Here is a 141,536-nt window from a genome sequence, read left to right as displayed (position 1 = left end):
CAATAAGGGATCATAGCTTTCACCTTGATTCACCTGGTCAGTGTATGTCATTGAAAGAGCAGGTGTACCTTGTGTTTTGTACATTGGTGGGGGTGAAGGAATGTGTTATTTTTGGACTAAACAGGTGAAACACAGATACTGGTCACCTGTTCAGCTTGTTCAACCTGGGATCTTCCAGCCCTACTCCCCAGTTTGTTTTAAACATTTGACACACTCATTAGCTGCATCTCAAAAACACTGTGGTCATGACTGAAACACATTTACACTCCGACTTCAATTATTAATCACCCTACATTCCATGGCAGTCAGTTGACACAACAGATTTAATGCAAATCAGAAATGTTGAAATAATCTGTGCTACACTGTAAAACTTTCTCCTGTAAGAGTTGCCAGGTAGATACTGTAATTTTGCTTTACAGCAGGGATGCTGTATAATGTTTTACATCAAGAAAAATAGTGCTGTATTATACAATTACAGCAATTTGTTGGCAACTCTGCTGCCACTATAATGCTATAAATTTACAGTACAGCATGTTACCATAATCAGTTTTACGGTACCGATACTATTACTGTAATATTTTATTCGGTAATTGTAATGAATAAATAAATGGATGAATTAGTAAAGGAATTAATTAAATTCATTGAGGGAAGGCAGGGTTTGTATTTTACAGTATTTTACTGTAATTGCATGGGATTGGTGCAAGAAGGTTGGTTGCCAGGTAATGTGTTTACATCAGAGATGTTCACAAGTCTTTGAGGTAGAGTCCAAGTCAAGTCTCAAGTCTTTTAGGGCCAAGTCTCAGTCAAATCTCAAGTCTTTTAGGCCCAAGTCTCAGTCAAATCTCAAGTCCCTTTTGGCAATGGCTTTCTGCCTGCTATGGGTTAGGTCTATAAACCCTGTAAATTATTTGAAGAGACTCCCTTGCTCATTAGTCCATACTTGTATGAAAGAAAGCACATCAGGCACTATTTAAATCAAAATAAATGTCATTTTAAAATGTAGACCGTTTATATTAATAAAAGTAATTGTACCGGATATGAAAAAAAGCAAACATAACATTTTAAAGTGCATGGTATTTTGTGGCAGACATTGTCTATATTTCACTTCATTCTGTCACACAAACAGAAAATCTGTAGGTGAGGGAAGATAAATGACAAGTATGAAAGTAAACCAAAATGACTGACAACTGTTCAATAACTGCACTACTAAAGTGTCCTATATATCAAACGTAATGAGGTTTATCCCTAAAATATACTTACAGACCTGGACACTTAAGAACAGAAATACAATTTCCTCTAACAAGTAACAAATGAAGTCCTGTGCCCTAAGACAGAGAACATTTCTGTTGCAGACAGGTTACATTTCAGAAAGACAAGTTTGTCAGCATTCTTGCACTGAGCCTGGCACGATGAGGCCTCCATGACTAAATACTCTCCTCAATGGGGCACTGGTGGCGGGCACAGCCAACACTGTCATTGCTACCTGCTTGAGCCTTGGAAAGTCTTTTGCATGTATTCTCCAAAAATCCAAGCAAGCAACTTAATTTTCATCAGAAGATGCTTGAATGTAGCGAATAATCTCTGCTCTGATCTTGTTGCAGTAGCCAGAGAACAGTCTGGAGGTTTTGGCAGGTGGTTGTTCTTCTTCTTCTCCGCTACTGCTCTCTGTAACGTTGACTTTCCGTGCCTCAGCCTAAACCAGGTCTGTATATGATGTATATGATCAAGAATATAACAGTGTACATTATACATTAAAAAATATATACTGCTCAAAAGAATAAAGGGAACACTTAAACAACACATCCTAGATCTGAATGAAATAAATAATTTTATTAAATACTTTTTTCTTTACATAGTTGAATGTGCTGACAACAAAATCACACAAAAATAATCAATGGAAATCCAATTTATCAACCCATGGAGGTCTGGATTTGGAGTCACACTCAAAATTAAAGTGGAAAACCACACTACAGGCTGATCCAAATTTGATGTAATGTCCTTAAACAAGTCAAAATGAGGCTCAGTAGTGTGTGTGGCCTCCACGTGCCTGTATGACCTCCCTACAACGCCTGGGCATGCTCCTGATGAGGTGGCGGATGGTCTCCTGAGGGATCTCCTCCCAGACCTGGACTAAAGCATCCGCCAACTCCTGGACAGTCTGTGGTGCAACGTGGCGTTGGTGGATGGAGTGAGACATGATGTCCCAGATGTACTCAATTGGATTCAGGTCTGGGGAACGGGCGGGCCAGTCCATAGCATCAATGCCTTCCTCTTGCAGGAACTGCTGACACACTCCAGCCACATGAGGTCTAGCATTGTCTTGCATTAGGAGGAACCCAGGGCCAACCGCACCAGCATATGGTCTCACAAGGGGTCTGAGGATCTCATCTCGGTACCTAATGGCAGTCAGGCTACCTCTGGCGAGGACATGGAGGGCTCCCCATGCGGCCCCCCAAAGAAATGCCACCCCACACCATGACTGACCCACCGCCAAACCGGTCATGCTGGAGGATGTTGCAGGCAGCATAACGATCTCCACGGCGTCTCCAGACTCTGTCACGTCTGTCACGTGCTCAGTGTGAACCTGCTTTCATCTGTGAAGAGCACAGGGCGCCAGTGGCGAATTTGCCAATCTTGGTGTTCTCTGGCAAATGCCAAACATCCTGCACGGTGTTGGGCTGTAAGCACAACCCCCACCTGTGGACGTCGGGCCCTCATACCACCCTCATGGAGTCTGTTTCTGACCGTTTGAGCAGACACATGCACATTTGTGGCCTGCTGGAGGTCATTTTGCAGGGCTCTGGCAGTGCTTCTCCTGCTCCTCCTTGCACAAAGGTGGAGGTAGCGGTCCTGCTGCTGGGTTGTTGCCCTCCTACGGCCTCCTCCACGTCTCCTGATGTACTGGCCTGTCTCCTGGTAGCGCCTCCATGCTCTGGACACTACGCTGACAGACACAGCAAACCTTCTTGCCACAGCTCGCATTGATGTGCCATCCTGGATGAGCTGCACTACCTGAGCCACTTGTGTGGGTTGTAGACTCCGTCCATGCTACCACTAGAGTGAAAACACCACCAGCATTCAAAAGTGACCAAAACATCAGCCAGGAAGCATAGGAACTGAGAAGTGGTCTGTGGTCCCCACCTGCAGAACCACTCCTTTATTGGGGGTGTCTTGCTAATTGGCTATAATTTCCACCTGTTGTCTATTCCATTTGCACAACAGCATGTGAAATTTATTGTCAATCAGTGTTGCTTCCTAAGTGGACAGTTTGATTTCACAGAAGTGTGATTGACACGGAGTTACATTGTGTTGTTTAAGTGTTCCCTTTATTTTTTTGAGCAGTGTATATTATTTGAATGCCAGTGACATAGAAAACGTTGCATGTTGCAATGTATTGTACCTACCAATCAGACTCTCCTTCAATTCAGCTTTATTTTCATGTGGTATGAGGACATAATGATCAAGCCAGAACAGGCAGAATGATGGGTCCAGAAGTGCAGCAATTTCCATTGTCACCAAATGGACATTTTGTTGCCTGTTCATCCGAGTGCTCCATCCTGACATTCACAAACACCCCCTGTGATAGCAGTCACACCGTCAGTGACTGCTGCAGTGAATTTACTAGACTGACTAGGTGACGGCTTGTGCTCAGTATACTTTGCATATGATAGTTGAGTGACAGTACACAAGGAAGGGCAGCACTGAGAGTCACCACTTTCTCCCCCTGAGTTAGGTTGGTGGCCTGGACAAAAGGGTCCAAAATGTCCACTAGATCCAATTGCTGGCTTCATTCCCTTGGTGACAAGCAGAGCTCCTTGTGTCCTTGGACCTCAAGTAGAGTATTGAGGCTTAGTTGATTCCGATTGGTGACTGCTTTAACAAGCCGGAGGATGGAATTCCATCTGGTAGACACAGCAGCAGGGAAACTACGATTGGCTCCGAACTCAGCTTCAAATGCTTCTTTCAGACCACAGGTAGTATGTAGTAAGCTGCAAAGTTTAGTTACCTTAGCCATCATACTGTGTATATATTTTTTTTCTTTAGTCCATCTCTAATCACCAGTTGTAATGAATGGGCAAAGCACTGTAAGATCTGTTGCCTCAGTTGGTTTGGATAGCTTCTACAGCACTGTACTCTTCACTAAATTCTTCCCATAGGCTGGGTTATCCACATCATCATCATGATCATTGCTTGCTTTGGGGAACAAACTGTGAAGGCCTTTTTCATATTTGCAGAATTATCACATATGATATTTAATTCATGTTTTATGCCAAAATTCTGACATATTACTTCAAATTTATCCCTGATTCTTTCCCCAGTGTGTGAACCTGTGAATCTATCACAGCTCAACAGAACTGAGTTTTTTTTGTCTTCTATGGCCATGTAATGGCCGTTACTCCCATGAAGCCCCTCATGGTCCTGTCAGTCAATTTATCTACAGGGACAGACACTGATTCTGTCTTCTCTAGGGCATTTTTGATTGTAGCCTCTTTGTTCAGTGTTAAGTCATGTAGGCGGCTGGTCAACGTGGGCCTACTTACTGGTCTATATTTGTCATCTACCACTGACATGAAATGCCTAAAATGAGAGTTGTCCACTAAGGACATAGGCAGGTTGCAGGAAATGATCACATCTTGCAGTATAGCCTCTGTTATGGTCTTCTGCCTAGGGTGGCCCTGGCTGTAAACATGGACACCTGTGGTGGTCAAGAATGAGTCAATGCTGCTCTGTCCTTCTGTCCCTGCGCCACCTTTGCTTTGCAGAATTCAGTGGAACTGCAGATGAACAACATGATGGATAGTTGTTGCCTACTTGAGATGGAAGTACAAGGACACAAACAAATATATATGGGATTTTTCAGCAGAAATGTCCAAGAAGTTGCATGCTTTGAACTCTCATTTTATACAAAGTTACTTCCTAGGACCAGGCTACAACAGTAAGTATATTACATCTCAAAGTGATATGCCTATCGCCGAGATGTAATTGAATAATCTCTGCTAACATGTAGGCCTAGCTATCTGACAACCCACCCCTTAACCTTTCAATAAATATTTGACAGTAATACATTTCCAGGTATCTAAAAGATGACACACAAGAAAGCTAGCTATATCAAGCTGGCATCTGCTAAACAGGCTATTATTAGTCTAACCACATTGTAACATTGTTAGCCAGCTAGCCTAACTGAACTTTCGGGGTAAGTTTTCAAATGTTGGATGAAGTTAGATGTAGTTGCGCCAGCATCTTTAATGTTAATTCCACAATTTTAGCAAACAGAATTTCGTTTTTTGCCACTGGCAATATACTGCAGGTTCTTGTAATCAAATGTAATAACGAAAGCCTCACCATCCGATGACATTGTTGCTGATTATGATCGTTTAGCTGTAGTACTACAGTGACGTACAAATGACAGCAAAAATTAAAATGAAAGACTCTTTAAGAGCATCTTGGAAGTTAACACCTCCAATTAATTTAAATGTAGCCAATGAAGGCGGAAACGTCATCTGACTTTTTTTCCCACATTTGACTTACATAACTCAAGATGTACATCATTAAGTCATTATATTAAGCGCGTACACATCAAAAACAGCTTAACTCCAATGATGTAGAAGAAGGTGAACGGCCTCAGCTAGAACGTCAGGCCAGGTAGGAAAACGCGGCTTCTGCTACAGAGTATTTATTCAGCTATCTAGTCATTAGATGTTAGTAAACGACTCCTAGACGTCTAGGTAGTTGGATCTATTTAGCTAATGTTAGGTCATTTAGCAACAGTCTGCACATAGGCTAAAGTTATAGTTCGTTACTGTACCTAGCTCGCAGTTAACATTATTCATTAACAGGCTCCCGAGTGACGCAGCGGTCTAATGTACTGCATCTCAGTGCTCGAGGCGTTACTACAGACACCCTGGTTCGAATCCAAGCTGTATCACAACCGGCCGTGACTGGGAGTCCCATAGGGCGGCGCACAATTGGCCCAGCATCGTCCGGGTTTGGCCGGTGTAGGCTGTCATGTAAATAAGAATTTACAGTAAATTACAATCAAGTCTAGAAAACTGGGACAAAATGTGAAATTTGCCCGATGATGGGTTCCAAGATTGGCTAACTTTAGCTGGTGGCAAACGAGCTAAACTTTCTTAACTACCAAGAAGGTTAGGTAGGTAGCACTGTACTCACTCACAGGCAATTTCACAACATACAGTCCTCATCTTGTAACGTTAGTTTTCGCACTGCTGGTTGAAGCGGCCTTTCATTCGATGGACAAGAGTGCAGACACAGCACCCTATCTTGAGGTAGCACCGATCCTTGGTCCTGGATCCTATTTTGTACTCAATCATCTCACTAGCCTCACGGAGTGTTTGGGCTGCACAGAGGCAGCAGTGAAGTCAAGCCTCTTCACCTGCACAAATCTCACCCAAGCCTGAAAAGTTGTGCTCTTTTTGCTTCGAAATCGAACCACTCTGTGTCCATACAATTTGGAGCAACCACCACACACAAAAAAGTTTGTTTTAGCTTGTTAATAACTGAAAGCTAAAGTTAACCGCTCTCTGACGTAAGATTTCCGTAGATTTCTTCAAGGCACTAGTCGGATGTCTACCTCCTCTTACGTCATAGGCACACAAAAATGTAACTGTCTTTTCATCATAGTGGCCAGAACATTTTTATAAATATTTGTTCATTTTTAATAATGCTCCCTAGACCAGTCCTATAACCTATTTAAAAAAAATAAAAAATGTAATAGTTGCTCTTTAAGTTTACTAAGACAGTTCACTAGGTCAACAGTCAATGTGAAACCATGTCTGCTTAGAAATAAAAAATAAAAATAAACAGACATTTCCTACATTCTTTTTTGGACAATTTCATAAATTTAAAGTTAGTTGCCAAACACTGTCATACCTATATAATTTACAGCATATTATTTAAATATGACATGATTTCACATACTATGATAAACAATAGCTTAACTTTTGCTTGCGTTTTAATGTTTCCGATCTATATAGCAATAGCATACACAATGTCCGCTCAATCAAATAATGACAAAGTGCAAATATGAGTAACCACTATCCTCCAATTGAAATAGACACGTCGTTGTCTGCATATTTTTTGCAGAACGCAGACATTCTAGAACGCTTTTCAGCCCTCTGTATTAAACTACTTTCTCTGTGTTACAGTGCCGCCTGCTCCCTGTTATCTGACAGAATGCACAACAAAAACTGACTTGCCCAGTACTGATTTGCATTGTTCACGAGTCTCTAATCTAGAGTCCAAGTCAAGTCTCAACTCAATTAATCACGAGTCTAAGTCAAGGCGCAAGTCATTTTCTTTGCGACTTAAGTGCGACTCGAGTCCGACTCTCAGACTTGAGTTTCCATCTCTGGTTTGCATATTACAGCATACCAAATATATATGAATACGTTTTCTTTAAAATCACTTGCACTTCTAGAGGCCTTAACAAAGGCTTCCAAACCTGCAGTGACTACAGGGTAAAACAGACCAAGGGTTGCTGCCCCTCCAATATGTCCCCTATACACATGTAATTGTTGGGACACTACTACCAAGTCTGGCTGCACAACCGATTGGCACAACCGATTGGCAAACGTACTGCAAATTGAGAAATCATGTGACTAACCTGAATAAAAAGAGGGAGAAACTACACTATGAAACAAAGATAAATGACATAAAGAATGATAGTAAAAAGCTTTGGAGGTTGTCTCCACCCCCCTCCAGGTGTCGCCAATCTTCCCCATTATCCCCAGTGTATTTATACCTGTGTTCTTTGTTTGTCTGTTGCCAGTTCGTTTTGTTTTGTGAAACCTACCAGCGTTTTTCCCCTTGCGCCTGTCTGTTCTAGTTCCTGTTTTGCCTGCCCTGACCCTGAGCCTGCCTGCCGCTCTGTACCTTGCCCCACCACAATGGATTATTGACCACTGCCTGCTCTGACCCTAAGACTGCCTGCCGTTCTGGACCTTTTGCACCCTATCTGGATTACTGACCTCTGCCTGCCCTTGACCTGTCATTTTGCCTGCCCCTGTATTAGTAATACACTTTTGTTACTTTGACACTGTCTGCATCTGAGTCTTACCTGAAACGTGATACATTCATTGAATCAGATGGCTCATTCATCACAAAACCCACTGATATTGCCAACTACTTTAATGATTTTTTCATTGGCAAGATGTGCAAACTTAGGCATGACATGCCAACAACAAACGTTGACACTACACATTCAAGTATATCTAACCAAAATATGAAAGACAAGCAGTATCTTGGGCTCCCGAGTGGCTCAGTGGTTTAAGGCGCTGCATCTCAGTGCTAGAGGTGTCACTACAGACCCTGGTTTGATTCCAGGCTGTCTCACAACTGGCTGTGATTGGGAGTCCCATAGGGTGGCGCACAATTAGCCCAGTGTTGTCCGGGTTAGATACAAGGGATGCATGTCTAGATACAATGCCATTTTACAATAAACAAATTGACAACAGGCTTTTAGCACACATAGGGAAGGACATTCAATAAGCACAGCACTTACACAAATGACTGATGATTGGCTGAGAGAAATTGATGATACAATTATTATGGTGGCTGTTTTGTTAGACTTCAGTGCGGCTTTTGACATTATCGATCAGTCTGCTGCTGCAAAAAAACATATGTGTTATGGCTTTATACCCCCTGCTATATTGTGGATAAAGAGTTACCTGTCTAACAGAACACAAAGGGTGTTCTTTAATGGAAGGCTATCCAACATAATCCAGGTAGAATCAGGAATTCCCCAGGGCAGCTATCTAGGCCCCTTACTTTTTTCAATCTTTACTAACGACTTGCCAGTGTCGTTAGTAAAGCCAGTAAAGCCAGTGTGTCTATGTATGCGGATGACTCAACACTATACACATCAGCTACTACAGCAACTGAAATAACTGCAAATCTTAACAAAGAGCTGCAGTTAGTTTCAGAATGGGTGGCAAGGAATAAGTCAATCCTAAATATTTCTAAAACTAAAAGCATTGTATTTGGGACAAATCATTCACTAAACCCTAAACCTCAACTACATATTGAAATGAATAATGTTGGGGGGACTAAGCTGCTTGGAGTAACCCTGGATTTTAAACTGTCATGGTCAAAACATATTGATACAACAGTTGCTAAGATAGGGAGAAGTATGTCCATAATAATGTGCTGCTCTGCCTTCTTAACAGCACTATCAACAAAGCAGGTCCTAAAGGCCCTAGTTTTGCCACACCTGGATTACTGTTCAGTCATGTGGTCAGGTGCCATCAAGAGGGATTTAGGCAAATTGCAATTGGCCCCTAACAGGGCAGCACATCTGGCGCTTAGATGTACACAGAGATCTAACATTAATAATGTCAATTGTTCCTGGCTCAAAGTGTAGGAGAGATTGAATTCATCACTACTTTTATTTCTGAGAGGTATTGACATGTTGAATGCTGTCTGGTTAAACTACTGGCACACAGCTCGGACACCCATGCAACCCCACAAGACATGCCACAAGAGGTCTCTTCACAGTCCAGAACAGACTATGGGAAGCACACAGTATTACATAGAGCTATGATTACATGGAACTCTATGTGACAACAAGTAACTCATGCAAGCAGCAGAATTTGATTTAAAAAACAGATAAAAATACACCTTATGGAATGGTGGGGACTGTGAAGCAACACAAACATAGGCACAGACACATGCATACAAACACACAATAACTATGCACACAGGTACATGTGGATTTTGTGTTGTAAATATGTGGTAGTAGTGTAGGGGGCACACACACTTAATGTGTTGTGAAATCTGTTGTGAATGTATTGTAATGTTTTAAAAATGGTATAACTGTTCCTCCTGGACCCCAGGAAGGGTAGCTGCTGCCTTGGTAGCAGCAAATGGGGATCCATAACAAATACAAATACAAATACCACCTTAATGGAGAATGTTTTATGTACGAACCGGTCTATGGGGGAAACTAGTGTATAACCAGCTGAATAGATTCCCTTTGGACAGTAAGATGTCACGACTTAATATCGTCATCTGCCGACCTTTGGGCTAAATCAACACTGACTCCTGTTACAGTGCAACGGTATCCCAGATTTTAGGGCTAGATTCAATCACTTCTGCCTTAACCCGCAATAACCGACAGTTGCATAGCCGTTTCATTGTTTTTATTTAGACGGTGTCAGAGGTGTAACTGTGTTGGACCTATCAAATCAGCAAACGCTCCCGGTGTTATAACTATACTGGAATGTGTATGGCTTAGTGACAACCACATGAGCAGCTGCTCACCGATTTGACAGCTCTAATGCAGTTACAACCCCGACACCGCCAAACCACCGGCTATGGAGATGTCGGCTACCGCCGGTTAACGCTTCATCTGATTGAATCTAGGCCTTAATAAGTTTGTGGTCTATGGTGAGACTAATAGACAGGGATCAATAAAAGAGATAAGCTCCATTTACACTCAGGGCAGCCGTTGATGACTATCCAGCAGTCTGGCCAAAATACATAAAAATAGCCCCAGGGACATCCTTTACCGAAACAAGGTTGCTTCTCAAATGGCACCCTATTCCATATTAAGTGCTCTACATTTGACCAGGACCGATAGGTCTCTGGTCAAAAATAGCACACTTTATAGGGAATAGGGTGCCATTTGAGTCGCACCCCCAGACTGATGAGCAGAGGTTTCACTGTCTGAAGGCAACTCCAATCTGCAATAAAAGTACTTTAGCATTTTAAGGGGTCCATTAATTATTGTCTAGCACCAGAGAGAGCCGTATATAAAGATTACTCTGACTGAGGCCCAAATGGCACCCTATTCCCTATACAGTGAGGGGGGAAAGTATTTGCTGATTTTGTACGTTTGCCCACTGACAAAGAAATTATCAGTCTATAATTTTAATGGTAGGTTTATTTGAACAGTGAGAGACAGAATAACAACAAAAAAATCCAGAAAAACGCATGTCAAAAATGTTATATATTGATTTGCATTTTAATGAGGGAAATAAGTATTTGACCCCGTCTCAATCAGAAAGATTTATAGCTCCCAGGTGTCTTTTCTACAGGTAACGAGCTGAGATTAGGAGCACACTCTTAATCACTGTCAAACTCCCTCGGCCTGGAGCTCCATGCATCTCACCTCGTGGAGTTGCAATGATCATGAGAACTGTGAGGAATCAGCCCAGAACTACACGGGAGGATCTTGTCAATAATCTCAAGGCAGCTGGGACCATAGTCACCAAGAAAACAATTGGTAACACACTACGCCGTGAAGAACTGAAATCCTGCAGCGCCCGCAAGGTACCCCTGCTCAAGAAAGAACATATACATGCCCGTCTGAAGTTTGCCAATGAACATCTGAATGATTCAGAGGACAACTGGGTGAAAGTGTTGTGGTCAGATGAGACGAAAATGAAGCTCTTTGGCATCAACTCAACTCGCCGTGTTTGGAGGAGGAGGAATTCTGCCTATGACCCCAAGAACATCATCCCCACCGTCAAACATGGAGGTGGAAACATTATGCTTTGGGGGTGTTTTTCTGCTAAGGGGACAGGACAACTTCACCGCATCAAAGGGATGATGGACGGGGCCATGTACCGTCAAATCTTGGGTGAGAACCTCCTTCCCTCAGCCAGGGCATTGAAAATGGGTTGTATATGGGTATTCCAGCATGACAATGACCCAAAACACACGGCCAAGGCAACAATGGAGTGGCTCAAGAAGAAGCACATTAAGGTCCTGGACTGGCCTAGCCAGTCTCCAGACCTTAATCCCATAGAAAATCTGTGGAGGGAGCTGAAGGTTTGAGTTGCCAAACGTCAGCCTCGAAACCTTAATGACTTGGAGAAGATCTGCAAAGAGGAGTGGGACAAAATCCCTCCTGAGATGTGTGCAAACCTGGTGCCCTACTACAAGAAACGTCTGACCTCTGTGATTGCCAACAAGGATTTTGCCACCAAGTACTAAGTCATGTTTTGCAGAGGGGTCAAATACTTATTTCCCTCATTAAAATGCAAATCATTTTATAACATTTTTGACATGCGTTTTTCTGGATTTTTTTTCGTGTTATTCTTTCTCTCACTGTTCAAATAAACCTACCATTAAAATTATAGACTGATCATTTCTTTGTCAGTGGGAAAACGTACAAAATCAGCAGGAGATCAAATACTTTTTCCCTCACTGTATAGTGCACTACAGACACCAGTCATACGTAAGGCGCAATCCATTCTGAGGAACTCCCAGCATCCCCTGTTTGATGAATATACGTTGCTTCCCCCAGAGCGCAGAAACAGTACACACTCCCCAAGTTTAAAATGGATCAAAACTCTCCTTTATGCCAGCTGCTATCAGCTTTCTCAATAAGCTGAAGGAGTACTGTTAGTTGTGTACATATTGCTGTATTTATTGTTTTGGGGTATATTTATTTTTTCTGTGTTCAATGTGTTTTTACTATGTGCTGCAAAATGAATTGCCCCTTTGGTTAATAAAGACTCTACGCTACTCTACACTACTTTACACTACTCTACACTTCTCTATTCTACTTTACTTTTGACCAGGGCCAATACGTCCCTCGTCAGAAGTAGTGGACTATGCAGGGAATAGGGTACCATTTGGGATGCAGCCTCTGTCTAGCACTCGGGTATGACAGGTGAAGTGGGTCATAAAGGGAACCAACATTAATAGCAACTCGTTTGGCAAGTTACAACATGATGTGCTTAGCGGAAACTGCTCAAATCTGTTCAGTCTGACAGGGAGAAGAGCCCATCTTCTAGGACACAACATGTGATACCATTAAATTATACTATTATAGGTCAAAGTCACAGCCAGAAAAACACCCTGACTGACAGAGAGGAGACCAGTAGTACCCCAGCTCATTATAAACTGTGAGGGAGAGGAGTGCAAGTTATTCCCACATCACTGAGAGGAAGGGGATTTGTGTCACCAGGCAAAGCCATGATAAATCCTGGGATATACAGCCATTTTCAGGACAGAGGAGCTGCAAGTCTCAGTGAGAGAAGAGTGGGTTTTACAACGGAACAGTTGTTCAATTTTTAATGCAACCAACACATACTTGTGAATAAAATACAATACCTATGGGAGTATTTTACATTACAGCACAGAAGAAAATGGTAATAACATGGTAATAGTATAGTAACAAGTGATAGTTACTCAAAAAGAAAGAAAGAAAGCCCATGAAGCGACAGGCACACTCACCTGCCTGCTGTCTGTGTGAATGTGAAGGAGTTCTGGTGATGCTCTGTGCTGCACGTTGCCCCCAGTCTAAATTATCTCCATGACTCACACAAGAGCAGATCCTTAGCTCTCAAAAAAGTTTGGTAAACACTAATTATAATGTCAGTCGTCTGGTGAGGCTAGTAGCCCCTCTCTCTGTGTCTCCATCTCTCTCTCTCTGATCTCAGTCTCTCTTTTCCAGCCCTCTTACTCTCTTTCCCTCTGCCTGCCTCACTCCCCCGCTCTGACTCTCCTCACCAAGGTGTCACTGTGTCTGCACATACACTGCTCCTCATTTGTTGTCAGTTTTTCCCTCTCCTGACTCTCCTCCCCTTTCCAGACGTTTGGTCTTAAAGTGACAACACATTGAAATGCATCCCTCAGCCTCAACCCGGTGGCTCGAGATACCCATCTGTCAGTTAGACTGAGAGATTTAAACCAATCCAAAAAAATACAGCCTAAGAGCATACTAAGGTCATTAGAGGCAATCAGCAGTTGTTACATCAATTTTTGGACTTAATGATTAATTAAATTAATGATATGTACCCATTTATTCTTGAAGAATATAACCTATTAATGCCTCATAAGCTCAGTTTAACTGTCGTATCCCATCAGAACCCCAAATATAAGCTTGTTCTACTCCAACGTTTGTAAACAAAGTGAATGTATAGCCTCAGAACATGGTTAAAACTATAATTTTGATATCGTGGATGGTCAGGCCTTGCATCAGTAGCTCTGTCTATGAATTTGAGAGTATTTACATTTCTCCAGCCCCGTTCCTCAGTTTTATACCGAACCAGTGGCGGGGAAGATGCTGTATTATTGTGTCAACTGCTGATTGGCCCTTTAATGGACAGATTTCAGTAAGTGTTAATCCTCTCTCAAAGAGAGCGGGTTACAAAGTGTACTGGCCCATTAGTGGAAAAAAGGGGGCCAAGAGTCATGCACCCCCCCATATTTATTTGCAATTAAATGAGACTTGCTGCACCTTAACATGTAGATACATACAGTACATAGTATACTGTGCCAACCATGGTGCTCTCTCTCATGCAATATTTCTAATGCCTAGACATGAATCATAGATTAATGAGGGAATAATAACATTGCCAGTGGTGAAGCTTTGTGGTGTGAAGCGCTTGGTGCCCTGCATACTCATGGTGTTAATAAGGCATTTCAAGGGTGGCTGCTGCAGTTTAAATGGAACACTCTAAATCATCTACACCAACACATCACCTCGTTTTGGTGTGTTCGGGTTCACTGTTGTAAGCATGAACTCAATTCAACTGTGCTCCATTTGATCTGCACAAGAGACCAATCGACCATTCCTACAACTAGGAACATGCCTTTCCCATCGTTCTGTAAAGAATATTCACTGATAAAATCCAACCCAGAGATGCACGACACAAGTTTGAAAACATCCTGTGTTAAAACACCAGGTTGAGCCCAGGGGAAACTCACGCTGGGGTGAAATTGCCAGCGGAGTCAAAAAAGTATACTTTGTCTGCACTTTGCAGCAATGTCACCCTCCTCTACAGTAGCAAACAAGCTCCAAACAATTCCCATCTCTGATTTTTAGAGACAGTCTGCTCTATAGTTAATCTGAAGTTAAATTGTAGTTAAATTGGTTAAACTGGGGGTCTATGTGTACTTTAGATATTCATGTGTACTGTACTTTGGAGGTGAGCTTGGCTAAATTAATGAATATTAATAAAAATGTATGTTGTGATATCAAGTGCTCTTCCATGGATAGCTTCTCCCTTATCTTTCACCAACAACATCATATGGCAAAGGATGGAGGAGGAGAGGAACACTGACAAGAAAGGATGGCTTGGCCAACAAATATGAAACGACTATTAAAAAATCTGTACTTCACTGACCTGTGAAGTGCCTTATTGTGAGGGTCATATATGATTTTGACAATTCTTACAATGCATTTATAACAGCATCATAATGCATTACACATGCAGCCTAAGCAAAGCCTTACCAAACACATTGCATTGGTTGCTTTACAGCACTGAGTGAACCTTAGCCTTCTTGGCAAACAGGTGGTAGATTACTAGTATAGAGGGTCAGACATTAAAAAGTTGGAGGTATTGGAGAGATTACAAATGCCTCAACTTCTCCATGACACCTGCCTCTGTTGTTCCTGGAATATATTAGTAATTCCTGGAATGTATTATTCATTCCTGGAATGCATGAATAATTCCTCAGTCAGACACAAGCAGTCTGACAACCTCTAGTCAGTCCAATCATTCTCATAGTGTGGAGGGATGTAAACTAATTTACATGCCATTCTCTCTGCCTGAAAGTCTTGCATATCAGCGTGTACAGCAATGTGATAACCATGGCCACTATCAAATGACGGGTAAGAGTCACTCCTAGAAGAAATTTGCCATGTAGAGAATCAGAGAACAGCTTCAGAGGGCACCCAGGTTGATAGAATAGATTGACAGGTCCTTAAATCTTACTGGCAGAATCATGTAGCATTGTAGGGCCATTCAACTTTTCAGAAAGAGACAAGTTTGTCAAATGAAATGTTGAAAAAAATCGTCCTGCTTCATCCATGTTTCATGAACTGAAATTAAAGATCCCCGAAATGTTCCATATGCACAACAAGCTTATTTCTCTCAAATGTTGTGCACAAATTTGTTTACATCCCTGTTAGTGAGCATTTTATCCTTTGTCAAGATAATCCATCCACCTGACAGGTGTAAACAAATTTGAAGCTGATTAAACAGCATTATCATTACACAGGTGCACCTTGTGCTGGGGGCAATGAAAGGCCCCTCTAAAATGTGCAGTTTTGTCACACAACATAATTCCACCGACATCTTAAGTTCTGAGGGAGCTAGCAACTGCCATGCTGACTGCAGCCAGAGCTGTTGCCAGGGAATTTAATGTTCATTTCTCTACCATAAGCCACCAATTGTATTTATATCTGTAATAATGCCCTTTTGTGGGTAAAAACTCATTCTGATTAGCTGGGACTGGCTCCCCAGTGGGTCACCGTTACCCCAGTGGGTCACCGTTACTCCCAAGCGTGTGGTTGATGGCTGCACTCCTGCCCAGTCATGTGAAATCCATAGATTAGGGCCTAATGAATTTATTTAAATTGACTGATTTCCTTATATACACTGTAATGTACACAAAGTCAAGGTTATGCTTCCCTGATGGTAATTACTGTCTATTTGCGTGCTCTGTGATTACATGCTTGGCTTGACAGGCATCAATGTTATCATTTAGTGAGGTTAGTTAAAGGTGAATGTGCGTGTGTGTGTGTGTGTGTGTGTGTGTGTGTGTGTGTGTGTGTGTGTGGTGTGTGTGTGTGTGTGTGTGTGTGTGTGTGTGTGTGTGTGTGTGTGTGTGTGTGTGTGTGCAATGCATTGAGAGCACATGACTTCTTCTTTCATAGGTCGTCACTCAAATCAGCCTGCCAACCTGCCATGTAGGCTCAGGCTGGCTATCCCTGTGGAGTTGGAAGAGTCTGAATTTTTCATATCCTCTAATTTGAGGTGTTGTGAGAAATCCCAGTTTCACTGAAAATTCAATGAAGCAGAGCGGCACCCAGATTCAGATTTCACCCAAGTGGAACAAGAAAGGCAGACAAGGAAGAGCAGATGCGAGGAGAAGGAGAAGGCATGAGCTGCATGATCCTCTCAACTGTTATCGCACAGATCAGATGCCCTCAGTGTGGGGGGTCTGATTCACAGAAATATGGTGAAATATACAATACATAGCACTGATGGGTTAAAACAGTGAGAGTGAATGGGGCACCATCCCAAATCACCGCAAAGTAACTGGCAGCAAACCAAGTCGTTAAGCAACACAAGCACCTTGGGACTTGATTGTGTGTGTAATAGGAAAGCATACAATTTCCTTTTCTTGAACCTCATTTCGAAGACACTATCAACAATACTGCCAAAACTAAATTACTTGGCTTGACTTTAGGTTATTTAGCAGGAATATGTACATTCGATTCAGAGCATGGCTGAACCATCTAGTTGTAGATGTGTGAAGTGTAGCTCAAAAAGTACTTGAGTACTTGAGGCACTATTCAATCAGAACCCCTTACCCAGTTTCAGCAGGGTTTTTTTCAATTATGCAAACCAACACGATGTGAACTTGCATCGACCATGAGTAGCTGTTTAAGAGGGAAATGCTGCTCCTAAAACTAAGTAATATAACTATATAAATAATACAACTGAGTAATAATCTGTATTTGAATGGAAGAAATAATTAATGGAATTATGCAACAGACAGATATTGCATAATTGGAAAAAAACCTGCTGAAACTGGGTTACTAAGTAATACAATTATATAAATAATAAAACTGAGTAATAATCTGCATTTGAAATAATGAATTTTCCAATCAGGCTTTGTTCAATAGAGCACGCTCCAACTGCAAGTGCTTCAACATAATTATGGTTGCATTACATTAAGTTGTTCCTCCTACCCATATTTTGGGTGTTGTTCTCACTGATGTATTCAAGTCCATCTACATCCAATTGCTGTGTTAATAATGAATAATAAGGGCAGAGCCCAGTGACAGGTTCATTCTGAAGTGGGGTCAGTAAATGCTCACGACTACAACTTATGTTATTACAGGGTCAGAATAACCTACATATCAAGACAACCATGACAATCACGTCTGACAGGGTGGGCTGCTATTGGCAACACAAAACATATTTTTGTTGTAACACATTGCCTTTTTCATGTATTACTATGGTACATGGTCCTACCATGTGCATGGTTTCGGAAAAATGTTATACTAAAGTAGGCTTACATACCTATTCTATATGTTCTGGTCTTAATAAAACTGACTCAACATCATCCTGCATTAGGTTCAAAATCAAGTAAAAAAAGGTAGACTTTGATTCATCAGAGCTATTCCGTATCACAAGAAGACTTCAGGGGCACTACAGTATGTGAACATCAGAGACGACTGACCTCCAGTAGAAAAACTCCTGGGGGCTTGACTGACTCCGTTGTCTTGGTGAATAACACAAAGAGACTCTGCCAGACATGAGTCCTGTCATGTGGAGCTTCTTCCACTCTCCTCCTACAGTAAAGTGATAGTCCATGCACTGAATTCAGCCTAACATGGCCTTCACAGAAAAGAGCAGTGGCGCAGTGGAAACTATGTACAATGTATGCAGTGGGCATTGCGTAGCCTACACTCACGTTCTTAAAGGCGCTGCATGGTCAATCCGTCCACTGCATTGGCAGTGCAGAATTTACGATCATACAACCTCTGCAGAAGTGAGGGCATTAGCAGCGCAGAGCTGTTGTGAATGAAGTTGTTAAGGAAGTGAGTTTGTGTTTATACAGCACCTCCCACCCTCACCTACCATCAACCAAATGTCAAAGCAGAGCTATACAAAGCCCTCCACATTGTTACAAAATTCAAGAGGTGCACAGCGATGCCGTACGTTGTTTGATTTGGCCTCTGCATGCCTCCAGAGGCTCCTCAATTAAGTCACACCCTCCATAGGAAACCTCCAACCACAATTTCGGATCAAGTATAAATTGGCTTTTATTCCCCACTGATGCATTTCAAAGTAGTGTAGTGGAGGTATACGCCATATCAATTATGTAGTATGATAGAGAAATCGTGCACAAATCAGACTACACAAACGCAAAGCAAATATTCAGCGGAATTTCATCTGCCAGGCATAAAGAGCATGCAGCTCTCAATGTTGTCATATGGAGCAGCTCACAGAAGAGCGACATCGGTAGCATAGGAAAGACGTTTCTTATATCTACCAGTAAATAATAACTTAGGTAACAATGGGTAGGCATGCCTACCAGATTTTGAAAGAGTATGGGCTGAATTCTTACTTGAATCTTAGCGATGCGCAATTCAGTCATCATGCGCAGTTTGAATGAACACTTCTAAAGGCTTTCCCAAAAAAACTTCCCAAATAAATGTTGATTGCAAAGTAGGCCTACCTGGCAGAATGATATACACTATATATACACGAGTATGTGGACACCCATACAAATTTGTGTATTTGGCTCTTTCAGCCACACCGGTTGCTGACAGGTGTATAAAATTGAACAGCCTTGCAATCTCCATAGACAAACATTGGCAGTAGAATGGCCTTACTGAAGAACTCAGTGACTTTCAACGTAGCACCATCATAGTATGCCACCTTTCCAACAAGTCAGTTCAAGTCAGTTCAAATTTCTGCCCTCCTAGAGCTGCCCCGGTCAACTGTAAGTGCTGTTATAGTGAAATGGAAACGTCAAGGAGCAACAACAGCTCAGCCAGGAAGTGGTAGGCCACACAAGCTCACAGAACGCTGAGTGCTGGAGTGTGTAACTTGTAAAAATGGTCTGCCCTTGGTTGCAACACTCACTACCGAGTTCCAAACTGCCTCTGGAAGCAACATCAACACAAGAACTGTTAGTCGGGATCTTCATGAAATGGGTTTCCATGGCAGAGCAGCCGCACACAAGCCTAAGATCACCATGCGCAATGCCAAGCGTCGGCTGGAGCGCTGTAAAGCTCACCGCCATTGGACTCCGGAGCAGTGGAAACGCATTCTCTGGAGTGATGAATCACCATCTGGCAGTCCAATGGACAAATCTGGGTTTTGGCGGATACCAGGAGAGTGCTACCTGCCCCAATGCATAGTGCCAACAGTAATGTTTGGTGGAGGAGGAATATTGGTCTGGGGCTGTTTTTCAAGGTTTGTTCCAGTGAAGGTAAATCTTAACACTACAGCATACAATGACATTCTAGACGATTCTGTGCTTCCAACTTTGTCGCAACAGTTTTTTTTATTTTACCTTTATTTAACTAGGCAAGTCAGTTAAGAACAAATTATTATTTATTCGATCTAGCAACCTTTCGGTTACTGGCCCAACGCTCTAACCACTAGGTTACCTGCAGCCTCAGTTTGGGGAAGGCCATTTCCACTTTCAGCATGACAATGCCCCTGTGCACAAAGCAAGGTCCATACAGAAATGGTTTGTCGAGATCGATGTGGAAGAACTTGACTGGCCTGCACAGAGCTCTGACCTCAACTCCATCAAACAACTTTGGGATGAATTGGAACTCGGACCGCGAGCCAGGCCTAATCGACCAACATCAGTGCCCGACCTCACTAATGCTCTTGTGGCTGAATTGAAGTAAGTCCCCGCAGCAATGTTCCAACATCTAATGGAAAGCCTTCCCGGAAGAGTGGAGGATGTTATAGCAGCAAAGGGGGATGAACTCCATATTAATGCACATGATTTTGGAATCAGATGTTTGACGAGCAGGTGTCCACATACTTTTGGTCATGTAGTGTACATCATGATGATTTGTATCAATCGGAAGTGCATTTGTTTTGCAAACTCTGCCATCACATGTAGAACATTGTACAGTACAGAAACACTGGTAGCCAAATGGTCTCTTGCTAGGTGTACAATTGTGTTTCTTTTAAAACACATGTAAAACACGGTCCTGGTGTGTTTTAAGCATTGTTGTGGACTTTAAAACATCAACTATGGAGAGTGAAAACCTGAAAATTCTATGGGAAAGCCCATAAAAAATACTTGTCCCGCTTTATTTGAAGTGCATCTTATGAAAACTTCATAAAGCATTCATATACAGTTGAAGTCTGAAGTTTACATACACCTTAGCCAAATACATTTAAACTCAGTTTTTCACAATTCCTGACATTTAATCCTAGTAAACAATCCCTGTCTTAGGTCAGTTAGGATCACCACTTTATTTTAGGAATGTGAAATAATAATAATAATAGTAGAGGGAATTATTTATTTCAGCATTTATTTATTTCATCACATTCCCAGTGGGTCATTCCTCTTGACAGAGCTTGTGTAACTGAGTCAGGTTGGTAGGCCTCCTTGCTCGCACACGCTTTTTCAGTTCTGCCGACAAATTTTCTATAGGATTGAGGTCAGGGCTTTCTGATGGTCACTCCAATACCTTGACTTTGTTGTCCTTAAGCCATTTTGCCACAACTTTGGAAGTATACTTGGGGTCATTGTCCATTTGGAAGACTCATTTGCAACCAAGCTTTAACTTCCCGACTGATGTCTTGAGATGTTGCTTCAATATATCCACATACTTTCCCTTCCTCATGATGCCATCAATTTTGTGAAGTGCACCAGTCCCTCCTGCAGCAAAGCACCCCCATAACATGATGCTGCCACCCCCATGCTTCACTATTGGGATGGTGTTCTTCGGCTTGCAAGCTTCCCCCTTTTTCCCATCCGGGGGTTTCAGGGGTTTCATCGGATGGGGCCACAGTGTCTCCTGACCCCTCCTGTCTCAGCCTCCAGTATTTATGCTGCAGTAGTTTATGTGTCAGGGGGCTAGGGTCAGTCTGTTATATCTGGAGTATTTCTCCTGTCTTATCCGGTGTCCTGTGTGAATTTAAGTATGCTCTCTCTAATTCTCTCTTTCTCTCTCTCAGAGGACCTGAGCCCTAGGACTGGCCACCCCTCATAGCCTGGTTCCTCTCTAGGTTTCTTCCTATGTTTTGGCCTTTCTAAGGAGTTTTTCCTATCCACCGTGCTTCTACACCTGCATTACTTGCTGTTTGGGGTTTTAGGCTGGGTTTCAGTCCAGCACTTTGATATATCAGTTGATGTAAGAAGGGCTATATAAATACATTTGATTTGATTTTTCCTCCAAACATAATGATGGTCATTATGGCCAAACAGTTCTATTTTTGTTTCATCAAACCAGAGGACATTTCTCCAGAAAGTAGGATCTCTGTCCCCATGTGCAGTTGCAAACCGTAGTCTGGCTGTTTTATGGCGGTTTTGGAGCAGTGGCTTCTTCCTTGCTGAGTGGCCTTTCAGGTTATGTCGATATAGGACTGGTTTTATTGTGGATATAGATACTTTTGTACCTGTTTCCTCCAGCATCTTCACAAGGTCCTTTGCTGTTGTTCTGGGATTGATTTGCACTTTTCGCACCAAAGTACATTCATCTCTAATGCATCTCCTTCCTGAGCGGTATGACGGCTGTGTGGTCCCATGGTGTTTATACTTGCGTACTATTGTTTGTACAGATGAACGTGGTACCTTCAGACATTTGGAAATTGCTCCCAAGGATGAACCAGACTTGTGGAGGTCTACAATTGTTTTTTGGGGGTCTTGGCTGATTTCTTTAGATTTTCCCATGATGTCAAGCAAAGAGGCACTGAGTTTGAAGGTAGGCCTTGAAATACATCCACAGGTACACCTCCAATTGACTCAAAGGATGTCAATTAGCCTAAGATAAGCTTCTACAGGCATGACATCATTTTCTGGAATTTTCCAAGCTATTTAAAGGCACTGTCAACTTAGTGTATGTAAACTTCTGACCCACTGGAATTGTGATACAGTGAATTATTAGTGAAATAATCAGCCTGTAAACAATTGTTGGAACAATTACTTGTGTCATGCACAAAGTAGATGTCCTAACCAACTCGCCAAAACTATAGTTAGTTAACAAGAAATTTGTGGAGTGCTTGAAATCGAGTTTTAATGACTCCAACCTAAGTGTATGTAAACTTCCAACTTCAACTGTAGGCTTAATAAGCACTAAATAAATTGGTCACAAATCATCTATAACTGTATTTTATTGCTCTATAAATGATTAACAAATGTGAACAAATAAATTGATGGTTATGTCACACAGTTATACAACATTATGTATAGGAAATAGGAAAACATAATTTTTCACACAGGGCGCCTTTCTTTTGCCTGGCAGGCCATTTGGGAATTTTTGGGAAAAATTAGAGTATACCCAATTTTCCAGGCACCACGACAACACTGAAAAAAAGAAGAAAAAAAGAACATTACAAAAGCAGACTGCCGAGCAGTAATTTATAAATATTTTGTGACTAAAAATAATCATTGAAGATTGGCCTACGCGGATGGTTCTTGTGACCTGGTATTACGACGATCCCACTTCAAATGTAAGAATTCTAGGAATTTTAACTGAATTTTAGTGAACATTAATAAATTAACTGCAAGATGGAAATTAGATTAATTTCCATTCTGGCCCATAATGTCACCTTGCTCTCCAACAGAATAAACACACAAAGCCGAGCAGAGCCCTAATGAGGTGCTGTTTGGGCCACATGCTTTTAGATGAGCAATGACGTTGTCACTCTGCCATCATGACAACTGCCCCGTGGCACTGAATCACTGAGTTGCCCTCAACGTCCTGTACGTTATTTAGGGCAAGGAAGAACTGCAGTGAGCTCAAAGTATTGGGACAGTGACAATTTAGTTTTTGTTTTGGCTCTGTACTCTAGCACTTTGGATTTGAAATGATACAGTAACTATGAGGTTAAAAAAGTGAAGACTGTAAGCTTTAATTTGAGGGTATTTACATCCATATAAGATGAACAGTTTAGAAATTGCAGCACTTTTAGTACATAGTCCTCCTATTTTAGGGGACCAAAAGTATTGGGACAAAATAATTCACTTATATATGTAGTAAAACATTAAGTATTCGGTCCCATACTCATAGCACTCAATGATTACATCAAACGTGTGGCTCTACAAATTGTTGTTGGATGCATTTGCTGTTTGTTTTGGTTGTTTCAGATTATTTTGTGCCAAATAGAAATTCTGGGGAAATAACATAGTGTGATTTTGGAGTCACTTATATTTTAAATAGGAATATAATATATGCTTATAAACACTTCTATATTAATGTGGATACTACCATGATAACGCATAATCCTGAATGGATTGTGTACGATGAGTGAGAAAGTTACAGAGGCATAAATATCATACCCCCCCAAAGAAATCATACCTCCCCTGTTATTGTAATAGTGAAAGGTTAGTATGTTGTCGTGACTTGACTCTAACATTCATATGAAGACTGTTATTTATCTAATTAACGATGTTTAATTGTTACCCGATTAAATTAATCATGTAACAATTAACTCATTAAGGGGCACCACGAGAGCCGTTCTTTAAAGACTTACCATCTCCCGAATTAAACTCTGAAAGGTCTTTACCTATCACATCTATAAACAATCAACTTACTAATCATAACCACATATCATATCATCATTTTGAACAGTCGTAAACTCCTTGCATCTGCAAAAGCTTGAGTCTTACTTATGATTCAGTACTCCACAAATTGGTTTAATTACTTATTTACTAGCTAATTAAATGGGAAAAACAGGATAAACATACACACTGCACCGGTTATTGACTGAAGACGTAATACGCTGAAAACAGGTCCCTAGCGGAATGACAACAACATTTATGCTTGTTAAAGAAGAGATAGAGAGGAACAGAGACACTTAATATTGGTACATTCAGAAACTACTCTCACCTTTAGTAACCATATACTTTGCACATGAACCGTCGCACACTTTGAATAAGAAATGATGAATGCCGGGGATCTCTCGGTGAACAGGGCAGCTTTGGAAAGGGGGGTGGGCCTTTTCGTGGCAGGGTTGGAAGGCTCTGATTGTCCAAAATGGTTCCAACAAGTATTCTACTGTTGTCCTTTGTAGTTGTCCGGTATCCTGTGACTTGTCGTGTAGTCCTGAACAGAAATACAGAGTTGATTTTCCTTCCATTCGCTCTTGAAGATGCTTCTTTGAAGATAGGCTAGCCAGCCGTATCGATGGTTTCCCAGTGGGATGATGAGAGTAGAGTAATACGATGGTTTGAGCAGAGTACCAGGATGGTCCTACTTAAATTAGCTTTCGAAGATACTTTACTTAGGACAGCTAATCAGCTGTACCAGTGATTGTCCGGAAGGTGAGTTTATTGTCTCCACCTCATGTTGAGATTCAAAGTTCAGCTTCACACTTTTCTAGTCCAATGTGTTTTTTTTCTTAACCCATCATTTATACAATTTGTTCGAAAGGGGCGGTTCCGGCAGGCTGGCACACTCCCTGCCCTCACTCCAGGGGAGCGGCGGCAGGTAGCCTAGTGGTTAGAGCATTGGGCCAGTAACCGGAAGGTTGCTGGTTCGAATCCCTGAACTGACAAGGTAAAAATCTGTCATTCTGCCTCTGAGCAAGGCAGTTAACCCACTGTTCTCTGGGCGCTGAAGACGTGGATGTCGATTATGGCAGCCCCCTGGACCTCTCTGATTCAGAGGGGTTGGGTTAAATGCGGAAGACACATTTCAGTTGAATACATTCAGTTAAACAACTGACTAGGTATCCCCCTTTCCCTAACTACTCACTGTGCAAAGTTAGGTAAAACAATTATCTCTTATAGCTTCTCAAATCACAGCCCTTTCTTAACAAAAACATGGAAACGTCATATATACAGTGGGTATACTTTCCAAGTTACAGTATTTCCTTTATAATTTTTTTTAATGACATCACAAATTAACAAACAAAATGACAGTGTTCTATAGATCGCCTCTGACCATTCCCCACGTTCTATGATAGAAATATTGAACGTGTTAGTTTCAGCGGGAAAAGGTCAGTTGAAACAAAGCACATTCCTTTGGTGAATCTTGAGAGCGCATGCCTGAATCTTCTCCCTTGATTTACAACAGAGCGTGAGTTGCTAACCCCAACTAGTTATTTCCTTCCCCCTCTAGAGTGAGAGGGGGTCTGATTGAAGTTATTCATTGCAAACCTGATCTGACCTATTTGGATTCTCGTGGACAGTCATGACAATGTCTTGGGGGTATGATATTTGTGACATAGTGACATGCTAGTAGAAATGAGGTAAAACGGATTTCAGTTTCCCTGCATTAAAATCACCAGCCACTAGTAGCGCCGCCTCTGGATGAGCATGTCCTTGTTTGCTTATGGCCCTGTACAGTTGGTTGAGTGTGGTCTTAGCGCCAGCACCAGTTTATGGTGGTAAATAGACAGCTACGAAAAATATATATGAAAACTCTCTTGGTAAATAGTATGATCTACAGTTTATCATGAGATATTCTAACTCTGGCAAGCAGAACCATGAGACTTCCTTAATATTAGAGATTGTGCACAATCTGTTGATAACAAAGAGACACCCCTCCTCCCTAACCTTACCCAATGCTGCCGTACGGTCTTGACGATGCATAGAAAAACCATCTAGATGTATATTTTCAATGTTCTTGTTCAGCCACGACTTTGAGAAACATAGAATATTACAGTTCTTCAGGTCCCGTTGATTGGATAATCTCAAAAAGACCTCGTCCAGTTTCCTCTCCAGTGATTGTACATTCACCAGCACAACAGAGGGTAGAGACTGATTATTTATTTGCCAGCATAGTTTTGTCAGGGTCAAGATATATACACCTTTGATTTAATAAAGCCGGATACAAACTTGGTCTCTTTTTTGCTTTCTTGAGTAAGGCAGCCCCAAAATGCAGGTGTTTCAGTCTAGCTCAGTGCTTTCTGTGGTGGTGGGGCAGCCAGTGGAAAATACAGTAGGGGTTGGTAATGTTCTCTAGTTGCGCAGTGATTGTCTCAGTGTTCTGTCACTCATGGGGACACTACATCACCGTCAAATCTCGAAAATTCAAGCCCCTTGGGTGCTGCCACAGAGTTACATTAGAAGTTACCATCCAAGAAGGCTCTAGGTCATTCGCCACATATAAAATTACATCAAATCATGTTATATCTACAGCAGCTTTGATTGGACTGATCATGTCAACATCATGCTTTCAAAATCTTAGCTTGCAAGCTAGCAGTCATCATCATAAATCAAGTCGACAATCTGCTGGCAAATCCTTTTAAATCCTTGTCATATGAAGAAAAATAATGAAGAAAAATTATAGATAAAACGTATCGGTGCTCATCAGCCATTGGACATAAACAGTACACAACATTGTGTGGTTTGGAAGGAATCAGTGGCTAACTGCAAGCATTGCAAAGCAATCACTAGCCTGCTATTCAGTGGAGTGGGTGTGTGGTCCCAAGTCTGGGTTTAAGGGTCTCTTTTCCAAGCTTAAAAGGATAAACATTCAACATTGGCCATGGTGTCAATCCAGCATGATTTCTGCCTCGCTCAAAACAACTGGGAGCTCTGAACTGGGAAATCTGATTTTAGTGAGTTCAAGACAACTGGGAACTCGGGAAAAAACGAGATCCAACTGGGAAAATACATTTTGAATGGTCATCCAACTCGGAATTGCAAATCGGGAACTCTGGCCTCTTTCTAAAGCTCCGACCTGAAGATTACTGACGTCATCATGAATCAACCTTGTTTTTTTCAGAGTTCCCAGTTGTCTTGAAAGCACCATAAATCCAGAGAATGCCAGACTTTGATGACAAAGTTTAATGAGAACATTTGCCCACAAAGGACCGCCGCACCATCTTCCTGTTCAAGTGAGAACAGCACAACAAGGTGAGTCCAAAAATGTCTTATATGCTGCTGCATAAACGATGTATATGCCTGGGAGATATGTATACTGTAGCTAAGAAAGTAATACTAAGTGTATGTTATGTAGAAAGCTGTTAGTAGCCCATGTGCCTCACCCTAATAATTTAGTCCCGTTTCCCCTCCTAAATTCAACTACTGTTCTGACTTGGTGGTGCACATGTAGCCTATAGCCTGTTTTAGAGAAATGTAATCGAATATTGTAAGAGCTTTCATTGTCTGCTTATATGACCCCTTTATTATCATATGGTTCTGACTTGGTGTGAAAATACTGTAAAAACGGCCCATGTTCTGTATTCTGTCGCTGTACATTTCAAAAGTGCTGAATAAGTAGTTATATTGACTACGTCCATCCTAGCTCGCTCATTAATGTCTTAATCGAAATTACACATTGTCTCTTATCCGCTCGTTGTCCCCTTATGCCATAGTTTGTACATCTCAATTGTCAGTAGAAACCACATTTGTTTAAACAAGTCAGCCATATCAGCAATGTTTTTTTAAAGGCAGTAAATGAGGCTGAATGAACTGTTTCGCTGCCAGACAAGGCTCCACTGATAGCCAGGTGTAGCAGTGGTAAGGTGTTGGGACTGATGTTGGGACTCTGCTGTAGGGACAGCTTTATGTAGGCCCTAATAGTGTGTGGGCATCGTTTGTCACTGTTATAGTGCAATTAATGTATTGTTTAGTGTTGTGTTTTTTTTTTTGCCCCACCAAGATATACATGCTAATATTGCCACTGGTCAGGGTGCCCGCACGTCGGCCTCTCTTACACCGTCTTTTCCTTTTCCTAACAACTTAGACAAAAAGTTAGATGGTATAACATCTTGGTCTACTTCTCTGCTATTCAAATCTGAAATAATAACAGAAATAGCCATTACGGATCTAACAACATGGCTGTTTTAGTTACCGCATCAACAACCTTTTCTGTAACTTGTTTTGCAAACAGCTCCAGTTTTGACCACTACCCCAACAAGTTAGACAAAAAAAGTTAGCGGGTATGAAATCTTCCTCTACTTTTCTGCTATTCATATGTTTGTGGAACCAACATTTTCACTTCAGATCTTACAGTACAGCTGTTTCAGTAACTGCATTCCCACATTTTCGACAAACTTTTTACAAACAACTGCCATTTTTACCACTAACCCAACAAGTCAGACAAAGACATAGAGGTTAATGAAATCTTCCCCTACTTCCCTGCTTGTCAAATTAGGAATAGCGTTTACCAATCCGTAGATGGAGCTGTTTTAGTAACCCATCAACTGCTCTCTTTCTTGATGCAGTAAATCATGTCAGAAGCTAGCAGATTCATTATTTACCAACAGCTGTAAATTCCAATAAAACTACATCACGTTTTGAAGTTCACTTTCCTTGCTTTGTCTAAAAACACTATCATGCATCTAGCAAATAAGTTTTGTGGGTCAGAGTGCAGTATTCAGTTAATATTAAAGCACAAACTTGCTGTATGTTACCATGCTTCTCACACTTGCTTTAGCCAAAAGGGAGCAGTGTTGCCAAGGCTACTGTTACCTAGCAACGCTTGACTCACAGGTATGAATGTCTTCATAGCTCTTCAAATTCCCATGATTTGTCAGTCTTTTTCACACCGAACAGCTAGTGCTAAGATTTAGACTACCTTCCCGGTCTGGATGACCTGGAATGAGAAAGATAAGATTTCTAATGCTTACTAGCTTCGTCCTCTTTTTCCAGGATCATGCTCCGTGCTCTAAATACCTTAACTGGCTAGTTTGCCTGTCTCTAAAGAGAAGGGTGGGTTGTACCCCACTGATTGGATAGAGCGGATTAGGAATAGCTTCTACCAATAAAACGTTTTGGCTGTTTGTTGAAGTTTAGAGTGACAACATGTGGCTACCTAACATCTACTAACAGCTCTCTGCGTCATCATTGAGCAGCCCAAACAAAGCAATTCTCAGGTCTAACCAGGCCACGTCTGTATCAAGCCATTGTTGTGACAGTGCTTCCTCTTATTTGACACACAGTCTTATTCTCCAACTGAAACCCAAACAGTTGATAGGCCTACTACGGGCACAGTTGTCTGATGTTTCATTCCTCTTCTAGAAATGAATTACAACCCAATAAATAATACAGAACATGAAGGTACAGCCTGTTCAGAGAAACATTTAATACTTATCCAGTCTGAAATTATAATCATATAACCACAAGGTTCTCTACAACAGCAGAGAGTTTTCAGGCAGCTAATAGCTCTGCTCATTAGTATGCACCTAGTCCAGCCTCAGAGAAAGAGAGAATCAGGGTTCTGTACTTTACAGCTGGACATTTCAACAGATGAGAATCTTCTCCCACTCATAGTCCTAGCTATGGATCAATTCGGAATACAGAAACAAAAAATAAGAAAAGTATAAAAACTGTCCCTTTGATTTATATTCAAATGAGCAGTAGGCCTATGTGTAGAAATTGGACTTCTCAGAAATGAATTTCCTGATGGCAAATTGTATTGGATCATCTTGCTGTATTAATATCCAAGCTATGAGGATCATCAGGCTAGGCCTATTCTTCATTTCACAGCACAAAGGTAGGTTGAATAGAACCCTCCAACCACAAAGGAGCTCTGCACAAGAATTAACATTAGCGCTCTGTCTGTGTGCAGACTGACTCACATTTCCATTCCAGTTTCCATGTTCAAACAATTCCCCTAAGCAATTTTGTGGATTTCGTCCTTGTTCATTTACATGTGAAAGGCGATCATATTTCAAAAGAGTCCCAACATTAGAATTCAAAGGAGCATACATTGAAAGTTACAGAGGCGAGGGAGAGAACTTTTCTCCACAATGCTAATGAAGTATTTACGCTAAGATTGAAATTCAACGGCCACATCCTCACTGAATAAGTGAAAACTAAAATGACTGGCACCCTTGATAAAGATGAGCAAAAAATACTAAAATAAATCATACAAATTCTGCACTATATTGTATGAAAATATATACAGTCCCAGTCAAAATTTTGGACACACCTACTCATTCCAAGGTTTTTTTTTTTTTTTTTTCAAAACTATGAAATAACCAGTGGTGTAAAGTACTTAACTAAAAATACTTTAAAGTACTCCTTTAGTCGTTTTTTGGGGTATCTGTACTTTACTATTTCCATTTTTGACAACTTTTACTTCACTACATTCCTAAAGAAAATAATGTACTTTTTACTCCATATATTTTCCACGACACCCAAAAGTACTTACATTTTGACAGGAAAATGGTCCAATTCACACAATTATCAAGAAAACATCCCTGGTCATCCCTACTGCCTCTGATCTGGTGGACTCACTAAACACATGCTTTGTTTGTAAATGAATGTCAGAGTGTTGTAGTGTAGCCCTGTCTCTCCATAAAAAAATAAAAATAAAAAAAAGATAATTGTGATGTCTGGTATAACTTTTGAGTACTTTTTCCAACACTGGAAATAGCACATATGGAATCATGTATTAAGCAACAAAGTGTTAAACAAAGTGAGACGTAGAGTAGGTAAACGGAGGATCTCCGCATGTGTGGTTCCCACCGTAAAGCATGGAGGAGGAGATGTGATGGAGTGGGAGTGCTTTGCTGGTGACACTGTCTGTGATTTCTTTAGAATTCAAGGCACACTTAACCAGCATGGCTTCCAGAGCATTCTGCAACAATACGCCATCCCATCTGGTTTGCACTTAGTGGGACTATCATTTGTTTTTCAACAGAACAATGACCTCCAGGCTATGTAAGGGCTATTTGATCAAGAAGGAGAGTGATAGAATGCTGCATCAGATGAACTGGCCTCCACAATCACCCGACCTCAACCCAATTGAGATGGTTTGGGATGAGTTGGACCACAGAGTGAAGGAAAAGCAGCCAACAAGTGCTCAGCATATGTGGGAACTCCTTCAAGACTGTTGGAAAAGCATTCCAGGTAAAGCTGGTTGAGAGAATGCCAAGAGTGTGCAAAGCTGTCACCAAGGCAAAGAGTGGCTACTTTGACGAATATAAATACATTTTGATTTGTTTAACACATTTTTGGTAACTACGTGATTCCATATGTGTTATTTCATAGTTTTGATTTCTTCACTATTATTCTACAATGTAGAAAATAGTAGAAAATAAAATAAAAACCCTGGAATGAGTAGGTGTGTCCAAACTTTTGACTGGTACTGTATATATTATTTTATACTTATAGGCTCAAACTTAGTTTATTCAGCTAGTTAACTTGGTACAGAATTCTTCCGTGAAACCCACCCAGTGCACTGTGTCTTATGACGCCGTAGCTAACTAGCATGCTAGTATCCAATAACACACGGTTAGCACCAATACTTGTTTACAACAAACTACCAATGGATCATTCGTGTCCGTGTCTAGTTCCTTTCATAAAGCAGAAGTAATTAAACGTTGGCTAGCTAACACAAAGTCAGTCCTGCTAGCTACACAAGTGGACTACACAACTCGAAAGCTTACGTTGCAAAAATCTTATTGACTAAAAATGATACAGCACTGCTAGCTGGTAGCTGGTAGAGTTGGCTAGCTAGCAGTGGCTGCGTTTAGCTCTATCTTTGATACAAAGACAACTATGTAGCTAGCTAACGTTACACTAATCAAATCATTCCGTTGTAATGTATTTAGTTTCTACAGTACTGCTAGTTGGTAAAGTTGGCTAGCTAGCAGTGGCTGTGGTGTTGTGATATTTAGCTACCTCGAACCAGCTAATCTGCCACTGCCATGATGGTTATCAGAAATTGGCTTCGCCAAAAGTAGCAAAACAAAGCCAAAAGGAGGAAAGCAATGAGCAACAGCATCAAACCATGAGACCGACGCCAAGCACAGCAGCGATGACGGATACTGACGGACTCCAGCTAGCTCCGAGTGCAGAGCCTACCCACCCTTCCACAAGCTCCGCCAGAATAATGACTCTACAGCCCCCTCCACCTCCGACTGTTCCTAACGAGGAGCCATCCCAGGTTAGCCTAGAATCCTACCCTTGCTGCAGGTTCTGTCCAAAAACATTAATTTAATAGCAACTGGTTCATAGGAAGAGTGGGTGGAATATTTGGTTACTGCAGAATTCAGTATAATTCCAATGCAGGAACCAAAATGACGCCCTCTGGGTGGGCGTCAGACGACTCTTCTTGTCGTTTACAGTAATGCCCAGCCCACCGATGTGGGTCAGGAGCATATCCCTGTCTGACAGGACTTGGGTCCTGGTCGTGGCACAAATCAGCCAATTGTCCAGGTAATTGAGGATCAACAATCCTCGGGGTGTGAGAGGTGCCAGGACAGAGTCCATGCTCTTTGTTAAAGTACGGGGTGGCAAGGAGAGGCCGAAGGGAAGAACCATGAATTCGTAAGCCGATCCTTCGAAAGCGAATCAAAGGTACTGCCAATAAGCTGGGTGAACAGGAACATGGAAGTACGCATCCCTCAGGTCCAGCGTCACAAACTACTGGTCCCTGGACATGGCCTGCAACACACAGGTTGGGGACAGCATGTGGAACATCAGTACCTTCAAGTACCCATTGAGGTTGCGGAGGTCCAGTATCGGTCGAAACCAACCGTCTCTTTTTGGAACCACAAAATAAGTGGAGTAGAACCCACCTAGCCATTCTGATGTCTCGATCCTGCGGATGGCACCCTTGTCCAGCAGTGAAGAGATCTCCAGCCGCAGGGTTTTCTTCGGGGGGGGTCTGCCACCGTGGTGGCAAAATGGACCCTGTAGGACGGGGGCCGGCACCGGAATTGGAGTCGATACCCCTCAAGCATTGTGGACAACACCCAGGGGGACTCCACCTGGGAAGGGTGTGTCAGGGGTCCTGCCGGGGTCCGCCTCCCCTATGGCGCCCCAAGTGCCTGGGTCCCCCAGGCATGTCCCTATGGTGGTGACGGTTGACTGGTTGTTGCTCCACTGCACGCTGTACCCCTTCCCGCTGTCGTCCCTCAGTACGAGGCGATGGGGCAGAGGCCCAGCTCCCCTGCAAGAACTCGCGGAACTCAGCAGAGATGGGGACAGATGGAGAGTCATCACTGTCCACCAGTTTGATGTACAGTGCAGTGGCTATCCGAGTGAGTAGGCTCCTCATAGCCTCTCGAGCCGCTGGGGGCGATGAAGCCCCTCTGCCGGCTTCTGATGGCCTGGTAGCCCCGCTCACGGTGATGAACAGTGCCAACATCGTCCCCCAGGAACAGTCTGTCGTCGCCATCGAAGCTATCACCCTCCTGACACAGTGCATGCGCCCTCCGTTCAAGGTGGTCCCAGCGGTCCGACTCCTGCCCCCGTCCAGGACTGGCAGCAGATGGTCTCTGCCTGGGGTGGCTCCGGCCATGCTTCCTGGGGGGGTACTGGGCCCAGTAGAGGGACTAACAGCTTGCTGGCGCACCACTGCTGAGGGAGGGAGCTCATCCCCAGTCTGAGCCCGAGCCTGGCCGACCCACTCGTGCATGGCCTCGAATCGCTGCCAGGCGTATTGAGTGCACCACACAAAACAGGCATCCAGTAGGGCACTCCACTGCCCTCTCAGTGTGGCTCAAACCCAGGCAGTGCATACACAAGGGTATGCAGATCCCCAGGGGGATGCCACCATCACACCTGTCACAAAGGGAAGCCATAAGTTCAGCCAAGCCAACAAGGCCACGAAGCAGGGGTCTGACTCCCTGGGAGAGCTTATATCGTGACCCGTTTGGAGGAATAGGAACCCGGTGAGGGATAAATTACTCAGTACCTCTGCAAAAAAACGGGGAAGACCCGGGTTGGAAACGCAGGCAGACAAAAAAACAACAACAGGTAATGGATTTGATTTATTAGATTTTTTTGTTTTACGCCAACTGCAATATTACCTAGCCGGTTTAATATCCAAGCAGTAAAAACAGCACCATATGATGGAGTAACTCCGTTAAGGAACTCCAAAGTTAATGTCTCAATGTAGTGGAAAGCCCACCACGGATACTCTTACACTCTGCAGGGGGAAAGAACAATAAAAAAAACCTGCAAGGTAATTAGCAGAGAAGAAGCATGTTAAAGCAGCATGTTAAAGCAATTCACAACACACACATAGAACAAGCCAGTCGGCAAGTTGTGTAAGGTAAATTACAGTTTGTGGCAGCAACAGCCACCATACTAATGGATGCACACAGAGTTGTAGTGTAACTCTAACGAAACACAAGTAAAACAAACCATGTGCAGTAGATACAGATCAACCGCGTGCAGCGAGTGGAGCACTCAAGACAAGGGGCTGGCCATGTGGCCAGCTGCAAACAGCCAGTGAGGATACTTCCACGCAAGATATTACACGTACCAATGACTTAGCAAGCGAACTTCAGAAAGTTTGTACCTCAAACCATAATGAAAGAGAACGTGTGTCGCGGCCATGGACCGCAGCCTTGACACAGGTGTACACGGGAGTAAATCTGTAAATCCTCACCTCCGCCGCGGAGTGACACCATTATATTGGAGTGATCCAATATAGTGAAACATAACTGCACATTTTAGAGTGGCCTTTTATTGTCCCCAGCACATCGTGTACCAATGTTATGATCATGCTGTTTAATAAGCTTATTGATATGCCACATGTCAGGAGGATGGATTATCTTGGCAAAGGAGAAATGTTCACTAACAGGGATGTAACCAAAGTTGTTCACAAAAGTTGAGAGAAATAAGGTTTTTGTGCATTTGGAAAAATTCTGGGATCTTTATTTCAGCTCATGAAACATGGGACAAACACTTTGCATGTTGCGTTTATATTTTTGTTCAGTATAGATACGTTCTATTATGGTTTTCGTGGTTGTAAATGGAACTGTACTTATTGGAAACATGTTTATGGTAGGCTGGCATTGCTTAATTGATTACGTGGGTCTGAATTTGATCCGTGTTGCTGTACTCATGGTACGCATGGTTTTTTATGTTTGAAGCAGGCCTATAGGCCTATTTGTTTGACAAGACAGCTGTGCATGGCTGCATCTCACTATAGAAACCGGTTTTGGTTATTTTTACTGCGTTTGTTTACTGTTATTGTAACGAGTTTAAATACAGATTGTATCATGCCGCTGGCTGCTTTGTTCTGTTCACATTCATTTGTTTCTTATTCACAGTTATTCACAGGTATTCTAAACCAAACTGCTATTCAGTATTTTTGTTTGCATGCATTAATTACTAGGCTACTACTTTCAGCATTTAGTTTGCATTATTTTGGTAAGACAGCTGTATTCACATAGGTTGTTTGTAATAGGTGAATAACACTATCTTGTGGCCTATATTCATTACCAACACAGCCTTGCTTTAATGTGTAGGGCGCTGTTCATTGTGCTGATACAGCAGAGCGCAGATTGCCTACTGATTTCGCACCAACCTGTCACTTCAAAAGCACTTATGGTATAGCGTGAAATAAGCAGAATTCAATATAACTCCAATGCAAGAACCCACCAAAAAATGTGCCCGCTCACCGATTTCAACCTCCCCCTTAGTCACTTTATCCTGGCGCCGGGTCTGCAATGGTTTGGCGTTGAAAAACGAAAGTATCCCATACCTACTGTAGAATATGGTGGTGGATCTTTGATGTTATGGGGCTATTTTGCTTCCACTGGTCCTATGGCCTTTGTTAAGGTCAACAGCATCATGAACTTTATCAAGTACAAGGACGTTTTTGTCAAAAACCTAGATGCCTCTGCCAGGAGGCTGAAACTTGACCGCAAATGGATCTTCCAGCCAGACAATAACCCCAAGCACACAACAAACCCCCCCCCCCCCCACCCACCCCACAAAAAAGTTAATTGAAAACAAAACTCTCAGTCTCCGGACTTTAACCCTATTGAAAATCTGTCGTTGAATTGAAGAGAGCAGTCCATAAGCGCAGATGAAGCATATCAAGGATCTGGAACAATTCTTTATGGAGGAAAGGTTTAAGATCCCTCCCAATGTGTTCTCCAATCTCATAAAACATTTGAGGAAAAGGCTCAGTGCCGTTATCCTCGCAAGGGGAGGGTGCTAGAGTACTGACTCTTTCTCTGAGCAATTGTATAGTATAAAATGATTGACCCCCATTTTTTTGCATACAATATAGCACAGTATTTGTATTATTTATTTGATAGACTTTTTTGCTCATCTTTATCAAGGGTGCCAATAAATTTGGACCTGACTATGTGATAACACCAAATGTCAATATCCTATAACCAAACATCACATCCAATTGAGAGGGTAAGTATCTGATTCTTTAGTAAACAGAACAGTATAAGCACCTTTATACATTGTGCAAGAAATTCAAATGATTCAAATTCCTAATTTGTTTATTTCTTTCCCAAATGCATCTAACACACATAACTTTCACAAAATTCACGCAGATTACTATCGATGGTTTGAAGTGATATCCATAAATTATCTTTCACAAAGCTGTAGCTATGTGTAGGCCTAATTAGCACAATATGACACATTTGAGACTACTAGGTTTCTCACATGCTGCACAGTACAACACAGAATCTATAGGTCAGTTGCAAGAGCTGAATAATAAGCTAAAGCTTATTAGCTAATAAGTTAGCTTCTTTTATGGGAGTCTTCTGAGCTCATCTTTGACCAATATTACTTCTGGAGATGAAGTCATTTTTGGAAGTAATTTTGTTGCCACACTCGTGTGGTGTCTTCAAAGTACCAGTAATCCAAGAAGATTCCCTTCAGTGCATCATCACGTAAACTTCTGTTTTGCAGTCTTCCAATTCCTTGACTGAAGGTGGTTAACACTCACTGACATGTAAACCCCAGTGTGGGGTGCAGCTGTCCCTGTACCCCACTGCTTCTGCTGGATGGGGTGGGAAGTGTGTATGGCTTATGGTGAGGGGCTGAGCTAAATGTCCAGGCCTGGTGGGATGGTGAGTTGTGGACGTGAGAGGTTCAGGATGGCTTGGGGAGCTGGTGGGGCAGCGTTCTCTTTCTTTTGCTCGCTCCCTCTCTCTTTCTCTAAATGGTTCAATAAAGAGCTTTCAGAAGTCTCTCTGGAGTGGTGATTGGCAGGGGCATGGGAGGTAAGACTAGAGGTCCATGACAGTGAGTGTATCAGCGTATCCAGGCAATGCTGCTGCTGCTACTACTACTACTATTACTTGGCTGCAGCGTCACCCTCCGGCCTCATGCTGAAGGGCTCCAGGCGTTCGCTCTCCGGCAGCAGGTTGTTGAGCCTCTCCATCAGAGGGATGGTCTGGTCGATGCCCATCTGGATACGCCGCAAGATCATGGACATCTCGTTCACCTTCTGGATCTGCTCAGCGTACTTGGCATAGCACTTCTGACGGTCCTGCATGATGCTGAACAAAGTCTCCACCGGTAGGTCCATCTGGGAGGAAGAGTAAGGCAAGAATATGCCTTTCTGGCTGTGGCACACAAGTGACAGACGTTCTGGTGATATGGCATGTATTTCAATAGCCTAAAGTGCCTTCCTCTCCTCCTTTCCTACATCTGTGAGTTCAGTGCAGATGAAGGAAAAGAGACAAGGAGAGGTCACTTTCGTCTATCTATAGGGATGCAGACAGTTAATTACGGCAGTTAATTAATAATTAATTATTATTAGTTACCTCTTTGATCCTCTTGACCAGGGCGTTCTGGTCGAAGGCCACGGCCTCAGAACACTGGTGTAGGTGGTCCTGGTAGCGGATGCAGAGCTGCAGCACCTGGGCATAGTCCAGCCGCTCCAGACACACACTGCTGGGGGATGTCTGGCCACTCAGCACACCTAGAGACATGGACAGACTGACCCTCAAAACACTGGACATTATCAGTCTTTCTGTAGACTTCATGGTCATAAAGGAATGTCTAGACCTATTCATACTTTTACACATTCTCACAATATGATTTTCCTGGACTATTATGTAGTGTATTCAAACTTGTGTCTACTTTGTCCTCCAAATCTTTGCAATACTGTAGTGGCAGAGAAGAGGTCTAGATCCAGGTTAGAGGCCATTGAGCTTACCTTTCAACAATGGCTGAAAAGTTGGTATTTCCTAAAGCTTGATGACATCAGGGTCATTGTGGATGTTGCGCAATGACTGTGTCCCCTGGGCCACCACCACAATGTCATCCATTTTAGCCTTCTGCTTTGCTGGTGAGGGCACCACTGCAACAACAAAGCAATAAATAAAAAAATGCCCAACTATAAGTAATACAAATAAAATAAAAAGTATTTGTCACATGCTCCGATTACAACAAGTACCGTGAAATGCTTCCTTTACGAGCCCTTTCCCAACAATGCTGAGTTAAAAGGTAAGAATATTTTGCAAATAAAAAAACGGAAATAGTAACACAATAAAACAACAATAACGGAGTTAGAAAGTTGGCTGTCAGAAGTTTTACAATGTAACTTAACTTTTAATCTACATACTGTATTTCAAAACACGACATATCAGGGTGCGGTGAGATACACAATGGGTTGGACCATACTTATCTGTCATTTAAAAAAAAAAAATTACTTACAAAATTGAAATCAAATGATCCTCCATCATTAAGACAGTGGATGAATCAAATACATTATTATTTAAATATTGGAAAAATGTTGGCTACAGAGAGAAACAAAATAGTGCAATTTGTGTTACAAGCACTGGATATATCCAAAAGATGAGAAAAGGAAAGGGATGTTATTGTGAGACGAACGGGATGGGTATGAATACGGTGTGAGCATGTGGGTCTAAGCAAGTGTGATGTCATTAATGTTTGTTGAAATTTATGTACGTCTGAGTTGGTGTTTTTTGTATTTTTACTTTATGTTGAAGGTTGCGCATTAAGTCCCAGTCAACGTCATGTCTATTTAGTGGATCTGTTTGTGAAATGTTAAATTGTCTATGTACACTGTGTTTCACGCTCAATAGTTTCCCGTGTGTATCAAGTATGGTCCACCACCCAAAGGACATCCAGCCAACTTGACACAACCGTAGGAAGCATTGGAGTCAACGTGTGCCAGCATCGCTGTGGAATGCTTTCGACACCTTGTAGAGTCCATGCCCCAATGAATTGAGACTGTTCTGAGGGCAAAAGGTGGTGCAACTCAACATTAAGAAGGTGTTCCTAATGTTTTATACACTCAGTGTATATGTATATTTGTGTATTGTCTAAAATCCAAAATAAATTACAGAAAAAAACATTTAAAAAAGAACGAGGCTATATACAAGGAGTACCGGTACCGAGTCAACGTGCAGGGGCACGAGGTAGAATGTACATGTAGCTAGGAGTAAAAGTGACTAGGCAATGAGGATTGTTTTATTATCTGAGTAGCAGAGTGTAAAATAGTGTGAAAGTGTTTATACAGTGTAAGTGTGTGTTTGTGTGGCGTCAATATGCATGTGTGTGTTTTGTGTGTTTGAGTGTATGTAGTGTGTTTGTGTTGGGAGTGTCAGTGTAGTATGTGTGAGTGTGTGGGTAGAGTCCAGTGAGTGAACATAGAGCCAGTGCAAGAGGGGGTCAATGTAAATAGTCTGGCTAGCCATGTGAATAACTAGAGGACCGAGTGGCACAGCGGTCTAAGGCACTGCATCGCAGTGCTAAAGGCATCACTACAGACCCGGGTTCGATCCCGGGCTGTATCACAACTGGTCGTGATCGGGAGTACCATAGGGCGACGCACAATTGGCCCAGGATCGTCCGGGTTAGGGGAGGGTTTGGCTGGGGTAGGCCATCATTGTAAATAAGAATTTGTTCTTAACTGACTTGCCTAGTAAACAAAGGTGACATTTTTAAAACAAATAAGTGTAGTTTTGGAGGGGGACTGTGGCGCCCATATCCAGCAACAAAGCTTTAAATGACTGGGAACTATCCATGGTCCTGAAATAAATACACAGTCATAAAAAAAAGAAACACAAAAGCTACAGCGAGGGAAAAAAGTATTTGATGCCCTGCTGGTTTTGTACGTTTGCCCACTGACAAAGAAATGATCAGTCTATAATTTTAATGGTAGGTTTATTTGAACAGTGAGAGACAGAATAACAAAAAAAAAATCCAGAAAAACGCATGTCAAAAATGTTATAAATTCATTTGCATTTTAATGAGGGAAATAAGTATTTGACCCCTCTGCAAAACATGATTTAGTACTTGGTGGCAAAATCCTTGTTGGTAAAATCCTTGATGGCAATCACAGAGGTCAGATGTTTCTTGTAGTTGGCCACCAGGCTTGCACACATCTCAGGGGGGATTTTGTCCCACTCCTCTTTGCAGATCTTCTCCAAGTCATTAAGGTTTCGAGGCTGACGTTGGGCAACTCGAACCTTCAGCTCCCTCCACAGATTTTCTATGGGATTAAGGTCTGGAGACTGGCTAGGCCACTCCAGGACCTTAATGTGCTTCTTCTTGAGCCACTCCTTTATTGCCTTGGCCGTGTGTTTTGGGTCATTGTCATGCTGGAATTACATTTACATTTAAGTCATTTAGCAGACGCTCTTATCCAGAGCGACTTACAAATTGGTGCATTCACCTTATGATATCCAGTGGAACAACCACTTTACAATAGTGCATCTAAATCTTTTAAGGGGGGGGGGGGGGGTAGAAGGATAACTTTATCCTATCCTAGGTATTCCTTAAAGAGGTGGGGTTTCAGGTGTCTCCGGAAGGTGGTGATTGACTCCGCTGTCCTGGCGTCGTGAGGGAGCATGTTCCACCATTGGGGTGCCAGAGCAGCGAACAGTTTTGACTGGGCTGAGCGGGAACTGTGCTTCCTCAGAGGTAGGGGGGCCAGCAAGGCCAGAGGTGGATGAACGCAGTGCCCTTGTTTGGGTGTAGGGCCTGATCAGAGCCTGAAGGTATGGAGGTGCCGTTCCCTTCACAGCTCCGTAGGCAATCAAAAAACATCTGACCTCTGTGACTGCCAACAAGGGTTTTGCCACCAAGTACTAAGTCATGTTTTGCTGAGGAGTCAAATACTTATTTCCCTCATTAAAATGCTAATCAATTTATAACATTTTTGACATGCGCTTTTCTGGATTTTTTTGTTGTTATTCTGTCTCTCACTGTTCAAATAAACATACCATTAAAATTATAGACTGATCATTTCTTTATCAGTGGGCAAACGTACAAAATCAGCAGGGGATCAAATACTTTTTTCCCTCACTGTAGGTGTTCCTTTTGTCCAGGTGGGAAAGGGCAGTGTGGAGTGCAATAGAGATTGCATCATCTGTGGATCTGTTGGGGCGGTATGCAAATTGGACTGGGTCTAGGGTTTCTGGGATAATGGTGTTGATGTGAGCCATGAGCAGCCTTTCAAAGGACTTCATGGCTACAGACGTGAGTGCTATGGGTCGGTAGTCATTTAGGCAGGTTACCTTTGTGTTCTTGGGCATAGGGACTATGGTAGTCTGCTTGAAACATGTTGTTATTACAGACTCTGAAATGTCAGTGAAGACACTTGCCAGTTGGTCAGCGCATGCTTGGAGTACACGTCCTGGTAATCCGTCTTGCCCTGCGGACTTGTGAAATGTTGACCTGTTTAAAGGTCTTACTCACATCGTCTATGGAGAGCGTGATCACACAGTCGTCCGGAACAGCTGATGCTCTCATGCATGCTTCGGTGTTGCATGCTTCGAAGCGAGCATAGAAGTTATTTAGCTCGTCTGGTAGGCTCGTGTCACTTGGCAGCTCGCGACTGTGCTTCTCTTTGTAGTCTGTAATAGTTTGCAAGCCCTGCCACATCCGACGAGCATCAGAGCCGGTGTAGTACGATTCAATCTTAGTCCCGAATTGACGCTTTGCCTGTTTGATGGTTCGTCGGAGGGTATAGCGGGACTTCTTATAAGTGTCCAGGTAAGAGTCCCGCTTTAGCTCAGTGCAGATGCTGTCTGTAATCCATGGCTTCTGGTTGGGGTATGTACGTACAGTCACTGTGGGGACGACGTCATCAATGTACTTATTGATGAAGCAAGTGATTGATGTGGTGAAAGATCCCAGAACTTATTCCAGTCTGTGCTAGCAAAACAGTCCTGTAGCTTAGCATCTGCGTCATCTGACCACTTCCTTGTTGAGCGAGTCACTGGTACTTCCTGCTTTAGTTTTTGCTTGTAAGCATGAATCAGGAGGATAGAATTATGGTCAGATTTGCCAAATGGGAGAAGGAGACCTTTGTACGCTTCTCTGTGTGTGGAGTAAAGGTGGTCTAGTGTTTTTTGTTTTTGCACATTTAACATACTGGTAGAAATTAGGTAAAACGGATTTAAGTTTCCCCGCATTAAAGTCCCCGGTCACTAGGAGCGCCGCCTCTGGATGAACATTTTCTTCTTTGCTTATGGCCTTATACAGGTCGTTGAGTGCCGTCTTAGTGCCAGCATCGTTTTGTGGTGGTTAATAGACAGCTACGAAAAATATAGATGAAAACTCTCTTGGTAAATAGTGTGGTCTACAGCTTACCATGAGATACTCTACCCCAGGCGCGCAAAAACACCAGCTGTTATTTACAAATAGACCCAGACTGCCACCCCTTGTCTTACCGGAGGCAGCTGTTCTATCTTGCTGATGGACCGAAAACCCAGCCAGCTGTATCTTATCCATGTCGTTGTTCAGCCACGACTCGGTGAAACACAAGATATTATCGTTTTTAATGTCCCGTTGGTAGGATAGTCTTGATGGGAGCTCATCAATTTTGTTATCCAATGATTGTGATGGGGGGTCACCTTGGGGTCATGATAGGGGTTGCACCAAATTATTGATGTATTATAATAATTGATTATGCTTATGTTGTATTAATAGAAGGGGAAGGGCTATAAGATCCCTCCCCCACTACATTTATAGGATCCTGGACTACAGATTAGCTATATATATATATATATATATATATATATAAAAAATTCTAAATATTCCTTTACCGTACTTCGAAGCATGTCAACCGCTGTTTAAAATCAATTTTTATGCCATTTTTCTCGTAAAAAAGCGATAATATTCCGACCGGGAGTGGTGGTTTTTGTTCAAAGATAAAACATGGAGTCAACTCGTGCACGAGCCTGTGTCTCACAGTACTGTGACCAGCCACTATCCAAACGCGCTACTTTTTTTCAGCCAGAGCCTGCAAAGCCACGATTCAGCTTTTTGCCGCCTTCTGAGAGCCCATGGGAGCCGTAGGAAGTGTCACGTAACAGCAGAGATCCCCTGTATTGGATAGAGATAATCAAGAAGGGCAAGAAATTGTCAGACAGGGCACTTCCTGCATGGAATCTTCTCAGGTTTTGGCCTGCCAAATGAGTTCTGTTATACTCACAGACACCATTCAAACAGTTTTAGAAACTTTGGAGTGTTTTATATCCAAAGCTAATAATTATATGCATATTCTAGTTTCTGGGCAGGAGTAATAATCTGATTAAATCGGGTACATTTTTTATCCGGCCGTGAAAATACTGCCTCCTAGCCATAACAGGATATTGAAGAACATGTATTTCCATTGTTAGAGCGGTCACTCGAATTTCTTGTCAATATATTCTTTGAGAAAACGCAGGCCGATAGGAAGTAAAACGGAAGCGCGTCAGTGCTGAGCTTCTTCTTCTTCGGGGGGGTTCAACGACGGTTGGCATCCAATGTTAATAGTGCATTACTGCCACCAATTGGACGGGTTACTGCTGATCTGACCAATCGACAAGGAGTTATACATTTGGTAGCCAATCACACACGACAACACAGTGTCTTTAAAAGATTGGCGGTCTAAGTAGACAACAGTGTAACGTTTGCTTTCAGAATTATCGTAATAACGTTTTGTTTTATGTCACATACATCAGTATGATGCAGGTAAGAGTTTAATTGTTCATTTATCAAGGTTCTTCCCACATTGCTGTTGTCTCTAGCTAAAGCGTTACTAGCTATCCAGCGTTGTTTGAAAATGGCGTTGGCTAGCTAAAATTAGCTCAATGGTGGAGCTAACTTGAAGTACTTAATAAACTATTCCATCTCTTTGCAGAATAAGGAGAATTGTGATCCTAAAGGGCTACATAGACCGGTAGGTTTCGCCAGAAATATTTTCTCTATTTTTGCTTCCATCCTTTCCATCTGAAATTTGAGCGCGTTGTGTCTAACGTTAACGTAACTAGCAAATAACGTTGGCTAGTTAAGGCTAGATGTCCAACTTAGCTGTCCAGCTAGTTAGGTACCATTTGAATGAATTTATTACGTTCAAATGACAATTCAGAACGTTGTACTGGGAGCTGGAGGCAATTGGGTTTAATCCAGGATATTCTTTCTACACGATAGATGGCAACTCCAATGGTTTCTTTGGGTCCTCAGCGAGTTCAAATGCCCTCTGCACCAGACGCTACAGACAAAAAAGCAATTACAGGTACATTTCTGTAGCTACTATTTTTGCCTGCGGTGTTTCTATAACTTTTCAGATGCCACATCACACCACCACTTCTGTTGCAAAATTCTGTATCCCTATCTCCTTAAGGTCCTGGGAGAGAGCTTGCCAAGTCTTCATCCAGTGCAGCTCTAGCAAAGTAAATAATACATCACCTGACACTAAATGTGTTTAATCTAAAATACCCATTTTCTTGTGTAAAATATTTGTACATTCAAGTTGTGGCTTAGCAACATCTGCTTTCTTTATGCAGGAAATTCACCATCGATGACTTTGACATTGGGCGGCCACTCGGAAAAGGCAAGTTTGGGAACGTTTACCTGGCCCGGGATAAGAAGCTGGACTTCATCGTGGCGTTGAAGGTGCTCTTCAAGTCTCAGATGGAGAAAGAGGGCGTGGAGCACCAGCTCAGGAGGGAGATCGAGATTCAGTCCCACCTTAGGTCAATAGTTTTGCTTCAGACTTTTATCCCATTTTTAAAGGGGTGGTTTCTCAGACACAGATTGAAACATAATACTGGAATGAAATGTATTTTCAATGGATATTTTGTGTCTGGAAAACCAGCCCTTTTGAATGTAGTGGTATGGGTTGATGTTGCCTTACTATGGTGTTTCTGCAGGCAATGTTGTGGCATGTTGATTAACACCAACATTATGTCGAACAATACCAGTATTGTGGCAAGGAAACAAAACAAGGGGATTTAACTTCTTTAGGAAAACAGCCCTGATGTTGGAAACAAACATTATGTTGTCATCCAGAGTCACATTTATTTTCTGAGCTATAGCACAAAATATTTTACCTAGTGTGGTCTGCTTTGTTTTAATTTTTGCCATGGAAAAAAAATAGTGCGTCCAAGCCCTAACCAATATCATGCAATGTACTTCATTCAGTTCGCTTTTGAAACTGACCATGAATTCCTTTAGGTCATTGTGTTAATTTCTCAGATTATGGAAAACTCTGAGATTAAATCCTTGTTCTCTCCTCCCTCCTTTAGACACCCCAACATCCTGCACTTCTACAACTACTTTCATGACCGCACCAGGGTCTTCCTAATCCTGGAGTACGCACCGCGGGGGGAGATGTACAAAGAGCTGCAGAAATGTGGTCGCTTTGATGACCAGCGCACTGCTACAGTAAGACAGGCATCAGTGTTGCAGGCTATTTATTTATAATGGTCGACAAGATAATTAACCTATTCTTACTAATCGTTTGTTTTGTTTCACTCTGTATTTTCCCAAGAACACCTCCAATCATAACGTTTTGTAACTGAAAGGTGTTTTTTGGTTTATAGATGCTAAAATAATTAACTTGATATGAATATTCCCTCTATGGACTAGTTTTAGCAGGTAGATTCATGAGGCTGACATGACTGACTTAGCATTTTAAATGCATCACATGTAGTGGTCTGTCGTAATGAATATTTGTAAAATGTTCTTTGTCAGTACATGGAGGAGTTGTCTGATGCGCTGCTGTACTGCCATGAGAGAAAGGTGATCCATCGGGACATCAAGCCTGAGAACCTGCTGCTGGGATTCCGAGGGGAGCTGAAGATAGCAGACTTTGGCTGGTCTGTCCACGCACCATCCCTAAGGTGAGGGAACCCTGAACAGAACCCTCTCCAGCCTGTTTGCCTTCACAGCATTTATTTTTGTTACAATAGCAATTCTGCGCTAATCTACAAATCACCTTGAGTTCCAAATACCTACTCATTATGTGATCAAGCGATTAGTGACGTGATTCTTAGCCTCGACTTGCTCAAATGGATCCCAGCAAAATAAACTGAATGTGACCGTACTCAATATGGCTGTCCCCGACAAATCTTGGTCAACTGAAAGTCGTCTGTTCTTCCGACCAATTGATTTGTCAATTTTAAAATGTTTATTTTTTTTCATAGACAAACTGTTTTTAATAAAATCAACTAAACTCAGCGAAAAAAATAAGTCAACTGCGTTTATTTTCAGCAAACTTAACGTGTAAATATTTGTATGAACAGATTCAACAACTGAGACACGAACTGAACAAGTTCCACAGACGTGACTAACAGAAATTGAATAATGTGTCCCTGAATGGGGGGGGGTCAAAATCTGTCGTTATCTGGTGTGGCCACCAGCTGCTTTAAGTACTGCAGTGCATCTCCTCATGGACTGCACCAGATTTGCCAGTTCTTGCTGTGAGATGTTACCCCACTCTTCCACCAAGGCACCTGCAAGTTCCCTGACATTTCTGGGGGGAATGGCCCTAGCCCTCACCCTCCGATCCAACAGGTCCCAGACGTGCTCAATGGGATTGAGATCTGGTCTTCGCTGGCCATGGCAGAACACTGACGTTCCTGTCCTGCAGGAGATCACGCACAGAATCAGCAGTATGGCTGGTGGCATTGTCATGCTGGAGGGTCATGTCAGGATGAGCCTGCAGGAAGGGTACCACATGAGGGAGGAAATTGTCTTCTCTGTAACGCACAGCATTGAGATTACCTGCAAAGACAACAAGCTCAGTCCGATGACACTGTGACGGACCCTCCACCTCCAAATCGATCCCGCTCCAGTGTACAGGCCTCGGTGTAACGCTCATTCCTTCGATAAACGCGAATCCGACCATCACCCCTGGCTAGACAACCTTGACTTGTCAGTGAAGAGCACTTTTTGCCAGTCCTGTCTGGTCATGTGACGGTGGGTTTGTGCCCATAGGCGACATTGTTGCCGGTGCTGTCTGGTGAGGACCTGCCAAAACCATGACTCGTCAGTGAAGAGCACTTTTTGCCAGTCCTGTCTGGTCCAGCGACAGTGGGTTTGTGCACGTTGTTGCTGGTGATATCTGGTGAGGACCTGCCTTACAACAGGCCTACAAGCCCTCAGTCCAGCCTCTCTCAGCCTATTGCGGACAGTCTGAGCACTGATGGAGGGATTGTGCGTTCCTGGTGTAACTCGGGCAGTTGTTGTTGCCATCCTGTACCTGTCCCGCAGGTGTGATGTTCGAATGTACCAATCCTGTGTTGTTGCACGTGGTCTGCCACTGCGAGGACGATCAGCTGTCCGTCCTGTCTATCTGTAGCGCTGTCTTAGGCGTCTCACAGTACGGACATTGCAATTTATTGCCCTGGCCACATCTGCAGTCCTCATGCCTCTTGCAGCTTGCCTAAGGCATGTTCATGCAGATGAGCAAGGACCCTGGGCATCTTTCCTTTGGTGTTTTTCAGAGTCAGTAGAAAGGCCTCTTTAGTGTTCTAAGTTTTCATAGTTGTGACCTTAATTGCCTACCGTCTGTAAGCTGTTAGTGTCTTAACGACCGTTCCAAAGGTACATAGTCATTAATTGTTTATGGTTCATTGAACAAGCATGGGAAACAGTGTTTAAACCATTTACAATGAAGATCTGTGAAGTTATTTTGATTTTTACGAATTATCTTTGAAAGACAGGGTCCTGAAAAAGGGACTTATCATCTTTTGCTGAGTTTATATATTTGCAACTGCCCGACCAAAAAAAATCTTGCTCCACCAACATTAACCAGTCACATAATTGGGGTCAGCCCTAGTATTCAGTCATTAATTCACTGTGAGGCATGTTTTTCCTTCCTCTTCATCTTGACGGTCTATTTTGTACATATGGGTCAGTCTAAAAACCCTATCACATATGTATTTGTTGACTTGCCCCTCTAGGCGCCATACAATGTGTGGAACACTGGACTACCTGCCCCCAGAGATGATTGAGGGAAAACCCCATGATGAGAAGGTGGACCTATGGTGCATTGGGGTGCTCTGCTATGAGTGCCTAGTTGGAAAACCCCCGTTTGAAACCGCCAGCAACTCTGAAACGTACAAGCGCATCACAAAGGTTTGCATTTTTAGATTGTCATTAACTTGTTGGCAGAAGCTGCGGATCTGACTTTTCTGGACCCCCCTCTTCCTAACAGCTAAAGATCCCGAAGCTTCTGTGCATGTGCGGGATTCTCTACTTTACACACAATCTCTGCTCTACTCTATCAAGAACCTGCCTTCACATTTCTCACTGTCAATCGTGAACGCTAATTCCGGTGACTCGTTTTACCGGTGACTCGTCCATGCAGCATCTGCATACCAACCATTTGATCTTAATCAATTTCGTGGGGATATGCATTTAGAACTTGAGTTATACAGTGTTTTTGAAGTAGCCTACAGTGTTTTGAATGATGTACAGTGAGCAACCATAGAGTAGCCTGTTCTCTACAAGTAGAGCAGAGACTGCGTAAAGAATCATGCACAGAAGCTTCAGGGCCTTTTTTAGCTGTCTAAATCACTGTGACCATGTATTTTCAATAACAAAAAATATAGTTTTTACTGCTGTTTTCAAAGCTGGTGGACCAAAAACGCTACTTTAAGCTGGACCAAAATGAAAGTATCCACCAGCTTCAAACAGCTGTGAAAATACTTCACAAAAGTTATGGGTGGAGTTAAAAAGTTAAAGTGTTTTTTTAATCTGTCTGCATATTTCAATAATTGGGATATGAGGCTACATTGAGATACCTGATGGGTTGGATGATACTTTTCTCATATATCATCTTGAAAAAATGTTATACTTAACTGGAAATCAACCAATCTGCCATTGTTAACATGATGGAAAGGTAAAATCTCCAAATGCAGGTGTGCCAAGAAGACTCAATGCTCTAATTGCTGCCAAAGGTGCTTCAACAAAGTACTGAGTAAAGGGTCTGAATATTTAAGTAAATGTGAAGTTTTTATTTTTAATACATTTAGCCAACATTTCTAAACCTGGTTTTGCTTTGTCATTATGGGGTATTGTGTGTATATTAATGAGGGGAAACGATTTAATCACGTTTAGAATAAGGCTGTAACGTAACAAGGTGTAAAAAGTCAAGGGTTCTGAATAATATACAGTTCTGTACAAAGGTTTTAGGCAGGTGTGGAAAAAAATGCTGTAAAGTAAGAATGCTTTCAAAAATAGACATAGATGATATTAATTAAATGCATTGAGTGAACAAATCTAAATCAAATCCATATTTGGTGTGACCACCCTTTGTCTTCAAAACAGCAAAAAGGTACACTTGCACAAAGTCGGGGATTTTGTAGGCATATAGTCAGGTGCGATTTAAACCATTATATCAAACCGGTGCTAATGATCATCAATATGTAGGTTGAAACACAATCATTAACTGAAACGGCTGTGTAGGAGGACTAAAACAGGTTGAGGAACAGCCAAACAAGGTGAGGCAAGCTCTTTTAAAGAAGCACAAAGAAACAGGCAGCGTTGAGGGCCATAGACAGTGGTCGGCCAAGGAAACTTACTGCAGCAGATGAGACATCATGCTTGCTTCCCTTCGCAATTGGAAGATGTCCAGCAGTGCCATCAGCTCAGAATTGCCAGAAAACAGTGGGACCCTACTGTCCAGAGGAGTCTGGTCAGAAGTGGTCTTCATGGAAGACATGCAGCCAAAAAGCCATATCACCAATGTGGAAACAAGGCCAAGCGACTCAACTATGCACGAAAACACAGGAACTGGGATGCAGAAAAATGGCAGCAGGTGCTCTGGCCTGATGAGTCAATTTGAAATAGTTCGGCAAACAAACTGCCTTCTGCTACAGCCAAAGGGCTAGAGAGTGGTACACGAATAAGTGTCTGCCGGCAACAGTGAAGCATGGTGGAGGTTCTTTGCAAGTTTGGGGCTGCATTTCTGTTTACATACACCTTAGCCAAATACATTTAAACTCAGTTTTTCACAATTCCTGACATTTAATCCTAGTAAACAATCCCTGTCTTAGGTCAGTTAGGATCACCACTTTATTTTAGGAATGTGAAATGTCAGAATGGAGATTTTATTTCAGCTTTTGTTTCTTTCATCACATTCCCAGTGGGTCAGAAGTTTACATACACTCAATTAGTATTTGGTAGCATTGCCTTTAAATTGTTTAACCTGGGTCAAACTATTTCGGGTAGCCTTCCACAAGCTTCCCACAATAAGTTGGGTGAATTTTGGCCCATTCCTCCTGACAGAGCTGGTGTAACTGAGACAGGTTTGTAGGCCTCCATGCCCGCACACGCTTTTTCAGTTCTGCCCACATTTTCTATGGGCTTGAGGTCAGGGCTTTGTGGTGGCCACTCCAATACCTTGACTTTGTTGTCCTTAAGTCATTTTGCCACAACTTTGGAAGTATGCTTGGGGTCATTGTCCATTTGGAAGACCCATTTGCGACCAAGCTTTAACGTCCTGACTGATGTCTTGATGTTTCTTCAATATATCCACATCATTTTACTTCCTCATGATGCCATCTATTTTGTGAAGTGCACCAGTCCCTCCTGCAGCAAAGCACCCCCACAACATGCTGCTGCCACCCCCGTGCTTCAGGGTTGGGATGGTGTTCTTCGGCTTGCAAGTTTCCTCCAAACATAACGATGGTCATTATGGCTGACCAGTTCTATTTTTGTTTCATCAGACTAGAGGACATTTCTCCAAAAAGTACGATCTTTGACCCCATGTGCAGTTGCAAACCGTAGTCTGGCTTTTTTTTATGGCGGTTTTGGAGCAGTAGCTTCTTCCTTGCTGAGCGGCCTTTCAGGTTGTCGATATAGGACTCCTTTTACTGTGGATACAGATACTTTTGTACCTGTTTCCTCCAGCATCTTCACAAGGTCCTTTGCTGTTCTGGGATTGATTTGCACTTTTTGCACCAAGTACGTTCATCTGTAGGAGACAGAACGTGTCTCCTTCCTGAGCGGTATGACAACTGCGTGGTCCCATGGTGTTTATACCTGCGTACTATTGTTTGTACAGCTGAACATGGTACCTTCAGGCGTTTGGAAATTGCTCCCAAGGATGAACCAGACTTATGGAGGTCTACAATTGTTTTTCTGAGGTCTTGGCTGATTTCTTTTGATTTTCCCATGATGTCAAGCGAAGAGGCACTGAGTTTGAAGGTAGGCCTTGAAATACAGGTACACCTCCAATTGACTCAAATGATGTCAATTAGCCTATCAGAAGCTTCTAAAGCCATGACACAATTTTCTGGAATTTTCCAAGCTGTTCAAACGCACAGTCAACTTAGTGTGTGTAAACTTCTGACCCACTGGAATTGTGACAGATTATTTCACTGTGTCTGAACAATTACGTGTCATGCACAAAGTAGATGTCTTAACCGACTTGCTAAAGCTATAGTTTAACAAATGTGTGGAGTGGTTGGAAAAACGAGTTTTAATGACTCCAACCTATAAACTTCTGACTTCAACTGTATGTATGAAAGATATTTAATGGTACAATGATTCCTACACTAGCAACCAGGAAATTACTGATTTCCACTAGGGGAAACAACCACAAAGTCAACAGCTTTCCCAGTTTGACCACTGATACCTTGAGAGAAATCAATAGGCGAATATCACCGCCAATCACAACACTGGAGGATAAGTTGTACTCTGAAACGCCATCATTCCACTATTAGTGCCAGAGATATTGACATTTTCTGAAATTGCAATGCAAAAATTCAATGTGTAGCACTTAAGTATCTGCTAGATAGAAAATGCTTTTATGCAACCTAGTTGTAATTTATTCAGAGAATGATTGATCAATTCATCCAGAAACCAATGCATAGGTATGAACAGTGATTAATGACATCTCCTTCCTCCATGTCTCAGGTGGACCTGCAGTTCCCCAAAGTGGTGTCTGACGGGGCTCGGGACCTGATCTCTAAGCTGCTCCGCCACAGCCCCACCAAGCGGCTGCCGCTGCGGAATGTAATTGCCCACCCATGGGTGAAAAACAACTCACGGCGGGTCCTACCTCCTGCCTTTCCGCTCAAGAAACCCTAAAGTCAGTTGTTCCAGCCTGTTACAAACTGCCAATTAACTGTAAAAGCACCATAGAGACAAATATATTCACGGTTCCAGTCTGCCTTCTACCTGAGTGGGGGACTGTCTTGCACTGCTGATTGGGAGGGACTATGGTGATGGATGTTTTTTTGGTCTTTTTTTCCTTCTCCACTTTCAAGGGTTTCATACTTTTTGTTTGCCCGGACAGTCTTCAACCATGAGGTTTAAAGGGGTCTTTTAACTTCTAATTTCATTAATTTATAAGATCTGTCAAATCTGAGGTTTGGGGGGGAGAGTTTGGGAAAACCTGAACTAGATTACTGTCATTTATATTATAAGGCTGCCCTCTACTGGTAGAAATGAGGAAGGCCATTGAGAATAAGGATGATGCCTTTTAGAATTCTTAAATGGATTTCAAGAAGAGTATGTCTGTTTACTAACTGAAGTCTTCTCAGTTTTTGTACAGCATGTATGTAACGTCCTCTACAAACAAAGTTTATGTATCTGAAATTTCCATGTGCAACTGTTTTGAAATAAAAAAATCATCCAAAATGTGAGTACCTTGAACTCTCCAGCCTAATGTTTGACTTCACAGCATTTATTTGTGGCGCAATATGTGTTTGAGATGGTACAAAAGTGTGGCAAGGATTAATTGAAGTTATGAATTTTAGCAGGTAAAATTGCATATCTTACCACCTTGGAAAGGCTGGTCATGGATCACATCAACAGCATCCCCCCCGGATACCCTAGACCCACTCCAATTCGCATACCGCCCCAACAGATCCAAAGATGACACAATCTCAATCGCACTCCACACTGCCCTTCCCCACCTGGACAAAAGGAACAATGTGAGAACCTCCTCTGCAACTGGGTCCTGGACTTCCTGATGGGACCGCCCCGAGGTGGTAAGGGTAGGCATCAACACGTCTGCCACGCTTTACTCCCTGTTCACCCACGACTGTCTAAACACAACTCCCAACACCATAACGTTTGCTGACGACAATTATTTGCATTGCCCCCCCCCCCCCCTCACGCTGCCGCTGCTCTTATCTATGTATAGTCACTTTAACTACCTACATGTATATATTACGTCAATTACCTCCACCGGTGCCCCCTGTATATAGCCCCGTTATTTTACTGCTGCTCTTTAATTTTTGTATTTTATTTAAACATTCTTTTTATATATAGGTACACCTGTTTTTTGTATACGATTAGATTTTTTTAAAATAGTGAACGGGAACATTACATTGCAGCTTTTCAAAGCACCCATACGTGTGGCTCAGTTGGTAGAGCATGGTGTTTGCAATGCCAGGGTTGTGGGTTCGATTCCCACGGGGGACCAGTATGGAGAAAAAAATGTGTGAAATGTATGCATTCACTACTGTAAGTCGCTCTGGATAAGAGCGTCTGCTAAATGACTAAAATGTAAATGTATTGCGGACAAGTTTGATACTGGTGTGCAGATCAGTAGATTGACTGCAGTTTGTAGGATGGTCGAGGAACCCCAGGATTTTGTGGGTCATGTTAGCAATAAACAATGAAGCGCAGCTCTGTCACTGCTTTAAATAAGCCTGTGGCCTCAAATCTCACATCTGTGCCATATGCACGAGAAGACTCGATTTCACGACTGACAGTGGCGAGGTGGCCAGTCCATTGCTGGTCAAGAAGTATTTTAAGTTTTTCCCCAGTGTACTGTGCAGCCACCATGGGCTTCCTAAAGAAATTATACAGAGCTACACGCACTGAAAAAGTCCTCTATCGCCTTCTCAGTTCCTCAGACATAGCGTGCACCCCAACCAAATGCAGACCTTCAACCAGGCGCTACAAAAGGCCTGCTTTCTCCCACTTAAAATGAGGCTCAGGAAAATGTTCTTGCCTGCTGAAATCCCCCCCCCCCCCCCAAAGATAACATTGAAAGATCCATATAAATGTTTTTATCTACAATTAAATTAGAAACTGAACATAGCAGTCACTCTCCTCCAAAAAACTGGTATTTCTTTTCTCATGATAACATCTTTGTATTTGAAAAGACAATCGACTCCTCCTTCAGAACAAACACATTCAGCAAACTGGGAAAACATTTTGATGGGCATTTCAGTCTTCCCCAACAAAATGATGTTACACTTAAGATTCTAATTCGCAAGTATACAACGTCACAGCTATAATATAATTTGACAGTTCTGTTTTGCCATTTAGTCAGTATACTTTCAGTAGGTTAATTGTGCATTACTTATACTCTCATACTTACTTTCAAGGCAAAGATCCCACAAGAAGTAACAGCTTGTTGGCATGGGTGAGAAAGGATACCACAAGCCCATCTGGAGATATTACACCCCTTCTCTCTCAGGAATGATCTGAACATTATGTTAATAAAAGTACAGCATTTTGAAACACTTTATTGATTACAATATAGAGATTAATAACAGTATAGCATTTCAAAGACTTTGATTCCATTGTAAAAAATCATATTAAAAGCAGTTTTACCTTGTCACCTCCCGGCATCCTCTTATCTTTCTGGCACTTTCCCCCATTGGGTCCAGGAACAGAGCCCTCTTTTGGGATGGCAGCATAGCCTTTCAAGTTTAGACAGATACACACATTCACACATAAATATATACATATTTTACACACGTGTATTATATTCTGTATTAGGTATGTATTTCTTAGTTCTTAGTACTGCCTTAGCGGCTCTTACCGTCACAGTCCAGTGGTTGTGTTCATTGATGATGCCAATAATGTACTTGTACATCATTGGATCAATCTGAATTTTAAAAGAGCAGTTGCTTGAGTTCAAAATCTGTCAAATATAATATTATGAGAATAATCCAACCAACCTTAAGTTTTGATTTCTTGCTCCCCTAAATGCCAGTCATTTCAAAGGTGTCAGTGTAGAAAGCTTGCTCGGTTGACTGCCTGTTAAAATTCCGCACCAGATGGAACATGTAGGCATTGATGGTCTGACAGAAAAAAAGAAAGACGATGAAGGTAAATCTGTTGCATAGAAAAACAACAATTTAGGTTTTCCTTATACAGAGATTAATCACACACACAGTGTTTACATATACTGTATGTGCAATACAGTCTTACCTCACTTTCCAGATCCATATTTGGACCAGTTCTGTGAAGATCCTGATAAAAGATTTATATGGGCCGATTCTAGACAACAGCACATATACATATTTTCCTCCCCAAGCCTCTGCAACACCTGGACAAATTTACCTGTAAGTGTACTGAGATATATAAATGGATCAACCTGACAAGATTACATACATGCATTTGTTTATATCAGTAGCTGCTGCTGGTGTGGTGGCTGAGGAGGTGGAGGCCGCTGGTGTGGTGGTTGTGGAAGCAGCACCTGCTGGTGTGGTGGTTGTGGAGGCTGCACCTGCTGGTGTGGTGGCTGTGGAGGTGTAGTGGCGGTGGAGGCTGCACCTGCTGGTGTGGTGGTTGTGGAGGCTGCACCTGCTGGTGTGGTGGCTGTGGAGGCTGCACCTGCTGGTGTGGTGGCTGTGGAGGTGTAGGCTGTTGGTGTTGTGGCTGTGGAGGCTGCACCTGCTGGTGTAGTGGTTGTTGAGGTGGAGGCCACTGGTGTGGTGGCTGTGGAGGCTGCACCTGCTGGTATGTTTTGCTCGATAAAGTTCATATTTATATCCAAAAACCCCATTTTACATTGGCGTGTAATGTTCAGAAATGTTTTGCCTCCCAAAACTTCCGGTGCATGAGCACATCAATTTACAGAAATACTCATCATAAACGTTGATAAAATATTCAACTGTTATTCAAAGAATTATAGATGCAACCGCTGTCAGATTTCAAAAAAACTTTACAGCAAAAGCACATTTTGCATCAATCTGAGTACAGCGTTCAGACACAAAACCAAACCTGCCATTTTGTGGAGTCAACAAAACTCAGAAATAATATAAATATTCACTTACCTTTGATGATCTTCATCGGAATGCACTCCCAGGAATCCCAGTTCCCCAATAAATGTTCATTTGTTTCGGTAAAGTCCATATATATGTCCAATACCTCCTTTTTGTTCGCACATTCGGTCAAGTACTCCAAATGTGCTGTGCATGCGCATTAAGTTCAGACGAAAAGTCAAAAAAGTTATATTACAGTTCGTAGAAACATGTCAAACGATGTATAGAATCAATCTTTAGGATGTTTTTATCATAAATCTTCCATAATATTCCAACCGGACAAGACCTTTGTCTTCAAAAAAGAAAAGGAACATCGCTAACTCTCATGTGAGCGCGCGCCACTGAGCTCGTCATTTTCTCACTCATCTACTTCCAGGGGCTCTTATTCTCTCCCTATTCACAGTAGAAGCATGAAACAACGTTCTAAAGACTTGACATCTAGTGGAAGCCTTAGGGTTCATTTTGCACTTCCTAAGTCATTGTACACTGGATAGGGAATCACTTGAAAAACTACAAACCTCAGATTTCCACACTTCCTGGTTGGATTTTTCTCAGGTGTTTGCCTGCCATATGAGTTCTGTTATACTCACAGACATCATTCAAACAGTTTTAGAAACTTCAGTGTTTTCTATCCAAATCTACTAATAATATGCATATCCTACCTTCTGAGCCTGAGTAGCAGGCAGTTTACTACGGGCACGCCTTTCATCCGGACGTCAAAATACTGCCCGCTACCCTAGATAAGTTAAATGTTCAATTTGATCCATGTTTTCCTGCATGTGTATGCCACATCTTCCATTATCAATTGGCCTTTTTAGAATACTTTATGGAGTAGAAAAATAGCTTGTCAGATGTCTAAAATGGTTTGTGTCCTGTCGGCAGTTTATCATCTTGAGACACTACCACAGATTGTATATTTATGTACACAAATGCAATTTATGTATTTGCCTTTGTAACCAATGAACTGAAGTTCTGAAATGCCTTAATATAAATGTACCGTAATTTCCGGACTATTAAGCGCACCTGAATATAAGCCGCACCCACTGAATTAAAAAAAATATATTATTTTGAACATAAATAAGCCACACGTCTATAAGCCGCAGGTGCGCCTACCGGTACATTGAAACAAATGAACTTTACACAGGCTTTAACGAAACACGGCTTGTCGTAGGCACGAAACACGGCGACTAAATAGGCTTTAACGAAACACGGCTTGTAACAAAAAATACAAAATTAGCAGTAAACAGTAGCCTACCAAGAAAGTCATTGGTCACCATCTTCCTTCTCCTGTGCACTGAAACCCGACCTCTCCTTCGGTGTCGGAGTTGAATAGCCTCAGAATTGCTTCATCTGATATTGGATCGTTTTCATTGTCGCCCGCACTTTCATCCGGAGGCAAATCCCCGCTGAGCCCTCTCCAACACGCAGCAGTTCAGCCTTTCGAAACCCGTTGATGATAGTGGATTTTTTGACAATGCTCCACGCTGTCTGGACCCACTGGTAGACTTGACCATAAGTTGCTCTTCGCATGCAGCCCGTTTTAGTGAAGGATTTCTCCCCACTTGTCATCCAAGCCTCCCGCTGAACACGGAGCGCCACCTTAAATGCACAATTTACACTGATGTCGAGTGGCTGCAAATGCTTTGTTGTACCCCCAGGAATCAGGGTGACAAAATGACTACCGTAATCAGAATGATGGGAAGTTTGAGAGCGCTCGATTTAATCTAAACAGTAAACAAAAATAGTTGTTCGGCAATTTTATTGGTCTACTGAAAGCTTCATGCCGCCCAAAAACTGAGCACGTCACAGAATGTGTTTTTTTGGAGAAAAAAAATTTGAAAGCGGGAAAAATCCATATATTAGCCGCGTCATTGTTTAAGCCGCGAGGTTCAAAGCCTGGGAAAAAAGTTGCAGTTTATAGTCTGGAAATTACAGTATATCACTCAACATGTGGTGCAGTGATGTGTTCAATCAAGCAAGAATAAAATGCAGAACGTATCAACATTAGTTTGTTAAAAAAACAACTTTATTGCCATTTCACTATCGATTATACACTTAAAACCCATAAGGGCAACAATTTAAGACTACTTCCATTTGAATTAAATACAAAAACAATGCATCAGAATTAGCGACATTCTGCTACAGTATGCAAGATGGGAGTATTATTAAACCAATGACTTAAGCATATTTTAGTAATGCAAACTTTATTACAAAAACAATTACTTCATGCCATGCTCTTTGCTTTACTTTGAGAACAGAATCAAGCCTTCAAGTTTTACAAGTCTTAACTTCATAGATGGAAAAGCAAAATAGCAAGTTTAGCAAACAGTGGTATGAACTGACACGGCCTGGAAACAGGTTTGGGGTCAATTCCAGAAAACTGACATTCCAATTCCTACTCAGATTTTCCTAAATGCTTCTCTATGAGGAAACATTTGTTTTTTTGTTTACTTCTAGAAATAACTGAATTAAAATGGAATTCACCCCAACCCTGCTTGGAGGCCCAGAGAAGAGACATGTTATGGTTTGACTATGAAATTCAAAACCTTAAAAAAGAAAAAAAAGGCTAGATTAAGTTACACATATTACAGCATTCTGCACATGGAAACTGTACACTATAACCCTAACTTGACACTTAAAGCGTTGAGTGGTTAGCATCCATGAGTATATACACACACAATTGTGCCACGATACTCAACAAAAAAATTGTCCACTTGCAGAATATTATACAATGAGACAGGTGCTTTTTAAATTTACACGAAGAGGGGGTTAACCAGAAAAAGAAAGCCAGGATAAGAGCAGGGTTTTGGGGTGGGTAAAGCCAAGGCTTGGTGGGTATTGGGTCGAGGGTTGGGGCTGGCTAACACATTGGATAGACTGGGTATAGAGATGGGGTCAGGGGTCGTTTATTGGCGGTTGCTCTTTATCCGTTCCAGCCTCTTCTTGAGGTCGTCGAGGTTGGCGGAGGGGGACGAGCATCGAGTGGGGCTGTGGGAGTGGGACTGCTCCTGCTGGAAGTGGGACTCTCGGGACTCTTTGAGCTGAGACAGTTTGCTTTGGAGCATGTCTGTGGAGGAGGCCACCGAGGGCTTGGACAGAAGGGACGTGATGGGACGCATCAGTCCACTGTCCCCCTCCTCCTGCTGCAACAGCTGAGCCTGCTATTAGGATGGAGAAGAGAAGAGAAGAAAGGAGAAGGAGGAGAAAATGAGGGACGGGAAAGAGAACAGGCGATCAGCTTTCAAATTAATTTAAAGTAAGTAAGCCAAGAAACGATGCTACATCACTGTGGGTATGACAAGCTATAATATAATGGGGACACTCATTAATACAGCAAGTATTGAAATTCTACATCAACATCATAATATGAATGTGAAATTGTAAGCCAAGTGGCACCAATGTGATCAACATTAAACTAACCCTGGAGTTGTTTTCCAGTCCTTGTCTCTGTCTCAGAATCTTCAGTCTCTCGTAGTACACTGCAGGTTTCATCTCCTCTCCATTCAGAGGCACTGAGCCAGAGTCAAGGCCATGTTGGGGAATCACTGTAACAGAGAAACATTTAACTTCAACAGAACTCTTCACAGCAACTGAAGCGCTTTTCAAATCAGTCCAGCACATGCATATACAGTAATATCAATGAATGCATTCGTCAAGTATTCAAACCCCTTGACTTTTTCCACTTCAATCAAATCAAATTTTATTGGTCACATACACATGGTTAGCAGATGTTAATGTGAGTGTAGCAAAATGCTTGTGCTTCTAGTTCTGACAGTGAAGTAACATCTAACAAGTAATCTAACAATTTCCCAACAACTACCTAATACACACAAATCTAAAGGGGTGAATGAGAATATGTACATATAAGTATTAGGATGAGCGATGGCCAAGTAGCATAAGCCAGGTGCAATGGATGGTATAAAATACAGTATATACATGTGATATGAGTAGTGTAAGATATGTAAACATTACAGTGGCATTATTTAAAGTGGCATTGCTTAAAGTGACTAGTGATCCATATTTGTAATTTTTTGTACCTTTTATTTAACGAGGCAAGTCAGTTAAGAAGAAATTCTTATTTACAATGACGGCCTACCGGGGAACAATGGGTCAACTGCCTTGTTCAGGGACAGAATGACAGATTTTTTACCTTTAGGTTATTGGCCCAACGCTCTAACCACTAGGTTACCTGCCGCCCATATATTAAAGTTATTAGTGATTGGGTCTCAATGTAGGCAGCAGCCTCTCTGAGTTAGTCATTGCTGTTTAGCAGTTTGATGGTCTTGAGATGAGAAGCTGTTTTTCAATCTCTCGGTCCCAGCTTTGATGCACCTGTACTGACCTCGCCTTCTGGATGATAGTGGTGTGAACAGGCAGTGGCTCTGGTGGTTGTTGTCCTTTATGATCTTTTTGGCCTTCCTATGACATTAAGTGCTGTAGGTGTCATGGAGGGCAGGTAATTTGCTCCCGGTGATGCATTGTGCAGACCACACCGCCCTCCGGAGAGCCTTGCGGTTGAGGGCGGTGCAGTTGCCATACCAGGCTGTGATACAGCCCGACAGGATGCTCTCGATTGTGCATCTGTAAAAGTTTGTCAGGGTTTTGGGTGACAAGCCAAATTTCTTCAGCCTCCTGAGGTTGAAGAGGCGCTATTGCGCCTTCACCACACTGTCTGTGTGGGTGGACCATTTCAGATTGTCTGATGTGTACGCCCAAGAACTTTCACCTTCTCCACTGCTGTCCCTTTGATGTGGATAGGGGGGGTGCTCTCTCTGCTCTTTCCTGAAGTCCACGATCATCTCCTTTGTTTTGTTGACATTGAGTGAAAGGTTGTTTTCCTGATACCACACTCCGAGTGCCCTCACCTCCTCCCTGTAGGCTGTCTCGTCGTTGTTGGTGATCAAGCCAACTACTGCTGTGTCGTCTGCAAACTTGATGATTGAGTTGGAGGCGTGCATGGCCACGCAGTTGTGGGTGAACAGGGAGTACAGGAGAGGGCTGAGCACACAGCCTTGTGGGGCCCCAGTGTTGAGGGTCAGCGAAGTGGAGATGTTTCCTACCTTCACCACTTGGGGGTGGTCCGTCAGAAAGTCCAGGACTCAGTTGCACAGGGTGGGGTTGAGACCCAGGGCCTCCAGCTTGATGATGAGCTTGGAGGGTACTAAGGTGTTGAATGCTGAGCTGTAGTCAATGAACAGCATTCTTACATAGGTATTATTTTTGTCCAGATGGGATAGGGCAGTATGCAGTGTGATGCGATTATGTCGTCTGTAGACCTGTTGGGGCAGTATGCAAACTGAAGTGGGTCTAGGGTGGCCGGTAAGGTGGCGGTGATGTGATCCTTGACTAGCCGCTCAAAGTTATCTTTGCCTTCTTGGGTACAGGAACAATGGTAGCGATCTTGAAGCATGTGGGGACAACAGACTGGGATAGGGAGCGATTGAATATATCCGTAAACACACCAGCCAGCTGGTCTGCACATGCTCTGAGGACATGGTTAGGGTTGCTGTCTGGGTTAACAAGTTTAAAATGTTTTACTCACGCCAGCCACGGAGAAGGAGAGGAGGCGCAGTCTTTGTTAGCGAGCCGCGACGGTGGCACTGTATTATCCTCAAAGCGAGCAAAGAAGGTGTTTAGTCTGTCTGGAAGCGTGACGTAGCTGTTTTTGTAGTCCGTGATTTCCTGTAGACCCTGCCACATACGTCTCGTGTCTGAGCCGTTGAATTGCGACCACACCTTGTCCCTGTACTGGCATTTCGCTTGTTTGATTGCATTGCGGAGGGAACAACTACACTGTTCATATCCAGCCATATTTCCAGACCTCTTTCTATGGTTAAATGCAGTGGATCGCGCTTTCAGTTTTGCGCAAATGCCGCCATCCATCAACGGTTTCTGGTTAGGGTAGGTTTTAATTGTCACATCTCCAACGCACTTCTTTATAAACGCACTCACCGAGTCAGTGTATAGGTCAATGTTGTTCTCTGATGCTGACCGGAACTTAATCCAATCCGTGTGATCAAAACAATCTTGAAGCGTGGCTTCCGATTGGTCAGACCAGCGTCACTGGTACATCCTGCTTGAGTTTCTGCCTATAAGACGGAACAAGCAAGATGGCGTTGTGGTTGGATTTGTCGAAGGGAGGGCTTTGTATGCATCGCGGAAGTTAGAGTCGCAGTGATCGAGAGTATTAGCCCTGCTAGTCATGCAATCAATATGCTGATAGAATTTAGGTAGCCTTGTTCTCAAATTTGCTTTGTTAAAATCCCCAGCTTCAATAAATGCAGCCTCTAGATATATGGTTTCCAGTTTACAGAGTCCATTGAAGTTCCTTGAGGGCCGTCTTGGTGTTCACTTGAGGGGGAATGTACACAGCTGTGACTATAACTGACGAGAATTCTCTTGGTAGGTAAAATGGCCAGCATTTGATTGTAAGGAATTCTAGGTCGGGTGAGCAGAAGGACTTGAGTTCCTGTATGTTGTCATGATTACACCATGGGTTTTTAATCATGAAGCATACACCCCCGCCCTTCCTCTTCCCTGAGAGGTGTTTATCCCCGTCGGCGCGATGCATGGAGAAGCCCCGATGGCTGAACCGATTCCGACAACATATCCCGAAAGAGCCATGTTTCCGTGAAACAGAGAACGTTACAATCTCTGATGTCTCTCTGGAAGGCAACCCATGCTCGAATTTCGTCTACCTTGTTGTCGAGTAGTATACTCGGGAGCGGTGAGCTATGTGCACATCTACGGAGTCTGACCAGGAGGCCGCTCTGTCTGCGGCGGAGTTTTGTTGGGTGCCAAGAGAGAGAATGCCAAGAGTATGCAAAGCTGTCATCAAGGCAAAGGGTGGCTACTTTGAAGAATCTAAAAGATTTTGATTTGTTTAACACTTTTTTGGTTACTACATGATTCCATGTGTTATTTCAGTTTGTCTTCACTATTATGTTACAATGTAGAAAATAGTAAAAATAAAGAAAAACCCTTGAATGACTTCCTTTAAAAAGTTGACCTCATGCCACGACCGTTAGTGGTAGATGGTGGCATTCTGTCATTAATTTTCGTAAATTAATTGAGGTGTTTTCAGTCTGAGAGTCTTCTCTGGCACTAGAGTCCTGCATCAGGCAACAGCAGCAAACTGTTGGTGGTCCTGGAGTTAAGCGAGAACTTGGGAAAATACAATGAGGGAGTTACACTTGACATGTGGACTGACGATTTTCGAAAAATAGGCATGGTAGGCTTTTGGTTTCTCTCCCTCTAAAAACAGAAATAAGTTAGTCTAAATAACAAACTGGCTTCATTTACAAATTAGTAAGAATGTCTCACCCCATGTTCAAAAATGGCCCTTTCCCCTTAATTTCAGATTACAACTGCTCTCTTTCGGTTATTTGAAAAAAAATGTCCAAAATATCGTTATTTTTTAAACAATCCATAGAAAGTTGGTTGCAATTTGAGTTTAATCCATCAGACAATACAGAACAAATAATTCAACAAATATTGTGGTTAAACTCAAATATACTAATTGATTAAAAAAATAACTATCAATTGGATCCTTTAACAAGTGGAAGGGGGAAAAAGTAAGGAATTAAAGACCAAAATTGGTTAAAGAAAATTGTGATACATAAAAATGTATTCCAGTTTCATTAAAGGACAAAAAAACAGACAGCTGTGCCATATAGGATTGCAAAATAGTTATAGATTTGATGTACCGATTCCATGGCACACGGTTCATGAATTGACACGCAATTGTCCGTTTATTATAACCTACTGCAAGCCTAAAACCTTTGGGTTTAACCTGTTAGGGCTAGGGGGCAGTATTGACACGGCTGGATAAAAAAACATACCCGATTTAATCTGGTTACCACTCCTACCCAGTAACTAGAATATGCATATACTTATTACATATGGATAGAAAACACCCTAAATTTTCTAAAACTGTTTGAATGGTGTCTGTGAGTATAACAGAACTCATTTGGCAGGCAAAACCCTGAGACATTTTCTGACAGGAAGTGGATACCTGATGTGTTGTATTGCCTTTAAACCTATCCCATTGAAAAACACAGGGGCTGAGGAATATTTTGGCACTTCCTATTGCTTCCACTAGATGTCACCAGCCTTTACAAAGTGTTTTGAGTCTTCTGGAGGGAGATCTGACCGAACAAGAGCCATGGAACGATGATGGCCCATTAGACACCTGGCGCGCGAGTTCATGTTGGGTACCCTCGTTCCAATACGTTATAAAAGAGTATGCATTCGTCCACCTTGAATATTATTCATGTTCTGGTTAAAAAAGGCCCTAATGATTTATGCTATACAACGTTTGACATGTTTGAACGAACGTAAATATATTTTTTCCCCTCGTTCATGACGAGAAGTCCGGCTGGCTTAGATCATGTGCTAACAAGACGGAGATTTTTGAATATAAATGATGAGCTTTTTTGAACAAAACTACATTCGTTATGGACCTGTGATACCTGGAAGTGACATCTGATGAAGAGAATCAAAGGTAATGGATTATTTACATAGTATTTTCGATTTTAGATCTCCCCAACATGACGTCTAGTCTGTATCGCAACGCGTATTTTTCTGGGCGCAGTGCTCAGATTATTGCAAAGTGTGATTTCCCAGTAAGGTTATTTTTAAATCTGGCAAGTTGATTGCGTTCAAGAGATGTAAATCTATAATTCTTTAAATGACAATATAATATTTTACCAATGTTTTCTAATTTTAATTATTTAATTTGTGACGCTGACTTGACTGCCGGTTATTGGAGGGAAACGATTTCCTCAACATCAATGCCATAGTAAAACGCTGTTTTTGGATATAAATATGAACTTGATAGAACTAAAAATGCATGCATTGTCTAACATAATGTCCTAGGAGTGTCATCTGATGGAGATTGTAAAAGGTTAGTGCATCATTTTAGCTGGTTTTATGGTTTTGGTGACCCTGTCTTTGAATTGACAAAACATTACACACAACTCTTGTAAATGTACTGTCCTAACATACTCTAAATTTATGCTTTCGCCGTAAAACCTTTTTGAAATCGTAAAACGTGGTTAGATTAAGGAGATGTTTATCTTTCAAAGGGTGTAAAATAGTTGTATGTTTGAAAAATTTGAATTTTGACATTTATTTGGATTCAAATTTGCCGCTCTTGAAATGCACCTGCTGTTGATGGAGTGCACCACGGGTGGCACGCTAGCGTCCCACCTAGCCCATAGAGGTTAACCTTCTGAATTAATGATTATATTGAAGATATGAGTTCCCGAGAGCCAATCTGTTATCCAACAATTATTATTTTAATTATTAACCCTGCATTATAATTATATAAAAGCCCCTTAGATATTCTCTGTAAGTTTTTACATTTCTAAATCAATATCACAGACCAGATTTTCCCTAACGAAAAATGCCCCTTAGATATTAATTTAGAATCCGCCAATCCTCTAAATTTAATTAGGATCTACAAGGACATTTTATTGATCTGCAAGTATTTTCATTTAGTGCCGCCTCTTAATGAGTTCCGAGTCATACCAATTATTATTGGATTATTCACCATGGCAACCACTTAGTATAAAACTGAAAATTGTGCGTTTATTTTTTTTTATTGAATTCAATAATATATTTGTACCACTGTAGATGCTGTGGTTTTATTTACAGTAGTGATGAACAGCTGGAGGTATTTTGTTTTTCACAAGCGTAGCAGGCTGTGAATCCAGAAAACAACATTTCCATGATGGGCTATTAGCAGGACAATAGACTCTTCAACCTTTATAAAAAGATTGTCTAATAGCTCGGCTACTGTAGGTGTGAAAAACAATCCCCCCAATTTGCAATGTATTAAGTACTCTAAAGTTTTACATTTCTAACTCCAAACCTCATGCAAACGCAACATGTCAAATCAAGCATATACTGTACAGTATTTTTTCATCAACATCTTTATGCTTTTGTTAATAAAATAATGATCAAAATACCTTTTCAAAATGCAGATGTTTATTTCAACTATCAGCAGGACAACAGGGAAAAAATATCACTGAATAACAGCGCATGGGGAATGGTCTTGATAAATCATTCAGATTTTTATTTGGAAATGTTAGGATTATTTTGCTCTTCACTCGCAGTCACTTAGTAGCTTAGGCCTACTCCCGACCGGTTCCGTTGTGCAGCGCCATATTTTCCTAACGGAAACACTTAGGCCTACATCGACTACAGTAAGAAATGTCATAATATTAATAGAAACACCATAATATTAATCAAATTGATTAACCTCTTACATCTAGACGTTCCGCTAGCGGAACACCTGCTCCAATATCCAATGATAGGCGTGGCGCAAATTACAAATTCCTCAAAAATACAAAAACTTAAATTTTTCAAACATATGACTATTTCACAGCATTTTAAAGACAAGACTCTCCTTTATCTAACCACACTGTCCGATTTCAAAAAGGCTTTACAGCGAAAGCAAAACATTAGATTATGTCAGCAGAGTACCAAGCCAGAAATAATCAGACACCCATTTTTCAAGCTAGCATATAATGTCACAAAAAACAAAACCACAGCTAAATGCAGCACTAACCTTTGATGATCTTCATCAGATGACAACCCTAGGACATTATGTTATACAATGCATGCATGTTTTGTTCAATCAAGTTCATATTTATATCAAAAACCAGCTTTTTACATTAGCATGTGACGTTCAGAACTAGCATACCCCCCGCAAACATCCGGTGAATTTACTAAATTACTCACGATAAACGTTCACAAAAAACATAAATTATTTTAAGAATTATAGATACAGAACTCCTCTATGCACTCGATATGTCCGATTTTAAAATAGCTTTTTGGTGAAAGCACATTTTGCAATATTCTCAGTAGATAGCCCAGCCATCACGGCTAGCCATTTAGACACCGACCAAGTTTAGCCCTGATCAAACTCCGATTTACTATTAAAAAAGTTTCATTACCTTTGTTGTCTTCGTCAGAATGCACTCCCAGGACTGCTACTTCAATAACAAATGTTGGTTTGGTCCAAAATAATCCATCGTTATATCCGAATAGCGGCGTTTTGTTCGTGCGTTCCAGACACTATCCGAAATGGTAAAGAAGGGTCGCGCACATGGCGCAATTCGTGACAAAAAATTCTAAATATTCCATTACCGTACTTCGAAGCATGTCAACCACTGTTTAAAATCAATTTTTATGCCATTTTTCTCGTAGAAAAGCGATAATATTCCGACCGGGAATCTCCTTTTCGGCAAACAGAGGGAAAAAAAATCAAAGACGGGGGCGGCCAGGTCACGCGCCTAAGCCCACAGTCCCTTGATCGGCCACTTGAGAAAGGCGATAATGTGTTTCAGCCTGGGGCTGGGATGACGACATTCAGGTTTTTCCCGGGCTCTGAGCGCCTATGGACGACGTAGGAAGTGTCACGTTAGAGCAGAGATCCTTAGTAAAAGATAGAGATGGCAAAGAAGTTCCAGAAATGGTCAGACAGGCCACTTCCTGTAAAGGAATCTCTCAGGTTTTGACCTGCCATTTGAGTTCTGTTATACTCACAGACACCATTCAAACAGTTTTAGAAACTTTAGGGTGTTTTCTATCCATATATAATAAGTATATGCATATTCTAGTTACTGGGTAGGATTAGTAACCAGATTAAATCGGGTACGTTTTTTATCCAGCCGTGAAAATACTGCCCCCTAGCCATAAGAGGTTAAGCTACAGAAAGAGATACATTCTCTGAGGGCAGAGATACGGGCGACAGCTGATGCATTGGCGGAGAGTCAGGCGGCATTGGCGGAGAGTCAGGCGGCATTGGCGGAGAGTCAGGCGGCATTGGCGGAGAGTCAGGCGGCATTGGCGGAGAGTCAGGCGGCATTGGCGGAGAGTCAGGCGGCATTGGCGGAGAGTCAGGCGGCATTGGCGGAGAGTCAGGCGGCATTGGCGGAGAGTCAGGCGGCATTGGCGGAGAGTCAGGCGGCATTGGCGGAGAGTCAGGCGGCATTGGCGGAGAGTCAGGCGGCATTGGCGGAGAGTCAGGCGGCATTGGCGGAGAGTCAGGCGGCATTGGCGGAGAGTCAGGCGGCATTGGCGGAGAGTCAGGCGGCATTGGCGGAGAGTCAGGCGGAGGACGCGTTGAAGAGAGCGAGGAAAGAGAGAGTTACAATCCATGCCAGGCACACCTGTGAGCTCTCTAACTCCACCTCCTGTTTGTGAACTCTGCAAACAACGTGTCCTTGATGGGCCAGAAGCCATCCACCCTTGATGGGCTATCAGTAGGACAATCGTCTCTTGCCGAGTTTAGGGACTTTAAATGTACAGTATTAAATGGGGGTTTGCGAGGCATGTCACTTCTCCCATATCTTTTGCATAGCCCACCAAATGCACTGTTTTTTAACCACATCTCGATGGATCCATAACAAATTACTATGGGAATAAATATCACTGAGTGACAGTATGAGGACTGGTCTTTATAAATCAATCAGATTTTTTATGTGGCAATGTAAGGATTATTTTGGTCTTCACTTGCAGTCAGTAGCCTAGGCCTCCTCCTGACCGGTTAGGTTGTACAGTGCCATATTTTCCTAACAGAAAACCCTTAATTAAAATTGCTTTAGCCGTGATTGAAAAATTAATCAATGCTCCCTTTGTCATTTAGTTTTAAAACTAAAATGCTTGACTGCATTTAAAGACATGGATGACTTGTATGCTGTGTGATGACGTGCACAAATGAATTGATTTATGTACTGTATATTTAAAGTAAGACATTTATGCCAATAAGTAAGTTACACTAAAACAGCTACAGTAACAAAAGCATTTTCTTGGAATAGAAACATGTTGTACAGTGCCATATCTTCCTAATGGAAACCCTTAGGCCTACAGTACATCGGCGACAGTAAGAAATGCATTTTTGGAAATAGAAAAAACAATATTCAAATGAATTAAGCTACATTTTAATTGTATAAAAGCCCCTTAGATATTAATTTAGAATCCGCTAAATTGAATTAGATCTAAAAGGCAATTTTATTGATCTGCCACTATTTTCATTTAGAGATTCCGGTAAACTCTGTGTCCTACCAATTATTATTGGATTATTCACCATGGCAACCAACAAAATGTATTTCTTAGTTAGGTTGGCTTTTGTGGAGATCAGACCGTTTTCATTTGTGCTTTTTTGACCAAATGTAAGTCAGAACAAATACTTATTTCACTTTCATAATATTCCTGTTGCTATATGTAAATACAAGAAATGTGTATGTAGTGGGTTAACTTTCTTCACCAGTTCTCTTACCATTTTGTACAATTGTGTGATTAGCCTACAAGTTGGTCAAACTGAATGTTAATTCTTTTGAGAGGAATTATGGTGTGTTATTTCTCTCTTATTGTCAATTGTGCATAGAGACGGTTGACATTAGTGTTTAATGTAATATTGTTTATTTGATTTACATTGTAGTAATGTTCGATTTCTTTTATTCTGTTTCTCTCTGTACACAGACCACATGTATACTCTGCTTCATCATTAAACACCTAGACTGGGCTTCTGTGTCTGTCATCACTCTTTGACCAGAGTGCAGTCCGGTATCTGTTTACTCCCAGTGGCCGATCCACACATTAGAGAGCACCAGACTCCGTTTTAATAATATACAGTGGCAAGAAAAGTATCTCAATCGGGTTGAGGTCAGGACTCTGACTGGGCCACTCCAGAAGGCGTATTTTCTTCTGTTGAAGCCATTCCGTTGTTGATTTACTTCTGTATTTTGGGTCGTTGTCCTATTGCATCACCAAACTTCTGTTGAGCTTCAATTGGCGGACAGATAGCCTAACATTCTACTGTAAAATGTCTTGATAAACTCAGTAGACTATAGCAAGCTGTCCAGGCCTTGAGGCAGCAAAGCCATGATGCTCCCTCCACTATACTTTACAGTTGGGATGAGGTTGATGTTGGTGTGCCTTTTTTTATCCACACATAGTGTTGTGTGTTCCTTCCAAACAACTCAACTGTAGTTTCATCTCTCTACAGAATATTTTGCCAGTAGCGCTGTGGAACATCCAGGTGTACTTTTGCAAACTCCAGACATGCAGCCATGTTTTTTTTGGACAGCAGTGGCTCCTCCCATGAACACCATTCTTGTTTAGTGTTTTACGTATCGTAGACTCGTCAACAGACGTTAGCATGTTCCAGAGATTTCTGTAAGGCTTTAGCTGACACTAGGATTCTTCTTAACCTCACTGAGCATTCTGCGCTCTTGCAGTCATCTTTGCAAGACGGCCATTCCTAGGGAGGGTAGCAACAGTGCTTAACTTTCTCCATTTATAGACAATTTGTCTTAGTGTGGACTAATGAACATCAAGGCTTTTAGAGATACATTTGTAACCCTTTCCAGCTTTATGCAAGTGAACAATTCTTAATCTTAGGTCTTCTGAGATCTCTTTTGTTTGAGGCATGGTTCACATCAGGCAATGCTTCTTGTGAATAGCAAACTCAAATTTTGTGAGTGTTTTTTAATAGGGCATGGCAGCTCTAAACAACATATCCAATCTCATCTCATTGATTGGACTCTAGGTTAGCTGACTCCTGACTCCATTTAGCTTTTGGAGAAGTAATTAGCCTAGGGGTTCACATACTTTTTCCCAACCTACACTGTGAATGTTTAAATTATGTATTTTTCATGTCTGTATTGAATACAATAATGTGTGTTTTATTAGTTTAAGCACACTGTTTGTCTATTGCTTGTGACTTAGATGAAGATCAGATCAAATTTGATGACCAATTTATGCAGAATTCCAGGTAATTCCAAAGAGTTCACATACTTTTTCTTGCCACTAACTTACTTTGAACAAAAGCCAGGAATGAGTAAGTCACTCAGCCCTATTCTGTTCCTGCTTCTGTTGCCTATTCTCATTCTCCTGTTGGTTTTGTCAGACTACACAGTAGCCTAATAAACAAATACATTTTAAAACCTTAACAAAAAAAATCCAATACAGTTCCCGGTTTACAGAGGCATTTTGAAAACATGTTTTCAAACACTTGTTTTTCACACGTTTCCACTCCGAGAATGGTAAATGACTGTAATTAATACATTCATTCATTCATTCATTCAAGACATTGGAATACAAAAGAAGCCATCCATTGTCCTGCTATTAGCAGGACAATAGGAAAGGAGAGTGGGGGGGGGGGGGGGGGGGCATTGTATTTAAAGACACTGCACAATAGCCTAATAAACATATGCATTTTAAAATAGTGATTTTTTTTTTTTTTTTATCGAATTCAATAACATATTTCTACCACGGTAGAAGCTGTTTTTGGTTGATGGCCAATATTAAAAACAGTCAAATGTATTGGTGAATTCAAACACTTTAGTTGACATGTTGCGGTTTTATTAATTGTTTAATTATTTAAAGGCTCCTTTCTCTTCTCTGTGCTAGTTCGTTTAAGAATACAAAAGAAGCATCCCACCCTTGGTGGACTATCAGCAGGACAATAGACTCTTGCCGAGTTTAGGGACTTTAAAATGTATTCATGGGTGTTTGCGAGGCATGTCACTTCTCTCACACTTTTGCATAGCCCACCACATGCACTGTTTTCTAACCACATCTGGATGGATCCATAACGAATTACTATGGGAATAAACATCACCGAATAACATTAAATATTGGAATAAAGTAGGGTAACGATGGCAACAAATTGTTGCTTACTGAAACTCCCAAAGTCATCCAATTGTTATAGTGGGATTTGAAGCAATAGCCTACCCATTTACATTTACGTCATTTAGCAGACGCTCTTATCCAGAGCGACTTACAGTAGCGAATGCATACATTTCATAATTTTTTTCTCCATACTGGTCCCCCATGGGAATCGAACCCACAACCCTGGCGTTGCAAAACACCATGCTCTACCAACTGAGCCACATGAGACCACTCGCTTTAGCCGACATTCATTGTTTAAATAGTCAAGGCTCCCTTTGTTATTTTATAACTAAAATGCTTGAATGAATTTAAAGACATGTATGACTTGTATGCTGTGTGATGACATGCACAAATGAATGAATGATTGATATACTGTATATTGAAGTAGGCCTTTATGCCAATAAGTAAGTTATGCTAAAACAGCTACAGTAAACAGTCCTCTTAGGTCTACAGCTCCATGTCATTTCAATAACTTAACTTCTCAAAGACGCCCCCTCTGGTGGTCAAACTAGCATTAATGGCAACAATGGCTGACACTTAAATAACGTGCCATAGAATTCTGCGGCACCACGCAAGCTGCACTGCAGTATGACGCAACTTTTAAAGGAAGAACCACTGTAGGTGTCCAAACTTTTGACTGGTACTGTAAGTATTCAGACTATTTACTCAGTACTTTGTTGAAGCTTTGGCAGCGATTACAGCCTTGAGTTTTCTTGGGTATGACGCTACAAGCTTGGCACATCTGTATTTGGGGAGTTTCTCCCATTGTTCTCTGCAGATCCTCTCAAGCTCTGTCAGGTTGGATGTGGAGTGTCGCTGCACAGTTATTTTCAGGTCTCTCCAGAGATGTTAGATCGGGTTCAAGTCCGGGCTCTGGCTAGGCCACTCAAAGACATTCAGAGACTGTCCCGAAGCCACTCCTGCGTTGTCTTGGCTGTGTGCTTAGGGTCGTTGTCCTGTTGGAAAGTAAACCTTGACCCCAGTCTGAGGTCCTGAGCGCTCTGGAACAGGTATTCATCAAGAATCGCTCTGTACTTTGCTTCTTTCGTATTTCCCTCGATTCTGACTAGGTCTCCCAGTCCCTGCCGCTGAAAAACATCCCCACAGCATGATGCTGCCACCACCATGCTTCACCATAGTGATGGTGCCAGGTTTCCTCCAGATGTGACCCTTGGCATTCAGGCCAAAGAGTTCAATCTTGGTTTCATCAGACCAGAGAATCTTGTTTCTCATGATCTGAGAGTCCTTTAGGTGCCTTTTGGCAAACTCCAAGCGGGCTGTCATGTGCCTTTTACTGAGGAGTGGCTTCAGTCTGATTGGTGAAGTGCTGCAGAGATGGTTGTCCTTCTGGCAGGTTCTCCCATCTCCACAGACGAACTCTGGAGCTCTGTCAGAGTGACCATTGGGTTCACAGTCACCTCCTTGACCAAGGCCCTTCTGCCCCTATTGCTCAGTTTGGCCGGGCAACCAGCTCTAGGAAGAGTCTTGGTGGCTACACACTTCTTCCATTTCCAAGCAAACAGCTGGAGGCAGGGCTTTCTCCTATAGAGCTCCATTTTTATGGAATGGTCTGCCTACCCATGTGAGAGATGCAGACTCGGTCTCAACCTTTAAGTCTTTATTGAAGACTCATCTCTTCAGTAGCTCCTACGATTGAGTGTAGTCTGGCCCAGGAGTGTGAAGGTGAACGGAAAGGCACTGGAGCAACAAACTGCCCTTGCTGTCTCTGCCTAGCCGGTTCCCTCTCTCCACTGGGATTCTCTGCCTCTAACCCTATTACAGGGGCTGAGTCACTGGATTACTGGTGCTCTTCAATGCCGTCCCTCGGAGGGGTGCGTCACTTGAGTGGGTTGAGTCACTGACGTGGTCTTCCTGTCTGGGTTGGCGCCCCCCCTTGAGTTGTGCCATGGCGGAGATCTTTGTGGGCTATACTTGGCCTTGTCTCAGGATGGTAAGTTGGTGGTTGAAGACATCCCTCTAGTGGTGTGGGGGCTGTGCTTTGGCAAAGTGGGTGTGGTTATATCCTGCCTGTTTGGCCCTGTCCGGGGGTATCATCGGATGGGGCCACAGTGTCTCCTGACCCCTCCTGTCTCAGCTTCCAGTATTTATGCTGCAGTAGTTTATGTGTCGGGGGGCTAGGGTTAGTCTGTTATATCTGGAGTATTTCTCCTGTCTTATCCGGTGTCCTGTGTGAATTTGTATGCTCTCTCTAATTCTCTCTTTCGGAGGACCTGAGCCCTAGGACCATGCCTCAGGACTACTGCTGTCCTCAGTCCACCTGGCCGTGCTACTGCTCCAGTTTCAACTGTTCTGCCTGTGGCTATGGAACCCTGACCTGTTCACCGGAAGTGCTACCTGTCCCAGACCTGCTGTTTTCAACTCTCTAGAGACAGCAGGAGATACTCTCAATGATCGGCTATGAAAAGCCAACTGACATTTACTCCTGAGGTGCTGACCTGTTGCACCCTCGACAACTACTGTGATTATTATTATTTGACCATGCTGGTCATCTATGAACATTTGAACATCTTGGCCATGTTCTGTTATAATCTTCACCCGGCACAGCCAGAAGAGGACTGGCCAACCCTCATAGCCTGGTTCCTCTCTAGGTTTCTTCCTAGGTTTTGGCCTTTCTAGGGAGTTTTTCCTAGCCACCGTGCTTCTACACCCGCATTGCATGCTGTTTGGGGTTTTAGGCTGGGTTTCTGTACAGCACTTTGAGATATCAGCTGATGTAAGAAGGGCTATATAAATACATTTGATTTGATTTTTTATAAATGTGCATAAATGTCAAAAAAACTGTTTTCAATTTGTCATTATGGCGTAATGTGTGTAGATTGATGAGGAACATGATATAATCCATTTTAGAATAAGGCTGTAACATAAAAAAATGTGGAAAAAGGGAAGGGGTCTAAATACTTTCCGAATGCACTGTACATACAGTAGTTAGCTACTACTAATCCTCAATAGTAATTCAAACAATACTAACACTGCTTACACCAAAGCACTAGAGCTGATGTCAGGATTGCATTTCCTATTACTCTGCTACAGATTTGTACAATCTCTGGGATAGACACATGGTAGACAGTTTTATCAGATAAAATATTACAAGGCAAAGAACAAAAAACTTGACATTTAAACTTTTGAGTGGAATTCCCCTTGAATCTTTCAGGGTTAGTACCTGTGCTAGAAGGCTGGATCCTGCCTTTGCCCTCTCTCTCAGACTCGATCATGCGGAGGCCTCTCTCTACATAGCTCTGGAAGAACTGAGACGTGTTCCTCAGGAAGGGCTCCAGGTCAGCGTCTGAGTAATTCTGTTTATACTCATACAGCTCCGTCAGGCCCTGGGGAAACAACAAACAGTTAACTCACTCACAATTCTGGATTGGCACTGTAAATTAATTTAGCCAGTCACTGAGGACAGCATCTTTTACAATTACGACCTTAAAAGGTGCAAACCGTAAAATTAAGGTATGAATACATGAACATGAATGACCAAGGAAATAAAGAAAAATAATCACCTCTTTTGTGTTTTCCTTGGAGCCAATCTTCTTGAATATCTCAGAGAGGATGTCGCTCACTTTAGCTTTCGACATCCTGTCATCCTGGAAGCAGCAAGAATACATTAGGCTATTACGGGCTCACGTTGCACTACATACATGTTTGTAAAAACTGTGTGTTATCCCCCATCCATTTTAAAAGCAGTGTACTCACTTGAATGACGTTAAATAAATCAAGTAATTAGAGGTTGGGTTAACTCAACGCACCTGGCCTTTCTCTGTGCCCCGGTCAGACTTCATGCCAGAGAAGTTTCCAGAGTGTTTGACCACTCGTCTCAGGTGGGCCTCCAGCTCAGAATCATTCTTGTTCTCTATCATGGACATGTGGTCCAGGATCTACACACAGCAAAGCAACAACAGCCTAGCCTCATGATGGTCTACTTAATCAAAACCACAGTCAACAATCACTCAGCTATTGGATATGAATGAGCTTTGGGTATATATATATATATAGTACGTACCTTGGCTCCAGTGAGTTTACACAGTGTGTGCAGCAGGGTCTTAAGGGTCCTGTGGGGCACGTCAGACTTCAGCTGCTTCAGTTTCTCCTTGGGGAACACCTTCATAAAGTTGTGGACATCCAACAGGATGCGGTCCAGGTTGATGCTGTTGATGGTCTCTGGCAGGAACCGGATCATACGCCACAGGCACTAGAGAGACAGCGACAACCAGAGGGTTAAATATATTACATTTCAAATGTGTTCATTGAGCCTCAAAATAATTATTCATAATGATTTGGATTGGAAATAGGTAATCATTTGTTTTAAGCGGTAAAAAGGTAAAAATGTCCCAAAGAACAGGGAATACACATCTGACTAGCTCATGTGCAAACACCATACATATCATGCACAGACAAAAGTAAACACTCAAGTGAAATAGTAATACCTTCATGACCAGTTCGGAGAACATAGGAGACCCTGATGAGGTGGTAAGGCTGTCCTGTAGCAGCACTAGAAGAGCACTGGGGGAAGAGAAAAAAGATAGACAGAAATACTATATACAGTATTTTGGAAATGCCTTAATCTGTATCACCCTTAGCCAGGGTACATTCTACTGCTCAGTGCTTAGAGAGGTTCTCTGAAATACATGAGCCTTCATCGCTAACATTTCTCAGGACAAGGCATTTCGAGGAATGTTAATTAATGTGCACTGTCCCCGTAAAACTAAATGTAATAAAGTCAAGGTTCTGAGTTCTGACCTGAGGATGTTGGTCTGGTCAGACTTCTCCAGTACTCTGACCACCAGCAGGTTGACGGAGCGAATGAGCTGCTGTCCGTCCTCGATGTCCTCCACCCGGGCATCCAGCATCAGGGTGATCAGACCGTGCATCAGGTCCTTTAGAACCCCCATAGACGACTCTCGCGCCAGGCTCTCCATAGAGAACAACTACAGTACACAGGTGACACACAAACAAAGCAGTGGCACAGACGTCCACACCAGTCTACCAAGCCTACTCCGGTGTGGTTTTAGATGTTAAAACAAAACCTCTTTAGAGAGGCTGAGCCAACTCTTTGAAACAACAGACCAGTATCACCCCTTAGTGGTGTGAATGTGTAGTCACTACTCACTGAGAGCATGTTGCCGATGATACAGCTGTAGAGCTTGAAGATGTCCTTCTTGTCGAGGCGGTCGTCGGCCATGTGTGTGTTGTAGATGAGGCGCAGCTGCATGAAGGTGGCGATGAGGAACTGGTCGATATGACCTGACATGGCCTCCGCCTTGTCCTCCTGCCTCAACACCTCATCAATCTTGGGGGAAGGGGAGAGACAGAGGTTAATACGCACAGAGACACTGTCCACTGCTTGCGCTCTTCTCTTTTCTAACTAGAGCAGAGTACTGCAGGTAGACAGGTCGAAGTTCCCTAGTCTCCCATTTCCAGACACCCAAGTATCCTTCACTCAACTATTGGAAGACGGAAATCGAGGTTTGATGTTCCCTAACCTCTTTCAATAAAGACTCCGTATAGGAGAGCCTGCTATTGCATCATGGTGTACCTGAGCCTATACTACAGTGATGTACCAACCTGTGCCAGAGCCTGGATGCTGGTGTTGATGTCGCCACTGGCCACCTGGGAGATGACAAAGTTGATGGTGGAAGCGGTGCTGTTGTGAAGATCATCAAAGTGGGGCGAGACAGAGCGGATCCTGGGGAAACACACACACACCCCCCCTAATTACATATCCACTCACTGTCATTAGTCTTGGGATGCCACAACAGTCACAAGTCTCTTGGATCTTAGAAATTCTAAAAAAAACTATTACAGTAGATCAATGCACATCCCTCCCAGCCAGTGTTGGTATAATGCTCGGACAGTTTAACCATGTATCCATACTTTAAAGTTCATCCCTCTACTATTCATCCCTCTGCTATTTCAGAACTACTGTGAAAAAGACTGAAATGGAAGTTCAGGCCAGCCAGGCAGCGTTGGTCTAAGACTCGGGACAGGTTGGTCTAAAGTTTGGGTCCTTTCAAACAGACACTCACTTGGGCTCTGGCATCGTGATGGGCTCCAGCAGTTCGTCCAGTTTGTGTTGGACCAGGTCGGGCAGCTCACTGACCCGTGTGTGGTCATTCTCAATCATGTCCAGGTCCAGCTGAAACTCCTTGGGGATGGACGGGTGCGAGTGTTCCCGTATAGCATTCTGAGCCCGCGCTTGGCTGGGGGAAAACAGAAGAGGATAATTCAGAACAATGTCATTGAAACCAACACAGACAGACAGGTCGGGTCACACATCTCCGTTCCAATATACCCGCACCAGCATACTATTTGGAATGGCTGTGTAATACATTGCTTCACCCTAAGCGGTTTGCTAGTATGGAAGGTTGCCATTAACACACCAACTGAACTATTTAGTTTAGACTGGTGAGTGTTACGTTTAGATTAATCTACATTACACCCCCATTCTGAGTGCTTCTGGAGGAGAGCAGAGTGCACACTGTCTGGGAGAGGCACGGCGGTACTCACATCCTATAAGTGCGATACATTATTCTGTCCATGGAGAGCAGAGCAGTGATAAGAGAAGAGCAATTATAAAGGAGAAGAGAGGCTCAGGATTAAGAGACCACACAATCACCATGCAATGAAACCAACAGAATAGGAGAAGGAAAGAACCCGCATATACTCTTTTCACACCCTCGTGCCAACCCAAACCGTGCAAACCAATTTCCCTCTGGCGACAAAGTACGATTTTCTTTTATCATCTCACTGTGCCGGATACTCAGATATTCTTTCTTTCAAATTGTTGTTCAAGCACGTATGATGGATGCGTAACCTGGCCAGCGCAGTAGAGCTCGGCACGGTTCGGCTCATCTCATCAGTGTGAAAAGAGTAAAAGACGGACATTGAGGAGGCTTATCCTTACGAGGGTTTGTAGGAAAGGTCTTAAGACATGGACAGAATGTTTTGCCATGAATGTGAGTAAAGTACAGTGGCACTTGTAACTACTAGATCACCAGACTAAAGTAAAAACCCCATAGATACGTTACAATAGAAAGCCATGCTTTGGTAGGTAGGTAGTTGAGGAGGCACTAGGTCAGGGATTTGACCCATCCCATACTTGAGCTTGTTGGGCACATCCTCCTGAGGTTGCTGAGCAGGCTTCCTCATGAAGGTAGCGTTGGGGTTGGAGGGGTGTTCTCTCTGGGGCCTCTCTCTCTCTGCAGCCTGTCTGGCGGATGGTGGGGCTGCTGCAGGGGTCTTCTTAGCAGAGCGTTTGACCCTCTCCTCTAACATACTCATCTCCTTCTCAGACAGCTGCAGAAGAAAGACAGACAGGATGTTTGAGAAACACCAGAGATGACATCTCCAGAGGCGTATACTCCAAAGCAGTTAGTTAGCCAACTTTAAGAAACATTCACATTTTTTGGTTCATTAATAAAGTGAAAGTTGACTATGGGTTGTTGGTTGAAACAGTCCATGGCCATTTCAAGCATATTTAAAAAAATATATACCGTAATTTCCGGACTGTAAGCCGCAACTTTTTTCCCACGCTTTGAACGTCGCGGCTTAAACAATGACGCGGCTAATATATGGATTTTTCCCGCTTTCAATTTTTTTCTCTCCAAAAATACACATTCTGTGACGTGCTCAGTTTTTTGGCGGCATGAAGCTTTCATTAGACCAATGAAATTGCCGAACGGGTTAAGGTCAAACATCTTTTTTGTTTACTGTTTAGATTAAAATCGAGCACTCTCAAACTTCCCATCATTCTGATTACGGTAGTCATTTTGTCACCCTGATTTCTGGGGGTACAACAAAGTATTTGCAGCCACTCGACATCAGTGTAAATCGTGCATTTAAGGTGGCGCTCCGTGTTCAGCGGGAGGCTTGGATGATAAGTGGGGAGAACTCCTTCACTAAAACGGGCCGCATGCGAAGAGCAACTTATGGTCAAGTCTGCCAGTGGGTCCAGACAGTGTGGAGCATTGTCAAAAAATCCACTATCATCAACGGGTTTTGAAAGGCTGGACTGCTGCATGTTGAAGAGGGCTCAGCGGGGGATTTGCCTCCGGATGAAAGTGACGAGAGCGACAATGAAAACGATCCAATATCGGATGAAGCAATTCTGAGGCTATTCAACTCCGACACCGAAGGAGAGGACTTCAGTGGTTTCAGTGCACAGGAGAAGGAAGATGGTGACCAATGACTTTCTTGGTAGGCTACTGTTTACTGCTAATTTTTTGTTTTTTGTTACAAGCCGTGTTTCGTTAAAGCATATTTATTTTTGTTACAAGCCGTGTTTCGTTAAAGCCTGTGTAAAGTTCATTTGTTTCAATGTACCGGTAGGCACCTGCGGTTTATAGACATGTGCGGCTTATTTATGTTCAAAATAATATATATATATTTTTTAATTCAGTGGGTGCGGCTTATATTCAGGTGCGCTTAATAGTCCGGAAATTACGGTATTCATTTCTGAACATTTAAGCAAGTTTGCTGGCTAACTCATTGATCCTGCTTTGTGACATAACCTCTATTGCAGTATATTGTAGTAGTAGGAGTATCTTACATTGCCAATGAGTTTGTAGACTTGGTCCCCACAGACATTGTACACAGCCAACACTGTGTTGAGGGCAGCGTTGCGTACTGAATTGTCCCTGTCTCCGATGTGAACAGCGATCTCTTTCAGGGATTTGGCCTGTGTTGGCTGACAGACGTTCATTCCATAGTTCTCTATCAGACAGCCCAGCTCCTCAAGACATTCTAGGGGAATACAGGGAGAGAATGGTTAGTTCGTGACACAACGAGGAGATACAAATAAGGATATTGAAGCACAGGAAGTTTACACTCAACAGAAGGCCTGAAGGTTCTTACTCTCCCCTGCTTACTGTTGCTTGGCGATATTAATATTCACGTGGACTCAAACTAAAAACTTGTCTCAGATTTCATTGGTGTTCTGTTTCAATATTACCCAACATGTACATTTTTTCCCACTCTCATCAAGGGACACATCGTCTGCTCTTTTGGCCTCAACCTAACTCATATTTCCCCCTCCCTGTTCCCACTCTGACAACAAGATCCTTCATTTCTCTTCCCGCATACTCACCCCAGAACACTGACAAACGCCTCAACTCCTTCCACAACATCAAAGCTGTCGATCCCCTCCAACGCTCTGATGCCATCTGCTCTACCCTGCCCCTTGACCATGTCCCCCAATTCACCTGATGAACTAGCTGCCCAATTCAACACTGCTCGGTTTCCCTCAACTCTCTGGCCTATCTCCAAACTAAACTCTGCAACTCATTCCTTCAGTTTTTCAAGGACAAGTTCACCAAAATAAACTCATCACGGACTGATCAATCTCCCTCAGCTGCCCCTCCCCGTCAACCACCAGCCCTGAAACCCGGCTCTATGAATTCACCCACCCACAAGGGATCCTCTACATCTGCCTCAACGGCCACACCTCAGACTAAGCTGCAGTTACACAGGGTGTCCCCCAATGCTCTGTACTGGGTCCCTTACTCATAATCTACACCCTCCCCCCCCGGTCAGATCCTCAGGTCACCTCAACCTAGACTTCCACTGCTATGTCGATGATACCCAGATCTACCGCAGTGCTAAAACGCTACTCCTCATTAGGTACCAAATCCACCCTACCAAAGCTCGCAACTTTACCCTTCACCATTGACGACAACTGTCTCTTCCTTGGCATCATCCTGGATTCCACCCTCTCCTTTTACCGCCACTAGAGACTGTCAAATCCTCTTCCCACCTCACAACATCAGGTCCTCGCGTCCTGCCACTGAAACCCTCATACATGCATTCATCTCCTCCAGTCTTGACTACTGCAACTCACTACTCTCCGGCATCCACTCAAGCTCCCTCCATAAGCTCCAAATGGTTCAAAACTATGCAGCCCGACTCCTCACCCACACTAAGTCCTGGCAGCACACCCCTCCTGTCCTCCGTGAACTCCACTGGTTCCCTGTCTCCCAGCACATTGACTACAAGATCCTGCTTCTGACCTACAAAGCCCTTCACCACCTGGACCCCCCTTACCTCTCAGACCTTCTCCCCTACCAACCCACACGCTCACTCCATTCTACCACAGCAGGCCACCTTGTCATCCCCAGGTCGAAGCTCCAGAGCGTCAGTGACAGGGCCTTCTCCAGGGTTGCTCCTAGGCTCTGGAACACCCTCCCTATCGGAGTCCATCACCCTCTTTCAGTCCCACCTCTTTGACAAGGCCTACCCTTAAAGGAGAATTTTACCCAAAATCCAGAAACTCCCAAGTGATTCCATACAGTGAAACTAGTTCAGTGGAGATGGCCCTCTCCCCCTCCTTGGATTGCAGAACTGAGATAGCTGCAAAAATGGGTCATGTAACGTTGCTCGATGCAGGCCTCACTCTGCACGATTCACAAATAATGTGTTATTAAAAAGAGTACGGACGAATTAGCTAACTTTCAGTCAGGAAATGTGCCACAGCAGCAGAGACCGGTAACAACTGAGCATGTGCCCTCATGGGGGAAACCCCATGATATGCCCTTATATGGAGGTTGATGTCAATGCATATGAGCGAGATATGCAATCTGAAATTACGGGGACAGAAAAAGAAAGGACAATAAAAGATACAACTGTTGCTACTGTAATTCCATGGACTGGATCTGGTGCGGTGCGTTTGAAAAGAGAAAGCGACAAAAGAAAGCATGCGGCAGGAATAGTTTGTAGCTTAACCTGATCCTTGAAGTGCAGGGTGTTCTTATTACCATTGCACCATATCATGTAGACATATAGGCTTAGGTGCTCTACAGGTTAGCATGCAGTGTATTCGGGAAAGTATTCAGACCCCTTGAATTTTTCCACGTTTTGTTACGTTATAGGCTAATTCTAAAATGTATTAAATAAAACATTTCCTTATCAATCTACACACAATACCGTAATAATGACAAAGCGAAAACAGATTTTCCACCTGTGATAAATTCAATTGATTAGACATAACTTGGTAAGGCACACACACACGTCTATTTAAGGTCCCACAGTTGACAGTGTATGTCAGAGCAAAAACCAAGCCAGGAGGTTGAAGGAATTGTCCGTAGAGCTCCAAGACAAGATTGTGTCTGGACACAGATCTTGGGAAGGGTACCAAAAAATGTCTGCAGCATTTAAGGTCCCCAAGAACACAGTGGCCTCCATCATTCTTAAATGGAAGAAGTTTGGAACCGCCAAGACTCTTCCTAGAGCTGGCCGCCCGGCCAAACTGAGCAATCGGGGGAGAAGGGCCTTGGTCAGGGAGGTGAACAAGAACCCGATGTTCACGCTGACAGAACTCCAGAGTTCCTCTGTGGAGATGGGAGAACCTACCAGAAGGACAACGATCTCTGCAGGACTCCACCAATCAGGCCTTATGGTAGAGTGGCCAGACCGAAGCCACGCCTCAGTAAAAAGCACATGACAGCCTGCTTGGAGTTTGCCAAAAGGCACCTAAAGGACTCTCAGATCATGAGAAACAAGATACTGGGGTCTGATGAAACCAAAATTGAACTCTTTGGCCTGAATGCCAAGCGTAACGTTTGGAGGAAACCTGAAGCATGTTGGTGGCAGCATCATGCTGTGGGGATGTTTTTCAGCGGCAGGGACTGGGAGACCAGTCAGGATCGAGGGAAATATGAATGAAGCAAAGTACTGAAAGGTCCTTGATGAAAACCTGCTCCAGAGTGCTCAGGATCTCAGACTGGGGCGAAGGTTCACCTTCCAACAGGACAGCGACCCTAAGCACACAGTCAAGACAACGCAAGACTGGCTTCGGGACAAGTCTCTGAATGTCCTTGAGTGGCCCAGCCAGAGCCCAGACTTGAACCCAATCAAACATCTCTGGAGAGTCCTGAAAAAAGTTTTGCAGCTACGCTCCCCATCCAACCTGACAGAGCTTGAGAGGATCTGCAGAGAAGAATGGGAGAAACTTCCCAAATACAGGTGTGCCAAGCTTGTAGTGTCATACCCAAGAAGACTTGAGGCTGTAATCTCTGCCAAAGGTGCTTCAACAAAGTACTGAGTAAAGGGTTTGAATAATTACAGAAATGTATATTTCAGTTTAATTATTTAACCTCTCTGGGGTATGTGGGACGCTAGCGTCCCAGCAGCCAGTGAAATAGCAGGGCGGCAAATTCAAAACAAAAATCTCATAATTCAAATTTCTCAAACATACAACTATTATATCCCATATAAGCTCATTGTCCGGTTCAAAAAGGCTTTATGGCGAAAGCATAACATTAGATTATGTTAGGACAGCGCCAAGACAAGAAAAACCACACATCCATTTTCCAAGCAAGGAGAGGCGTCACAAAAACCAGAAATACAGCTAAAATGATTCACTAACCTTTGATGATCTTCATCAGATGGCACTCATAGGACTTCATGTTACACAATACATGTATGTTTTGCTCGATAAAGTTCATATTTATATCCAAAAACCCCATTTTACATTGGCGTGTAACGTTCAGAAATGTTTTGCCTCCCAAAACTTCCGGTGAATGAGCACATCAATTTACAGAAATACTCATCATAAACGTTGATAAAATATTCAAGTTATTCAAAGAATTATAGATACACTTCTCCTTAATGCAACCGCTGTGTCAGATTTCAAAAAAGCTTTACGGCGAAAGCAAATTTTGCAATAATCTGAGTACAGCACTCAGACAACAACAAGCAATACAGATACCCGCCATTTTGGACTATATTCCTATTCATTTTGAAACTCATTTCATGTATGTTTTCATGGAAAACAAGGACATTTCTAAGTGACCACAAACTTTTGAACGGTAGTGTACATTTCCTGAGCCAAAATTCAGCCTTACGCTTTCAATAAAACAATGAATTTGTCACAGTTCGCAGATTTGTGAATCATGCATTCACTGACAACGGAGCAGAGTGAAGACTTCATCCAGCAACGTCACAAGTGAAATGACCCGTTTTTGCAGCCTTCTCAGTTCTGCACTCCAGAGAGAGAGAGAGAGAGGGCAAACTCAACTGAACTAGTTTCAATGTATGGAATCACTTGTGAGTTTCTGGATTTTGGGTAAATTTCTCTTTTAAGAAACTTTGGGTCCTTGAAAAACACTATATAAGTCCCATGTATTACTATTATTACAATGAACATAAGATTTGACAATGCAATAAATGGTATTGTCTCGTTCTTTATTCTAGCCTTGGTCCACTTGGTCTTACCAGCTCTTTGTTTGGAGTTTTTGGACTTGGTCCCATCCATGAGGAAAGGGAAGACTTTGCTTGCAGGGTAGACCTTACACAGCATGGTGAGGATGGCACGCACATCTTTACGCACCACATCCTTTGATTCCCCAACCTGTCAGGTGAAAAAAGGATATATAAAAATAAATAAATAATGGTTAGTCACACAAACAATAGCTTCTATAAACAGAGACCACACCACATGGAGAAAGTGTGTGGTGGTCCCAGACCTAGGTTCAAATAGTATTTGAAATATTTGTAATACTTCGAATATTTGCTTAAAGCCTACCCTGACTGCCATATTATTCCAAATTTGGGACTATCCCACTGATCCTACTGCGCCAAGGGAGCTCAATCAAGCAGAGACTAAGTATTTGAAAGACTTCAGATATCATTTTAACACTGGTCGGGGTGGTGGAAGAGATGACCTACGTTGAGGTAAGGGATGAAGGATGAGGTGAATTTGAGAATGAGGTAGGGGATGAAGGATAAGGTGACATAGTTTGAGGATGAGGTAGGAGATGACTTACACTATATTTCCAAAAAGTATGTGGACACCACTTAAAATTTGTGGATTCGGCTATTTCAGCCTCACAGGTTGCTGACATGCGTATAAAATCAAGCACACATGCATGTCCTTACTGAAGAGCTCAGTGACTTCAATATGGCACCGTCATAGGATGCCATCTTTCCAACAAGTCAGTTCTTCATATTTCTGCCTTGGTCAACTGTAAGTGCTGTTTTATTGAAGTGTAAATGTCTAGGAGAAACAACAGTTCAGCCGCAAAGTGGTAGGCCACACAAGCTCACAGAACGGGACCGCCAAGGACTGAAGCTCGTAAAATGTGTCTGTCCTTGATTGCAACACTCACTACCGAGTTCCAAACTGCCTCAGGAAGCAACGTCAGCACAATAACTGTTCGTTGGGAGCTTCATGAAAAGGGTTTCCATGGCCGAGCAGTCGCACACAAGCCTAAGATCACCATGTGTAACGCCAAGTGTCGGCTGGAGGGGTGTAAAGCTTGGAGCAGTGGAAACGCGTTCCTTGGAGTGATGTATCACGCTTCACAATCTGGCAGTCCGACAGACGAATCTGGGTTTGGCGGATGCCAGGAGAACACTACCTGCCCCAATGCATAGTGTCAACTGTAAAGTTTGGTGGAGGAGGAATAATGGTCTGGGGCTGTTTTTCATGGTTTGAGCAAGGCCCCTTAGTCCAGTGAAGGGAAGTCTTAATGCTACAGCATACAATGACATCCTAGACAATTCTGTACTTCCAACTTTGTGGCAACAGTTTGGGAAAGGACCTTTCCTGTTTCAGCATGACAATTCCCCCATGCACAAAGTGAGGTCCATACAGAAATGGTTTGTCGAGATCGGTGTGGAAGAACTTGACTGGCCTGCACAGAGCCCTGACCTCAACCCTATCAAACACCTTCGGGATGAATTAGAACGCTGACTACGAGCCAGGCCTGATCGCCCAACATCGGTGCCCAATCTCACTAATGCTCGTGGCTGAATGGAAGTCCCCGCAGCAATGTTCCAACAGCTAGTGGAAAGCCTTCCAAGAAGAGTGGAGGCTGTTATAGCAGCAAAGGAGGACCAACTCCATATTAATACCCATTATTTTGGAATAACATGTTCGATGAGCAGGTGTCCACATACCTTTGGTAATGTAGTAGGGGATGGAGGTGACTTACTTTGAGGATGAGGTAGGGGATGAAGGAGGAAGCCTCGTATTCGTTGAGGTGGTAGTTCTCTCTGCTCAGCGTGGGGAAGAGCATCTTGAGGTACTCCAGAACCTTCATCAACACAGTGCTGTTGGTCTCAAAGAAACGCAGTGTGAACCACTTCAGGATCAGGTCCAAGCAGCTGACTGTGCCCTCAAGCTCATCCTCCATTCGCTAATGAGTGGAAACATAACATTGTAGTCTGTCAAGTAAACAAACGCCCCTACGTTTCAAAGAAACACTAATGGTTTTAGTCTAAAATAAACATGTATATAATAGGCAGAATCTACCACACGGCCTTGGCTGATTTGTGAAGTTGCTGGAGGCAAAAAGGCAATACTGGAGAAACAGGAGACTTTTTCCTGTTACTCAAATCTAAAATAAACTAAAAATAAGATTAGATATTTGAATCCTTTTCACTCTTCAGAGTATAGTTCTCTATTGAAAAAAGATAATCTCAATAACACAAGTCTGTATGAATAAAAAAGAAAGAGCCCTTGGTGAGTCTAATCATAAATGTGTTTTGCCGTCTCCTGCGGGGTTCTTACCTCTCCCATGACCCCAATAGCCTTGACCTGGCGTTGGAAGTCAGAAGCGTGGAAGAGTTCGTCCTGGAGCCATCTGGCGAAGCAGGTGGACATCTGAGTCTTCAACTGGTCCACATACTCATCTCGTGGGGTCTGGAAATTCCATTTCAACACCTGCATCACAAGTGAGATGATTATTCAAGCACTATATCAGCATTATTTACTCACATTACCAGGGGGTATATGTTTTAAGATGGTCATACCAAGGATCATTTAGATATTACATTTTTTACTTTTAGAACCACTTTAGGTATCCCAAAAAGAATAATTGTTGCTGAAAGGCCCCCGTGGCTCAGTTGGTAGAGCATGGTGTGTGCAACGCCAGCATGGTGTGTGCAACGCCAGGGTTGTGGGTTCGATTCCCACAGGGGGGCCAGTACAAAAAAAATGTATGAAATGTATGTATTCACCACTGTAAGTCGCTCTGGATAAGCACGTATGCTAAATGACTAAAATGTAAATGAAACAAAGGAGTTTAAAATGATTATGCCAATTAGATTTTCCGCTATTGACTCGGGTTAACTGACTCGCCAGGTTTAAACAAAGGATAAAATAAAACAATATTTCTTCTTCCTCAGCAAACAGTCTTATCTTGGGCATCCAAAATGCCACAAAATAAACTGTCAGGGAGCAGATGAAACACATGACTCATTTCAATACTGTCCTTTTGATCAACCTTGAGTTTCCTTCAACACTGCACAACCTCCACTGACAACAAAGAGACACCTCACCCACTCCTTTTATCAAAGTGAAAAGCTACAGGGTGACAAACTGAATATCTAAAAGGTGACGTGACTTCTCTGTAGCTCAGTTGGTAGAGCATGGAGGTTGCCACGCCAGGATATCGGTTTGATTCCCGGGACCACCCATAAATGAAATGCATGCATGATTAAGTCGCTTTGGGTAAAGGCGTCTGCTAAATGGCATATATTATTATATATTACGTGCCTTCAGCCCTTTTTCCTCCTTTATCCTCTGTTCCTTGCCGTTGGGTACCAGGATAAAGATAACACCAGACCTGTCCTCCTCATCCTTGGCAGTGGCCTTAGTGACCAGGGCCTTCTTCCCAAGCACACCCTGACAGCGGGACAGAGGAGAGAAATGGGGAGGTTTACAAGACAGCACAGAGACATTATCAGAACAAGATAAAAAGCACAGAAACAACATCATTACAAGATACAAAGCTACAGGTAACTGCCAAAATAAAGGAAACGCCAACATAAAGTGTCTTAAAAGGGCGTTGGGCCACCACGAGCCAGAACAGCTTTAATGCACCTTGGGTACAGACTCTACAAGTGTCTGGAACTCTATTGGAGGTATGCGACTACATTTTTCCACAATCAATACCATCATTCGGTGTTTTGTTGATGGTGGTTTCAGGCGCCACTCCAGAATCTCCCATAAGTGGTCATTTGGGTTGATATCTGGTGACTGAGACGGCCATGGCATATGGTTTACATCGTTTTCATGCTCATCAAATGATTCAGTGACAACTTGTGCCCTGTGGATGGGGGCATTGCCACGGTAACCAAAGTAATGGCCTGCCAAGCATTTTTGAACATTGCTTAATTATCTCAGGAACCACACCTTGCTTTCATTTACTCAAATGTTTCCATCATTTTGGCAATTTCCTGTATATGAAAGCTAGAGATATATATTGTGCTCAGAATATGTGGTAGAGAAACGGGGAGGTTTAAAAGACAGTTCAGAAACATAAGATATAAAAGCTATATACAAAAGTTGTAAAACTCATTTATAGCATGGTCAGACAAAGACAAAGGTTTAAAAGACTACGTTATAAACATATGTAAAGAACTCTGATTTCAGCCTGTAAATGAGAATAAGTCAAGGGGTATGAGAAGCTAGACAAAACATTACTACAAGATAATACTAAATATAAAAGCAAAAACATACATCATTTAGATATTGTGTTCAACCTCACACAGAGTGTGTGGGTGTGCGTTAATAGCCACAAAACATTCAATTTTTTTTTGGACCAACATAGTTTTAGAGACAGACACACGTGCAGTGTCTAAACAACACCCGATGCATGGCTCAGTCCACCCAGCCCAGTTAGTAATTCCTGAGTCACATATTAGTAACACAGTGGTGCTTGACTCCAACCATGTACCTGCTGGCAGCTAGGCTTCCCCTTTGTAAGTCTTTTAGGACTACTGACCCTATCTTTATCCGAGCTCGCAACAGATTCCTGGGGGGTGTTCTATTAAATGCAGAATGAAATATCCAGTTCACAAAGAGAAAAGCTGGCACATAGTAGTAGCTTGGTGTGCCAAGTGCTGAATGAGATTGTCATGAAAAACCTAATTCGGTACAGTGGCAAGTAAGATTCCCAGGGACTGGAGACAAGCATTATCGGTCTAGCCACAGAGCCTTCAAAAAGCATTTACACTCCTTGACTTTTCCCACATTTTGCTGTGTTACAGCTTGAATTTAAAAATTGAGATTGTTTGTCACTGGCCTACACACAATACCCCATAATGTCAAAGGGGAATTATGTTTTCGAAACTTCTACAAATTAATTAAAAAAGAAAATCTGAAATGTCTTGAGTCAATAAGTATTCAACCCCTTTGTTATGGCAAACCTAAATAAGTTCAGGCATAAACATGTGCTTAACAAGTCACATAATAAGTTGCATGGACTCACTGTGTGCAACAATAGTGTTTTTGAATGGCTGCCTCATCTCTTTACCCCACTCACAATTATCTTTATCTCAGTCACGCAGTGAATTTCAAACACAGATTCAACCACAAAGACCTGGGAGGTTTTCCAATGCCTCTCAAAGAAGGGCACCTATTTGGATGGTGTATCAATACGCCCAGTCACTACAAATATACAGGCGTCCTTCCTAACTCAGTTGCCGGAGAGGAAGGAAACCGCTCAGTGATTTCACCATGAGGCCAATGGTGACTTTGAAACAGTTCAGATATTTGTAATGGCTGTGATAGGAGAAAACTGAGGACAGATCAACAGCATGGTAGTTACTCCACAATACCAAGGGCAAAGCAATTAACTTTGTCATGTTTGGGGCAAATCCAATACTCTCCATATTTTCAAGCAGAGTGGTGGCTGCATCATGTTATGGTTATGTTTGTAATCCTTAAGGACTGGGGAGTTTTTCAGGACAAAAAAAGAAACGGAATGGAGCTAAGCACAGGAAAGAAACACAAGGCCAAATCTACACTGGAGTTGCTTACCAAGATGATAGTGAATGTTCCTGAGTGGCTGAGTTACAGTTTTGACTTAAATCTACGGCAAGACCTGAAAATGGTTGTCTAGCAATGATCAACTACCAATTTGACAGAGCTTGAAGAATTAAAAAAATATATATTAAAAAAAGGGCAAATGTTGTACAATCCAAGTGTGGAAAGTTCTTAAACTTAACCAGAAAGACTCACAGCTGTAATTGCTGCCAAAGGTGCTTCCACAAAGTATTGACTCAGGCGTGTGAATACTTACATTAGATATCTTTATTTTACTTTCAATACATTTGCTAACATTTCTAAAAACAGGTTTTCACTTTGTCATTATGGGGTATTGCATGTAGACGAGTGAGAAAAAAAAAATCTAATATATTTTGAATTCAGGCTGTAACAACAAAATGTGGAATAAGTCAAGGGGTATGAATACTTTCTGAAGGCACTGTATATCTGGAACGATGCATGTTTTAATTGTACACGGTGCCAGACAAATAAACATTTAAGATGAATAAATGCATACCTTTTTAGCAGCTCCAGGCTTAACCACTTTCTTAGTCTTAGTTTCGGGCTCAGGCTCGTCGTCATCATCATCATCATCGTCATCAATAACAGGTTTAGGTTTAGCTTTAGACGAAGCTGCACAACACCAACAACAGAGTGGTTAGGAAGTTCTGGGATGAACACGGCTTCTATAAATAATACTCTATTATAGAAGACACTTTTATATAGATTTACAGTCAAAGTCGACATTTTACAAAACAGGCTACCTGTCCAAGGGAGCTAGAGAAATGTTTGCTTGCTCAAGATGTTGGGTTCTGAGAATATGAAATATACTTATTCATGTCACGGAGGGAGTGCTGAGGTTAGAGGCTCTACACCAGAAGTGAATGGTTATAGGAGGAAGGTAAATAGTATGTGCAATTAAGCTTGGAATGTGTTGAGTGCAGGGAAGCGATTACATGTGGCAGGCATTGATAAGGGGAGAGAGTCATGGATTAGTGATGGAGGGGGGTTGAGGTCAGGTTACCTTAAGGGAGAAATAAAAGTTCATGGCCCGTATCACTAGTGTCCTGCCTAGCAGTAAAGAACGATGTTTGTACAGATAGGTAGGAGGAGACTCAGCCTATGAGGAACCGTTAAATATCAGTGCTTGTGTGAAAATGTTTTTGTCTGTATTGATCCTCTGGGCAGAATAAACTTGGTTAAGATTTCATAGTGTCCGTAGAGTTTTTTACTCAGAATTAGATCCTAACAAAAGATAAGAAAATTGGAAAAGATAGATCCCCCTCTTCAAACTCAATTGCTGATGCTACTTTGCTGATATAGCCACATGAACGGCGCATACTCCCCTATTTAGGGAAGCCCTAAATAGGGCAGCCCTATTAAACCTGGTCAAAAGTAATGCGTATTTAATAGAGAATAGGGTGCCATTTGGGATGCACTCTGTTCTGCACACTCATAGTTCTACAGCTGCACCATCGAGAGCATCCTGACCGGTTGCATTACCGCCTGGTATGGCAACTGCTCGGCATCGGACCGTAAGGCCCTGCAGAGTGTAGTGCGTACGATCCAGTACATCACTGGGGCCAAGCTTCCTGCAATCCAGGACCTATATAATAGGTGATATCAGGCCCCCAACAAATTGTCAAAGACTCCAGTCACCCAAGTCATAGACTTATCTCTGCTACTGCATGGCAAGCGGTACCGGAGCGCCAAATCTAGGACCAAAAAGCTCCTTATCAGCTTCTACCGTTCTGTATGATCAAATCAGATTGTATTTGTCACGTGTCGAATACAACAGGTGTAGACCTTACCATGAAATGCTTACTTACAAGCCCTTAAACAATGCAGAGTTAAGAAAATATGTAATAAATAAACTAAAGTAACAAATTTAATAAAAAGTAACACAAAAATAACAATAACGAGGCTATATACAGGGGGTACCGGTACCAAGTCAAAGTGCGGGGATACAGGTTAGTCGAGGTAATTTGTACATGTAGGCAGTCTTCTAAGCCATAAGACTGCTGAACAATTAATCAAATGGGAGCGACCATTTGTGTATTCGGCACATGTGACAAGTACAATTTGATTTGATCACCCATCATTCAGACAGTAACTGAGAAGCAAGCCAACCTGACTTTGCAGCAGGGGCACCGCCGCTGATAGACTTGGCTGCGCCAGCTTTGCCAGGAGGTGGAGCAAGCTTGGCTGGCATCACTGCCCGGGCCTTCTCCAGCAGGGCAGACACAGGCTCCTTGGAGGCGGGCTGCAGGGAGAGCGGGACACACATAGAGTCACTACAGAACAACAATACAATCCCATTGGCTTTAAGAAAGACCGCGTCATTCTAACACGACAGCGTAGCCATGAACCGGACGTAAAACAATGTACTCTAGCCTGGAAATCCAGACCTAAACGGAGCTGGATTCACTTTCTTTCGCTCCACTATCAATTAGTCATTTAGTCATCTTTTATATGTTTAAATTTAGCCTGTCCAAGTCATCTCCTCCATGGCAGAGCGTACCTTGAGTTTGCCAGTAGCCTTTAACATCTTCTCGTAGCCCAGGTGCATCATAAAGATGGGCAGGGCATCCTGGGCCTTCTTCCTCACGTCTCCGTTGCGGTCCTCCAGACAGGAGTACAGGTAGGGCACACACAGCATCAGGTCAGAAGGCACCGTACGCATGGTGGGGAGCTTCTCTGCCAGCCAGCCCAGCACCTGGGGAGGGAAGGGGCATGTTATATGGGTCATTCTCAATCAAATGCATTTATAAAGCCCTTTTTACATCAGCAGATGTCACAAAGTCCTTATACAGAAACCCAGCCTAAAACCCCAAACAGCAAGCAATGCAGAAGCACAGTGGCTAGGAAAAACTCCCTAGAAAGGCAGGAACCTAGGAAGAAACCTAGAGGAACCAGGCTCTGAGGGGTGGCCAGTCCTCTTCTGGCTGTGCCGGGGGGAGATTCTAAACATACATGGCCATCAAACATGGTTGGGAAGTATTACGCTTCCCATTCCAGATGCCCCCAATGTTTCAACCTTGTGCTCAGATTCCACACAATACCCATGATACCAGCACCTAACCACATCCTTACTACATATTACTGCCAGCTACAAGAGGCAGACTTTAAGAGATGACCTGAAGGGCTGTGTTTGTACCTCCTGCCTAAGGAAGGGGTTCTCTCTCTTGAGCTCTTCAGACAGGTCCTCTCCCTCCAGCCAGTCCTTCATGCCGGTCTGTTCAACCCAGGCCTGCAGGGTTGTCATGGCAGCAGCACGCACGTTGGTCTACAGGGGAGAGGGAGATACTCAGAGTCAGTCAACACCAATTATTCACTCAATACAATACTGAGAACAACAAACAGTCCTTCAGTCTATCACTTGTAGTAGATTGTTATGCTCGTCATAGGTATGTACTATGCGTACAGTATAATATTCTCTATCACACTAATCATAATAGCTACCTATGCCTTTGTGCATGCATGTCAGAGTATGATAGTCTTTACCTTGCCGTCTCCCAGTACAGTGATGATGGGCATGCCCAGGTTCTTGACATGTTGCTTCAGAGCTGGGCCCATGGCTACGGCGATCTGCTGAAGAATGGTCAGGGTTTGCTGGACCTGGGGAGAGAAGAGATACTTTGGTGTCATAATCATATAACATTCTCTATCAGACAGAAGAAAATATAACTTAGACTTAACATACTAAAGAGTGCCTGCAAAATGTTTGAAGACTTTGTCGTAAAATAACTGCCTCTAAAACAATCCATGTGTCTTCATCATGCTTTGTATTGAATTTGAAACTGAAAACAAGAAAAAGACAGCTAGCTCTTCAGTCAGAGCCCAGCACACTTCTTACCAGGATCTTGTTGGAGTCGTTGAGGCGTCCCTTCAGTGCCATGGGTAGCTCTCCGATGCTGGGCTGGATAAACTTGGCCTCAGAGATGACCGCTGCCACCTCGTCCAGACCCTCCTTACGAATCTTCCAATTCTTGTCACCTATCTTATCCACCATGTCTTGTGTGATCTTATCACTGCACAGGAGATGGAAGAATGGAGTGGATTAATGAGGTGGAATGGCTAAACCATTAAAACACAGAACGGAACCACCATAATCCAAATAGTCAAAGTAGTATAGGGTTCTTCACACTACTGAGCTGAACAGAGCCAAACCGATCCAAGCAGTAAATGAGCTGGCCTGATTACGCATCCATCATAGTTGCTGAAAATATGGAACAGTGCCGGCCAGGTGATGTGAAGAAGAGTATGAGTGTAAAGTCAAACCTGATGTCAGTTCTAGGTAGTAGATCCATGACGTCAGGTGCTCCTCCTCCATCCTCCTCCTGCTCGTCTGCCTCCTCTCCATCCTCCTCCGCTCCTCCTTTCTTGGCTCCTCTGAACGCAGTCGGAGGAGACTGGCCTTGCATCTGAAGCAGCAATCGCATCAGTCACATTGAAAATATATACATACAATATATACATTTCTTATATGCCTTCCTGACAATCTTATGTAGAGCGAACAGATAGCAAATGAAATCAACCTGTAGCTAGCAATTTCAAAAGAGAGTCAGAGAGGCCATTTATTAGAAAATACAAATACACAATTGTATACATACTATACATATTAGATACTGCCATATTGTTGTGTTCTTCAATCAACCTATTCCTCACCCATGTTTTTCTTACCTTTTCAAACTCATCGTCTATCTGTTTCAGCAGGGCAGGTTTCTCATCCTCGAAGAACATGCGTAGAGGAGCTCCCATGTACAGGTACATGACTCCTAGGAGGGTGATGGCTGCTGTCCGCACCGCAGGGTTGGTCGCTCCCAACGCCGTCTTTACATTGTTAATGAAACCCTTCACATTGATGCTGCAGGGATAAACATGCACATTATCATACATATGTATAACAAGTTATAAAGCATTATACTTGCAGACTTGTGTTACCACGATGATTGTGTGCATTAGAACATCTTATCATAGGACACTGAATGCTTTGATATTGTTATTGGTAAATGAACACACCAACAATAATGGAAAGTAAGACACTTACCCAGCAAATCCAAATTCCTTCATGGCATTAGCCAACCAGTTGAGGGTTTCAGCTTGATTTTTAGGATTCTTCTGTGCAAAAACCATGGAAACCACCTGAGGGATGAAGCACGCTAGTGAACAACTGATATTTCTTACCGGTGTTCTTTGTTTTAAATTCAGAGACATGGGAGAAAAGAAAAATGGAATAGCAGAACCACAGTGTCAATTAGAAATGTAGTCAGAAAGACAATAGACCTGTTCAGCAGTCCAGGGTAGGGAGCAGGCTTCAGCGGTAGCAGTCAGGCCCTCCTTGGCTTTGCCTCCACACTTCACATCTCCTATTTTATCCACCAGGCCGTCCAACACCACGAAGGCTGACGTCTTGGAGAATGATCCCTTCTGGGCTATCAGACCCACAATGTGAAGCTTCATCTGCATCACCTGAACCACGAACAAACCCAAGAACCAAAAGTCAGTTATGACGACAGAGCAATGTGGATCCATCGAGTGAATAGAGTTTCTTATTTTACACATCCACAATAAATGACAGGCGCTGGACAAATACAAGGTCCAATACATAGGTCTAAGCTGTTCAAAAACAAACCTCAGGTGATATAATCAACGTTTGTATCTATGCATCCATTTTAGCTCTTGTTGTTGTGGTAAGTGTTTAAAAATGTTGGTATGCTGTACCTGGAAGTTGGTCTCTTTCCAGCCTGGTTTCTTGGCAAGCATCCTAACCAGAGCCTGGCAAGGCATCTCACTCTTGTCCATCTGCTCCACAGCCTGATGACAATCACATGATAAGAATATAACATAAAAGTACCTAACTTCACTAATTAACCTATTTACACATTGTTGTAAAGAGTAGGTTCACAGAATTAAATAGAACACAAATGTGTGACATTCAATGAGATATGAGTAAGATAATACTAAGGTCAGATTATACAGTCAAAACTAGTCACCTTCTGAAACTCCTCCATGCTGGCCAGTCTCTCCTTCCAGTTAGCAGAGTCCAGCAGCTGCATGCAGGAGGCAGGGAGCACCGCGGCAGATCTCTCCTCACACACCTCAATCTAGTGGACACAAACAGAAGGGAAATGAAAGAGTTAACTGCAGAAAAACTGGTTCGCTCATTCAATCAGACCAATAAAGCATGAGTATTGCTACGGTTAAAAGGCTGCACATTGCAGTCCTCTTAAACAGTTGACTTACCGATAGCTCGGTCTCTACAAATTCCTTTGTTTCAGGACATTTCTTTCCTTTCGCACTCGGAGCGGAGGCAGGTTTCCCTTTCTTAGGAGGTCCACCCAACTGCAAAATAATGAACACAAATAATCATTTTTAGTAGTTTCTTTACATACGCCTACAATGGTTACAGTTTCACATCGGGGACAGTGTAGCGAGCCTGGTGAATAAGACTGACAGCCTGGGCTTCACCTCGTCTCAGGCTGAAGTGGCTTTATATGCATTTTAACCGCCAAATCAATTAAATCAATCAAACCTTAGCTGCTGGGGCCTTCTTGGGCGGCCCAGAGGATCTAGCTGGAGCCACAGCAGGCGGTGCTGCCTTTGCAGCAGGTGCCTTCTTCTCCGCCCCACCACCTCCTTTCTTTCCAGGCAGTTCCACTTTATCAGCACTTTCTTTAATCTGTTCATTTAGAGATGGATGGTCAGGTCATTTCATTTGTTGTCTACTCTTCAAAATGGGTCAACTTTAAGGATACAATCTCATTTACTCATAATAATACAACACTATATCCAATAAAGAACTAATCTACATTGGCATTAGTTCCCCTTTAGTTTCAAGAGGTAAACTAGTTTTACACAGGATACACAATATAACACGGCACACAATATCGACTGATACCAACAATAAGGACATACTGTATATTGACGATAGACTAAACACACTGATATTAATGATAATGATAGATATACTGATAGCAATCCTCACCTTGTCAAGCTTGAGTTTGTCCAGATCAGCCAGGAATGGGTTGACAGCCTTCTCCCCCACCACCTTCATGGCTGTACCCAAAGCTTCATACGCAGCGTCTCTCACCTCTGGGGCCGAATCATTCACTTGCTGAGAGGGTTAATCAAGAGATGGGGAGTAGGAGCATAATTCCACACACATTCACAAAATGGAGGACAAAACATTAGCATTTGTGAACACAGAGGGACGTTTTCCCAGGCATAGATTAAGCCTAGTCCTGGACTAAAAAGTACTTTCAATCCAGATTCTCAACTAAGCATGCTTTTTAGTCCAGAACTAGGCTTAATCTGTGTCTGGGAAACCAGCCCTGAATTTGCCTGTTTATGAATATGAAATGTTTTCGGTACCTTGAGAAATGCAGGGCAGAAAGCTTTGAGCATGCTCTTTGGCAACGTGGCCTGGGTGCAGTGGCAGAAGCTTCTGGCCAGGAACAGAGAGGCCTGCTGTTTGATGGAAGGGTTCTTGTTCTCCATCACACCCAACACATCCTCACTAATATTCTGGAGAGTTGTCTGCAAAACAATAAGAAGACATGGAAAATATTATGTTAGGCACAAAAAATAAAATAGAGGCAGTCCCTTGACCAAATCAAACAGAAATGAATATCTCAAAACAAGAGCAGTACCAACATTCCAGATCTCACAAAATCAGCTTGATATGACTCACATAGCAACAAAGCCCAAACTATAACCAGTGAATCCACATAGTACAGTTTACTCACAGTAAGGAAGATTGCATCAATAGCCTCCTGCAAGGCCAGGACCACTTGGGGTTTCTTCTCTTTAAACTTCTCTAAAATGGTTGGCACCACCTTGAAACACAGAGCATAATATAAGCACAGTATTTCTGGCACAGTAAATCAGGATGTACAAAGACATGTTGCCACTGCTCCCTACTGTTAATCCACTCAGCTTGTTCATGCATCAGCTCCCACATTCACTGCTCTTGGCTAGCATAACTGTTGTGAACACAATTCTATACCACTGCCTTGAAGGTAACTTACATGTCCTGCGTATGTTCCAAACTTCTTCCGAAGCCCAGCTGCTAGTCCAGCCACACATTTGGCTGCTAGGGTCACCAACATAACATTTGCATCTTTACCAATCACCTGGGAAACAAGAAATCATTATTTTCAGGACGTTTATCACTGTCCTACTTCCTGGAGACACATTCCATTACCCGGTATCCCCATTTGTGGTGTCCCTGTGAAGCATAAATGTTACAGTACCTTTCTTAGTGCTCTGACTAAGTCACCAAAGTCCCCGTTCTCCAATTTAGGGTTTTTAGTCAAGATCTCCACTGCTTCCAGGGCCTCTTTCCTCTCCTGCCATTTTTTGGCCTCCTAAAGACAGATATAATGAGAGATGGTTTGTGTCTTATGACATGGATTCCACACAATACAAGAAACACATAATAGCTTAACTTTTGCTTTCAAAAAATATTACTACATATGTTTAGCAATATATTAATTCAATAGATTCATTTAAGGCCTTTTCAGTTTAAGGGTCTTGTCCCTTAAACAGTGGTGCCCAAACTTACAATTTTGTCGTAGAAGTCTTTGGGTAGTTTTGAGAGGATCTCCACTGCTTCCAGCAGCTCATAAGGGTCTACCTGAGGTGCAGGTTCATCATCATTATCTCCTGAAAGAGCGTTTACAGTGTTAGACCTTCAATTTGATAATGTAGGCCGGCCTACCCATCTCAACAACATGATTATAGAAAAAAAAAGAAAAAACGAGACTATACAGTACCAGTCAAAGGTTTGGACACACCTATTCATTCAAGGGTTTTTCTTTATTTTTTCTACATTGTAGAATATTAGTGAAGACATCAAAACTATGAAATAGCACAACCAGCTCATGAGGTAGTCACCTGGAACGCATTTCAAGTAACAGGTGTGCCTTGTTAAAAGTTAATTTGTGGAATTTCTTTCCCTCCTAATGCATTTGAGCTAATTCCTTGTGTTGCAACAAGGTAACACTTTAACACTTTTTTGGTTACTACATGATTCCATATGTGTTATTTCATAGTTTTGATGTCTTCACTATTATTCTACAATGTAGAAAATAGTTAAAATATAGAAAAATCCTTGTGTCCAGACTTTTGACTGGTACTGTATACTTGAGACTTTTTGATGACGATTCAGCAAAGGTTTTTCACAAGACCAGTTTCCATCAACAAGATAACATGGCACATTTACATAAATCTTCCACAAAGACAAAGCGTTGCACAAATTCTCTCTCAAAAGCCATTGACGAAGATCAATTGTTTCACAAATGGAATTAAGCTGCTGGGGAGAAGCCTAGTCACAGATCTGTTGGTGCTATCTTGCCAACAACTCCATAAAGAGTTCCATAAGACAGCGCAAAGACTGCCATCCAGGCTAGGAAAAAGAGGTAAAGTGGCTTAAAATGTGGACTTCAAAAGTATAGGCTAAATCTGATAAAGTATACCATCTGCCTCGTCTCCTCCAGCTGCCTGCTGCTGTTCAAACTTGGCCTTGAGGGCCTGCTGTGAGCGGAGGAAGCGGCTCTGTTTGGGGGCTGTAGTCGGCAGCTTCACCCACTCTTCCTCCAGTTCCTTCAACTGTAAAAGAAAGAGGAAAGACCGCTGTTAGACATCCCATTCATCAGTTGTTCCAGCATTTATGGAGACCCATATTGCATATGAGCATAAACAAATTCTGGCTGCATCTCAATTGGTCTTTCGAAGATTCCATGCATCAATCCAATTATTGAAGAAGGTCCAAAATCCCTACCCCTCAGACCTACTTCTCCTTATGTGTGTTTTGAGAAGGAAGCGAGGATGTAAGAAATCGAGAAAAGATGAATTGAGAAAGAGCCTCAGTATCAAAGTTTTCAGAAGCCTTATCTCACCTGAACAGAGTTGATGCCCTGGAGAGGAGGTCGAAGAGCATCCCGGATCCATTTATAGATCTCTACTGCTAGTAGTTTGGCCTCATCTCGAACTGCCTTTTCTCTTGACTCAAACTGTTTGGGCAAAACTTTCACCACTGGCTTCAGAGTAATAATTTTGGAGCCAAACTCACTGGAAATGAAGAAAAAAAAGGTTACATTTCAGGATTTAGACCTATGTAATGACATAATAGCTATGGTAAAAAATAATTTTTGAAAAAGTGTCTGAATTGGTTGGAGAAATCTTTATGAAAACTATGAAGTAGAAAAACTCACCTGAGTGCTTTCCTTAAAGTTTCAATACAGGTGACAACAATTTTGGGGTTTTTGTTATCGAGGCCTTTGATGAGCTCGTCCTGAACCACCTCAGCCCTCTCAATCTCCATGTACATGAGACAGATGTCTGAGCCCAGCTCTTTGGCCCGAGCTTTTGGCTGGTTGAACACTTTACTGACCACTCCCGACACTACCTCTCCTGATGTTCTGGAACACATGCAAAACACTTAAGCCGAAACCACAGAGAGACACCGTCAAAATTTCCATGCGAGACTAAATTGTCAATTCACAGACACTGCGTAGCGTATACCAACTTAATTGACATTAGAATCGATAATAAACAGTTGAATGATATTTTTGCTACGTAGCCCTTGGGAATTATTGTTGTGTGTTCCTTTTGACTCACCTTATATGTCCTACGGGAGCCACTGTACCTGCCTCCAGTTATGTTAGCTCACAAACGTGAGGAGAGTTGTAGCTAATACAACCTAGCCGTTTATAAAGAATTTCGCTCGTCTCATTCTTTCTACATAACAGTATTCTCTCTTGAACGGAGTTTCCCCAGACGTAGCCTGCATAGGCTGTACGCCTGTGCTCAAAATCAACAAAGACAGGCATAAAGTTATTGTTTCCAAATATGTATTATTGGCACTGGCAGCTACACTTAAATACTAAATAGACACGTTTTAACTATACGTCACAACTACAGACATAACAATGCAGTCTATATCCGCTCACTTTACCAGCATTGCTTTGGATAGACGCGAGGAAAATAGACTTGCTTTCTAATTTGAAACGCATGACGACGTTGATGCTCGCGGCCCATCTTCTCTCATTCACTACCGTGCATTCTAATTCCAGCATGTTCACACAAGTAAAAAATGCTTTTTGTTTGACTTCAAATATAGGTTAGGCTTTGATATTTTGTACAATGTGTAAATATCAACCTACACTAATCATCACATAGTAGACATCATCCGGGTGGAATCTTGAAGTGTAAACTCTGAGATAGACTCAAAGTCCCTACTAGTCATTCCTAGAATCCTTCAATAGTGTAATCCTTGCTTGATAGGCTGCACACAATATACAGATCTGATGTCAGACTGGCTCGCTCCATAAATAAATATCAGACAGGCTTAAAATGTATCCTGACTGCGTTGCAGCTCACTGAAGCTTCCACAACTAGCCCAGTTTCACACAGAGAGCAGCACTTAAAACAGACAAAGCTTTCATTGGGAGATGCAGATATATTCATCCATCTAATTACAATGAGTCTCTTGTATTATAATTGTATGCATTCACCTAACCTGTAGACCAAGGCTATGAGTTAGGCCTTTTCATGACTTCTTTTCAACTATTCAAGTTGCCTGAAGATCAAGGCAATGAGTTACTATTACCTCTTCTTGTATTTACAAAGTTCCGTTTGTGTCGTCAGATGAGATCTAGGTCTAATACTTACTTGCCAGCCACATGAGCATTCTTGATGTAGGCAAGTGCTGCCTCGAGGCCCTTAAGCTGGGCCACTGCGTTTGAGTCTGTCACAAACTTCTTAAGCAGGCCCAGGTACTTGCCCCATTCTGGGCTCTTCTCATCCTCTATCCTGTTGAAGAGCTTCAGGGCTTCTTCATAGCCATTTAGTCTGGCTTTCCATACCTTGGTTGGGATGAAGCAGGAGAATAGTGAGCCTTGTGATGAGAGGGAGTCAAGGTACATTTTAGTTCATAACTAAGGGATTTGATGTGACCCAGATTCTAGTTGTACAGCCAGAGTAAGAAACAAATTTAAAATGGGCCTTCTTTTGATGTTACGTACAGAGGGCAGTTGTTTGGCCTAGCATATCCTCCATTGTGATTGAAGCAGTCAGTGAGTGTAAATCATTTGAGAGAGACTGAAGACAGGGATTGGAAACTTTAAATCATAAGCTTCACTGCATGTTAGGCTATCCTTTTGGAAAATCCATTTAGCAGTCTTCAGTCTAGCTCTTTGCTGTGGGAAATCTAGTCTAAACAAGCTGTTTTTGTGGGGGAAACGGTGTTCAAGAAAAGCTGCCCCATAAATGAGCTTACCAGTGTTTTTCACAAGTACATAGACTAGCCACCAAAGAGAAACATTTGCCAGCCAGGCACCCCCGGGCTAGTAGTGTGAAATTATTGAATTGGCTACTTTATCGAGTTTACCTCCCAGATCGGAAAAATGTATTGTGGTATTGTGTAGAAAGACATGACAATTTAAATGACTGAAAATGTATGAATTCAGTGTATTGGTAGTTGTTCTGGATTTTGTCTAGGTCTATATGATAAGGGCTATTTTCTAAGTATAAGAATATTAAACATTTAATATTTAACCTGTATTCTCGATATTAAAGTCTAATTTACAGTTTTACTGCAAGATATGCATTGCTACGTTTCTTTTTCAAATTATGTATTTTATTACAATAGAAAAATTAAGTAAATAGCCCACATTATCTTGAAAAATGAAATGAAAAGGGTTCCGTGGGAACCATCAAAGGCTTACGATAGTCTTAAGTATTATACTAAACACAAAATAAAAAAACTCAACATGTAAGGTGTTGGTCCTATGTTTCATACGCACAAAAAATATTTTGCTAAAAATGTCAATACATTCATTAGATTGTTGAATTCCGTTTTAATGCCCAGATTCCGTAAGGGCCCTAATGATCATATTTGGACCAGAATGAGGCTCTCCACAACCTATTGTTCCTGCAGTTATGATTCTTCATTGAATGTTTTCATTATTTATCTGCAGATAATCATCAAAAAACCTTGGCCTACCGGTCCCCATGCAAATTAGGGTGCCAAATGAATGGCTCTCTCACCTATGCGATAGGCTACACTGACTGATGAGACAAGAGTCACTCCCTTTAGCATCACTATCTGGCGAGCCCTGAAATCCTAGGAAAGGAAAACCTTTGGTTTACTTGTCCCGATGCGAAACCATGTACATAACCACGCTGCATGATTTATGAATGGCAAAGGGATATCGACTTTATTCAGTCGGTTCGACACCTTTTAGAACAGTCAACGCTTGCTTTTCAGTTGTCAAATAAAGCACAGTAAATAGCCTATGCATCACGACTCTGTGTTGCTGGCTATGTGAAAGACAAGAAAGAAAATACATTGTTGCAGAAAATAATAATTAGGCTAAGTGGATTTCGACTCATTGTTACAACTTACATTACATAGAATGTGCAAACTCAACGAGCATCATGCTCTCTCCCTCCTCCATGTAAAGAAATTCAACTGCAACCAACCACAACGCACACAAATTATACCGGGGACGGGACAGACGGCGCTTCCCTGTCGTCGCTCGCTTTGTGTGGATAATAGGCGCCTATCCTATCAATAGATTGCTAGAAACTGCATGTCATTCATTCTAGCGGGAGAGGGCTCGAGGGACTAGCCAATTTAAACTTCTAAATGAAAAGTAGCCTTGTTAATAGGAAGTGGAAAAGGTAACCGGCTGAAAAGGAGACCGTAACCGGCTGATTAGCCGACGGCTGGCACTAATGGAAAACACTGGCTTACAATGTGAGTTCAGGGTGTGCTATTGGATAACATTTTCTGAAACAAAACCAGAGCTGCTGAAACACATCCAGCAAGAATTCAACACTGTGGAAAGTCAGGTTTGTCTTAAGTGTGTGTGTAAGGGGTAGTCACCTTGTGTTCACACTTCTGGTCGATGGGCAACTTCATCCACTCACTGTCATCACCCATGATGACCTCTGTTTTCGCCTTACAAATTCAACTGTAACAACAATATCAAAACAAAGTGGGAGTCACCAGTTTTGCAATACATTCTCAGAACATCCAGTTGGAATGAGTACTGGTATGTCAATGGTACAGTCATAACATACAATGCCTTCAGAAAGTAGTCATACCCCTTGACTTATTCCACATTTTGTTGTTAGAAGCCTGAATTCAAATATTATTGCACACTGAGTGAGTCCGTGCAACTTATGTGATTTGTAAAGCACATTTTTACTCCTGAACTTATTTAGGCTTGCCATAACAAAGGGGTTGAATACTTAAGACCCAAGACATTAAAGCTTTTCATTTAATTCATTTGTAAAAATGTCTAAAAACATATGGGCTATTGTGTGTAGACCTGTGACAAAATCTCAATTTTAAGTTCAGGCTGTAACAACAAAATGCAGAAAAAGTCAAGGGGTGTGAATACTTTATGAAGGCACTGTACATTTCTGATTAAATTAAATGTGTATTTCACTTCCTTTCATCCACGACACGTACGCATCAAAAGATTGAGAAGATCATACCAATAGTGAATTTAGAAACAACATGGCACTCACAACAGCATCAGTATGAGATGCTCTGGCCTGCACCAATAACACTTATGTGTGGAGAGTGAGGACATAATTCAGTTAAACAATTTGCTTGTCGAATGCACTGCGAGTGGAGATCTGAGGACAAAACTAGCCGTTACAATATAGCCAGCTAGTTAAGTAGTTAATAAAATGGGCTGTACTAGGTGCTACAGCTCTATTTGAACGGACAAGCATGTCATTCTCTCCTAATGCCTGTCAGATTTCATATTGACCAATGCACGTCGGGGTAAAACAGCTTTCAGAAATGACATTTACGGGTACCACTATCATGTCATGTGTAACGGTATTCCTCAACATGTTAGCTATCCATCTATCTAGCTAGGCAAATTAACTACTTGCAAATAGCTGAGCGATATGTAAAGATTTGCCAAAAAGCATGACAACAGATTCTGGCAAGCTACATCAAGTACATTACTGGGGCTGTGTTCCCACCCATCCAGGACATCTACTTGAAACGGTGCTTGAGGAAGTCCTGCAGCATAATCAAGGACCCCACACCCCAGCCATGAGCTGTTCACTCCCTTACCGTCTGGCAGACGTATCTGAGCACGAGGTCTGATACAGTTTATATCCACAAGCCATCAAACTGCTGGACCCTTGAGCTAGACTCTCCACACCTTAGCACACACCCACACAATGTAAATACTTGGCCCCCCAATTCCCCCCCTTCGCTGATACGTCTAACGTTAGCTAAATATTGTACTACAAATTGTGCCTTCCTGTGTTATACCAAAATGTTTATTCTACTTCCATTTACTTGTTCATATTGTATTATATTTATTGTTGTTGCATTGTCGAGAAGGAACACGCAAGTACGAATTTCGTTGTATCCTGTACATACGACCAATACAACTTCAAACGTATGTCTGACTGGCTGGGACGAGTTCAATATTTTGGCCGGGCAGAATGAACTAGCTAGCTACATTACAACCTAACGTTAGGTTGCTAGTTACAGTAACATGATGAACATTGCTGGCAGAGCCCAACTCGCAACTAGTTAGCGCGCTAATATTTCGAAGGGGGGAAAAAAAGCCGTTAGTTAGAAAACTAGATTTTGATGGAATCAAATAACGACACAAATGTGTTGCACACGTCTTAAACATCAATGCAGTTAGCTTGCTATGTTAAGCTAATACTGATGCCGTTGCAAACGTCAGCTGACAACGTCAAGCTAACGTGGCTAGTAACAGTAACGTTAGCTAGTAACTTTGCTAGCTGGACCTGTCAACACGACCAAAACCCAACAACCATGTTGACTATTTACAACGATGCTTTCTCACCAACCAGTGTAATGTGGAGCAAATATACAAGTCATGGCATTGCATGAAGCTGGCATGTGTACAAAATAAGACTTGTCTAACGTTACCTGACATTCAAAAAAAGCTATTTCATCTGCACCACAGCCAGGCCCAGACAACGCAGCAGTGAGCAAAATGAATGAGGTCTGTCTTGAGTGAACATCAAAGCGCGAACTCTCCTTTCATTAGCTAGCTAAGAAGCAGAACAATGAATACTGGCTTTTTTTTAAATTACCTGTGGTTTTTCTCGTAGGCAAAATGATGTTAGCTATTTAGATGGAGCCGATATTCGACCATTACTTTCCCCAGTCCAAGCTTTGAAAACGCCTCCAAGGGCGGGGAACCAGAGGGAGGGACATAACTAGAGTAACGTACCACAACCACAAATGGCTAAACCCCGCCTTTTTCTACAATTCTCTTCGTTCAAATATGATTTTTAAACCTAAACCTAACCTTAACCCTAACCTTAACCACACTGCTAACATTATGCCCAAACCTTAAATTAAGCAGTCTTCCTAGGTAATTGTCAGTCAAAATATATTGACTTTTAGACCTCAACAACACATATATTCAGATGCCAAATCCTGCCAATATGGCAAACGCCATATCTGCACATGGCATATGGAATGAAAACATTTGTGAGCCCTGAAATTGTAAAGTTATAGAGTCAGCATGAGCATGGTCTCAACTCTCTTCTGTCTATTTCATTGCCAGTGTTTCCCCTAACTGTCCCTACCTGCCCTGAGGTCAGCTTGGTGCTCTACTGTCTCCAGTCCTCCCCTGCCCCTTCCTTCCTTTTCTCTGCCTTCCACCTTTGCCTGCCTGCTGTTGCTTGCCCTGGCTTGCTCTAGCCTTGATTTTTGGCCCATTATGCCCTCTTTCTGGGGCTATACCTGACACAGGACATACTGCCTTGTCTTCACAATTTGGATTATTGTTTGACCAGGTTGGCCTGCACTATTTATTCTATTCGTGTTAAAGGGATACTTCAGGATTTTGGAAATGCATGCTAGCAGTTACCATAGAATTCCAGACATTGCGCTAACGCTAGTTAGCAATTACGCTAACTCTAGTTAGCAACTTCTTTCAAACGGAACCTAAAATGGTACGGTATCCACAAATTCATCTGACTCTGGGGAAGCAGATAAAGGGCTTCATTACCAAAATTATGAAGTATCCCTTTAATGTATTTGACTAGGGACAGACACAATAAAAACATTTACACATTGAATAACATTTACACCTTGCACCATCAGACTTTAGGTTGAACTAATTTCCTAGTGCTGTGCAGAGAGTAATATTCTAGTGATTATGCTATTTCCAAGGATGATGATATTCCGAGTTCTTTTAGGAATTCTGTGACAAATGAATTTAAATGTAGAAAGCATTACAGTACATAAAGTTGAGGATTCCACTGATTGACTTATACAGCATAGACTAGAATATATTCCTGTGGTATACACAGTAACAATATGCTGTAAACTTGTTAAATCAAATTTCAGTTTGTGTACTTGCATATTGGCGTATGTATCAATGAAAACATGGAGAGGACAATGATTTCCATGACAGGATAATGGCTTACCTTGCTTCCATCTTCTGATCTTGCCTCATTGTATAATTTTTAAAGACATGGAATATCCTTCGCAGGTATTTACAGATGTGATGAGAACCTATTTGCCACACCCTGATGAAGGCTATTGGAAATGTTGGTAATAAATCCACAAGCAAGGAGAGATGAGTGTGCGACTTTTGTTTTTTTCATTCTATGACCCTATGCAGGTACATCATGACAGACAGGTGGTGCTGGATGACCGGGGACCATATGGACTACAGACACTGGGAGGGAGTCACACCCCCTAAGAAGGACTTCTCCAACCCCTGTGGAGCGATGACCAACGGGGAGGCTTCCTATGGGTGGAGCTGCTCTACGATGACCATCACAACTTCCTCTGCTACTCAGGTGAAGATGACAGAAATGCACTGCCTTACCGCCCCATGGTCACTCAGTGAACCTCAACAAACCTCTTTTCATCCTGTGCTTCAAATGACTTACTGTACCTCCAATACTTTAACTGTGTTATGATGCTGTGTCTGAATGTTTAGTAGCAAGATACCACGATTCCAAAACCCCTGTCTCGTCTTCCTCCTGAGCAACATCTCTCCTTTTCACTCCCTCTCTCAGATGCAGCACATAAAGATGCCTCATACAGATGCTTCAAAATGTAGATAATAGAGAGATAATAATAGTAAGAGATCAAATCCAATGTATTTATAAAGCCCTTTTTACATCAGCAGATTTCACAAAGTGCTTTTACAAAAACCCAGCCTAAAACCCCAAACAGCAAGCCTTTTTGTGAATCCTTTGTCTCTCTCTCCCTCAGGTGCTGAGGAAGGGGTCGAAAGAGTGTGATTCTACAGCACCTACAGAGACAAACGGCCAGAGACAGGGTCTGTGGAAAGATAGTCCATCTATTGATTCAACCGGTAGTGGAGATGTTTTGTGTTGTCTTTAACTAAACATGGCCCTAAATTTAAATGTTAATATGACAATGGCAAAGGACGGTTTTGTGGTTGAAATTAGACCATTGAGGCTACTCAGGCCAATATACTTTGTATCTTGATGTATTGCATATACGGACTGCTTTAATAAATGTGTAATAAGCTATTTGAATTATTGTCCATTACATTAATAGTTCATCAATAATTTATTGTCCATTAAATCAATAGACCCATGATTGTTGCATTCTGTTTGGGTGTTACACTAGGAACCTTCAGTGAATACCGATGTTCCATGGGGGTTTAGTTGATAAAACCCAAAACATCCGGTACTGTTTCCCATGGAAACGAAATCTTGTGCCGAAACCTACCAAGGCTAGATCGTCACAGTAACATGAACATGCAATGTCAGCTGTAAAATTCAAGTAGTGAATACATTCAAATATCAACATATAACCTTAGAATTACGGACCCTGCAATGTGCACGAAAATGAATCCTGATCGTTTCAACCCTACCCTCTCAGTTGATGAGTACCTTGGTGAGTAGCTAACGTTAGCTAACCAGGCAGCAGAGCCGTTAGGTCTATGGGTAGAGATATGCTGCTCTGCATTACAGTTCTTTGTTAGCTAGCAACACCTGCGTAAAAGGACACCGATATTGGTTGACCCAAAGCTAACTTAATAGTTTGTAGCTATTCACCCTCTCTCCTCTGGCAGCTGAGACCAACGTGCTTTTCTACCTGAACGATGCTGTGACCCAGCTTCTGGAGCACAAGGAGGAATACACCCAGTTTGGCATCGTCCGTTACTTTGCAGAATAGTACGTTTCTATTCTATTCTACCAGTCTGTTTCTTCAGAGCAGATCATGAACAGTGGGGTGGAATACGTTTCCCTGCCATGTTCCTCAAATCAATGAATCTTATTTCAAAGTTTTTACATTGTAGCTACAGTGTAGGTATGTAGGTAGATATACATTCTTACATTAAACTGCTTATAGCCATCTCCTGTTTATGGATTATTATTATGTTTTTGTCAAATAGCTTTAGCAGTGTGAAGAACGGCAACCACGTACTGTTCAGAGAGTTCGGTTACATCAAGGCCACAGCTCATAACAGGGCCTCCTTCATCCGCGTCCTCTGGAGGTGCTTCCGACAGATCGGGAAGAATGGAGGTAGGCCTAATGAGTGTGTGTGTGTGTGTGTGTGTGTGTGTGTGTGTGTGTGTGTGATGAGGTAACACTGTCTTTCAACATTTGGAAAATGTGAAAATGATTGAGTGAAAAAGTTACGATTAAAAACACAAGGCTTATGGAATTATACTCTAGCTTCAGCTAACTGCAAGGACCTCCTGTGTGTGTGTCAAATCAAAATCAAATCAAATTTTATTTGTCACATGCGCCGAATACAACAGGTGTAGAAATGCTTACAGTGAAATGCTTACTTACAAGCCCTTAACCAACAATGCAGTTTTAAGAAAAATAAGTGTTAAGTAAAAAATAAAATACAAAACAATAAAAGCAGCAGTAAAATAACAGTAGCGAGGCTATATACAGGGTTACCGGTACAGAGTCAATGTGAGGGGCCACCGGTTAGTTGAGGTAATTGAGGTAATACGTACATGTAGGTAGAATTAAAGTGACTATGCATAGATAATAAACAGAGAGTTGCAGCAGCGTAAAAGGGGGGGCAATGCAAATAGTCTGGGTAGCCATTTGATTAGCTGTTCAGGAGTCTTATTGCTTTGGGGTAGAAGCTGTTAACCTCTCTAGGGTAGGTGGCACCAAATCGTCCCACCTACGTAACAGCCAGTGTAATCCCGTGGCGCGTTATTCAAAAACCTCAAAAATGCAAAAACTTCAATTTTTCAAACATATGACTATTTTACACCATTTTAAAGACAAGACTCTCGTTAATCTAACCACACTGTCCGATTTCAAAAAGGCTTTACAACGAAAGCAAAACATTAGATTATGTCAGCAGAGTACCCAGACAGAAATAATCAGACACCCATTTTTCAAGCTAGCATATAATGTCACATAAACCCAAACCACAGCTAAATGCAGCACTAACCTTTGATGATCTTCATCAGATGACAACCCTAGGACATTATGTTATACAATACATGCATGTTTTGTTCAATCAAGTTCATATTTATATCAAAAACCAGCTTTTTACATTAGCATGTGACTAGCATTCCCACCGAACACTGCCGGTGAATTTACTAAATTACTCACGATAAACGTTCACAAAAAGCATAACAATTATTTTAAGAATTATAGATACAGAACTCCTCTATGCACTCGATATGTCCGATTTTAAAATAGCTTTTCGGTGAAAGCACATTTTGCAATATTCTCAGTAGATAGCCCGGCATCACAGGGCTAGCTATTTAGACACCCAGCAAGTTTAGCACTCACCAAAGTCACATTTACTATAAGAAAAATGTTATTACCTTTGCTGTCTTCGTCAGAATGCACTCCCAGGACTTCTACTTCAATAACAAATGTTGGTTTGGTTCAAAATAATCCATAGTTATATCCAAACAGCGGCGTTTTGTTCGTGCGTTCAAGACACTATCCAAAAGGGTAAATAAGGGTGACGAGCATGGCGCAATTCGTGACAAAAAAATTCTAAATATTCCATTACCGTACTTCAAAGCATGTCAACCGCTGTTTAAAATCCATTTTTATGCCATTTTTCTCATAAAAAAAGCGATAATATTCCGACCGGGAATCTGCGTTTAGGTAAACAGAGGAAAGAAAATAAAGCATTCGGTCGACTCGGGCACGCGCCTAAGCCCATAGTACTCTGATCGGCCACTTGCCAAAAGCGATAATGTGTTTCAGCCAGAGGCAGCCTCGATATCGTTCAGCTTTTTCCCGGGCTCTGAGAGCCTATGGGAGCCGTAGGAAGTGTCACGTTAGAGCAAAGATCCTCAGTCTTCAATAAAAAGAGCCAAGATGAAACACAACTTGTCAGACAGGCCACTTCCTGCATGGAATCTTCTCAGGTTTTGGCCTGCCATTTGAGTTCTGTTATACTCACAGACACCATTCAAACAGTTTTAGAAACTTTAGGGTGTTTTCTATCCAAAGCCAATAATTATATGCATATTCTAGTTACTGGGCAGGAGTAGTAACCAGATTAAATCGGGTACGTTTTTTATCCGGCCGTGTCAATACTGCCCCCTAGCCCTAACAGGCTAAGAAGTCTTTTGGACCAAGACTTGGAGCTCTGGTACCGCTTGGTGTGCGGTAGTAGAGAGAACAGTCTATGAATAGGGTGGCTGGAGTCTTTTTTAGGGCCTTCCTCTGACACCGCCTGGTATAGTGGTCCTGGATGGCAGGAATCTTGGCCCCAGTGATGTACAGGGCCGTACGCACTACCCTCTGTAGTGCCTTGCCATACCAGGCAGTGATGCAACCAGTCAGGATGCTCTTGATGGTACAGCTGTAGAACCTTTTGAGGATCTGAGGACACATGCCAAATCTTTTCAGTCTCCGGAGGGGGAATAGGTTTTGTCGTGCCCTCTTCACGACTGTCTTGCTGTGTTTGGACCATGATAGTTTGTTGGTGATGTGGACACCAAGGAACTTGAAGCTCTCAACCTGCTCCACTATAGCCCCGTCGATGAGAATGGGGGCGTGCTCGGTCCTCCTTCTCCTTTAGTCCACAATCATCTCCTTTGTCTTGATCACATTGAGGGAGAGGCTGTTATCCTGGCACGACAAGGCCAGGTCTCTGACCTCCTCCCTATAGTAGCCTAGTGGTTAGAGCGTTGGGCCAGTAACCAAAACGGTTGCTGGATCAAATCCCTGAGCTGACAAGGTAAAAATCAGCTGTTCTGCCCCTGAGCAAGGCAGTTAACCCACTGTTCCCCGGGCGCCAAAGACGTGGATGTCGATTAAGGCAGCCTCCCGCACTTCTCTGATTCAGAGGGGTTGGGTTAAATGTGGAAGACACATTTCAGTTGAAGGCATTCAGTTGTACAACTGACTAGGTATCCCCCTTTCCCTTTATATCGTTGTCGGTGATCAGGCCTACCACTGTTGTGTCGTCGGCAAACTTAATGATGGTGTTGGAGTCGTGCCTGGCCATGCAGTCATGAGTGAACAGGGAGTACATGAGGGGACTGAGCACACACCCCTGAGGGGCCCCCATGTTGAGGATCAGCGTGGTGGATGTGTTGTTACCTACTCTTACCACCTGGGGGCGGCCCGTCAGGAAGTCCTGGATCCAGTTGCAGATGGAGGTGTTTAGTCCCAGGGTCCTTAGCTTAGTGATGAGCTTTGAGGGTACTATGTTGTTGAATGCTGAGCTGTAGTCAATGAATAGCATTCTCACATCGGTGTTCCTTTTGTCCAGGTGGGAAAGGGCAGTGTGGAGTGCAATAGAGATTACATCATCTGTGGATCTGTTGGGGTGGTATGCAAATTTGGGGTGGGTCTAGGGTTTCTGGGATAATGTTGTTGATGTGAGCCATGACCAGCCTTTCAAAACACTTCATGGCTACAGACGTGAGTGGTACGGGTCGGTAGTTATTTAGGCAGGTTACCTTAGTGTTCTTGGGCACAGGGACTATAGTGGTCTGCTTGAAGCATGTTGGTATTACAGACTCAGTCAGGGACAGGTTGAAAATGTAAGTGAAGACACTTGCCACTTGGTCAGCGCATGCTTGGAGTACACGTCCTGATAATGTGAATGTTGACCTGTTTAAAGGTCTTACTCATCGGCTATGGAGAGCGTGATCACACAGTCTTCCGGAACAGCTGATGTTCTCATGCATGTTTCAGTGTTGCTTGCTCAAAGCGAGCGTAGAAGTAATTTAGGTGGTCTAGTAGGCACGTGTCACTGGGCAGCTCGCGGCTGTGCTTCCCTTTGTAGTCTGTAATAGTTTGCAAGCCCTGCCACATCCGACGAGCTTCGGAGCCGGTGTAGTACAATTCGATCTTAGTCCTGTATTGATGCTTTGTCTGTTTGAGAGTATAGCGGGATTTCTAAAAAGCTTCCGGGTTAGAGTCCCGCTCCTTGAAAGCGGCAGCTCTACCCTTTAACTCAGTGTGGATGTTGCCTGTAATACATGGCTTCTGGTTGGGGTATGTACAGTCACTGTGGGGACGACATCATCGATTCACTTATTGATGAAGCCAGTGACTGATGTGGTGTACTCCTCAATGCCATTGGTAGAATCCCAGAACATATTTCAGTCTTTGCTAGCAAAACAGTCCTGTAGCTTAGCATCTGCTTCATCTGACCACTTTTTTATTGACCAAGTCACTGGTGCTTCCTGCTTTAGTTTTTGCTTGTAAGCAGGAATCAGGAGGATAGAATTATGGTCAGATTTGCCAAATGGAGGGCGAGGGAGAGCTTTGTATGCGTCTCTGTGTGGGGTAAAGGTGGTCTAGTGTTTTTTTTCCTCTGGTTGCACATTTAACACACTGGTAGAAGTTAGGTAAAACAGATTTAAGTTTATCTACATTAAAGTTACCGGACACTCTGGATGAGCTTTTTCCTGTTTGCTTATGGGCGTATACAGCTCCTTGAGTGCGGTCTTAGTGCCAGCATTGGTTTGGGGTGGTAAATAGACAGCTACAAAGAATATAGATTAAAACTCTTGGTAAATAGTGTGGTCTACAGCTTATCATGAGGTACTCTACCTCAGGTGAGCAAAACCTCGTCATTGAGTTATATAGATTAATGAATACCTCTGGTGTTGCTTGTCAGTGTTTATATATTTTATGTGCTTTTGTATGCTTGCTATAGACCTCCTGGCCATGTTGGAGTACAGCTCACTTCTGCAGCTTCTCTGTCCAGACTTCCCAGTGGAGATGGTACAACATGCAGCAAGGTCTGATTTGGCATAATTTATTGATATTGTACAATATTATGTTAATTTAGCTACATTTAAGTTACTGAACGTAATGTGTGTTTTCATCTCTGTGAAATGGAATGCCAACACATGATTGTAAACATTTAAAGTATACACTATTTGTATTTATTATGGATCCCCATTAGCTGCTGCCAAGGCAGTTATACAATTTTAAAAACATTACAGTACATTCACAGATTTCACAACGCACTGTGTGCCCTCAGGCCACTACTCCACTCCACATATCTACAGTACAAAATCCATGACTACCTGCTGTGGTAAACCGTGGGGTGTTGGCTTGAGCATGCAGAGATTGACACAGAGATGCTTTAGTCCAAAAACAACTTTACTTAAGACAGTATCCGTCTCTCTCCCTTCTCTCCCACGGTGTGCCATCGTGCTCCTTTTATTTAGCCTCCACGGCTGGTTGGCACTTTCCTCTAATTACCTCCACTTAGCTGTCAGTGTCGGGGTGCCCAGCTCCCGTATTCCCAGCAGAGGGAGCCAACGTCGCCTCACGTACCTCCCCTCTATTACCATCCCCCGGGGTAGACCTCCTGGGATAGCACAGTGTGTGTATAGTGTATATGTTATCGTGTGTGTGTATATGCATGTGTCTGTGCCTATGTTTGTGTTGCTTCACAGTCCCTGCTGTTCCATAAGGTGTTTATTTTATCTGGGGTTTTTTAAATCTAATTTTACTGCTTGCATCAGTTACTTGATGTGGAATAGAGTTCCATGTAGTCATGGCTCTATGTAGTACTGTGCGCCTCCCATAGTCGGTTCTGGACTTGAGGACTGTGAAGAGACGTCTTTTGGCATGTGTTGTGGGGTATGCATGGGTGTCCGAGCTGTGCGCCAGTAGTTCAAACAGACTGCTCGGGTGCATTCAACATGTCAATACCTCTCATAAATACAAGTAGTGATGAAGCCAATCTCTCCTCCACTTTGAGCCAGGAGAGATTGACATGCATATTATTAATATTAGCTCTCTGTGTACATCCAAGGGCCAGCCGTGCTGCCCTGTTCTGAGCCAATTGCAATTTTCCTAATTCCTTTTTTGTGTCACCTGACCACATGACTGAACAGTAGTCCAGGTGCGACAAAACTAAGGCCTGTAGGAGCTTAACTCTTTGTTAAGTGTTGCAGTAATTTCAGTTGCTGTAGTAGCTGACATGTATTGTTGAGTCATCCTCATACATAGACACGCTGGCTTTACTCAAAGCCAGTGGCATGTCATTAGTAAAGATTGAAAAAAGTAATGAGCCTAGACAGTTGCCCTGGGGAATTCCTGATTCTACCTGGATTATGTTGGAGAGGCTTCCATTAAGGAACACCCTCTGTGTTCTGTTAGGCAGGTAACTCTTTATCCACAATATAGCAGGGGGTGTAAAGCCATAACACATACGTTTTTCCAGCAGCAGACTTTGATCGATAATGTCAAAAGCCGCACTGAAGTCTAACAAAACAGCCCCCACAATCATCTTTTTATCATCAACACTATGACTATATCCAACTGATATCTCTTTCAACGTAGGATAGTGCTAATGGATGATGCCATGGACTGCCTCATGTCGTTCTCGGATTTCCTCTTCTCTTTCCAAATCCAGTTCTACTTCGAAGGTAAGTACATCTGTATAAACCAACGACGAGAGAACTTGGTTCACCACTATGTACCTGACATGATGATCAAATCAAATCAAACTTTATTTGTCACATGCGCCGAATACAACAGGTGTAGACCTTACCGTGAAATGCTTACTTACAAGTCCTTAACCAACAGTGCAGTTCAAGAAAGAGTGAAAAAAATATTTACCAAATTAACTAAAGTAAAAAATAATAACAAGTAACACAATGTATATAGTCCGGTGGCCATTTGATTAATTGTTCAGCAGTCTTATGGCTTGGGGGTAGAAGCTGTTAAGGAGCCTTTTGGTCCTAGACTTGGCGCTCCCGTACTGCTTGCCGTGCAGTAGCAGAGAGAACAGTCTTATGACTTCGGTGACTGGAGTCTTTGACAATTTTTGGGGCTTTCCTCTGACACCGCCTAGTATATAGGTCCTGGATGGCAGGAATCTTTGCCCCAGTGATGTACTGGGCCGTACGCACTACCCGCTGCAGCACCTTATGGTCAGATGCAGAGAGCAGTTGCCATAGCAGGCGGTGATGCAACTGGTTACATAAACTCTAATGCTAGAGCACTAGATACTTTTCAGCCTCTGACTGGGTAGACTCTAGGTTGCACAGTACATTACATCATTACATTACATTTTAGTCATTTAGCAGACACTCTTATCCAGAGTGACTTACAGTAGTGAATGCATACATTTCATTTTCATTTCATGCATTTTTTTGTATTGGCCCTCCGTGGGAATCGAACCCACAACCCTGGCGTTGCAAACACCATGCTCTACCAACTGAGCCACAGGTACCCACAGTGCCACCTGAAATCCTGTATTCCTTTTACTTTCCACTAACAGAGTTCCTGGAGAGTATTGCTGTGATCTACCAGGACCTGCTGTCAGGGAAAAGCCCCAACACTGTGATCGTCCCAACCTCTACCTCAGTGGAACAGCTCCCCCAGGTGGCCACAGAGGAAACTGAGGCCCAGGAAGGAGTGGACTCCTCTGTCTTTGGAGAGTGCATCGAGGTGCTTTGTGAAAGGTTCAAACACAAGTAAGAAATAGTTCCATGATTACAATACATCTAAATAAATATTGTGACTAGCCTACAATGACAATATAAACAAACATTCAATGATTCTCAGGTAACACCAGCACTCGGGAGAAGATTATACCGGGGGGTCAAATGAAGTTGTATTGAACTACTAGGGTACATAACTCCTGATTAAAGATGCTCTATGTTGAAATCGCTCCACCATTTCCTGGTTGCTAAAATTCGAATAGTTTGCCTAATATCAGTTTATGTGACAAAACAAGCAAGTATAGTATAGAGAATCATTGTACCATCTAAACAGCTTTTAAATATATTTTCCAAACCCCAAAATGTTGTAATTTCAGCTGTTTGAAGCTGGTGTACAAAACCGAAAGTAAAGGACGCAAAACTAAACTTAAAAACAGGAAGTATAGAAATAGTGCACATAGAACAGATCTACTGCATCTTAGACTTGCTTTCAATGGGAATGACATCTATAACACACATTTCTATGTGAATTTGGTCAGGTCACCGAAAAAGTTACATATTGCCGCTTTAAGTTAGAGTGATTTATTGATCTTGTGTGTTTCTCCATAGCCATCCTTCTACATCTGCCATTAGAGAGGTTCTGGAGCTAACACAGAGAGTGACATTCTATGGCTTTGTGATGGCTCTGGTCAGACATGAGGGCGTCAACCAGGACATTGGTGAGAACTAGCCTACTGTGTTGTTATCTATTGATAACAAAGACTATTGTTCCAATAATGAAATAGAACTACAATGCATTACAATAAATGTACCCTACCAGGCTTTTCATTTAATCACTGTTTACCTAGTGTTTATAATTGTGAGTTGACCTTGCTAGGTGCCCTACCAAACAAGTCAGAGCTTCTCATTGACCCTGAGATGGACCAGGAAGTGGAGAAACTGTGAGTAAACTGGAGCACATAATGTACCATAATCAAAACCTAGATTTGCCCATGTTTCTACTACACTGTTAAAAATGGCTAATAGATCATGTTGCATGCCTTCATTGCCTTGACACAACTTGACTATGAACCTTCAGTCACCCTCTGGTTGGAAGCTCAGTCAGTTCTGTAGTACTGTGTATCCTCTCCTCTCAACAGGATTAAATAGTATTATATTGTAATATGTTATTATATCTCTATGCTCTCTACAGCATTGCCCAGATCGCTATCAGTCCTACGTCCAACAGCAGCAGCAGTGTACCAGGACACAAGGAGCCCCCTAGGAAGGCCTCCCCACGCAAGTCCCTTCACCACCGCAAGAGGATCGAGATGGAGAGTGACGGATCCACCGAGGAGACAGACTCCTCAGAGAACTGAGCCTGAACTGAGGCTGACCTCCCAATGGCCCATGGTCTCCCATTAACACACTTATACTTCCACTGACGGACTAAACTTGTCATTAACCCTGTTACAACTATAGTGTCTGTGTTACAACTGTGTACTTTAGGCTTATTACTCTAGGCCAATTTCTGTAGAACTGTTATATATTTAGTTCTATGAAAACCTGTCTGATGATTGCATTCCCTGTCTGAAAAGTGTGAAAGTTTTATTTTACAATAACATCTCTTCAGGTCGGAACTGTAATTCAGTGTTCCCTACCTGGTAACACGCATTATTTTATGTAGTTATTTATGATGTGGTATATTTGTATGTAATTTATGATTACCAACCCTGTATCAACTAATATAAAGATTGTTGCTGTGTGTCACAATGTCGCCCATGGCAATAATGTCTCACTGCGTGGTCAGGAAGATTTTTACACCTCAGGTTGCCTCTTAGAGGGTTGTTTAGAGATGGAATCATCAAGGAAAATATAAATCATAAAGTTCAGAGAGGATGTAAACACCTTCACATTTAATGACAAGAATTGGCATCCTGTGTTTTTTTTTCTCTACATTGTTTTGTTTGACATTGATATCATGCAATACACACCCGGTTTGATCAAACTTACTGTAGGACATTTCATTTACAAACATCATATTTATATTGTACAGGTATTACATCTGTCCCACAGTGCCAGGATATCCTTCTCAAATAAAAAGGAAATACATAATGTATACAGTAATCACAATAATTACAAAATAGGCACTACTTGTGGTTTGAAAACATGATTTTAGAACACATGCCTTCCGGGTGACTTTTAAAGTGGAAAGACCACAGTGATTCCAAGATCATATTTATTAAAGTATTTTCCTTATACGGTAATCCCACCTTGCAATTTGGGCCCAAAATATTGTTTCCAAGTTACAGTAGGCGTATGGGCTCTATTAAATCAGATCCGCTTTGGCCGACATCCACATAGCAGTTGTTTTCGAGGTGTCAGAGGTGGAACTGCGTTAAGAGTTGTCAAATCCACAAGCCTTGGCTGTACGGAGTCACATTAAGAGAAAAAGAAAAGTGAATTCACCTTTTTGGTATTGGGAGATAGATGACAGGCCCTAGTCAGAGTTCATTGGTGAGAATGATGAACTGGACTTCATTAAAAGCCTGTTATGATGTGATGGGGACCATTAATCCATTAATACACTTTCCCACCCAACATACATACTAACTGATTCTGAAATCAAACACAGTGTGATTTTAAAAACAGTCCAGGGACAACATACAGACAGATTGAAATCACTGCCTCTCTGTCTTCCTCTGTACAAAGACAAGTTTCCAGGTGACTTGATATAGTGATCTCATCTCATTTGGAATTGCTCGTAAAGCCACATATATAGAAACATATTCTATCTTTGATATTGAGTGTGATATTGAATTAGATCTGAAATCTGTAACTACTTTTGGGATTTTCTGTACTGTAGTGCCGGTCCTTACATTTGGCTTCACACACTACATTTAAAAGTACTGTACTTTTGTCCAATTACCTTTTTTAAGGAAGATACATGTATGCTCTTTTGTATAGGATTGGTAATGCTTTAGTTTGGGTATTTCTGTAGACATGTTTGTGCTGTGGAAACATGACAGTGAATAGGAAGCCGCACCAAGTAGACCTGTGTGACAGATCAATATTACTAAAAGCGTTACCATTCAATGCAGTAATCCACCATGCAAGTTGTTTCATCATGACACAACGTTGGAGAAATGTACTATAGCGAGAAGAAAGCTACTCAATGAAGATGTCCTCTGTTGGGCATGAGTAGCCCACCGTTTCCTTGTAGTACAGTTGGAAGGCTTTCCTATGGGCAGGAACAACAAAAGAGGGGTTAGGTACAAATAGTGAGTAGTAGTTTGTGAATAGAACAATGTATTATTATAAACAGTATGATGTTCATATTCATTAGCATATTTGGATAGTAAGAAGATGAGTGGCAGAGAGAAAGGAGGAGAGAGAAATGTTAGAGAGCGTACCCAACAGACTGAGCCAGAGGCATCATGGAGTCGTCTGACATAAACACATGGCAAGCAAACCTCTGGTGATCAGGATGTTTGGTGATGAATCCAAAATACCTGGAATCAATGGGAGAGACGTGGTACAACATGCTCCGGATACAGTAGTTGCTACTTGCTAGTCTTTCTGCCGTTGAGATACAGCTCTTTAAGTTTTGTTAAATAAGTTGCCCACTGGGCACAGATGTCAGTTCAATGTCTAGTTTTGATTTACGTTTGGTTGAGTTGTCAACGAACGTGGATTCAACATGGAATCAACAAAAAATGGCACCATGTCATTGGATTTAGGTTAAAAGTTAAAAGTGAAAAAGACTAAATTCCCTTTCATTGATGACTGTGCAAATCCAATCAGTTTTCCACATTGATTCAACGTCATCACATCATCTTTTGGAGTTGAAATGACATGGAAAGTTGATTCAACCAGTTTTTGCCCTAGTGGGTGCGGTGGCCATCAATCTGATTTGGTATTTATAGGCCTGTAGCCTGGAGTTGAATGACTTCCTTAGTTTAGCATGTGTCATTTACTCACTTGTTATGTTTTGGGTGACAGCCGCAAAAGGAGATGTTCTTAAGCTGAAAAAAGTGAAAGCACTTATCCCCCTGTGAAAATATACATAGAGATGAGAGATAGTCACGGTGAGTTCCTGCACTAGCATGTGATGTCATAGAATTAGAGAGTACTTCTAGAATGTGCTAATTCTATTTCTATGGGTACAGTGGCTGTTGGGCCTGAGTGAATGCATCATACTGGCATAGCCTGGGTTCCAGTCTGTTTTCTGCTCATGTTTGCCATGGCAATTCAATAAAGAGTTGTCAAGAGAGCAGAAACAGACTGACTCTCAGGCCACACCACACCATACACCATACCTCGGTAAGAACAGAACATAATGTTAGGCTCAGACCCTATGGTCTGTGTCTGAGAGTTTACTCATACAGTAAGCCAGTCCAATGGGATACACATTGGTGGAACCACGAGTGAGGAGGATTAAAAAGTCTTAAGACTAAGTGGTCATTATGCAAGAGGGGTTCTGTCACCGACCATAGGACCACAGTATCCCACGAGGGAAATGTCCACCCTGCTAAATGACTGCTGCTTTCCACCCAAGACTGTTTTGAAAATATCTAGTCTTACTTAACCTTGTTTTGAACCTTGTTTGAACCCTGTTTTGAAAAGGTCTAGTTATACTGTATTTCCCATTCCTACAAAAATACTCCATACTTGTATTTTCCAATGCATGACAAACGTACGAGGGACTATGACTAATCTATGACTTCAAATTACTTACAGGATTAACTTTGGTCTGACTGGAAAATTCCTTATCACGACATGTATCTAGCTAATCGAAATGGAAAATGTGTATTTACATGGGCCTTGAACACTGATGCATAAACTAATAACAGTGAGGCATTGTGAACACATATATCAGTGTATAAGAGAGGACATACTCTTTCCGAGGTCCTACATTCATCTTGCACAATGATTTTCACCCCCTTCATGTTGATTTCCAGAATACATGCAGAGGGAGGCTGCATGGTCATCCGGCGGTTGTTAGCAATCTGTTGACGAAAACAATAGCACCGCTTGATTGTTTACATGTGCACGTCAGCATATCCACTCAGGTTTTAAATAAGCCAATCCGTTCTCAGACTTTGCTGTAAGTACAATAGGCTGCCTAATCACTTTCTGTCCGTATTGTTCTTCCGACTGAGGATTGTGAAATGATGGTTTAGATTACTAACCCAAACACACCACCAGGGGGGCGGATACTGTACCTTTTGCATAGCAGCACAAAGCACATCGTTGCCTTTGTGGTAGGGTACGTTAACAGAACCCAGGAACTTCACTCGGAACCGGTCTACCCAGTCATCTTTGTTTTCTAACGGAGATAGGGTAAGACAAAGGCAAGGGCAAAGACACACTTAGAGTTCTATTTGTCAGCATATTATTCAGTAGAGGTTCATTCAGAGCCAAATCAGGCTATTTAAAGATCCTCTCCATCCTATACTGTTTGTGCTCTCTTGCCAAAATGCCGACTTCTATGGGCAAACGTGTTTGGCATGACAATAAGGGACAAGGAGTTGGCAAGAGGGCACAGACTTGCGCTCAGGCTAATGAATTGAATGCATTTCATAGAACGTCTATATTGATCCTATAACCAAACACTGATGCCCAAAGTGTATTGATGACAGTACCTTTGCTGTGTTCAAAGCCAGTCTAATGGATTAAATAAACCATCATAAACAGTATAAACCAAATTTGATACCTTTGATGGGTTCCTGGGTGACCTTGGCAGCATAGTAGGCAGGGAAGATGCCGCTGGCCCCAGTTCTCATGTTGTAGGCCTTACACCACAGGTCATCAGCCTGAACCTCCATAAGCAGAGGGTCGTCCACTTCTAGCTCCAGCTCATCGCCATGGCGAGGGACAAACCTGTTAATCACACAGACAGCATGGTTAATCATTCAATCAATAAATCAATCAAATGTGTTTACAAAGTGTTTTTTTTGCATTATCTTGATAATGAGCTGTTAATCACACTGACCACTATGATGTTATGTTTGATATTAATCCATGTAATGAATCTCTAATGTGTTTGTCGGTACCTGAAGGAGGACCCTGTGTAAGATTGCTTCAAGCATTTATTAATATTTATATCACAGCATTGTTGAGTACTCGTCTCTGATTGGCTAGAAGTCCATTCTAGGGCTTGAGCCGGTGTTTGGAGGGGATATACTGGCACGTTATTGTTAGACAAAGTCATTATAATCATTTTATACCACAGCATTGTTGAATAGTCATTTATGATTGGCTGGAAGGGCATTCTAGAGTGGACATTTAAACCAGATGGGACATTTGGAAAATATATCGGGAAAGTTGGAAAAGATGTTGGGACACCTTGCAATCATGACACAATAAGCGCCGACACATGCAGACCGTACTTGCTACAAACAACCACTCAAACTGAAGTTGGATACATTGTAAACGCGGGTCCAACGAGGAAAAAACGTAGCTAGCTATCATTGATTTGTTTTTGCAGAGACACATTTTTAAGGGAACATTTCATGACCTAACGTGGTGAGTGATAAACATGAATTTCTCTGGTCCCGGCTACTGTTGCACGCAAATGCCGCTATGGTGTCAAATCCTCCCATGTTTCAAGTTTGACCAGCTGTTTTCAGCAACTGATATTTTTATAATTCGGTTGTCATATTGGCAGGTTTGCTAGCAACAAACTATTTAGCTAGCTTCTAGCTTAGTGTTTGATATGCAATCCGATCTCCTGGTAATGAACGTGTCGAGTGTCCTGACGAGAAGGCAAACTTTTCTAGCTATGCCAGGCAGAATTGGGCATTATCAGCTCATGGTTATGGATGTATCCAAAATGAATGTCAATAGAAAACAGCTACTTTGCTGTTATTCTGGCTGCAGAGGTTGTGACTGTGTTAGCCGTAGCTAGCTGGCTAGCTAGCGAGGGATAAGAACGCTGCCAGCAGCAGGATGGCAACGGAACATAAAGAATGAATGACTGGGTCACATCCATAAATATTGAACTAATCGAACGAACGACTGGATGGCGTCTCTAGCAACCAAAAAATTAGAAAGTACTAGTTTGCTTATATAAATGAAGATATCAACTGAAAAATGTATTTACTTGTTTTACTTTTTACTCCCAAACTTCATGATATCTAATTGGTAGTTACAGTCTTGTCCCATTGCTGCAACTTACGTATGGATTCGGGAGAGGCAAAGGTCGAGAGCCATGCATCCTACAAAACACGACCCTGCCAAGCTGCACTGCTTACCCAACCCGGAAGCCAGCCGCACCAATGTGTCGGAGGAAACACCGTACAACTGGCGACCATGTCAGCATGCATGCGCCCAGCCAACCACAGGAGTCGCTAGAGCGCGATGGGACAAGGACAGCCCTGCCGGCCAAACCCTCCCCTAACCCGGAAACAATGGTGCGCCGCCCCAGGGGTCTCCCGGTCGTGGCCAGCTGTGACAGAGCCTGGACTCGAACCCAGAATCTCTAGTGGTACAGCTAGCACTGCGATGCAGTGCCTTAGACCACGGCACCACTCGGGAGGCCTCTGGCAACATTCTTATCCCTTGCTTGCTAGCTAGCTACAGCTAACACAGTCACGACCTCTGCAGACAGAATAACAGCAAAGTAGCTGTTTTCTATTGACATTCATTTGGATACATCCATGACAATGAGCTGATAATGCTCGATTTTGCCTGGCATAGCTCGGAAAGTTTTCCTTCTTCTCTGAACACTCGACACTGTTCATTACAAGGATATCTCAATACATATTAAAAACTAGGCTAGAAGCTAGCTAAATAGTTTGTTGCTACAAACTTTCCAATATGACAACCAAATAAAAAAATATCAGTTGCTGAAAACAACTGGTCAAACTAGTCTAGAACTGTGGGAGTATTTGACAGCATACAGTTGAAGTCGGAAGTTTACATACTCGTTTTTCAAACACTCCACAAATTTCTTGTTAACAAACTATAGTTTTGGCAAGTTGGTTAGGACATCTACTTTGTGCATGACACAAGTCATTTTTCCAACAATTGTTTACAGACAGATTATTTCACTTATAATTTACTATATCACAATTCCAGTGGGTCAAAAGTGTACATGCACTAAGTTGACTGTGCCTTTAAACAGCTTGGAAAATTCCAGACAATGATGTTATCGCTTTAGAAGCTTCTGATAGGCTAATTGACATAATTTCAGTCAATTGGAGTTGTACCTGTGGATGTATTTGAAGGCCTACCTTAAAACTCAGTGCCTCTTTGCTTGACATCATGGGAAAATCAAAAGAAATCAGCCAAGACCTCAGAAAAAAATTTAAGACCTCCACAAGTCTGGTTCATTCTTGGGAGCAATTTCCAAACGCCTGATGGTACCACATTCATCTGTACAAACAATAGTACGGAAGTATAAACACCATGGGACCACGCAGTCATTATACCACTCAGGAAGGAGATGCGTTCTGTCTCCTAGAGATGAATGTACTTTGGTGCGAAAAGTGCAAATCAATCCCAGAACAACAGCAAAGGACCTTGTGAAGATGCTGGAGGAAACAGGTACAAAAGTATCTATATCCACAGTAAAATGAGTCCTTTATCGACATAACCTGAAAGGCTGCTCAGCAAGGAAGAAGCCACTGCTCCAAAACAGCCATAAAAAAGCCAGACTACGGTTTGCAACTGCACATGGGGACAAAGATCGTACTTTTTGGAGAAATGTCCTCTGGTCTGATGAAACAAAATAGAACTGTTTGGCCATAATGACCTTCGTTGTGTTTGGAGGAAAAAGGGGGAGGCTTGCAAGCCGAAGAACACTATCCCAACCGTGAAGCACTGGGGTGGCAGCATCATGTTGTGGGGGTGCTTTGCTGCAGGATGGACTGGTGCACTTCACAAAATAGATGGCATCATGAGGCAGGAAAATTACGTGGATATATTGAAGCAACATCTCAAGGCATCAGTCAGGAAGTTAAAGCTTGGTCAAAAATGGGTCTTCCAAATGGACAATGACCCCAAGCATACTTCCAAAGTTGTGGCAAAATGGCTTAAGGACAACAAAGTCAAGGTATTGGAGTGGCCATCACAACGCTGTCACGTCCTGACCCTTGTAAGAGGTCATTTTATATAGTAGATGGGTCAGGGCGTGACAGGGGGTGTTTGGTTGGTTTTCTTGTTTTCTATTTCTATGTTTTGTGTTCTAGGTTTTCTATTTCTATGTTGTTGTTTTTATGGGTTGATCTCCAATTGGAGGCAGCTGGTCCTCGTTGCCTCTGATTGGAGATCATATTTAAGTAGGGGGTTTTTCTTTTTGGGTTTGTGGGTTGTTAATTTTGAGTAGTGTGTTTTCCTCTCTGCGTCACGGTTTGTTGTTTTCTGTATTTCTAGTATTTGGTGTATTGCAACGTTTCTCTATAAATAAAAAGATGTGGAACTACAACATGCTGCGCGTTGGTCCGATCATTCTGACAGCCGTGACAAACGCCCTGACCTCAAACCCATAGAAAATTTGTCGGCAGAACTGAAAAAGTGTGTGCGAACAAGGAGGCCTACAAACCTATCTCAGTTACACCAGCTCTGTCAGGAGGAATGGGCCAAAATTCACCCAACTTACTGTGGGAAGCCTGTGGAAGGCTACCCGAAACGTTTGACCCAAGTTAAACAATTTAAAGGCAATGCTACCAAATACTAATTGAGTGTAGTATGTAAACCTCACCCACTGGGAATGTGATGAAAGAAATAAAAGCAGAAATAAATTATTCTCTCTACTATTATTCTGACATTTCACATTCTTAAAATAAAGTGGTGATCCTAACTGACCTAAAACAGGGCATTGTTATTAGGATTAAATGTCAGGAATTGTGAAAAACAGTTTAAATGTATTTGGCTAAAGTGTATGTAGACTTCCGACTTCAACTGTAGCTCTACATGCCTCAAGACTGCAACAGTAGGATTCATGTTCATCACTCACCACGTTAGGTGATCAGATGCTCCAAAAACATATGTCTCTGAAAAACAAATCAATGCTAGCTAGCTAAGTTTTTTCCTCGTTGGACCTGCATTTACATTGTATCCAATTTCGTTTGTGTTGTTGTTGGTTTATCTTTCTGTAACTGTGTACGGTTTGCATGTGTAGGTGCTTATTGTGTCATGATTGCAAGGTGTCCCGATATCTTTTACAACTGTTCCGTTATATGGTTTATATGCTTTTATTGTCCATTCTGGAATGCTCTCTAACCAATCAGAACCAGTATTCATCAACGCTATGGTATAAATATATATACATGTCATTTAGCAGACGGTCCTATCCTAAACGACTTGCAGGAGCAGTTAGGGTTACGTGCATTGCTCAAGGGCACATCGATAGATTTTTTACGTAGTCAGCTTGGGGATTCAAATCAGTGAACTTTCAGTTACTGGTCCAACGCTCTTAACCACTAGGCTAGCTGCCGTGGCTCTATGCGCTCTCGGGCAAATAATGCAACTTTTCCCATTGAACGCTCATCGTTGGTTATCACTTACGGATAACTCATTTATAATGGCTTATTCATGAGTTTTTATATAAACCAAGTTTTTATAAAGAGTAAAACCATTCAATGTCTCACCTGAACACAGCTCTGTGGCTCTGCTCTTGCTCTACTCCATCTAATACACAGGAAAACAGGCCAAAGGACTCCGCACCTGGAGCACACAAGGCAGGAGAGGAGCTTTAGGTCACTGTGATAAAAATGGAATAACAAAGTGCCAAAACAAGAGTACTATACAGGAGTAACTTTGCTGAATTTGGTGTCTTTCAATCATGTTAAATAGGGCATTCTAACTTCTGTAATTCCTTTGAAGTAAGAAAGTAAGTACAGCTCTTTGTCTTCAGAAATATAAACATGGTTTCAATGAATTTACAATACAATTGAGTATGAGCATTATCCTGAGCCAGGTCTGCCTCGGGAAAAAAAGGGTAATTGGCAGCAGCCAGTCACACAAAACTCACCAGAGGAGTGTAAATGTCTGTTCACGAAAACATTGCGGAACTTGCGTGTTCGAGGTCCCCCGCCAACTCCTGCCTCAGAGGACGAAGAAGCCCTCGACAGACGTGATGACTTCCTTTCTCTCTTCAGCTCGCTGTGATCCACCTCATAGTCCTCTTCCTCGTTGGCTGACTCATATACCGTCTCTGTGTCGCTTTCATCACTGTAGCTCTGGTAGCACTGCTTCAAGCTCACCAGTTCTAACTTGGCGTGCTCGTCCACCACTAGGGTGTACTTAACAGAGTCATAGGAGAGGCCATCGGCCTCGGAGCTCTGAGCGCGTGCAGTCCGCAGGGCCCCCGACCCCCCCGACTCACCCTTAGAGCTAGACTTAGAGCCCCTGTCCCACAACCCCCTTTCCCGCTCCCCTCCCTCACTGTCAGATGGCCTAAAGCATGAGGAGATGGAGAAGGAACGTGGAGGAGGTGCAGGGGGGTGCAGGTAGACCTCGTCCTCCTCGCAGATGGAGGGGTTGGTTCGGTTGGGGAGGGCAGTGTTTGTGTACGCTGGGGGTCCCTCCGTGTCAGAGCTGATTGACATGCGATTGCCCTCGCTGCTCTGAGACAGGAAGGGACGGTCAGAGTCTGGACGGTCAGTGTCTGTGTTCTTCTGGTGTACCGGTGTCAGGTAGATCTCCTCCGTGGCTTCTGGCTGGCGCTCCTCCTCACGGCAGCATCCCCGCCCTTGCCCCTGTCCTCCTCGCCCCCTGCTCCCATCCCTATCCCCATCCACAGCTTTGTCTCTCATACTGCCTGCTTTCGGCTTTGCTGCTGTAGTCTGATTGTGTGGAGCAGTGGAGGACTTCTTATCCCGCTGCTTTGCGTCACGCTGCCTGCCCCGTGATTCTGAAGGTCCATGTGAGATGAACGTGGAGTAGTCCTTGCTGTATGCCTTGACTGCCTTCTCTGGTACTGTGCCTCTGTGTTGGGGTTGTTTGGCCACAGAGCCATCGTTGTGCTGCTGGACTTTAGACTCATCGTTGACCTGCTCATTAGTGGGTGTCAGATCGCCTTTAACACACACAAACAAAACAACAACACAAGCAAAAACAAAAGATTATTAATTAGGCCTCAAACTGCTGAAGGATTATAAGGGATGCAGCTACAGTAACAGTATCCATGCAGCACGGTAAAGAGTTACAGGATGAGAGCCATTGTTGGGTTTCCTGGCCAACGTTCTTATTGTATGTATCATACTGAAGTATGAGAACACCGAAGATGTTGGGCTTTTAATATTTTCTATTTCTTGAACATTTTAAGGATTATGACTGTGAGTGTTCATGTCAGGGTCACCTTATGAAGGGATTAGCGGATTGGAGTTGAATAAAATACTGTACTGTAGTGTTGACATACGTGCAATTACTTTGTGCTCATTGACACAAATGAAATAAAAAGGTGTAGAAAAATGCCACTGAAAGTTGTCATTTTCTAAATGCTTCCACTTCTGCGAACAGAAACGTTGCTGCCTTGTTCAAAGGTAATGTTGGTATTACTCTCACAAGAAAGTACTGTATACACATACAGTATATGGTTTAAACCAGTGAATATCCCATTCTCACCTGTTATGTGGGGGGAGGAGGAGTTTGAGTTTGACAGATTCTCCTTCCATGTGTCCTTCTTTCCAAATGAGTTGTTGTTAATTGTATCCTTGTCCTACAATGATATTACAGACAGAGAGAGAGGTAAAGATCGAGAGACATGAAGAGAGAGAGGAGAGAAAGATAGTTAGATGTAACTTTTCTTTGATAAACATTACATCACCCTTTAAGAGTGTGCGTACACACACACAGTCTTGTACAGCTAACCTTGTAGGGACACACAATTCAGTCACATTCAAAATCCTATTTTCCCTAACCCCTAACCCTAAACCTAACCTGTACTCTCACCCTTACCCTTTTATTTATTTATTTCACCTTTATTTAACCAGCTAGGCAAGTTGAGAACAAGTTCTCATTTATAATTGCGACCTGGCCAAGATAAAGCAAGCAGATTGACACATACAACAACACAGAGTTACACATGGAGTAAAACAAACATACGGTCAATAATATAGTAGAAAAATAAGTCTATATACAAAGTGAGCAAATGAGGTGAGATAAGGGAGGTAAAGGCAAAAAAAGGCCATGGTGGCGAAGTCAATACAATATTGCAAGTAAAACACTGGAATGGTAGATTTGTAGTGGAAGAAAGTGCAAAGTAGAAATAGAAATAATGGGGTGCAAAGGAGCTAAATAAATAAATACAGTAGGGGAAGAGGTAGTTTGGGATAAATTATAGATGGGCTATGTACAGGTGCAGTAATCTGTGAGCTGCTCTGACAGCTGGTGCTTAAAGCTAGTGAGGGAGATAAGTGTTACCAGTTGTAGAGATTTTTGTAGTTCGTTCCAATCATTGGCAGCAGAGAACTGGAAGGGGAGGCGGCCGAAGGAGGAATTGGCTTTGGGGGTGACCAGAGAGATATACTGTACCTTCTGGAGCGCGTGCAACAGGTGGGTGCTGCTATGGTGACCAGCGAGCTGAGATAAGGGGGAACTTTACCTAGCAGGGTCTTGTAGATGACCTGGAGCCAGTGGGTTTGGCGACGAGTATGAAGCGAGGGCCAGCCAACGAGAGCGTACAGGTCGCAGTGGTGGGTAGTATATGGAGCTTTGGTGACAAAACGGATGGCACTGTAATAGACTGCATCCAATTTATTGAGTAGGGTATTGGAGGCTATTTTGTAAATGACATCGCCGAAGTCGCGGATCGGTAGGATGGTCAGTTTTACGAGGGTATGTTTGGCAGCATGAGTGAAAGATGCTTTGTTGCGAAATAGGAAGCCAATTATAGATTTAACTTTGGATTGGAGATGTTTGACGTGAGTCTGGAAGGAGAGTTTACAGTCTAACCAGACACCTAGGTATTTGTAGTTGTCCGCATATTCTAAGTCAGAACCGTCCAGAGTAGTGATGCTGGACGGGTGGGCAGGTGCAGGCAGCGATCGGTTGAAGAGCATACATTTAGTTTTACTTGTATTTAAGAGCTGTTGGAGGCCACGGAAGGAGAGTTGTATGGCATTGAAGCTCGTCTGGAGGGTAGTTAACACAGTGTCCAAAGAAGGGCCAGAAGTATACAGAATGGTGTCGTCTGCGTAGAGGTAGATCAGAGACTCACCAGCAGCAAGAGTGACATCATTGATGTATACAGAGAAAAGAGTCGGCCCAAGAATTGAACCCTGTGGCACCCCCATAGAGACTGCCAGAGGCCTGGACAACAGGCCCTCCGATTTGACACACTTAACTCTATCGGAGAAGTAGTTGGTGAACCAGGCGAGGCAATCATTTGAGAAACCAAGGCTGTTGAGTCTGGGGGTGAGGATGTGGTGATTGACAGAGTCGAAAGCCTTGGCCAGGTCAATGAATACGGCAGCACAGTATTGTTTCTTATCGATGGCGGTTAAGATATCGTTTAGGACCTTGAGCGTGGCTGAGGTGCACCCATGACCAGCTCTGAAACCAGATTGCATAGCGGAGAAGGTGCGGTGGGATTCGAAATGGTCGGTAATCTGTTTGTTGACTTGGCTTTCGAAGACTTTAGAAAGGCAGGGTAGGATAGATATAGGTCTGTAGCAGTTTGGGTCAAGAGTGTCCCCCCCTTTGAAGAGGGGGATGACCACAGCTGCTTTCCAATCTTTAGGAATCTCAGACGACACCAAAGAGAGGTTGAACAGGCTAGTAATAGGGGTTGCAACAATTTCAGCAGATCATTTTAGAAAGAAAGGGTCCAGATTGTCTCGCCCGGCTGATTTGTAAGGGTCCAGATTTTGCAGCTCTTTCAGAACATCAGCTGACTGGATTTGGGAGAAGGAGAAATGGGGAAGGCTTGGGCGAGTTGCTGTGGGGGGTGCAGTGCTGTTGACCGGAGTAGGGGTAGCCAGGTGGAAAGCATGGCCAGCCGTAGAAAAATGCTTATTGAAATTCTCACACACCCTAACCCCAACCTTAACCTAAAAACCTAACCCTAAAATTAACCCTAGCTCCTAACCCTAACCCATAACATAATTCTAACCCTAACACTAATTCTAACCATAACCCTAAACCCCATAGAAATAGCATTAGCCTTCTGGTCCCCACAAAAATAGTTAGACACACACACACACACACACACACACACACACACACACACACACACACACACACACACACACACACACACACACACACAAAGGAGTGGCTGTTAAAACGCATGAGTGGTTGTTCTGCCTAAGAAGATGGCTGTTCTCTATTCTCTATTATTACCGCACAGTCCAGCCCAGTCAGTCCACAGCCCTTTTCTAGCCAAGCAGCTCGATGATCAATGACTTGTCTCAGCTGTCAATCACATTTACCCAGTCCTAGCCTCTGTACCAGGCCTCCTGCAGCCGAGTGATGAACGAGGCTTTGGACTACGGTAACGCGAGATCACAGCCATCTAAATATATGGCGCTGGCTTGGGGCGAGACTCACCAAGCCCTGATGACATCATCTCACATACCATCACAATCTGATCCGGCTGCCAGGAAGAGGAATCAGGAGCTAGCCAATAAAGAGGAAGTCAAGACTGTTACACTACACAGCAGCACACTGTCATAGAGACCATTCACAGTGATGATGCTGACTCACAGTCGTGATGCAGCTGCTGCTGGGCACTGGAACTGGCTCTGTTACCATGGTTACCATGGCCAGGAACTGGAGGAGAGAGAAACTGTGTGTAGGTGTGTGTGTGTTTCTTTGGTGTGTCGGGTTTGTGTTGATAGAACGGTTTGATGTTGAAATGCTCCAAGTTCTATTTATGAAATGAAAATGAGACATTTTGGAATTCATGGGACTGACTGTTTATCAAGACTGTGTTATCATTTTGGTAGCTGTTATCCCTTTGGTTGAAGTCTTCGGGTCTCAGGAAAGGTTACTCTTCACATAGCTTCACAAACTTTGGTACACTTCACCCTCCCCCTTGGCCTCCTGTCCTCCTGTCCACAGTAACCAACCCCAGCAACTGATAACCATCCACTGTGTAGTCTGATTCATGACACCACCATAATCAGTCGTATTGCTCTGAGAGATTCAAGTCTCTTCAGGTCTCAGGCAACATGGCACCGGCAGAGTTTAGAGTAGTATCATAATGTCTAATAGCCTAACTGTCAGAAAAGTGTTCAGCCCAAATAAACAACTGTGATGACTGTAATGATAATTGAACTGCGGTGTGCCCAATAAGCTGCATTGGCCACACACCTACGTACGTGTGTGGCCAATGCAGCTTACATATGTACTCACGCATGCACACACGCGCACACGCACGCACACATGCACACACACACACGCACACACACACACACACACACACACACACACACACACACACACACACACACACACACACACACACACACACACACACACACACACACACACACACACACACACACACGGCTCAACCCATCCTTCACAACAGCGTGATGTAACAAGGTGGGACACATAGTGACGGCAACAACCATGGTGACATATGGCTGGCAGATGTTGTTCACAATCAAAGTAATCCGGTTTTTAGTCTCAACAAAGGGGCTAAAGTTTCTAAGTAATCGTTCACCTTGATCACATTAGAAACCTGAGTGGGTGTGATATAGTATAGAGCAGGGCTCTACAACCCTGTTGCTGGAGAGCTAGCCTCCTGTTGTTGGTTTTCACTCCACCCCAGTTGTAACTAACCTCATTCAGCTTATCAACCAGCTAACTATTACTAGAATCAGGGGCGCTCGACTAGGTTTGGAGCTAAAACCTACAGAAACAGGGTTGAAGAGCCCTGCTATAGTCACTTGATCTTGATGGGGATGTAAGCTCAAGGACTGTGAAAATAGGTAGTGAACACCACCATTCAGATAGCCTGGTCCCAGATCGGTTTGTGCTGCCTTGCTACAGCACAAACAGATCTGGGACCAGGCTATCTGAATCAAGCTTTCACTACCTGTTTCCCTAGTCCTTGAGCTCAAGTGTCTCTGTAATTGTACCAGGCTACCACTCAGACAGAGTAGGAGTGAGACATAAAACATGGTTAGCCTAATCCTTCCCAACACAGCGTGAGACCACGAGCAGCAGCAGGGCTTTGAGGCCAGGTCGTGTTGTGGTGCCATACACAGAGACGTTAGTCACGTGACCAGGTCTGACAGGGCCAGAATTAGGAATTACACCTCCTAGAGGGGAAAACATCCTGGGCCTCCCTCTATCCTCCCCAGGCCACACCTGGGTTAAAAAAGAAATACTTTCAAAATCTTTCAAATACTTTTAGCATTTGCTTTAGTCTGCCTAGAGTGCCAGATGGACAGGGTCTGAGTCTAAAGTGGATGTGATGTTAAGTTATTTGATGGGAAGGAACCTTGACAGGGTAAGGATTAACCAGTCAGTGTAGCAGGTTATCCAAACCTACATCTGGTCACGCACCTTATCCTGGTTTTCCTGATCTTCTTTGAATTTAATCAGAAGTCTGCCATAAAGACATTGTTCTCATCATTCATGAATGTCCTTGTGAAACAGATTTTTTGAAACATCTTCTTTTTAGCATCTTAATGTTTTGGTTATAACTGATTATAACCCGGTTGTATCTGATTGTTACTGGTTTCAACTGGTTATACCTGATTTTAACGAGTTATAACTGGGTGGAGTTGTTTGGGTGGGTACATATATCATACATACAGTACATACACACTGGACATACATTACAATAATCCTACCAATGGCTTAGGTTAAAAGATGAAACCGTCAAACATTCAAACTGCAGTCTGCACTCTACTACTAGAGACTGTAGAGTATTTGGTCGTGCTGAGCGTTGTGGGCAATTACTAAGATCATTCCAAATCTCCGCCAGAGAAATGACAGCCCTCTCCCCGTCGTATACTTCTTCAATGAAGACAGGTCTGAAGCTCACTGGACTATATCAAAGCATCCAAGCAATAATAAACCATTTTTGTTACGACAGATACTAACCTACAAAATCTCTGGCAAGAGGTCTATTCTGAGGGAAAGATCAAAGATATTTTATAAAGATCAACATGAGATGCAATGGATGAAAGATGAGTGAACAGATCCTCACTCGTTTAGTCACTCTACATAGGATTGTCATTGTAAACGGCCCTATCCTTGGACTGACACTGATGGACTCTGACCTGTCCTTTCCATCGTTATCCCTAGTCAGCAGAGCACACCCTTCCTTCCCTGTCTGATGCCATTCAGCTGGCGGGGAAGCTGACAGACTCACAGAAGGACAGAAGGGTGTGCTATTTACAGACAGCAAAGATCAAGGACAGCAGTTAAATGGAGCACATGCTACAAACACAGTCGCAAGCATGGGCTCCGTCGAGAGAGAAAGAGCACATCCATTATCACACGAATGAACATTTCCTCTACTGTTACAATGCTTCGATCGAGAACCACAACAGTCCCAGCATTATGCTTTTCTGGTATACAGTGGCTATCAATGTGAAATGAAAATATTTCCATTTAACGACATTAACAAATACACACTGTAGACATACTGCTTACATTACATTAAAAGGAAATCCGTATTTATATTGGTGCCTGGGTAAGGTATGCTGCCTCGATACAGATAGCATTCTATACAGATTCAATTCTATCTGATCTCCCATTAATTATTTAAACCAAACAGACGGTCTGTGATCACAGAGGAGAAAATAAGCAGGATCTCTACTGTAAATTGGTGCTGGGTGTAAGCTACCAGCTTCTATACTGCTCTTATACAGATCCCATCCTATCGAATCTCATATTTCAAACAAACCTAATATGATCTATGATATAGTATATGATCTGCCTGTCATCACTGGGAAGATACAGAAGCAGCCCCTTTAATGCCTCTTTACAGATTCCCTTCTATAGCTAATCCAACATTATATGAACCAAACAGATGATGTGATGATGTCGTGTCATCACAGAGGGTAGAAATAAACAGTCCCCACCTGTGTCCTGGGGGGCTGAGGAGGCTGAGGCTGCACCTGTGGAAACAACGCTAGTGTGGTGGGTCTCTTGGGCCTGTACGTATCCATAGCGATTGGATGTTCAGCAGATTTTAATTCTATCACATTGGGCTGTTTCTGCCTGACAGGAGTTAGAATGACGGCCCCTCTCTCTTCCCGGTTGAGTCTGTGGTCGTCGAGGGAACCATGGATCAGGCCCCAGTGCTCCTCTTCCTCCTGGATCTCTTCCTCAGCATCGATCAGGTCCAAGTGGAGCATCTCCGCCTGCACTTCCCTGAACCCCCGCCCGTCTGCCTTCCCTGCCTCGCTACTGGCTGGCCACGTCACATGGTCCTGGGAAGAGCCAGGCAGCAGTGTTGCAGCAGATAGAGAGAGAATCATTCAGTGAGGTGGAGGGGGAGAGGGAGGGAGGTGGAGAAAGCAATAATGAGAGCAAGTGGAGAGAGAGAGAGAAAGGGATTCAGTGAGGAGAAAAGGAAGGGAGGGGAAGAGGAGGAGAGCAGAGCCAGTCAATCACGGCCTGGCAATGACATCAGCAGCCTGAGACTGTGGCTCGTTCTCGGCTCATGCTCACTGTAATGCCATTCTAATTCAATCATACCGTAGTAGGATAAACCACCCTGAAAACAAACACAAGCAAAGCTGGGCTACTGTTCTGTTCTGTGAGGTATACAACAGCAGCCTGTAACACCTTTACCGTCTTTACACTGACGTCAAATCTAAAGATAATGTTAATACGGAATAATTTCTTTAACCACAAAATATTAAGATGCACACAGACCTGCTGTACTGTGTGTCAACGTCATACAACCTTCCCCTAAGCTAACGTATGGTCTGACGTCTCCATTTGACTGATACTAAAATGACAGTTCACCCTAGCAGCTAGTTTAGTAGAATATCTGCAGGGCTAAAGGTGGAGGCCAGTGATGTGATGGCCAGGCTTTAATGACGTGTGGCATGTTAGGTCTACTCGGCTCTGGAACACATGTGTACCAAGACCATCCCCGCCTGCAGTCATTAATCTGATTAGTGACTTTGGACTACTAACTCTGGATTCTACTACCGCTTCTGCTTCTGCTGCGGCTACTATCTCACAGCGACGGCCCCAAAATAACAGCAAGCATACAACGGGAGCGACGTTTATCTCAATATCTCAACCTTCCGTTATGAATATTCATATTATGAAAAACAAGACCGCAACAGTGTGAAGTCAGACAGTGTGTTGTGGGAGAAGGGAGGGAGGAGTTTGTTGAGGGAAACTGGTGTAGAGGAGCTTACTTGGTCATCCAGGTTGTCGTAGTTGAGGCTGGCACCACACTGTGCATACCAGACCTGGGTTCATATACTATTCAAAATAATTTCAAATACTTGATCAGTGCTTGATTGAGCTTGCCTGGCTTAATGGATCAATAGAAAATTCGCAAAATTGCAATCCGAGCACATTTGACACTTTGAAACTGTTTTTGAACCCAGGTCTGGTGTGTGTACATGTAGATTAGCTTACTTGAGAGTCAAGGTCATCGTAGTTAAGGCTGGCTCCAGCCTCATCAGTGATCTCTGTGACCTGAGAAAGGTCCTCGTCCTCAAACTCCTCCAGGCTGATGTCATGGGTCAGCCTGAGGACACGACATACACACTGCGTCACACCACACTACAGAAAACAAACCACGCCGTCACTCAACATCTCTGGGAGCTGAGGGCAGGGGCACACTGTTTTACACACATCAATGAGAGAGTAAACACAGGGGTGTCGCTCTCTGCAGACGACTTAGTTACACTTTCACCTTAGTGAGGTACTGCTTGATACTCCTGATGGTAGGTGGCAGTTGCACAACCAGGTGGACAACCATCTGTGCTGAAATCAAAAAGCTCTAAACCCTTTAATAAAAAGGCGTGCATTGGGGTTTGCATGAATGGCCGAGAGAGACAGGAAAAAGTGTGGCCTCTATGTCTTACATTAGCATTACTGTACGTCACTGCCAAGAAGTGTAGACCTTTATGGCAAATAAACGCTTGTCTGGTAAACACTTGTTTTAGTTATCCATTGAAAAACATTTTGTTACTTTTTACCCTAATGAATGTGACCCTGGTTTAACTCTACAGTATATAAATACTACTGTACCATTTCTCCCACTGGTCCTCCATCCACTTCTCTCCATTCTCCTCCTCCCTCCAATTCTCCCCATCCTCGCTGGACTCCATGGCCAGACTGAGGTAGAGCAACATCAGCTGGGCTGGGCAGGCAGATGGACCAGGAACTGATCGATTCAACAGGCAATTACAGCACTTCCTCCTTTCAACAGAGCATCATTCACAATCCTGACTTTTCAATCTCCATCCGCTCTGGCCCACACATCAGCATCAGCAACAACAACAACGACAACAACAACAACAACACCACACCACTGATAGAGAGGGACCCTGAAGATAAAGACAGCTTATTTTCCTTTTCCGCACACACAGTACAGAGCTCTCTTCTCTTCACCACCGGCTCCACCCAGCCACTTATCTCCTCTCTGTGTATTTGTACTCCCCCTCTGGTCCAGAATAATGACTGGAGGAGGATGGGAGGATGGGGGAGGTGCAGGCTGCAGGTGGACAGTAAAGAGACTGGAGATCGGGGGACTCAATCACCCGCTTAAGCCCCAGCCCATCAGCCCTAGCTGGGTAGGTTCTCCTCCTGTAAGTCCCTGCCTCCTGTATGATGGACGGCTTGAATCGAGGCAGCTCTACTCAGGTTGCTGCCTCCTCCTCCGCAGGCCAGGCAGCCATATACAGGGAGGGCCAGACTGAGGGAAGGGAAGTGGTGACTGCTAGGATCAATGGAGCTGCTGTAGTGCTGAAATAGAATCTTCTTCCCTTTTATCCCTGATCTGAGGGAGGGAGGATTTGGAAGGTCCCTGGCCCTGCTTAGAACATCATGGCTTCCATTGTGTTGTTGTGTAGGTTGGTTCTCATGCCATGGAATGACCCACGCCTTCTTCTCCTCACTCTGAACAAACTGTGACGTGATGTGTGAGCCGGTGCAGCAGAGAGAATTAACAGCTTACGTATGTCGGGGGTGTATAATTTTTAAAATGGCGGAGGAGGGCAAGTGGGCTAAGCGGTCATTACATTATTACCTCTAATATGATTTGCTGTCCCTGTGGCAATGTCCACACATTACACACTAAAATACTGTTTAAGACATGACATGCACACGCATTTTACACACTACAACCCTGGCCACTAATACGTATACCACACCAGGGGTGTGTACATTACAGTTCCTTTATAATTGAATACACCAAAAAGAAAGGAGGGCAAAATCACAGTGAAAAGTTTGACAACCTGGGCCTGTGTACATTCATAGACACAATATCCTATTATTGGTATCCTAATCCTGTTAATACTTTATCAAGTTACAAACCAGGATAATTATACTGTACAGGATAGCTAAAATGTCACTTTCACTGGGCCATGTCTGTATCAGATATCCGAACGGTGCTTAAAGACAGCCTTTAGCTCGTTTGTCCCTCCTCATCCTTTTATTCTTTATCGTTCACCGTAACAGAGGGATCGTCAGGGGAGGTTACACAACCATTTAGGAATTTGTTTCTATCAGAGAGAGAGAGAGAGAGAGAGAGAGAGAGAGAGAGAGAGAGAGACGACCAGTCTTGTTTATCTCCTGCACTGTACATAGCTTTCAGCACATTCTGTGCTAAGAACCTACTTCATGTGGCCCTCCAGTGGCGAAATGTAGTACTGAACAAGTGGTACTGTAACTACCTACTACCAATTATAAACTGGGTTCGAGCCCTGAATGTTGATTGGCTGACAGCTGTGGTATATCAGACCATGGGTATGACAAAACAGTTATTTTTACTTCTCTAATTACGTTGGTAAACAGTTTATAATAGCATTAAGGCACCTCAGAGGTTTGTGAAATATGGCCAATATACCACGGCTAAGGGCTGTATCCAGGCACTCCGCGTTGCGTCGTGTGTGGGGATTGCCCTTAGCCGTGGTTTATAGGCCATATACCATACCTCCTCGGGCCTTATTGCTTAAATATACAATGCTATGAATTAACTATATTTATTACCATTGACAGTGAATTCCAGCATCAGGTATATAGGTTCATATACAGATACAATCACGAAGACTGATTGGATCACTATTCTATCAGCGCTTTAATGAAAATAAAACTATTTTGACAATACAAAACAAATAAATACAACTAAATACACGTTTCACAAAGCTCATCATGGGAATTCTTTTTATAGTGAATGTACTCTTTTTGCATGGAATGTACAATATTTGGTGACTGACAAATAATGACAAGCTTTAGATGTTAACGGGAAATAGAAATGAAGTTTACCTCTGTTAGTATATCCTAAAGGCTTATTTATAGTCAATGTAAGTATGCAACGCAAGAATGCAAAATGGCTGTCCTGATTACTTAAGTAGACTATAAATTAGGCAAACTCATCCCCTTCTGGGCAGATCCACAGACAGAACAGTGCAAACAAAGAAAACGTGTTTTATGGTAATATATACAATATAATATATACACAGGGCTGATAGATGTGCAAATATAAACAGAATATAGCAGGAATTAATACAAATCTTTATACACATGGTACTTAGCGGAACTAGTTATTATTGTATTAGTATAGACACTATTATCATTATGGGATC

At 42.7% G+C, this 141,536-nt stretch overlaps 4 protein-coding genes, 1 long non-coding RNA gene and 1 pseudogene across 7 annotated transcripts; 3 read left to right on the top strand and 3 right to left on the bottom strand.

Moving 5' to 3' along the window:
- Positions 1 to 37,373: 37,373 nt before the first annotated feature.
- LOC106573139 (BLOC-1-related complex subunit 5-like) lies at positions 37,374 to 38,889 on the bottom strand (annotated as a pseudogene).
- Positions 38,890 to 44,098: 5,209 nt separating this feature from the next.
- On the top strand, positions 44,099 to 53,144 carry LOC106573105 (aurora kinase B). Its single transcript, XM_014147808.3, has 9 exons — positions 44,099 to 44,235; positions 44,405 to 44,443; positions 44,695 to 44,779; positions 44,888 to 44,936; positions 45,051 to 45,239; positions 45,792 to 45,930; positions 46,240 to 46,388; positions 48,453 to 48,627; positions 52,414 to 53,144. The coding sequence occupies exons 1-9, from the start codon at positions 44,227 to 44,229 to the stop codon at positions 52,585 to 52,587; spliced, it is 1,008 nt and encodes a 335-aa protein (XP_014003283.1). The 5' UTR covers positions 44,099 to 44,226; the 3' UTR covers positions 52,588 to 53,144.
- A 5,370-nt stretch (positions 53,145 to 58,514) lies between these two features.
- On the bottom strand, positions 58,515 to 107,218 carry LOC100380854 (cytoskeleton-associated protein 5). 2 transcript variants are annotated; one of them, XM_014147806.3, is made up of 43 exons: positions 107,092 to 107,218; positions 104,873 to 104,960; positions 102,655 to 102,848; positions 101,196 to 101,402; positions 100,881 to 101,052; positions 100,458 to 100,590; positions 99,545 to 99,645; positions 99,234 to 99,347; positions 99,009 to 99,113; positions 98,727 to 98,816; positions 98,353 to 98,517; positions 97,967 to 98,095; positions 97,514 to 97,660; positions 97,225 to 97,323; positions 96,975 to 97,085; positions 96,703 to 96,795; positions 96,265 to 96,450; positions 96,029 to 96,123; positions 95,662 to 95,845; positions 95,260 to 95,402; positions 94,835 to 95,009; positions 94,483 to 94,596; positions 94,136 to 94,264; positions 93,500 to 93,694; positions 93,109 to 93,241; positions 91,496 to 91,611; positions 88,705 to 88,833; positions 87,718 to 87,870; positions 87,140 to 87,343; positions 85,419 to 85,554; positions 80,761 to 80,954; positions 79,312 to 79,508; positions 78,239 to 78,412; positions 77,778 to 77,898; positions 77,323 to 77,502; positions 76,953 to 77,140; positions 76,640 to 76,715; positions 76,216 to 76,404; positions 75,962 to 76,090; positions 75,716 to 75,799; positions 75,376 to 75,538; positions 59,931 to 60,055; positions 58,515 to 59,671 (listed from the first exon to the last, which is right to left on the bottom strand). In XM_014147806.3, exons 2-43 carry the CDS (start codon positions 104,927 to 104,929, stop codon positions 59,417 to 59,419), a joined length of 6,084 nt encoding a protein of 2,027 aa, XP_014003281.3. In that variant the 5' UTR covers positions 104,930 to 104,960; positions 107,092 to 107,218; the 3' UTR covers positions 58,515 to 59,416. The 2 variants fall into 2 exon arrangements, with proteins under 2 accessions (XP_014003281.3, XP_014003282.3); XM_014147807.3 differs by having other exon boundaries at positions 106,925 to 107,174.
- Positions 107,219 to 107,377: 159 nt separating this feature from the next.
- On the top strand, positions 107,378 to 109,521 carry LOC106573103 (uncharacterized). Its single transcript, XR_001321265.3, has 3 exons — positions 107,378 to 107,802; positions 108,636 to 108,816; positions 109,238 to 109,521. It is a non-coding gene; the product is annotated as an uncharacterized LOC106573103 (long non-coding RNA).
- A 134-nt stretch (positions 109,522 to 109,655) lies between these two features.
- On the top strand, positions 109,656 to 119,772 carry cstpp1 (centriolar satellite-associated tubulin polyglutamylase complex regulator 1). 2 transcript variants are annotated; one of them, XM_014147803.3, is made up of 9 exons: positions 109,656 to 109,891; positions 110,070 to 110,172; positions 110,394 to 110,524; positions 115,116 to 115,200; positions 116,759 to 116,844; positions 117,702 to 117,897; positions 118,474 to 118,583; positions 118,742 to 118,805; positions 119,057 to 119,772. In XM_014147803.3, the coding sequence occupies exons 1-9, from the start codon at positions 109,831 to 109,833 to the stop codon at positions 119,220 to 119,222; spliced, it is 1,002 nt and encodes a 333-aa protein (XP_014003278.1). In that variant the 5' UTR covers positions 109,656 to 109,830; the 3' UTR covers positions 119,223 to 119,772. The 2 variants fall into 2 exon arrangements, with proteins under 2 accessions (XP_014003278.1, XP_014003280.1); XM_014147805.3 differs by lacking the exons at positions 115,116 to 115,200; positions 116,759 to 116,844.
- mapk8ip1a (mitogen-activated protein kinase 8 interacting protein 1a) lies at positions 119,727 to 140,139 on the bottom strand. Its single transcript, XM_082962493.1, has 11 exons — positions 138,979 to 140,139; positions 136,839 to 138,472; positions 130,417 to 130,510; positions 128,822 to 129,868; positions 128,439 to 128,514; positions 123,560 to 123,726; positions 123,069 to 123,172; positions 122,742 to 122,852; positions 121,825 to 121,895; positions 121,257 to 121,355; positions 119,727 to 121,084 (listed from the first exon to the last, which is right to left on the bottom strand). Exons 2-11 carry the CDS (start codon positions 137,235 to 137,237, stop codon positions 121,012 to 121,014), a joined length of 2,241 nt encoding a protein of 746 aa, XP_082818619.1. The 5' UTR covers positions 137,238 to 138,472; positions 138,979 to 140,139; the 3' UTR covers positions 119,727 to 121,011.
- Positions 140,140 to 141,536: the final 1,397 nt, after the last annotated feature.

This window comes from Salmo salar, chromosome 16 (genome assembly GCF_965601325.2).
Source record: "Salmo salar chromosome 16, fSalSal1, whole genome shotgun sequence".
Classification (NCBI taxonomy): domain Eukaryota; kingdom Metazoa; phylum Chordata; class Actinopteri; order Salmoniformes; family Salmonidae; genus Salmo; species Salmo salar.
The sequence above is the reverse complement of the archived record's forward strand: the minus strand, read 5'-3'. Positions and strand labels throughout refer to the sequence as shown.

Coding starts and splice junctions, on each gene's coding strand:
- LOC106573105 (XM_014147808.3), top strand. Junction 44,780..44,887: donor AGACAAAAAAGCAATTACAG/GTACATTTCTGT, acceptor TATCTCCTTAAG/GTCCTGGGAGAGAGCTTGCC. Junction 48,628..52,413: donor CGTACAAGCGCATCACAAAG/GTTTGCATTTTT, acceptor TCCATGTCTCAG/GTGGACCTGCAGTTCCCCAA.
- LOC100380854 (XM_014147806.3), bottom strand. CDS start 104,929: ATGGGTGATGACAGTGAGTGGATGAAGTTGCCCATCGACCAGAAGTGT. Junction 101,053..101,195: donor ACTTTAAGGAAAGCACTCAG/GTGAGTTTTTCT, acceptor CTTCATTTCCAG/TGAGTTTGGCTCCAAAATTA. Junction 76,091..76,215: donor GTAAACTCACTGGAGCCAAG/GTACGTACTATA, acceptor TGCTGTGTGTAG/ATCCTGGACCACATGTCCAT.
- cstpp1 (XM_014147803.3), top strand. CDS start 109,831: ATGTGCACGAAAATGAATCCTGATCGTTTCAACCCTACCCTCTCAGTT. Junction 110,525..115,115: donor ACAGATCGGGAAGAATGGAG/GTAGGCCTAATG, acceptor TGCTTGCTATAG/ACCTCCTGGCCATGTTGGAG. Junction 118,806..119,056: donor GACCAGGAAGTGGAGAAACT/GTGAGTAAACTG, acceptor TGCTCTCTACAG/CATTGCCCAGATCGCTATCA.
- mapk8ip1a (XM_082962493.1), bottom strand. CDS start 137,237: ATGATTCTCTCTCTATCTGCTGCAACACTGCTGCCTGGCTCTTCCCAG. Junction 123,727..128,438: donor AGCCACAGAGCTGTGTTCAG/GTGAGACATTGA, acceptor TGTGATTAACAG/GTTTGTCCCTCGCCATGGCG. Junction 121,896..122,741: donor AATGTAGGACCTCGGAAAGA/GTATGTCCTCTC, acceptor ATATTTTCACAG/GGGGATAAGTGCTTTCACTT.